General features: G+C 45.3%; 2 protein-coding genes across 7 annotated transcripts; both read right to left on the bottom strand.

Annotated features, from left to right (window-relative positions):
* Nucleotides 1-38,333: 38,333 nt before the first annotated feature.
* On the bottom strand, nt 38,334-84,199 carry HM13 (histocompatibility minor 13). 5 transcript variants are annotated; one of them, XM_060771847.2, is made up of 13 exons: nt 83,843-84,199; nt 76,317-76,415; nt 68,778-68,860; nt 66,471-66,559; nt 60,426-60,553; nt 60,165-60,290; nt 58,056-58,113; nt 53,751-53,834; nt 50,006-50,042; nt 48,330-48,432; nt 46,605-46,690; nt 42,116-42,319; nt 38,794-38,879 (listed from the first exon to the last, which is right to left on the bottom strand). In XM_060771847.2, the coding sequence occupies exons 1-12, from the start codon at nt 84,197-84,199 to the stop codon at nt 42,163-42,165; spliced, it is 1,407 nt and encodes a 468-aa protein (XP_060627830.2). In that variant the 3' UTR covers nt 38,794-38,879; nt 42,116-42,162. The 5 variants fall into 5 exon arrangements, with proteins under 5 accessions (XP_060627833.2, XP_060627834.2, XP_060627830.2 ...); XM_060771848.2 differs by having other exon boundaries at nt 60,426-60,550; nt 83,843-84,086; XM_060771849.2 differs by having other exon boundaries at nt 60,426-60,511; nt 83,843-84,085.
* A 31,573-nt stretch (nt 84,200-115,772) lies between these two features.
* REM1 (RRAD and GEM like GTPase 1) lies at nt 115,773-142,266 on the bottom strand. Of its 2 annotated transcripts, none has more exons than XM_067468273.1 (5): nt 142,140-142,266; nt 129,321-129,808; nt 128,496-128,578; nt 120,142-120,352; nt 115,773-118,307 (listed from the first exon to the last, which is right to left on the bottom strand). In XM_067468273.1, the coding sequence occupies exons 1-5, from the start codon at nt 142,199-142,201 to the stop codon at nt 118,030-118,032; spliced, it is 1,122 nt and encodes a 373-aa protein (XP_067324374.1). In that variant the 5' UTR covers nt 142,202-142,266; the 3' UTR covers nt 115,773-118,029. The 2 variants fall into 2 exon arrangements, with proteins under 2 accessions (XP_067324374.1, XP_067324375.1); XM_067468274.1 differs by having other exon boundaries at nt 129,321-129,803; nt 142,140-142,232.
* Nucleotides 142,267-144,179: the final 1,913 nt, after the last annotated feature.

Raw genomic sequence — 144,179 nt, 5'->3', positions numbered from 1 at the left:
GAAAATTCATCCTGCATATCAGATATTTACATTATGATTCATAACAGTAGCAAAATTACAGTTATGAAGTAGCAATGAAAATAATGTTGTGGTTGTGAGTCACCACAATATGGGGAGCTGTATTAAGGGGTGGCAGCATTAGGAAGGTTGAGAGCCACTGCTATAAGGCTTGGATGGTGTCTTCCTTCTTGTGGGTGGACAGGATGACCTTTGGGGTCCCAACTCTAGTGGAATCTGATCCATTGGAGTCTCCTTCTCTGGATGGTAATTGCTGGAGAGGGCTTGGATGGTGTCTAAAGAGGTTTCGATTAGGTGGCCTTTGCGGGGTCTCTTCCAACACTGTGATTGGATGACCACAAAGCCAGAACCCCGTAGTTGATGGCCTGCATTTCTCTGCCTATGTGCTGCCATGGATCAGAAAGGGCTTGAAGGCAAGGCAAGGGAAGCAAGCCCTGCAAACCCACTCCCTTCTCCCCTCCTTCCCCCAGCCGTTTTCTCCTTTTCCTGGCCCGTTGACAAGGCTCCGAGTTTTCCCACAGCCTCACACCTGAGCTCCCTTGGCTCGCACACCTGCCGCCGGCTGGCCGATGCCTATCAGCCGGATGGAGATGAAGGGCCTCCTCCTCCTCCGTGGAGATGTCCTTGGCCCGGGGAGGAGAGCAGCTGCAAGGGGAAATGCCAAGGAGACACCTTGCCTTGGACACATGGAGCCTCCTCATGTCTCAAACTGAAGCATCCCAAAAGAAGGAAGGAAGGAAGGAAGGAAGGAAGGAAGGAAGGAAGGAAGGAGGGAGGGAGGGAGGGAGGGAGGGAGGGAAGGAAGGAAGGAAGGAAGGAAGGAAGGAAGGAAGGAAGGAAGGAAGGAAGGAAGGAAGGAAGGAAGGAAGGAAGGAAGGAAGGAAGGAAGGAAGGGAAGGAAGGGAAGGAAGGAAGAAGGGAGGGAAGGAAGGAAGAAGGGAGGGAGGGAGGGAGGGAGGGAAGGAAGGAAGGAAGGAAGGAAGGAAGGAAGGAAGGAAGGAAGGAAGGAAGGAAGGAAGGAAAGAAGGAAGGAAGGAAGGAGGGAGGGAAGAAGGGAAGGAAGGAAGGAAGGAAGGAAGGAAGGAAGGAAGGAAGGAAGGAAGGAAGAAGGGAGGGAAGGAAGGAAGGAAGAAGGGAGGAAGGAAGGAAGGAAGGAAGGAAGGAAGGAAGGAAGAAGGGAAGGAAGGAAGGAAGGAAGGAAGGAAGGAAGGAAGGAAGGAAGGAAGGAAGGAAGGAAGGAAGGAAGGAAGGAAGGAAGGAAGGAAGGCTTTTCACACCTGGCAGGAGAGAGTGCATGGCACCCTTGGGCACGGAAAAGGAGAGCCTTTTGAAGCCTTATCATTGGGAGATTGTGTGCAAAACACAAGATGCCATAAAGCAGAAAACATTGCCAGGCAAGGCAGGCCAGATGCCAACATTAATAAATTCCCTAGAAACCAGAGATTTGATTTATTACCAAGCTGACTTCTTTCCATTGAACTTTTGGGGTCATTTTAGCCAGGTGTCATGGAGCAAACTCACCCCAAAACACGACGATTGAATGAAAAAGCAAGAAAAGCAGTTGGTGTGTGCAGAGTGTGTTCTTCTTGACCACTATGCAATTGCAAATATCCCCAGGATGGTTGATTTCCTAAAAGTATATCCACCTTTGAATATGTTAAATATTTGTTTGTTTGTTTGTTTGTTTGTTTGTCATGTCAGGGCAACCAGTCAATTGTATTACATTTCTAACAGAGCAAAACAAACAAACAGACAAAATACAAAATTTGCGAGTTTGGTAATTGATTAAATGTCCTTTGACCAGTAGCTGGCCACTTGGAGTGCTTCTGGTGTTGCTGCAAGAAGGTCCTCCATTGCGCATGTGGCAGGGCTCAGGGTGCATTGCAGCAGGTGGTCAGTGGTTTGCTCTTCTCCACACTCGCATGTCGTGGATTCCACTTTGTAGCCCCATTTCTGAAGGTTGGCTCTGCATCTCGTGGTGCCAGAGCGCAGTCTGTTCAGCGCCTTCCAAGTCGCCCAGTCTTCTGTGTGCCCAAGGGGGAGTCTCTCATTTGGTATCAGCCATTGGTTGAGGTTCTGGGTTTGAGCCTGCCACTTTTGGACTCTCGCTTGCTGAGGTGTTCCAGCGAGTGTTTCCGTAGATCTTAGAAAACTATCTCTTGATTTAAGTTGTTGATGTGCTGGCTGATACCCAAACAGGGGATGAGCTTGAGATGTCTCTGCCTTGGTCCTTTCACTATTGGCTGCTACTTCCCAGCGGATGTCAGGTGGTGCAATACCGGCTAAGCAGTGTAATTTCTCCAGTGGTGTAGGGCGCAGACACCCCGTGATAATGCGGCATGTCTCATTAAGAGCCACATCTACTGTTTTAGTGTGGTGAGATATGTTCCACACTGGGCATGCATACTCAGCAGCAGAGTAGCATAGCGCAAGGGCAGATGTCTTCACTGTGTCTGGTTGTGATCCCCAGGTTGTGCCAGTCAGCTTTCGTATGATGTTGTTTCTAGCACCCACTTTTTGCTTGATGTTCAGGCAGTGCTTCTGGTAGGTCAGAGCACGGTCCAAAGTGACTCCCAGGTATTTGGGTGCGCTGCAATGCTCCAGTGGGATTCCTTCCCAGGTGATCCTCAGAGCTCGGGATGCTTGTCTGTTCTTAAGGTGAAAGGCGCATGTCTGTGTTTTAGATGGATTAGGGATCAGTTGGTTTTCCCTGTAATAGGCAGTAAGAGCACCTAGAGCTTCGGAGAGCTTCTGTTCAACCATCTCAAAGCTCTCTGGCTGGGAATTGGAAATATCTATTCCTCCCTTGCAAATAAAGACTAGAGTGCAATATAGTGGTTTGTGCATCGGACTATGATTCCGACAACCAAGGTTCAAATCTATGCTCACTTCTGCGAACTGGGCTCTCATTCAAATTCATGCAGGACATAAAGTCCTGATTATTTTGAGGACTACAAGTCCCAACACTCTGGATTTTGGAACAGGATTACAAACATCACTTTCTCATCCCCTTCAGGTAGCTCACTCCTGCTTGTTAGAAGAAGTGCCTGTGAGTGTGATGCCTCCCCCATGGCCCGGTTCCCACCCTCCCCACCTCAAAGAGCACCTAATCTCCTCCATAGAGCTATAGTTCCCCCACAAGGCTGGGCTTTTGTCATGCTAAGAGCAGCACTAACTCCGCCATCTGCATTTGAAGGGCCGGCAATAGCTGAGCAGAATGGAGGACCATCTGGAGCAAAGCTGGACAACAAGCCTTGCTTCCCCCCCCCCCAATTCTCCCCTCCTTTGCAAGACCCCCCCCCCCCCCTCCTTGGAGAACCTTTTGGAGAGACCCCTGAAAAGAACAAGGGAGGAGAGAGGGAGATAATGGGAAGAGGAAAGGACATTGGAATCCCGGCCCAATGCATTCAGCCTCTGGGCCACAGCAGCTGTGCATCCCCCCCCCCCCCCACTTCCCTTGCTGTAGACAATAACAGATGCAAAACAGCACGCCTCCTCCCATCCCACCCCAAACTGGATCTTGAATGGGTACTGGATTTACTGGAGTTTCCTTCCTAAAGTTTTTTTAAACAGAGGTGGAATGGTCATCTGTTAGGAAAGTTTGAATTGTGTCTTCCTGCCTGGAAGAAACGGGTTGGACTGGATGGCCTTTAGTGGTCCCTTCCGGCTCTATCATTCTATGACAATGAGATAGGGAAATCATAGAACATAGAGTTGGAAGAGACAGCGACAATGAGACAGGGAAATCATAGACTCATAGATGTTGTATTCCACGGGTTGAAGATCTATATATCTACACACAGCTTGGGTGTGATCTTGGACTCGTCGCTGAGCCTGGAACCCCAGGTTTCAGCGGTGACCAGGGGAGCATTTGCACAGTGAAAGCTTGTGCGCCAGCTGCGCCCGTACCTTGGGAAGTCTGACTTGGCCACGGTAGTCCACGCTCTGGTTACACCCCATTTAGACTACTGCAACGCTCTCTACGTGGGGTTGCCTTTGAAGACGGCTCGGAAGCTTCAATTGGCCCAACGCTCGGCAGCCATGATACTAACAGGAGCGACGTGCAGGGAGCATACAACCCCTCTGTTGCGCCAGCTCCACTGGCTACCAATTTGCTACCAGGCACAATTCAAAGTGCTGGCGTTGGCCTATAAAGCCCTAAACCAGTGGTTCTCAACGTTCCTAATGCCGTGACCCTTCATACAGTCCCTCATGTGGTGGTGACCCCCAACCATAATATTGTTTTCATTGCTACTTCATAACAGTCATTTTACTACTGTTCTAAATCCTAATGTAAATATCAGATATGCAAGATGCATTTTCATTCACTGGAGCAAACTGGGCACAAATACCCAATACACCCAAATGTGAATGCTAGTGGGTTTGGCGGAGGATTGATTTTGTAATTTGGGAGTTGTAGTTGCTGAGATTTATAGTTCACTTATAATTAAAGAGCATTCTGAACTCCACCAGCGATGGATTTGAACCAAACTTGGCTCCCATGACCAATGGAAAACACTTGAAGGTTTTGATGGGCATTGACCTTGAGTTTGGGAATTGTAGTTCACCTATATCCAGAGAGCACCGTGGACTCATGCAATGGTGCATCTGGACCAAACTTGGCACGAATACTCAATATGCCCAAATGTGAACACTGGTGGAGTCTGGGGAAAATAGACATTGATTTTTGGGAGTTGTAGTTGCTGGGATTTATAGTTCATTACGATCAAAGAACATTCTGAACTCCACCAACGATAGAATTGGCTCAAACTTCCCACATGGAATCCCCATGACCATCAGAAAATACTGTGTTTTCTTATGGTCTTTGGCGACCCTTCTGACACCCCCTTGCGACCCCCTCACGGGTCCCGACCCCCAGGTTGAGAAACACTGCCCTAAACGGTTCCGGCCCAAGTTACCTATCCAATCGCATCTCTGCCTATGAACCCACTAGGACTTTGAGATCTTCCGGGGAGGCCCTGCTCTCGATCCCGCCTGCAACACAGGCACGGTTGGCGGGGACGGGAGACAGGGTCTTCTCGGTGGTGGCCCCTCGGCTGTGGAACGCCCTTCCCACAGACATTAGATCGGCTCCATCTCTAATGGTATTTCGGAGAAAAGTGAAAACCTGGTTATTTGAACAGGCGTTTGAATAGGCAGTGCAATGAATATAGGAACGGAACAACGGATGACGAGTTTGGATCATGTTTTCAGTTATGAGACGCCAGTGAGTGGTTATTGATGTTAATTGTCTCGCCGGTTATTGTGTTAATTGTTTTTAAATATCTTGTTGATGTTGCATTGAATTTTCGCTGCTACTGTTGTTAACCGCCGTGAGTCGCCTAAGGGCTGAGAAGAGCGGTATACAAGTAAAGTAAATAAATAAATAAAGTAAATAAATAAATATAGAATCATAGAGTTGGAAGAGACCTCGTGGGCCATCCAGTCCAACCCGCTGCCAAGAAGCAGTAAAATCACATTCAGAGCACCCCCAACAGATGGCCATCCAGCCTCTGTTTAAAAGCATCCAAAGAAGGAGCCTCCACCACACTCCAGGGCAGAGAGTTCCACTGCTGAACGGCTCTCACAGTCAGGAAGTTGTTCTTCATGTTCAGATGGAATCTCCTCTCCTGTAGTTTGAAGCCATGGTTCCATTGCATCCTAGTCTCCAGGGAAGCAGAAAACAAGCTTGCTCTCTCCTCCCTGTGATTTTCCCTCACGTATTTATACATGATTTGCTTGATATTCAGGCAGTGCTTCCTATAAGTCAGAGCAACGGTCCAGAGTGACTCCTAGGTATTTGGATGTGCTGCAATGCTCCAGTGGGATTCCTTCCCAGGTCATCCTCAGAGCTTGAGATCCTTGTCTCTTCTTAAGCTGGAATGCAATTTTCCTACTTCTTGTCAGGGGGTTGGACTGGATGGCCCATGAGGTCTCTTCCAACTCTATGATTCTATGAAAGCACACGTCTGTGTTCTAGATGGATTAGGAATGAGCCGGTTTCCCCTGTAATAGGCAGTAAGAGCACCAAAAGGTTCGGAGAGCTTCTGTTCAACCACTCCAAAGCTTGTATTGTCGAAGGCTTTCATGGCCGGAATCACTGGGTTGTTGTAGGTTTTTTCGGGCTATATGGCCATGGTGTAGAGGCATTCTCTCCTGACGTTTCGCTTGCATCTATGGCAAACATCCTCAGAGGTAGTGAGGATTCCAAAGCTCTCTGCTTCAGCGGTGATGGCATGATCGTCAGCATAGATTAAACTCTCTCTAACCCTTCTGGCAGTGGCTGATTGGTGTAAATGTCAAAACTTTACATTCAAAATGTCAAAATGGGAGAGATAAGTTCACAAAGTTGTATTGTTTATATGTGAAAATGATCTAGGAGTTTTAGTTGAATATGAGCTGAGCATGAGTCTAGAGCAAGCCTGGTCCAACTTGGGACCTCCAAGTACTTTGGACTTCAACTCCCATCATTCCTAACAGCCTCAGGCCCCTTCCTTTCACCCCTCAGCCGCTTAAGCGGCTGAGGGGTGAAAGGAAAGGGCCTGAGGCTGTTAGGAATGATGGGAGTTGAAGTCCAAAACATCTGGAGGGCCCAAGTTGGTCTAGGCCTAGCATAGCGCATGATGCAGAAGTAATGGGAGGAATTTGCAACCAGGAAACAAATGCACTCACAGATAGTTATCTTTCAAAACCCTTGCAAAAAAAGGCAGAACTAATGATTGTATAGCACCTTAAAGACTGGCACATTTGGCCAAGGCTTTCTCTTTAGGAGAGAAAGAGAGAGAGATAATAGCAAACAAAACAGTGTTAATCTTCGGAAAGCCCAGTTGGCTTTGCCAAAAATGCAGGAAGTGCAAATGGCTATCCATTTGTCCCTCAGGTTACCTGAAACAGGTAAGAACGACCCCCTGAATGAATCTGAAAAGAGTGCAGATTATCTCTTTTTAGGTGAAGAGAGTTAACAGAGGAGTGCATGCAAATGCATCCAAAACACCAACCTCATAAGTTTTGCTTAAATAAGTGGTTTTGCCAGTTCTTTCCTCTGAAATAGAACCTACGGCACAAAGTTTTCCTTGGCAATCCTTCTGGATTTCAGGAAGGGTCTTATTTTTGGGCTGCCACTCTCTGATTCTGGGAACAACAGTCCCAAAAGTCACTTTTTCCTATGAAATATAGCCTACAACGCCTGTTTTCGTTGTTGTCGATATCCCATCCAAACACTATCCAGGGCTGACCCTGCTTAGCATCCAAAATCAGACTGAATCTGGTGCCTTTAGGGCAGAGTTTCTCAACCTTCCTAATGCCGTGACCCCTTAATACAGTTCCTCATGTTGGAAGGGTTTGGTGGGCATTGACGTTGAGTTTGGGAGTTGTAGTTCACCTACATCCAGAGAGCACTGTGGACTCAAACAATGATGGATCTAACCATAAAATTATTTTCGTTGCTACTTCATAACTAAATTTGCTACTGTATCGTCGAAGGCTTTCACAGCCGGAATCACTGGGTTGTTGTAGTTTTTTCGAACTATATGGCCATGTTCTAGAAGCATTCTCTCCTGACGTTTCGCCTGCATCTATGGCAAACATCCGCAGAGGTTGTGAGGTCTGTGGAAACTAGGAATGCTTCTAGAACATGGCCATTTATCCAGAAAAATCTAGAACAACCCAAATTTTGCTACTGTTATGAATCGTCATGTAAATATCTGATATGCAGGATGCATTTTCATTCACTGGGCCAAATTTGGCACAAATACCCGATACGCCCAAATTTGAATACCGGTGGGGTTTGGGGAAAACAGACCTTGACATTTGGGAGTTGTAGTTGTTGGGATTTATAGTTCACCTCCAATCAAAGAGCCTTCTGAACTCCACGAATGATGGAATTGAACCAAATTTGGCACACAGAACTCCCATGACCAACAGCAAATACTGGGAGGGTTTGGTGGGCATTGACCTTGAGTTTTGGAGTTATAGTTCACCTATGTCCAAAGAGCACTGTGGACTTGAACAATGAAGGATCTGGACCAAATTTGGCACGAATCCTCAATATGCCCAAATGTGAACACAGGTGGAGTTTGGGGAAAACAGACCTTGACATTTGGGGTTGTAGTTGCTGGGATTTATAGTTCACCTACAATCAAAGAGCATTCTGAACCCCACCAACAATAGAATTGGGCCAAACTTCCCACACAGAAGCCCCATGATCAACAGAAAATAGTGTTTTCTTATGGTCTTTGCCGACCCCTCTGGAAACCCCCCTTGCAGCCTCCACAGCCACTTAAGCGGCTGAAGGGAAAAAGGAAAGGGCCTGAGGCTGTTAAGAATGGTGGGAGTTGGAGTCCAAAACATCTGGAGGGCCCAGGTTTGCCCATATCTGGTGTCCATGCGTTCCTAGTGGAGGCTTAACCATGCATTGTGGTGGATACTGCTAATCGGAAAGAAGTTTCTTCTGTCCTTGGGAAGCCCTGGGAAGAGCCCTCCATTCTCAAGCATGAAATGCAGGAAATGAGCCACATGTCAATGGATAGTAATTTACGAGGGGAGTAATTACAGTGAGACAAACACAAGCCTCTTTCCTGGAAGTGTGGCCGGATCCATCGGATGGGGACTCATCTCATCCTGGGACAGCTGCTCAGTGGGATTTTTGGAATTCTTTACCAAACTACATAGCACTGAGCCACTGCGGTTAAAGTGGCGTCGAACTGCATCCATTCTACGGTGTATATTATTATTATTATTATTATTATTATTATTATTATTATTATTATTTGAAACACAAGATGAGTCCACAGCAAACAAGATCACCATACTGGTTGTTGTATAGATCACACGTCGGACACTTCCCAAGTGTCTAGGACTGTGTGATGTATCGGCGAATAATGCAGATCCCAGTAAGGTGGCCTTCTGCAGCTGGCAGCTGGCAATTTTGTCAGCACCGATTGTGTTTAAGTGCAGGCCAAGGTCTTTAGGCACTGCACCCAGTGTGCCGATCACCATTGGGACCACCTTGACTGGTTTGTTCCAAAGTCTTTGCAGTTCGATCTATAAATCCTCATACTGTGTCAGCTTTTCCAGTTGTTTCTCTGCAATCCTGCTGTCACCTGGGATTGCAACATCGACAATCCATACTTTGTTTTTTTAACACGATCGTGAGGTCAAGACTATTGTGCTCCAAAACTCTGAATTCGGAAGTCCCAGAGGAGTTTGACGTGTTCATTCTCTGTAACGTTTTCCAGCTTGTGATCCCACCAGTTCTTTGTCGCAGGCAGATGGTGTTTGTGGCACAAGTTCCAATGAATCATCTGAGCAACGGTGTTGTGCCTCTGCTTGTAGTCTGTCTGTGTGATCTTCTTGCAGCAGCTCAGGATGTGATCTATTGTTTCATCTGTTTCCTTGCAGAGTCTACATTCGGGATCTGTTGTTGACTTTTCAATTCTGGCTTTGATGGCATTGGTTCATTTTCTGTAACATTTTCTGTATCATTACTATTATTATTATTATTACTATTATATGCAACCTTTTGATTATAGAATCCTTGGATTTGTAGTACGGCACCAGCATACTGTGGCAGAGAGGGCTAACAGCCTTGGAGAACTACAACTCCCACGATCCCATAGCATCGAGCTATGGCAGTTAAAGTGATTTTAATTCTACAGTATAGATGCACATATGTTCTTGTTCATTCGTTCAGTCGTCTCCGACTCTTCGTGACCGCATGGACCAGCCCACACCAGAGCTCCCTGTCGGCTGTCACCACCCCCAGCTCCTTCAAGGTCAGTCCAGTCCCTTCAAGGATGCCATCCATCCATCTTGCCCTTGGTTGGCCCCTCTTCCTTTTGCCTTCCACTTTCCCCAGCATCATTGTCTTCTCCAGGCTTTGCTGTCTCCTCATGATGTGGCCAAAGGACTTCCACTTTGTCTCCTAGTATCCTAGCACATATAGCTGTATTTAATTCCACTTAGCACATATAGCTGTATTTAATTTCCAAGGCCCCATCTACACTGTTTGAAACTGCAGTGTAGACTCATCTAATGCAATTCGGTGCAGTTAATCTGCATTAGATGAGTCAGACTCAAACTGCATTATATGGCGGTGTAGATCCAGCCATGCATGTCAGTTGAGTGGCAGCTTAGGTTTAGCTTGTTTGACTTGGATATGAAGGCAGAATTTGAGTGACAGCTCCCTGCTTCTCCCAGCCATGTTGGAAGTTATATTCCCAATGGTCACTCTGGGAATATAAATCAGGTTTGGGCCCTCCAGGTGTTTTGGACTCCAACTCCCACAATTCTACTTCTATATCAGTCATGGGCAAACTTGGGCCCTCCAGGTGTTTTGGACTCCAACTCCCACAATTCTACTTCTATATCAGTCATGGGCAAACTTGGGCCCTCCAGGTGTTTTGGACTCCAACTCCCACAATTCTACTTCTATATCAGTCATGGGCAAACTTGGGCCCTCCAGGTGTTTTGGACTCCAACTCCCACAATTCTACTTCTATATCAGTCATGGGCAAACTTGGGCCCTCCAGGTGTTTTGGACTCCAACTCCCACAATTCTACTTCTATATCAGTCATGGGCAAACTTGGGCCCTCCAGGTGTTTTGGACTCCAACTCCCACAATTCCTAACAGCCTACCGGCTGTTAGGAATTGTGGGAGTTGGAGTCCAAAACACCTGGAGGACCCAAGTTTGCCGTTGCATGATATAAACTGTGCAAAAAATTCCAAGCAGTGCAAACTCTTAATGCAATGTAGATCCAACCATAGTCAATAGGGAATAATTGGGATGGTGTTCTATTATTTTTGCAATGTCCCCGGCTGCCCTTTGTGTGGTCCCTTTGATATCCTCCTCCTCCTCACCCACCGGCTTAGCCGCCAGAGAAGAGGATCCCTTGCCATATGGCCAGGGGATGCTGGTACCGGAGCCCTCTCCTCTTTCCCAGAATTCACATGGTAATGAAGCGGGCGCCTCGCTTTGGCCGGCCCTGGGACCCAAGGTCCAGGAGGGGGGACCGGCCTTTCATGCCGCAGCAGCAGCCACAACAGGCAGGCCTTTTTCAATGGGCCTTTTCAAAACCACCTGTTTGAGTTTCCCACCGTCCTCGGGAGCAGAATGGGGAGGGAAAAAGGGAAAGGGAAAAGACCCCACGCCACACTCCCCTCTTCCTCTCCTCCCTTTCTCCCCCGGCCACCGCCTCTCTGCCAGGCCCATCTGTCCAGCTGTAGCATGAATACATTCCTCGAGCCAAAAGGAGTGTCAGGCTCCACTGCTGAACGGCTCTCACAGTCAGGAAGTTCTGAACATGAGGAAGAACTTCCTGACTGTGAGAGCCGTTCAGCAGTGGAACTCTCTGCCCCGGAGTGTGGTGGAGGCTCCTTCTTTGGAAGCTTTTAAGCAGAGGCTAGATGGCCATTTGTCAGGGGTGCTTTGAATGCAATATTCCTGCTTCTTGGCAGAATGGGGTTGGACTGGATGGCCCATGAGGTCTCTTCCAACTCTTTGATTCTATGATTCTATGATTCCTTCTCCATGTAGACCCAGTCCTTGGGGTGCATCTACACCAGGCGTGAACCAACTTCAACCTTCCCTCCAGGTGTTTTGGACTTCAACTCCTGCAATTCCTAACAGCAGGTTCATTTATCGTATCAGAAGCGAACTGAGGGTACAGTTGTAAAGTATTTAAAAACACAAAGTTTAACAACCGGTGGTTAGCTCTTCTGCAGTGTGCCCAGTGTGGAACACATCTCACCACACTAAAACAGTGGATGTGGCTCTCAATGAGACATGCCGCATTATCACAGGGTGTCTGTGCCCCACACCACTGGAGAAATTAACCTGTCTAGCCGGTATTGCACCACCTGGCATCCGCCGGGAAGTAGCAGCCAATAGTGAAAGGACCAAGGCAGAGACATCTCCAGCTCATCCCTTGTTTGGGTATCAGCCAGCATGTCAACGACTTAAATCAAGAAATAGTTTTCTAAGATCTACAGAGACACTCGCTGGAACACCCCAGCAAGTGAGAGTCCAAAAGTGGCAGGCTCAAACCCAGAACCTCAACCAATGGCTGATACCAAATGAGAGACTCCCCCATGGGCACACAGAAGACTGGGCGACTTGGAAGGCGCTGAACAGACTGCGCTCTGGCACCACAAGATGCAGAGCCAATCTTAAGAAATGGGGCCACAAAGTGGAATCCTTGACATGCGAGTGTGGAGAGGAGCAAACCACTGACCACCTGCTGCAATGCACCCTGAGCCCTGCCACATGCACAAGAGAGGACCTTCTTGCAGCAACAACAGAGGCACTCCAAGTGGCCAGATACTGGTCAAAGGACATTTAATCAGCTACCAAGTTTGCAAAATTTGTTGTGTTTTTTACAAATTTGTTTGTTTGTTTTGTTCTGTTAGAAATGTAATACAATGTTATGGTTGCGGATAACACAATAAATAAATAGCTCTTCTCCGCATTGGTATGTCGTGGACTCCACGTTGTGGCCCCATGTCTTAAGGTTAGCTCTGCATCTCGTGGTGCCAGAGCACCGCTTTCCAAGTGGCCCAGTCTTCTGTGTGCCTAGGAGGGAGTTTCTTATTTGGTATCAGCCTGGGCTTTAGCCTGCCACTTTTGGACTCTCACTTGCTGAGGTGTTCCTGCGAGTATCTCTGTAGAAAACAATATCTTGATTTAAGGCAGTGTTTCTCAACCTTTCTAATGCCGTGACCCATTAACACATTTCCTCATATTGTGATGACCCCCAACCATAAAATTACTCTTGTTGCTACTTCATAAGTGTAATTTTTGCTACTGTTATGAAATGTGAATATCTGATATGCAGGATGTATTTTCGTTCACGGGACCACATTTGGCATAAATACCCGATATGCCCAATCTTGAATACTGGTGGGGTTGGGAACTGATTTTGTCATTTGGGAGTTGTAGTTGCTGGAAGAGGTACCTATTGATCTACTCACATTTGCATGTTTCCGAACTGCTATATTGGTAGGAGCTGGGGCTGACAGTGTGTCTGTTCTTAAGAGGAAAAGCACATGTCTGTGTTTTGGATGGATTAGGAATCTCGTGGTGCCCTGTAATTTGACCTAAGGCTTCAGAGAACTTCTGTTCAACCATTTCAAAGCTCCCTGCTTGGGCAGTGATGGCACGATCGTCATCATAGATGGAACTCTCTGTCCGTTCTGGCAGTGGCTGATCATTTGTGTAAATGTTAAACATGGATGGAGAAAGCACGCTCCCCTGAGGCAGGCTGTTCTTCTGTTTTCTCCGGTCTGGTATTCAACAAAAAAGCTCCTGTTCTGTAGCAGATTTCCCTTGAAGCGGATGAGGTGGTAGTCCAAAACACCTAAAGGGACAAAGTTTGCCCCTGCCTGGTCTAAACAAGAAGCCACCTTGTGTTGCTGGCAGTTGAGAGTCCAGCGGGTCAGATCAAGGTCCCGGCCGGAGAGAGACGTGCCAAGAGCTGCCTGCATTCTGCAAGGGCGTCTTTGGGGCTGTAACCTCTGACCCCAGGAGACCTGAGCTTTGACATAGGGCTAATCGGGACGGAGAGCCCGGCCACAGATATAAGGGGAGCCGGCCGGGGCTGCCGCTGCCTGTGGGTGTTGAAAGAGGCAAGGGATGATGGGGAAAAGAAGGGGGGCTTGCAGTCCTGGAAGGGCCCCTCAAATTGTTCAGAGCACCACCGGCCGCGGGCCCTGCCAAGAGAAAGGCATTCCTGCCGACAAAGCCTCTCCCCGGCTCTCAATAGAGCCTCACATGCCACCGGTGGTTGGAGAGGCGGCCGGCCAGCGGCAGATGGGGACTAATTAGCCGCTTTGAGAGCCACTGTGGGAACCGGGCTCTGCGGGGATAACATGGGCGGGGAGGGAGGGTTCTCTGAATGGAGGAGCCAACCTGCCGCCAATGCCCACCCTGGGAACCGTGGCACAATGGGGCAAGGGAGTCACACTGGGGGAGAAAAGGGATCCCACATCAACATCAGAGAAAACTTTGATTTAAGACAAAGCTGGATGGGCCATCTGTCAGGAAGGCTTTGGATGTGTCCCCCTGCCTGGTGGAATGCAGTTGGACTGGATGGCCCTTAGGGTCCCTTTTAACTTCAGCAAAATCAGCCATAGCAGAGCACCTGATGAACCAACCTGGACACAGAACACAGAAATGCTGGGCCACTCTCACAACCACCATGTCAGACTACACAGAGAAGCCATTGAAATACACAAGCACGTGGACAATTTCAACAGAAAGGAAGAGACCATGAAAATGAACAAAATCTGGCTACCAGTATTAAAAAAAACTCTAAAATTACAACAGCACAATAGAGAGGAAACAAAAAAGGACATCTAATCACCTCTCAACAAAAGTTTGCTCTAGGCACTGTCAGGCCATCTAATGCTAATCAAGGTGGTCAGTTGAAACTTTCACACCTAGCTCCAGCAGACAAGAGTCCTTTGTCCCACCCTGGTCATTCCACACATATATAAACCCCTTTTCCTAGTTCCAACAGACCTCACTACCTCTGAGGATGCTTGCCATAGATGCAGGTGAAACGTCAGGAGAGAATGCCTCTAGAACATAGCCATATAGCCCGAAAAAATCTACAACAACCCAACTTCAGTACTTGTCCATATGCCTTCATTTCAGGTTTATTTATTTTGTATCAAAAGCACTGCATAAATTAGTATAAAACTGATAAAAGTAGGAGCGCAGGCGGCTAAATATCTTTTGACCAAAAACGGACAACAGCAACGGCATTGTCTGTAGCCTCCAACAATTCTTCCTCTGTACATGAGGCAGGGCATAGTGGACAAGCATACAGATACAGAGTTGTCTGTTCTGCTCCACGGTCAAACAAAGTGCGGGATTCATAGAATCATAGAATCAAAGAGTTGGAAGAGACCTCATGGGCCATCCAGTCCAACTCCATTCTGCCAAGAAGCAGGAATATTGCATTCAAATCACCCCTGACAGATGGCCATCCAGCCCCTGTTTAAAAGCTTCTGAAGAAGTAGCCTCCACCACACTCCGGGGCAGAGAGTTCCACTGCTGAACGGCTCTCGCAGTCAGGAAGTTCTTCCTCATGTTCAGATGGAATCTCCTCTCTTGTAGTTTGAAGCCATTGTTCCGCGTCCTAGTCTCCAAGGAAGCAGAAAACAAGCTTGCTCCCTCCTCCCTATGGCTTCCTCTCACATATTTATACGTGGCTATCATGTCTCCTCTCAGCCTTCTCTTCTTCAGGCTAAACATGCCCAGCCCCTTAAGCCGCTCCTCATAGGGCTTGTTCTCCAGACCCTTGATCATTTTAGTCGCCCTCCTCTGGACACATTCCAGCTTGTCAATTCTTTTAGGTAGCGCCATTTTGCCAGGTTGTCTTTTGATCTGCCCACCCCACTTCTCCCCATCGGGTCACCTCGTGGGTTTCCATGATGGAGCAAGGATTCAAACCCTGGTCTCCAGAGCTTAAAAAAAGGAGATTCCACCTGAACATTAGGAAGAACTTCCTGACTGTGAGAGCTGTTCAGAAGTGGAACTCCTTGCCCCGGATTGTGGTGGAGCCTCCTTCTTTGGAGGCTTTGGAACAGGCTGGGTGGCCATCTGTCAGGACTGCTTTGAAGGCAATTGCCCTGCAGGGGGTTGGACTGGAGATTCCACCCGAACATTAGGAAAAACTTCCTGACTGTGAGAACTGTTCAGCAGTAGAACTCTCTGCCTTGGAGTGTGGTGGAGGCTCCTTCTTTGGAGGCTTTTAATTAGAGCCTGGATGGCCATCTGTTGGGGATGCTTTGAAGGCGATTTTCTTATAGGGTGTTCTGTCCTGTGCTGGGCCTGTAAAAAATTTCTTTTAGAACAGGACGTTCAACCTTTGCCCAGTGGGAGCCAGGGGGCCCAAGGAGAAGTTCTCAGAGGTTTTCCACCACAAATGGTCTTTAGATGGCTTGTGAAGTATAACAAAGTATTTTATTAATGAACAATCAAACAGAAACTTCTCTTGTCTTCAATAAAGCTAAACAAATGCTTCCAGGCTTTTATGCAACTGGTGGCTTCCTAACCTTGCCCACGAAGGACAGGCAACTGTCTTCAATAACTTCTTCTTTACTTTAAAGGAAAGTCCCCTTTTTAACTTCTCCCAGGCTGACTGTAATCTAACCCTTACTGATGTGGGCTCCACTACCGGGTCGAACTGCGTCTCGAAACACCGAGTGGACCTACCAGTAAAGGCTTAGATGTTCTCCAGCTGGAGTTCTTTGGTCTTTAGGGCTGTTTTCCTGGAAATCTTTGGAGACTCTTAAGACTGTTTTCCCCTGGAAAGTCTTAAGGGTTGAAGCTTTTGTACAGGGGAAGCTTGCACACATCCTGTACATTAGCTTCCCTTGCTGAGACTAACTAAAAATTGCTCCCTTCCCTTCCCAATTGCCCTGAGCAAGGGGCGGAACCAAAACTTAACGATGATGGACAGGTGACTTGCCCTATGACTGCAACCAAAGGAAGTCACCCTTCTGCAGAGTCCCTGAAACCTTGGACTGCAAGCAAACATTTAATACAAGGCAAATAAAATTGGAGCTCCTGGTACAGCCGTACCAGCACATAGTGGGTTGGACTGGATGGCCCAAGAGGTCTCTTCCAACTAAATTATTGCATAAGGGACCCCCAAAGGCGAGACCAGGCCCTGTGAGCAACGAGACCAACCTTGCTTCTTGGTAGCATGGGGTTGGACTGGATGGCCCACCAGGTCTCTTCCAACTCTAAGATTCTATTATTCTATATCATGCTGGTTTTCACTGACTTACTCCAAGTGTTGCAAACTACATTAAAAAAGGAATTAGTGTTCTGTTAAAGGAAGAAACCGCGGCCTTTTCCTGAGTCTGTTGCGAAGAGAAATTTTCCACTTGGATTGTGTCTTCCCACAGCACAGAAGGGGGTTGGACTGGATGGCCTCTGGGGACCTCTCCTAATATGTTGCCCTTCCCAGTAGATTCAGGCCAAAGCGCATTGCAACAGCCTCTCCCAGCGTCCTCATTAGTGCTTTTAGTCATACTGACTATGTTTTGGTGTTGCTTGGCCACACTTTCCCCAGTTTTCGCCTGTGAATTCCTCGTTGGAGTGGCGAAAGGCTATTACAAATAGTGCAAGAGGTTGGCGAGAGGGAGGCACGGCTATTTCTGGGGATTTTAAAGTCATTTTAGGGCCAACCAGTGGTTTTAATTGGACGGGCATGTTGTACGAGCAGGGCTCCAGCTTCTGTGTTAAGACAACCTTTTGGGGAAATATTCGAGGCACTCTTTCCAGCGTTGTGTTGCCATGCGAGTCTGCAGAAAATTATATATATGTTGATGGTGTGAGACATGTTATTTTAAAAGGAGGTTGGACACAGGCGGAAGGCCACCGGCCAAATCCAGATAATGGTCAGATATCCACATATTTGTCCTTGTGGAGTGCAGATCCTTTCGGGTTTAGATTAAATCCAGACCTTCTGATTATATTCAAGCCACTCGCCATCATTGGATCACTTTTGCATGTTCTTGCCCAGATAATGCATAGGAATACAACACAATAAAGGGTGATGTTGACTTTGAGTGTGGGACAACCCCAAAAGAAGACTCTCGTGTCCGTGATGCGTAAGTCCCCGCGTTGTATGCTTCTCCCTCTCCCCAATCCGTGCGTCCATCTGTCCATCAGCCCGGGCCCAGACCTGCTGGAGCCAAGCATCCTTCCCTGGGATTTGTTCCAATTTCCTGCCCCTCCTTTGCACAAGCTGCAAAGGCCTTCCTTCGTGCCGGTTTCCTACTTCTGTGCCAGGGTCAGCTTTCTCGAACCCGGCACGGCCTTGGTTCGCTCCCAAAAGCAGCATCACCACTGCAAAGCGAGGCATGGGGGCATTGGGGTCGAAGCTAGACCTTTTTTTTTGCACAGCTCACAAACAGGTAGGATCCCTTCAGACAAGAACCCTTGATTTCATAGGCCTTTCTTAGACCAAGAAGACGACTCGGGGTAGTTCTGCTAGGTGCACCCATCCAATTCCCAACCAGGGGTCACGCTGCTTAGCTTCCAAGATCTGATGGGATCTAACTAGTTTGTAAAGTTTTGCTAGGTGCTTCCTCTGAAATACAGCCTACAGCGCCTGGGGATTCATTGGTGGACTCCCATCCAATTCCCAACCAGGGGTGACCCTGCTTAGCTTCCAAGATCTGATGGGATCTTGCTAGTTTTGCTAGGCGCTTCCTCTGAAATATGGCTTACAGCGCTTGGGAATTCTTTGGCGGACTCCCATCCAATTCCCAACCAGGGGTGACACTGCTTAGCTTCTAAGATCGGATGGGATCTACAGAATCATAGAATCATAGAGTTGGACAAGACCTCATGGGCCATCCAGTCCAACCCCATTCTGCCAAGAAGCAGGAATATTGCATTCAAAGCACCCCTGACAGATGGCCATCCAGCCACTGTTTAAAAGCTTCCAAAGAAGGCGCCTCCACCACACTCCGGGGCAGAGAGTTCCACTGCTGAACGGCTCTCACAGTCAGGAAGTTTTTCCAAATGTTCAGATGGAATCTCCTTTCTTGTAGTTTGAAGCCATTGTTCCGTGTTCTAGCCTCCATGGAAGCAGCTTGCTCCCTCCTCCCTGTGGCTTCCTCTCAAATATTTATACATGGCTATCATATCTCCTCTCAGCCTTCTCTTCTTCAAGCTAAACATGCCCAGCTCCTTAAGCCACTCCTCATAGGGCTTGTTCTCCAGACCCTTGATCATTTTAGTCGCCCTTCTCTGGAAACATTCCAGCTTGTCAATATCTCTCTTGAATTGTGGTGCCCAGAATTGGACACAATATTCCAGGTGTGGTCTAACCAAAGCAGAATAGAGCATGGGGAGCATGACTTCCCTAGATCTAGACACTAGGCTCCTATTGATGCAGGCCAAAATCCCATTGGCTTTTTTTGCCGCCACATCACATTGTTGGCTCATGTTTAACTTGTTGTCCACGAGGACTCCAAGATCTTTTTCACACGTACTGCTTTCGAGCCGGGCATTGTCCCCCATTCTGTATCTTTGCATTTCGTTTTTCCTGCCTAAGTGGGGTATCTTGCATTTGTCACTGTTGAACTTCTTTTTGTTAGTTTTGGCCCATCTCTCCAATCTGTCAAGATCGTTTTGAATCATGGGGGTCATAGGGGACCTTGTCGAAGGCCTTCCTGAAATCCAGGTATGCAAATTTGGTCCAGTGAATGCAAATACCTCCTACATATCGGATATTTACATTACGATTCATAACAGTAGCAAAACTAGTTATGAAGTAGCAACGAAAATAATGTGATGGTTGGGGGGTCACCACAACAGGAGGAAGTGTATTAAGGGGTCGCGGCATGAGGAAGGTTGAGAAACACTGCTCGAAAAGGAAGCCAACTTGAGCAGAATTAACAACAACCAGCATCTTCCAAGGCTGTTCAGATCCTCAAAATTTTGCAAAATTTTGCGGGAATGTGCTGGGGATACGGCTCCCCTCATTAAAGCCACCTCATCTCCCCCAGGAAAGGTAGCAGGCCTTTGGAAAGGGCAGAGGCGTGGGCGTTCTCTGCAGCAGCACCAGAGGCCCTGGGCAGCAATCTCCCCTTCTTTTCTTTCATTCTTCCTTTCTTCTCTTTTCTCTCTCTCTTTGGCCAGCTGTCCCGGTGCCAAGGCAGGCCTGCACCTGGATGGTTACAATAACAGCCCTTCCCCGGCCGGGTCGCCGGCGCTTTCCCTCGGCTCGCCGCCTCCCCACACTCCCCCGCAAGGCTGGCTCCAGCCTGTCTGGCCAGCTGTTCGGACCACCTTCCTGCTCCCGGTGGGGTCCCTCCAGATGGGGAGAAGGGGAAGCAGGGAGGAGGGATCATCCTCCAGCAGAGGAAACCCATGCGCCTGCCTCTTCTTGGCAGGGCATTCACTCCTTTTTGCTTTTTTTGCAGAAGGAGAACCCAGGAATTTCTGCAGAGATGAGCCGCTTTGGAGCAGCCAGGGCAGGGGAAAAATAAATAGGTTCTTGCAGTTTTTTTCGGGCTATATGGCCATGTTCTAGAGGCATTCTCTCCTGACGTTTCGCCTGCATCTATGGCAAGCATCCTCAGAGGTAGTGAGGTAGTGGGACCTCACTACCTCTGAGGATGCTTGCCATAGATGCAGGCGAAACGTCAGGAGAGAATGCCTCTAGAACATGGCCATATAGCCCGAAAAAAACCCACAAGAACCTAGTGATTCCAGCCATGAAAGCCTTCGACAATACAAGAAATAAATAGTTTGCTCTGGACCAACATGCTCAGAAAATCTTGGGGTGCATCCCTATTGTAGAATTCATGTAGTTTGATACCACTTTCATGGCTGAATGATATGGAATTCAGGGATTTGGAGTGTGGTTATTTATTTATAACCCCCAATGGCACAGTGGGTTAAAGCGCTGAGCTGCTTGACTGAAAGTTCGCAGGTTCAAATCCGGGGAGTGGCATGAGCTCCCGCTATCAGCCTCAGCTACTGCCAACCTAGCAGTTTGAAAACATGCAAATTGGGAGGGATAGCCAATACTCCAGAGGACAGGAGCAGGATTCAAAACAATCTTGACAGATTAGAGAGATGGGCCAAAGCTAACAAAATGAAGTTCAACAGGGACAAATGCAAGATACTCCACTTTGGCAGAAAAAACGAAATACAAAGATACAGAATGGGGGACGATGCCTGGCTTGAGAGCAATACGTGTGACAAAGATCTTGGAGTCCTCGTGGACAACAAGTTAAACGTGAGCCAACAATGTGATGTGGCAGCAAACAAAGCCAATGGGATTTTGGCCTGCATCAAGAGGAGCCTAGTGTCTAGATCTAGGGCAGTCATGCTCCCCATGCTCTATTCCGCTTTGGTTAGACCACATCTGGAATATTGTGTCCAATTCTGGGCACCACAATTGAAGAGAGATGTTGACAAGCTGGAATGTGTCCAAAGGAGGGTGACTAAAATGATCAAGGGTTTGGAGAACAAGCAGCTTAAGGAGCTGGGCATGTTTAGCCTGAAGAAGAGAAGGCTGAGAGGAGACATGATAGCCATGTATAAATATATGATTGGAAGCCACAGGGGGGAGGGAGCAAGATTGTTTTCTGCTTCCCTGGAGACTAGGACACAATGGAAGAATGGCTTCAAACTACAAGAACGGAGATTCCATCTGAACATGAGGAAGAACTTCCTGACTGTGAGAGCCGTTCAGCAGTGGAACTCTTTGCCCTGGAGTGTGGTGGAGGCTTCTTCTTTGGAAGCTTTTAAACAGAGGCTGGATGGCCATCTGTCAGGGGAGATTTGAATGCAGATGGAATGTTCAGATGGAATCTCCTCTCTTGTAGTTTGAAGCCATTGTTCCATTGCGTCCTAATCTCCAAGGAAGCAGAAAACAAGCTTGCTCCCTCCTCCCTGTGGCTTCCTCTCACATATTTATTCATGGTCCTCATCATATCTCCTCTCAGCCTTCTCTTCTTGAGGCTAAAGATGCCCAGCTCCTTAAGCCACTCCTCATAGGGCTTGTTCTCCAGACCCTTGATCATTTTAGTCGCCCTCCTCTGGACACATTCCAGCTTGTCAATATCTCTCTTGAATTGTGGTGCCCAGAATTGGACACAATATTCCAGGTGTGGTCTAACCAAAGCAGAATAGAGCATGGGGAGCATGACTTCCCTGGATCTAGACACTAGGCTCCTCTTGATGCAGGCCAAAATCCCATTGGCTTTTTTGTCGCTGCATCACATTCCTGGCTCATGTTTAACTTGCTGTCCACAAGGACTCCCAAGATCTTTTTCACACGTACTGCTCTCGAGCCAGGCATTGTCCCCCATTCTTGTATCTTTGCATTCCTTTACTATTTATTTATTGTATCAGGAGCAATCCAAGGGTACAATTGTGATGTATTTGAGGGAGCACAAAGTTTAACAACTTGGCATTCTATTAAATCTCTTCTTTGGAAGCTTTTAAACAGAGGCTGGATAGCCATCTTTTGGGGGTGCTTTGAATGTAATTTTCCCGCTTCTTGGCAGAACAGGGTTGGACTGGATGGCCCATGAAGTATCTTCCAACTATGATTCTATGATTCTCGCATGTTGTGGACTCCACTTTGTGGCCCCATTTCTGAAGGTTGGCTCTGCATCTCGTGGTGCCAGAGCGCAGTCTGTTCAGCGCCTGCCAAATTGCTCAGTCTTCTATGTGCCTAGGAGGGAGTCTCTCATTTGGTATCAGTCACTGATTGAGGTTCTGAGTTTGAGCCTGCCACTTTTGGACTCTTGCTTCCTGAGGTGTTCCTGCGAGTATCTCTGTAGATCTTAGAAAGCAATTTCTTGATTTAAGGCATTGACGTGCTAGATAATATCTGAACAGAGGATGGGCCGGAGATGTCACTGTCTTGGTCCTTTCACTATTGGCTGCTACTTCCCAGCGGATGTCAGGTGGTGCGATACCGGCTAAACAGTGTAATTTCTCCAGTGGTGTAGGGCGCAGACAGCCTGTGATAATGTGGCATGTCTCATTAAGAGACACATCCACTGTTTTAGCATGGTAAGATGTGTTGGAACGTGGACGTTGGGCATGCATACTCAGCAGCAGAGTAGCAAAGTGCAAGGGCAAATGTCTTCACTGTGTCTGGTTGTGATCTCCAGGTTGTCCCAGTCAGCTTTCATATTGTTTCTAGCACCCACTTTTTGCTTAATGTTCAGGCAGTGCTTCTTGTAGGTCAGAGCACAGTCCAGGGTAACTCCCAGGTATTTGGGTGTGTTGCAATGTTCCAGTGCAAAGCGCAAGGGCAGATGTCTTCACTGTGTCTGGTTGTGATCCCCAGGTTGTGCCAGTCAGCTTTTGTATAATATTGTTTCTAGTGCCCACTTTTTGCTTGGCAATCAGGGGGACATGAGATAAGCCTCCCTGCAGGATTACAACACATCCGGGCGTCCCCTGGGCAACGTCTTTGTAGACAGCTGATTCTCTCACTCCAGAAGCGACTTGCAGTATATATTGGAGTGCAAGTCCCATGATCCCCAGATCTTTCCTCCCTTCTTTTAGGACTGAAAGATCTAAAAGGTAGACAACTGAGGAACACCCAATAAGTAGGGAAATTAGTAGTGGGGGGCATCGATATGCATCCCACACTGAGTGGGTCGATGCCAGCGTGGTGCCACTGTGCCACTGGGGGCTCCACAATTTCTCCAGTGGTATACAGTATAGACATCCTGTGATAATGCGGCATGTCTTATTAAGAGCCACCTCCACTGTTTTAGCGTTTTGAGATGTGTTCCACACTGGGCATGCATACTCAGCAGCAGAGTAGCACAGCACAAGGTCGGATGCCTTCACTGTGTCTGGTTGTGATCCCCAGGTTGTGCCACTCAGCTTTCGTATAATATTGTTTCTAGTGCCCACTTTTTGCTTGGCAATCAGGGGGACATGAGATAAGCCTCCCCGCAGGATTACAACACATCTGGGTATCCCCTGGGCAACGTCTTTATAGACAGTTGATTCTCTCACTCCAAAAGCAACTTGCAGCATATATTGGAGTGCAAGTCCCATGATCCCCAGATCTTTCCTCCCTTCTTTTAGGACTGAAAGATCTAAAAGGTAGACCTAATAAGCAGGGAAATGAGTAGTGGGGGGCATCGATATGCACCCCACACTGAGTGGTGCAATGCCAGCCTGCCACCCAGCACCATGGGCATTGCAGCCCTTCCCTTTCCCCTTCTTCTTCTTCCTCTTCTTCCTCCCTTTCGAAAGTCAGTGTCCTTTCTGCACATCTGGAGTCTAGACTCGGTGGCTCGGTGGGCTGGCCTTGCCGGCTTGGCGGTGCCCGTTCCCCGCTGCACTCTGTTTGCTTAGCTGGAGGCATTTAATTGGAATTAAAGTGGCCTTCTTGTGTTTTTTTGCGTGCGGACGGAGGAGGAGAAGGAGGAGGAGGAGGCAGAGGAGGCCCCGCTTGGAAAAAGAAAGAGAAAGAAAGGAAAGAAAAGAAAAAGGAGCTGCAAGTCATCGAAAACATTTGCAGGAGACGGGCGAAGGGGTCATTAGATGGCAGGGCTCACGGCGCCAGTTTTAGTGCTCTCCACCGACTGCGGGGAAGGAGGCTTCAATGCGGCTTTTGTGGGCCAGCAAACAGGGACTGTTGATTCTGGCATCGGAGATGAAGCTGTGCCACAAAAGGATACGGATGGAGGGGTCTCACCGGCCCAATCCCCCCAAAAAGTGGAGGGTCCAAAGGGAGGAAAGCAGGGAGGTCTCCCTGACATCCCCACATCTCTTTTCCAAAAAATGATTGCAGAATCAGAATCATAAAGTTGGAGGAATCCCCCAAAGGTCATCCAGACCAACATTCTGCCAGGCAAAAAGGCACAATCCAAGCCCTCCCGACAGATGGCCATTCAGCCACAGCTTAAAAACCTCCAGAGCAAGAGAATCCATTGGTAGTCCACGCTCTGGTTACATCCCGTTTAGACTACTGCAACGCTCTCTACGTGGGGTTGCCTTTGAAGACAGCTCGGAAGCTCCAACTAGTCCAACGCTCGGCAGCCATGATTTTAACAGGAGCGGAGCGCAGGGAGCATACAACCCCCCTGTTGCGCCAACTCCACTGGCTGCCGATCTGCTACCGGGCTGAATTCAAAGTGCTGCCGTTGGCCTTTAAAGCCCTAAATGGTTCCGGCCCAAGCTACCTATCCGACCGCATCTCTGCCTATGAACCCACCAGGGATTTGAGATCTTCCGGGGAGGCCCAGCTCTCGATCCCACCTGCTTCTCAAGCTCGGCTGGCGGGGACGAGAGATAGGGCCTTCTCGGTGGTGGCTCCTCGGCTGTGGAACGCCCTTCCTACGGACATTAGACTAGCACCATCTCTAATGGTATTCCGCAAAAAGGTGAAGACCTGGCTGTTTGAGCAGGCGTTCCAATAATTAGTGCAATGATTGGTTAATGAACACTGGAATGGAACAATGGATGACGAATCTGGAACATGCTTTTGATGACGACAGTGAATGGGTATTGTAGTAACTGTTTATTAATTGTGTAATGTGTTAGGTTGTTAACTGTTTCCATACTGTAGCACTGAATTTTTGCTGTTCGTATTTGTTGTGAACCGCTGTGAGTCACCTTCGGGCTGAGAACAGCAGTATATAAGTAAGGTAAATAAATAAACAAATAAGGCTGCAATACCTCACAACCTCTGAGGATGCTTGCCATAGATGCAGGTGAAACGTCAGGAGAAATGCCTCTAGAACATGGCTCTATAGCCCGAAAAAACACACAAGAACCTAGTGATTCCAGCCATGAAAGCCTTCGACAATACAAGGCTGCAATAAATGCCATGGCCAAACTGCTCTAACTGTAGGGAAGACTTTCTCAATGTTTAAGTAAAGTCAAGGTTTCCCCTTCACATTAAGTCCAGTCGTGTCCGACTCTAGGGGTTGGTGCTCATCTCCATTTCTAAGCCAAAGAGCCAGCGTTGTCCGTAGACACCTCCAAGGTCATGTGGCCAGCATGACTGCAGGTTTCCGCTGACCTTAAGTCTAGTTGCATCTGACTCTGAGGGGTGGTGCTTATCTCCATTTCTAAGCCGAAGAGCCGACGTTGTCTGTAGACACCTTCAAGGTCATATGGCCTGCATGACTGCAGATTTCTGCTGACCTTAAGTCTAGTTGCGTCTGACTCTGGGACTCTGGTGCTCATCTCATTTCTAAGCCGAAGAGTTGGCAATGTATGTAGACACCTCCAAGGTCATGTGGCCAGCATGACTGCAGGTTTCCGCTGACCTTAAGTCTAGTTGCGTCTGACTCTGAGAGGTGGTGCTCATCTCCATTTCTAAGCCGAAGAGTTGGCAATGTCTGTAGACACCTCCAAGGTCATGTGGCCAGCATGACTGCAGGTTTCCGCTGACCTTAAGTCTAGTTGCGTCTGACTCTGAGAGGTGGTGCTCATCTCCATTTCTAAGCCGAAGAGTTGGCAATGTCTGTAGACACCTCCAAGGTCATGTGGCCAGCATGACTGCAGGTTTCCGCTGACCTTAAGTCTAGTTGCGTCTGACTCTGGGCGTTGGTGCTCATCTCCATTTCTAAGCCGAAGAGTTGGCAATGTCTGTAGACACTTCCAAGGTCATATGGCCGGCATGACTGCAGGTTTCCGCTGACCTTAAGTCTAGTTGCGTCTGACTCTGGGCGTTGGTGCTCATCTCCATTTCTAAGCCGAAGAGTTGGCAATGTCTGTAGACACCTCCAAGGTCATATGGCCGGCATGACTGCAGGTTGCCGCTGACCTTAAGTCTAGTTGCGTCTGACTCTGGGCGTTGGTGCTCATCTCCATTTCTAAGCTGAAGAGCCGGTGTTGTCCGTAGACACCTTCAAGGTCATGTGGCCGGCATGACTGCAGGTTTCCGCTGACCTTAAGTCTAGTTGTGCCTGACTCTGGGACTCTGGTGCTCATCTCCATTTCTAAGCCAAAGAGTTGCCGTTGTCCATAGACCCCTCCAAGTTCATGTGGCCGGCATGACTGCATGGAGCGTCGTTACTTTCCCACTAGAGCGGTACTTATTAATTTACTCACTTTTGCATGTTTTTGAATTGTTAGGTTGGCAGAAGCTGGGGCTAACAGTGGGAGCTTACTCTGCTCCCCAAATTCGAAACACTGATCTTTTGGTTCTTGTGGGTTTTTTCAGGCTATATGGCCATGTTCTAGAGGCATTTCTCCTGACGTTTCGCCTGCATCTATGGCAAGCATCCTCAGAGGTGAGGTCTGCTGGAACATCAGTTGAACCCGCTGAACCACTGGGGACTACTCCCAATGTTTAGGTGGCATTTATTTTCCTGCAACTTGAATCCATTGCTCCATTTCCTGGTCTCCATACCCTTTTCAATGTGATCTCCTTTTAAATATTTAAACATGGTTGTCATGTCTCCTCTCTGACTTTTCCCCTCTTCTCTTCTCTTCTCTTCTCTTCTCTTCTCTTCTCTTCTCTTTTCTTCTCTTCTCTTCTCTTGTCTTGTCTTGTCTTCTGTGTGCCTTCAAGTTGCTTGTTAACTTAAGAGATCCCATGAATTTTAACCCAATTCTGAAAGCTCTGCTGTTGAGCTGGACTTCATTTCCAAAACAAGGGTAAAGTGGAGCTATTAGATCGACAAGTCCAGCATTTGAACCTCATCAAACTGAGCTACATCCACCAATCTTTTAGGTTTTCTTCTGTATAGAGCAATGATTCCCAACCTATGGTCCGTGGACTACCAGTGGTCTGCAAGAGCGAAAATATGGTCCATAGCCTCACCATTACTACACCATTGCCTCAAAACCACATAGCAATGAGAGCGACTGGTCTTGCTAAACTCTCTTATAGTGCCGAGTCAATGGGAATGTCAGAAGAGGCTGACAACCCACAAAAGATTAGTACTACCACATCAGTTTTAGATTATTAAATATGTTTTTTTTGTGGGTGAGCAGATGGCGACTACTGGGTGACATATGTTCTGTATCAGAAACTGGAACTGATGTGGTCTCTCCAATGCAATTTTCTGAATCAACAACCCAAATAACCAAACCGAATCTAAAGTTGACCAAAACTGATTCGTAACCCTTGTTCCTCAGTCAAAGTAGTCCCTGTTCAAGTGGTCACTGGTCAAAAAAGTTTGGGAACCATTAGTAACTGTTGGAAATAGGAAAAAGGGGACCTCACTACCTCACTACCTGTGAGGATGCTTGCCATAGATGCAGGCGAAACGTCAGGAGAAATGCCTCTAGAGAATGGCCATACAGCCCCAAAAAATCTATAACAACCCAATGAAAATATGGTCTGCGCCCTCACCATTACTATACTATTGCCTCAAAACCACACAGCACCGAGATCAACTAGTCTTGCAAACCCTCTTACAGTGCTGAGGCAATGAGGATGTAGGGAGGGAAGGGGTTGACCACCCACGAAAGATTATCACTACTACATCAGCTCTAATTATTAAATATGGTTTTCTGTGGGCGAGCAGATGGTGACTACTGGATGGCATATGTTCTGTGTCAGAAACGAGAGCTGATGTGGTCTCTTCCAATGTAATTTTCTGAATCAGCATCCCAAATAAACTAACCAAATCTAAAGTTGACCAAAACCTGATTCCTAACCCTTTTGGTACTCATGTTGGAGCGGGGTCCCTGGTCCAAGTCATTCCTAGTCAGATTGGTCAAAAAAAGATTGGGAACCACAGCTCTACGGGAAGACATCTTCTGTTTCAGTGAGTTTCCAGCTTGTCATATGGTTAGTTTTGCTCTTATCTCAAATCACGATTGGAGACAAGAGGGTGTGCCAAGGTATTTCAATACCTTACGCTGAGGCTTATAGCTTTAGGTGACCCCTTTCTCCTTTTGAAAACATCCTCCAGCTTGTGAACAGCATTTTTATGCCATCTTGGATCGTGATTGGAGATAAGAAAGTGTGTAATAGTGCCTTTCAAATATCCTGCACAGCACTGAGCTATGGTTTACAGAGTTATGTGATCTGCTCTACAGAGAACACAGCCCTCCGTTTGAAGGTATCTCCTGTTTCGAGGTTAATGAGCCTCTACGCTTTGAGCATCGTTTTCCTTCTCTTGGAGTGTGATTGGAGATAAGAGGGTAAAGTTCAAATAATTGATGCTTGGAATTAAGGAGGAAGGAATGCTGTTGCCTGCTTTGCTTCTTTAGGAGAGAAAAGGCATATAAATAATAATAATAATAATAATAATAATAATAATAATTCTGCTGTGGATTCATCTTGTTGCGTTTCAAAATAATAATAATAATAATAATAATAATAATAATAATAATTCTGCTGTGGACTTATCTTGTGTTTCAAAATAATAATAATAATAATAATAATAATTCTGCTGTGGACTCACCTTGTTGTGTTTCAAAATAATAATAATAATAATAATAATAATAATAATAATAATAATAATTCTGCTGTGGACTTATATTGTTGTGTTTCATAATAATAATAATAATAATAATAATTCTGCTGTGGACTCACCTTGTTGTGTTTCAAAAAAAAAAAAAAAAAAATAATAATAATAATAATAATAATAATAATAATAATAATTCTGCTGTGGACTTATATTGTTGTGTTTCATAATAATAATAATAATAATAATAATAATTCTGCTGTGGACTCACCTTGTTGTGTTTCAAAATAATAATAATAATAATAATAATAATAATAATAATTCTGCTGTGGATTCATCTTTTTGTGTTTCATAATAATAATAATAATTCTGCTGTGGACTCATCTTGTTGTGTTTCAAAATAATAATAATAATAATAATAATAATAATAATTCTGCTGTGGACTTATCTTGTGTTTCAAAATAATAATAATAATAATAATAATAATAATAATAATAATAATAATAATTCTGCTGGGGACTCATCTTGTTGTTTGAAAATAATAATAATAATAATAATAATAATTCTGCTGTGGACTTATCTTGTGTTTCAAAATAATAATAATAATAATAATAATAATAATAATAATTCTGCTGTGGACTTATCTTGTGTTTCAAAATAATAATAATAATAATAATAATAATAATAATAATTCTGCTGTGGACTTATCTTGTGTTTCAAAATAATAATAATAATAATAATAATAATTCTGCTGTGGACTCACCTTGTTGTGTTTCAAAATAATAATAATAATAATAATAATAATAATAATAATAATAATTCTGCTGTGGACTTATATTGTTGTGTTTCATAATAATAATAATAATAATAATAATTCTGCTGTGGACTCACCTTGTTGTGTTTCAAAAAATAATAATAATAATAATAATAATAATAATAATAATAATAATTCTGCTGTGGACTTATATTGTTGTGTTTCATAATAATAATAATAATAATAATAATAATAATTCTGCTGTGGACTCACCTTGTTGTGTTTCAAAATAATAATAATAATAATAATAATAATAATAATAATAATTCTGCTGTGGATTCATCTTTTTGTGTTTCATAATAATAATAATAATTCTGCTGTGGACTCATCTTGTTGTGTTTCAAAATAATAATAATAATAATAATAATAATAATAATTCTGCTGTGGACTTATCTTGTGTTTCAAAATAATAATAATAATAATAATAATAATAATAATAATAATAATAATAATTCTGCTGGGGACTCATCTTGTTGTTTGAAAATAATAATAATAATAATAATAATAATTCTGCTGTGGACTTATCTTGTGTTTCAAAATAATAATAATAATAATAATAATAATAATAATAATTCTGCTGGGGACTCATCTTGTTGTTTCAAAATAATAATAATAATAATAATAATAATAATAATAATAATAATAATAATTCTGCTGTGGACTCATCTCGTGTTTCAAAATAATAATGTTGTTCATTCGTTCAGTCGTCTCCGACTCTTCGTGACCTCATGGACCAGCCCATGCCAGAGCTCCCTGTCGGCCGTCACCACCCCCAGCTCCTTCAAGGTCAGTCCAGTCACTTCAAGGATGCCATCAAGGATGCCATCCATAATAATAATAATAATAATAATAATAATAATAATAATAATAGTGACGCTAGGGTTTTACTCCTTATGTTTTCCCCATTTTGTTTGGAGAGGTCATCCGATGACCGGTTTGGTGGCCTGGGGTGCATCCTCTTGGCCACAGGGCACAACCAGGGTCAGGAAGGGTGACCCATTCAGTCCCCATCCTCAGCACAGCTGAGGCTGTCAAGAGATCACAGCCTCAAAGGACAACACACACACACAAACACACACCAGCTTCAATGGTCACTTGGTAACAGCCCAGCAACAGGAGGCCATGCCTTGTCTGTCCGGAGGGCTGGGCGCTTGAATAGAGAGAGGGCCAGAAGCAAGGGACCCACCTGCAAGGGGAGGAACAGAAGGGCCAGTGTGAAAAGGGTGGCCCACAGAGGATGCAAAGGGATGGAGGGAGCGGGAGGAAGAGCCCCAGGAATCCTGCTGGGTCACAATGCCCGGAGGGAGGAGGGCTTCCCCGGCTGCAGATGTTTGGGCTCTGGATGCCCCGGCTCCTCCTCTCACCAGCTGCAGAGCTCCCCACTCTCTTGTCTTGCATCCAGATTGACTTGAGGGGAGCTGCTGCTTTCCTCCTTTTGGTCCTCCTCCTCCTCCTCTCTTCTTCCTATTCTTAACCCTTTTCCTTCTTCCTCTCCTATTCTTCTTTCCTTCCTTTCCTACTCTCCTCCCTCTCCCTTAATCTTATTCCTCTCCTTTTTCTCTTCCCCTCTTCTTCTTCCTCCTCTCCTCCCTTTCTCTTCTTCTTCTCCCCTTCTTGCTCCTCACATCCTCCATCTCCTCTTTCTCTTTTGCTTCCTCCTTTCCCATCCCATTCTTCTCTACCCTTTTCTTCCTCCTCCTTCTCTTCTTTCTCATTCTTCCTCCTTTCCTCTTTCTCCTCCTCCATCTCTCCTTTCTCTTCTCCCGCTTCCTCCTCATTCCTCCATCTCCTCTTCCTCTTTTTCTTCTTCCCTTTCCATCCCACTTTTCTACCTTCTCTTCTTTCCTGTCTTTTTCCTCCTCCATCTTTGCTCTTATTCCTCTCTTCCTCTCCTCCATCTCTCCTTTCTCTTCTTCCTCCTTATTCCTCACATTCTCCATTTCTTCTTCCTTTTTCTTTTTCCCTTCTCATCCCACTCTCATTTTCTTCTCTTCTTCCCTGTCTTTTCTTCCTCCTTCTCTTCTTCCTCACCCCTTCCTCTTACTCCTCTCTTCCTCCTCTCCTCCATCTTTCTCTTTTTCTTCTTCCTTTCCCATCCCACTCTTCTTCACTTTTTTCTTCCTTCTTCTTCTCTTCTTCCTCACCCCTTCCTTATTCCTCTCTTACTCCTTTTCCTCTTCCTCCTCTCCTCCATCTCTCCTTTCTCTTCTTCCTCTTCCTCCTCATTCCTCACATCCTCCATATCCTCTTCCTCTTTTTCTTCTTCCTTTCCCATCCCACTCTTCTTCTCTACCTTTTTCTTCCTGCTCCTTCTCTTCTTCCTCACCTCTTCCTTATTCCTCTCTTACGCCTTTTCCTCTTCCTCCTCTCCTCCATCTTTCCTTTCTCTTCTTCCTCTCCCCTTCCTCTTCCTACTTATTCCTCACATCCTCCATCTCCTCTTTCTCTTTTTCTTCTTCCTTTCCCATCCCACTCTTCTTTTTCACCTTTTTCTTCTTCCTTCTTCCTCACCTCTTCCTTATTCCTCTCTTCCTCCTTTTCCTCTTCCTCCTCTCCTCCATCTCTCCTTTCTCTTCTTCCTCTTTCTCCTCATTCCTCACATCCTCCATCTTCTCTTCCTCTTTTTCTTCTTCCCTTTCCATCCCACTCTTCTTTCCTGTTTTTTTTCCTCCTCCGCCATTTGTTCCTGTTGGGAGTTGGAGTCCCTAATAGAAACTTTTCCAAGTTCTTCCTTCAGCTGTACTCATTTATTACAAATGAATTTCTGTATTCTTGGGCCAGACATTTTAAACTCTGTTCTTTCCTCAAGATTTAGAGCCCCCTTCCCTCTCTCCTGAGGAATCTGTACAAGGACCAAGTAGCAACAGTCAGAACTGACCACGGAACAACAGACTGGTTCAAGGTTGGGAAAGGCGTACGGCAAGGCTGCATCCTCTCACCCAACCTTTTTAACTTGTATGCAGAACACATCATGCGATGTGCGGGGCTGGATGAATGCAAAGCTGGGGTGAAAATTGCTGGAAGAAACATTAACAACCTCAGATATGCAGATGACACCACTCTGATGGCCGAAAGCGAGGAGGAGCTGAGGAGCCTTCTAATCAAGGTGGAAGAAGAAAGCGCAAAAGCCGGGTTGCAGCTAAACGTCAAAAAAACCAGGATTATGGCAACAAGAATGATTGACAACTGGAAAATAGAGGGAGAAACCGTGGAGGCCGTGACAGACTTTGTATTTCTAGGCGCAAAGATTACTGCAGATGCAGACTGTGGCCAGGAAATCAGAAGACGCTTCCTTCTTGGGAGGAGAGCAATGTCCAGTCTCGATAAAATAGTAAAGAGTGGAGACATCAGACTGGCAACAAAGATCCACCTAGTCAAAGCCATGGATTTCCCTGTAGTAACCTACGGATGTGAGAGCTGGACCTTAGGGAAGGCTGAGCGAAGGAAGATCGATGCTTTTGAGCTGTGGTGCTGGAGAAAAGTGCTGAGAGTGCCTTGGACTGCGAGAAGATCCAACCAGTCCATCCTCCAGGAAATAAAGCCCGACTGCTCACTGGAGGGAAGGAGATTAGAGACAAAGTTGAAGTACTTTGGCCACATCATGAGGAGACAGGAAAGCCTAGAGAAGACAATTATGCTGGGGAAAGTGGAAGGCAAAAGGAAGAGGGGCCGACCAAGGGCAAGATGGATGGATGGCATCCTTGAAGTGACTGGACTGACCTTGAGGAAGCTGGGGGTGGTGACGGCCGACAGGGAGCTCTGGCGTAGGCTGGTCCATGAGGTCACGAAGAGTCGGAGACGACTGAACGAATGAACAACAACATTTTAAATAAAGTTTATTTTTTCTGACTGTAGGGGGCATTTAACATGTTTTGCTTTGCCGTTTGCCACTGTTTGCTCTGGAAAGCGCTGCCAGCCTTGCTCCCTTTTCTGTCAACATCTCAGGAGGGAAAGCACACGGTTAACCTGCTTTTAAGAACCACAACAATAAAGGAAGGAGAGGATCTCCACCTGACCACACAAAGGCAGAAGAAACACAAGTCGTAGCCATCTGAGTGCCTCTGGTGTTGCCTCAAGAAGGTCCTCCATTTTGCATGTGGCAGGGCTCAGGTTGCATTGCAGCAGGTGGTCAGTGGTTTCCTCCTCTCCACACTCGCATGTTGTGGATTCGTCTTTGTGGCCCCATTTCTTAAGATTGGCTCTGCATCCCGTGGTGCCAGAGAGCATACTGTTCAGCGCCTTCCAAGTCGCCCAGTTTTCTGTGTGTCCAGGTGGGAGTCTCTCATTTGGTATCAGCCGTTGATTGAGGTTCTGGGTTTGAGCCTGCCACTTTTGGACTCTCGCTTGCTGAGGTGTTAGAAAACTATTTCTTGATTTAAGTCATTGACGTGCTGGCTGATACCCAAACAGGGGATGAGCTGGAAATGTCACTGCCTTGGTCCTTTCACTGTTGGTTGCTACTTCCCGGCAGATGTCAGGCGGTGCAATACCGGCTACACAGTGTAATTTCTCCAGTGGTGGAAGGCGCAGACACCCCGTGATAATGCGGCATGTCTCATTAAGAGCCACATCCACTGTTTTAGTATGGTGAGATGTGTTCCACACTGGGCATGCGTACTCAGCAGCAGAGTAGCATAACGCAAGGGCAGATGTCTTCACTGTGTCTGGTTGTGATCCCCAGGTTGTGCCAGTCAGCTCTCGAATGATATTGTTTCTAGTGCCCACTTTTGCTTTATATTCAGGGCACGGTCCAGAGTAACTCCCAGGTATTTGAGTGTACTGCAATGCTCCAGTGGGATTCCTTCCCAGGTAATTCTCAGAGCTCGGGATGCTTGTCTGTTCTTAAGGTGAAAGGCACATGTCTGTGTTTTAGATGGATTAGGGATCAGCTGGTTTTCCCTGTAATAGGCAGTAAGGGCACCTAGAGCTTTGGGAAGCTTCTGTTCAACCATCTTCAAGCTCCCTGCTTGAGCAGTAATGGCACGATCATCAGCATAGATGAAACTCTCTGTCCCTTCTGGCAGTGACTGGTCATTTGTGTAAATGTTGAACATGGATGGAGCAAACACGCTTCCCTGAGGCAGGCTGTTCTTCTGTTTCCGCCATCTGCTTCTCTGGCCCTGGTACTTAACAAAAAAGCTCCTGTTTTGTAGCAGGTTTCCTATGAGGTGGGTGAGGTGGCAGTCCTTTATGATACTGTACATTATATAAATGAACTTATAGCAAGGAAGAATAGTGTCCTGCATCTTTTAGCAAATACCTCCGGATATCGTTCTCTGGTCAATATAAGGCTAAACAATGCTCCCTGCAGGTGACAGTAAGAATAGCAGCCATGTGCCCAAAGGGTAAGGAGAGAGAAAGGCGAAGTTGTGTTATTTACCATCAAGTTGACGTTGACACGTGATAGTCATTGCAAATAATAATAATAATAATAATAATAATAATAATAAGCAGCATTGCATGGGCAGTTCCTTGACAAAATTGAAGGAAAAGTTGAGGAAGAACTTCCTGACTGTGAGAGCCGTTCAGCGGTGGAACTCTCTGCACCGGAACGTGGTGGAGGCTCCTTCTTTGGAAGCTTTTAAACAGAGGCTGGATGGCCATCTGTAAGGGGTCATTTGAATGCAATATTCCTGCTTCTTGGCAGAATGGGGTTGGACTGGATGGCCCAGGAGGTCTCTTCCAACTCTTTGATTCTATGATAAGGAGAAGACCTGGTGATGGCTCATGAATGGAACCCTGAAGAAGGAGAAGAAGACCTGATTCTTGCAGCCCAGGAGCAAGCCATCAGAACCAATGCAATTAAGGACAGGATTGAAAAATCAGCCGATGACCCCAAATGCAGACTGTGCAAGGTAGCGGATAAACCATGGATCATCTCCTCAGCTGTTGCAAGAAAATCGCACAGATGGACTACAAACAAAGGCACAACTCTGTGGCCCAGATGATTCATTGGAACTTATGTCACAAGTACCACCTGCCAATAGTAAAGAATTGGTGGGATCATAAACCTGCAAAGGTCATGGAAAATGAACACGCATAAAATACTGTGGGACTTTCGAATCCAGACTGACAAAGTTTTGGAACACAATACGCCAGACATCACAATTGTGGAAAAGAAAAGAGTTTGGATTATTGATGTCGCCATTCCAGGTGACAGTTGCATTGAGGAAAAACAGGAAAAACTCAACTGCTATCAGGACACTCACTGGAACACCTCAGCAAGTGAGAGTCCAAACGTGGCAGGCTCAAACCCAGCACCTCAATCCATGGCTGATACCAAATGAGAGATTTCCCCAGGGCACAAAGAAGACTGGGTGACTTGGAAGGCGCTGAACAGACTGCGCTCTGGCACCACGAGATGCAGAGCCAACCTTCGGAAATGGGGCTACAAAGTGGAATCCATGACATGCGAGTGCGGAGAAGAGCAAACCACTGACCACCTGCTGCAATGCACCCTGAGCCCTGCCACATGCACAATGGAGGACCTTCTTGCGGCAACACCAGAGGCACGCCAAGGGGCCAACCACTGGTCAAAGGACATTTAACCAACTACCAAGTTTGCAAAATCTGTTTTTCTTTTCTTTTCTTGCAAACTTTGTGTTTTGTCTGTTTGTTTTGTTCTGTTAGAAATGTAATATAACTGTCTGGTTGCCCCTGACACGATAAATAAAAATCTTGTTATGTTTCAAATAATAATAATAATTATTATTCTTCACCTTCTGCTATTGGTGTTACAAGACTCACCTACATGCCTTTTGTGAGGTTGGTCCCCTCTCTGCTCTCCTGGTTTGAACACTGGCCTGTGAATCTGGAGAGCAGGGTTCAAATCATCCAAATCCATGGAAATTCACTGGGTGACTTTGGGCAGGTCACACTTTCTCAACCTCAGAGGAAGGACAAGTACATCTCCTTTGAATAAATCTCAAGAGCAAGTGAGCCACGCGCACAGAGAAGAAACTCCTTCAGATGTTCCAAAGCTAATGTGAAGACACAGTGAAGACATCTGCCCTTGCGCTGTGCTACTCTGCTGCAGAGTACACATGCCCAGAGTGGAACACATCTCACCACACTAAAACAGTGGATGTGGCTCTTAATGAGACATGCCGCCATTATCATGGGGTGTCTGCGCCCTACACCACTGGAGAAACTACACCGTGTAGCCGGTATTGCACCACCTGACATCTGCCAGGAAGTGGCAGCCAATAGTGAAAGGCCCAAGGCAGTGACATCTCCAGCCCATCCCCTGTTTGGGTATCAGCCAGCACGTCAACGACTTAAATCAAGAAATAGTTTTCTAAGATCTACAGAGACACTTGCTGGAACACCTCAGCAAGCAAGAGTCCAAAAGTGGCAGGCTCAAACCCATAACTTCAATCAATGGCTGATGCCAAATGAGAGACTCCCTCCTGGGCACACAGAAGACTGGGTGACTTGGAAGGCGCTGAACGGACTGCGCTCTGGCACCACGAGATGCAGAGCCAACCTCAAGAAATGGGGCTACGAAGTGGAATCCATGAGATGCGTGTGTGGAGAAGAGCAAAGTACAGACCACCTGTGGCAATGCAACCTGAGCATTGCACAATGGAGGACCTTCTTGCGGCAACACCAGAAGCACTCCAAGTGGCCAGATACTGGTCAAAGGACATTTAATCAACTACCAAGCTTGCAAACTTTGCGTTTTGTCTGTGTTTGTTTGTTTTGTTAAAAATGTAATACAAATGTCTGGTTGCTCCTGACACGATAAATACAAATATTGGAGGCATTGAATTGTTGCCGGCTAGAAGCTGCCCTGAGTCCCCCCTCCCCCAGGGGTTGAGAAGGGCGGGGTACAAATATCTGAAATAAATAAATAAATGAATGAATGGATAAATAAATAAATAAGGGCCAAGCTTGCCCATACCTGCTCTCAGGTAAAAGAGAAGGATAGAATCATAGAATCAAAGAGTTGGAAGAGACCTCATGGGCCATCCAGTCCAACCCCATTCTGCCAAGAAGCAGGAACATTGCATTCAAATCACCCCTGACAGATGGCCATCCAGCCTCTGTTTAAAAGCTTCCAAAGAAGGAGCCTCCACCACACTCTGGGGCAGAGAGTTCCACTGCTGAACGGCTCTCACAGTCAGGAAGTTCTTCCTCATGTTCAGATAGAATCTCCTCTCTTGTAGTTTGAAGCCATTGTTCCACTGCGTCCTAGTCTCCAGGGAAGCAGAAAACAAGCTTGCTCCCTCCTCCCTGTGGCTTCCTCTCACATATTTATACATGGCCATCATATCTCCTCTCAGCCTTCTCTTCTTCAGGCTAAATATGCCCAGCTCCTTAAGCCGCTCCTCATAGGGCTTGTTCTCCAGACCCTTGATCATTTTAGTCGCTCTCCTCTGGACACATTCCAGCTTGTCAGTATCTCTCTTGAATTGTGGTGCCCAGAATTGGACACAATATTCCAGGTGTGGTCTAACCAAAGCAGAATAGAGCATGGGGAGCATGACTTCCCTAGATCTAGACACTATGCTCCTATTGATGCAGGCCAAAATCCCATTGGCTTTTTTTGCCGCCACAAAAAAGGGTGCACTCTGGTTGATCCCGTGAATGAAGGAGACTGCCAGTCATGCTGGTCTTTCAATAATCAGTTTTCATTTAATATGAGAAGAAGCAAATCCACGATACAAAATTTAAAAATCAGCCCCCCAGCAACCCTCCCGGGTTCCGCCACCCCCCGGTTTCCTTCATTCCCACCAAGACAATGAATAAAAATGGGGGAGAAGGAGGAGGAAGGGGACACCAAGGCGTTTGGGGAGAAAGAGGGGGTGCGACTGCCTTGCTCCCGTGCTCCCCACCCCAAGAAAGCGAGGAAAGAAGGGGGTTCTGGCGAAGGCTGTCATTGTGGTCAACGCCACCTTTTCCTCCTCCTCCTCCCCAACCACAGTTTGGACAGACGCGCACATAAACAAAACACACATGGCCGTAACACGATCCAGTTGCCTTTTAAAAAACGAAAATCACTTGCGATGGGAGAGGGGTGGAGGGAGGGAGGGGGGGAGGCAGGCGGTGCCCAGCCCGGCTGAGCGCTCCGGCATCACTTCTCCTTCTTGTCCAGCTCCGTCTTCCCTTCTTTGGCTTCTGGCGGGGCCTCCTTCGGGGTGGCGTTCTCCTCGTAGCTGCGGGGAGACAGAAAAGAAGGGCGGGAGGGGAAGAAGCTTCATTCAAAGTGCTGCAAAGAAGCTCAAAGTGGCTCAGGGGCAGGACGATGTTGCCTCACATCAGTCTACCTACTCCATCTCTGCCTGCTTGGACGAGAAGCCCAAATGATTCAAAGGAGGCCACTCTAATTGGGAAATAGCATGAGATGAGAAGAATCACAGCAAAAGATGATAATGTCAAGGGGAAAAGGGAAAGCTGTAAGGGAAAAGGGGGGAAATCACATTGCAGGTGGATTGAGCCAGTGCCAGACTGTCACTAACAGGGCTATGAGTTGTTGAAGGCTTTCATGGCCAGAATCATTGGGATGCTGAAGCTCTCAGAAGCTCTAGGTGCTCTAACTGCCTATTACAGGGAAAACCAGCTGATCCCTAATCCATCTAAAACACAGACATGCGCCTTTCACCTTAAGAACAGACAAGCATCCCGAGCTCTGAGGATTATTACCTGGGAAGGAATCCCACTGGAGCATTGCAGCCCACCCAAATACCTGGGAGTCACTCTGGACTGTGCTCTGACCTACAAGAAGCACTGTCTGAACATCAAGCAAAAAGTGGGTGCTAGAAACAATATCATACAAAAGCTGACTGGCACAACCTGGGGATCACAACCAGATACAGTGAAGACATCTGCCCTTGCGCTATGCTACTCTGCTGCTGAGTATGCATGCCCAGTGTGGAACACATCTCACCACACTAAAACAGTGGATGTGGCTCTTAATGAGAGACATGCCGCATTATCACGGGATGCCTGCGCCCTACACCACTGGAGAAATTACACTGCCTAGTCGATATTGCACCACCTGACATCCACAGGGAAGTTGCAGCCAATAATGAAAGGACCAAGGCAGAGACATCTCCAGCTCATCCCTTGTTTGGGTATCAGCCAGCACATCAACGACTTAAATCAATAAATAGTTTTCTTAGATCTACAGAGACACTCGCTGGAAGACCTCAGCAAGCGAGAGTCCAAAAGTGGTAGGCTCAAACCCAGCACCTCAATCCATGGGTGATACCAGATGAGAGACTCCCCCCTAGGCACACAGAAGACTGGGCGGCTTGGAAGGAGCTGAACAGACTGCGCTCTGGCACCATGAGATGCAGAGCCAATCTTAAGAAATGGGGCTACAAAGTGGAATCCACGACATGCGAGTGCGGAGAAGAACAAACCACTGACCACCTGCTGCAATGCAACCTGAGCCCTGCCACATGCACGATGGAGGACCTTCTTGCGGCAACACCAGAGGCACTCCAAGGGGCCAGATACTGGTCAAAGGACATTTAATCAGCTACCAAGTTTGCAAAATTTGTGTTGCTTTTTCTTATCTGTTTGTTTGTTTTGTTCTGTTAGAAATGTAATATAATGTTCTGGTTGTGGATGACACGATAAATAAAATACTGGGATGCTGTAAGTTTTTGGGACTGTATGGCCATGTTCCAGAAGCATTCTGTAACGAAACATCAGGAAAGAATGCTTCTGGGACATGGCCATATGTAAAGAAGCGTATGCGATATCAATCTCGCCACTGGCACCAATTATAGAGAAGTGCGAAGTTATATCTTATTATAAATCCCACAGCTGAACACCCCTGTAAAGGATTATATGTAATATACCACTACTGGAGAATAGTATGGTAGCGAGCTGATGTTAGATAGAATGTGTCATGGTAGAGTGAACACCGCTTCAGTCTTCTTTTGGTTTAATGCTGCCACCAACCCAAGATGTCTTAGGATTTTTTAAACTTTTCCCTTCTCTGCCAACACAGCTCTCCCCTTAGCTCCCAAAATGACTGGATAAGAGACCTTTCTGTGGTATTAGGATGTTAAAGATACTAGAATTATCACAAAGGATTACTGATAAATTGAGGAACGATAGAGATCTTTTTGAAAGTTAAATAGAAAAAGATTTATTTATAAAAAAACAACTAACTTGGTCTTCTCAGAGGCACAAAACGCTTGTTACAAAAGTACAATAGCTTGCTGGTTGCTTAAAAAGAGTTTCTTCACATAGTTACATACAGAGCTAATCAAACATATATAGCTGCTGGTTACAAAAATCCCTCACTCTACTTCAGAGAAACAGCAATGAGTTTCTGACTAACCTATCCTAGGCAGTCCCCTGAGTTATCAGCTAACTCTCTCAGAGTTCTTACTGCTAACTAACTCAGTCTAAAGAGCTAATCCCTTGTGCTATCTCCCACAAGAAATCAGGTTGCTGCTTGACCTTTCCTGTCAGCTAATCAGCCCTCCCTGACACATACGCTCTCTCTCGGAAAACACAGTTTCCAAAAACACTTCACAGAAGGTTGCTGTGGCCAACCTCCTCTCCTTTCTTTCCTCCCCCTTTTCCTTTTCTCTCTCTCTCCTTCCTTCTTTCTATACCCCTTTCCTTCCTTCTCCCCCTCCCTTTCTTTCCCTTTTTCTTTCTCTCCCTTCTTCTTTCTCTACCTATTCTTGGACTGCAACTCCCAGCAGCCCTCCTGGTTGATCTATCTACCTACTATTTATCTCTGTCTAATCTATCTTATCTATCTGGTGGATTGCTGGGAGTTGCAGGAAAAGGAAATTGGAAATATACAGGGATTGGGATGCTTTCAGAAATCCAAGAGGAAGAAAGTTTGCAGCTTGGAAGCAGTGCATTTGGATCATCCTCCTCTCCTAAAAGGGCCTGGTACTAGATGGTGCTGGGAGCTGTCATTTTCATGCCTGCGCTGTATTGTCATTTTGCTTTTTTGGGTTTTAAAGTCCTTTCTACTAGGTTTTTTTTTGGGGGGGGGGGTATGAGTGATGGTTACTTGTTGGTCTGTTAGGGTGTAGTGTCCAAATTTCATGTCAATTCGTCCAGTAGTTTTTGAGTTATGTTAATCCCACAAACAAACATTACATTTTTATTTATATAGATATGTCACCTGTAATGATAGGAATTTTCACCTTCTTTGGACTACCAGAGCATCTTGCGTATTTTATTTCCTATTTCCAACCATATGCTCACTGGCTACACCATGCATGGGTAAACTTTGACTCTCCAAGTGTTTTGGACCATAATTCTCAACTGTTAGGAATTGTGGGAACTGAAATCCAAAACACCTGGAGGGCCCAAGTTTGCCCATGCCTGGGCGACAATCTGCTCAGCTCTGGATACCCCCAATATCCCTACACTCCCCATCCTAGGGTCTTAGGCTCGGCTCTCTCCCTACCTGGCCAGAGACACACAGGTGGGCAGGGAGGGCCTGGCCCCAAAGGGCTACATGGCGCTGGGGTTTTGCTGCCGGCGTCTGTGGGAAGAAGAGGAGGAGCATGTCTGCTGCATGGAGTCAGCCAGGCTGGACGGAGACCCGGAGACGCTAGGGAAATGGGTGAGCCGAGGGGTATGGGGCAAGATTTCGGCAGAAGACTCATAGCTGCAGGAGAGAGAGAGACACACACACAGAGACAGGATGGAGAGGTGAGAAAGGAAGAGGAGGAGGAGGGAAAGCAGAAAAAAAAGGCTAAAGAGTGGTGGCACTCAAGTGGCAGAGAGCACCTGATAGCGATGGATGAAATTATGCTAGCCAAACTCTCTAGAAGTAAGGGTTTTAGGCTGTTTTCACTTGGCATTTGCACATCCGAAAACATTTCGGGACATCTTTCTTTACAGTACAATTCCAGATGGTTTGCTGCAAGAATTGAGGATTATTCCCTGCAGGGTATACATGCAAACAGAGATCAAATATGTTTCTGGAAAGTGTTTTTTTCGGTGCCAAATTGTGCAAGGGGGTTGCACAAACATTGCGTCTTTTTGCATCAGTAAAACCTACGCATGCTCCTAGAAATAATGTTTATGGTGGGGAAAATATAACCTGGTACACATTTATGTGCAAAGTGACTTCCAAAGGCACTGTAGCATTTGCAAACACTACACAGAGATGTCTGGGGTTTTTTCCCCCTGCGAGGGAGGGGGATTCCTATAGGAATTGTTCGTTCTCGATTGTGAGGACAGAAAACCTGGAAGTTTCACATTTCTTGCGCTTGCAGTTCTGTTAGCAAGCTTCCCCTTGCTCATTTGTGGGGAATGCATTCATGACCAACTGTTACAATAAACTAATTGCCATGCAAGCACCTAAGACCTGAGAATGCTGGAAAAGTCCCAGGGAAAAGTCCAAGGTCTTTACCTGTTGCCACACCTGTTACCCCACTTGGCTTCCCTGCAAAACACTGTCCCAGTTGGGACCGTTTTGGTGACTCAAATATGAGAGTGAATGTGCTCTCTCCTCTGCCAGTTCCAACTCTCACTTTTGTGTGTGTCAGGAACGACTTGAGAAACTGCAAGTCGCTTCTGGTGGGAGAGAATTGGTCATCTGCAAGGACGTTGCCCAGGGGACACCCGGATGATTGATGTTTAACCTTCTCTGCGGGAGGCTTCTCTCACGTCCCCGCATGGGGAGTTGACAGAGGGAGCTCAAGCCACTCTCTCTGGATTCAAACCACTGACCTGTTGGTCAGAGGTCCTGCCAGCTCAAAGGTTTAACCCACTGCACCACCAGAGTCTCCTGATGATGGTGCTATATAGCTGTATCCTGTTGAATGCTGGGATTTGTAGTTTAGGGAAGCGCTAGAGCAGTGGTACTCAACCTTCCTCATGCTGCGATCCCTTAATACAGTTCCTCATGTTGTGGTGACCCCCAACCATAACATTATTTTCCTTGGTACTTCATTCGGAACCCCACCAACGATGGAATTGGGCCAAACTTGGCACAGAGAACTCCCATGGCCAACAGAAAATACTGGAAGGGTTTGGTGGGCATTGACCTTGAGTTTGGGAGTTGTAGTTCGCCTACATCCAGAGAGCACTGTGGACTCAAACAATGATGGATCTGGACCGAATACTCAGTATGCCCAAATATGAACACTTGTGGAATTTGGGGAAAATAGTTGTAGTTGCTGGGATTTATAGTTCACTTGCAATCAAAGAGCATTCTGAACCCTGCAAACGATAGAATTGGGTCAGACTTTCCACATATAACCCTCATGACCAACAGAAAATACTGTGACCATGGCATAGGTCGATACACACACACACACACACACACACACACACATATATGTCAGAGGGGTCACTAAAGACCATGCAAGATAGATAGATAGATAGATAGATATCGCATGGTTTTTAGATATATCTATCTATCTATCTATCTATCTATCTATCTATCTATCGATCTCGCATGGTCTTTAGTGACCCCTCTGACACTCCTGCGTGACCCCTCCAGGGGTCCCGACCCCCAGGTTGAGAACCACTGCGCTAGAGCTCTCTGGCTAAGAATTCTAAATATCCCTCCCTAAGTCGCTTCTGGAGTGAGAGAATGGGCCTTTTGCAAGGACGGTGCACAAGGGACACCTGGATGATTGAAGTTTTGCCATCCTTGTGGGAGGCTTCTCTCATGTCCCCGCATGAAGAGCTGGAGCTGACAGAGGGAGCTCAAGAGGAAGAAGAAGAACTTTATTTTTCTACCCCGCCTCCATCTCCCCGAAGGGACTTGGGGCGGCTTACATAGGGCCCAAGCCCAGGTAAAAAGGTAAAGGTAAAGGTAGTCCCCTGACAATAAGTCCAGTCATGTCTGACTCTGGGGTGTGGTGCTCATCTCCATTTCTAAGCCGAAGAGCCAGCGTTGTCCGTAGACACCTCCAAGGTCATGTGGTCGGCATGACTGCATGGAGCGCCGTTACCTTCCCGCCGGAGCGGTACCTATTGATCTACTCACATTTGCATGTTTTCGAACTGCTAGGTTGGCAGAAGCTAGGGCTGACAGCGGAAGCTCACGCCGCTCCCTGAAATCGAACCTGTGACCTTTCGATCAACAAGCTCAGCAGCTCAGTGTTTTAACTCACTGCGCCACCGGCAATAACAATTAAAACACCATAAAAACAGCATAAAACAACATAACAAAAGTAGCTAGCATCAACATAACAGCAGACTAATTTTGGAGAGAGGAGCCCCCGGTGGCGCAGTGGGTTAAACCCCTGTGCCGGCAGGACTGAAGACCAACAGGTGGGGCTAAAAGTAGGGAAACCCCACCTCCTCTCTTCCAGGTGAAGGTCAGGGCACCTGCGAGGTGCGAGGCGCCTTGTCATCTCCTGTCACTGCTCCCAGGAAGCGGCTGCACATCAAAGCCTCCTGGATGGGAGCCGAAGGACGCTGCGCAACACCTGCCGGGATTCCTGGGGTGGGGGATCTTCCGCTTCGTCTGCGCGAGCCGCTTTGATCTATGCAACCCCCGCCCCCACTTGCCTTTCCCTTTCTCTACACTTTCAAGGTGCCCAATTTGGAAATGGGAGAAAGACTGCAATTCACCTCTCTATGGAACATATCCATAGCAACAACCATAGTTTCTACATCAGAGAGAGAAGCAGGATTTGGAAATGACCTGACATGTTCTAAATGATAGCTGAGTTAATACCTCTGTCCTAGCAACCTGCAAAAGCGTTAAACCACTGTATTTAGAGTGTGGTGGTCAATGCAATGGGGTTTGTATATAGGTTGTAGTCATACTGAGTAAATTGGATGAGGGTTGATGATGGTTTGGAGAGTGTGCTGGAAAATCGCTGCTGTGGGTGGTGAGGAAGAAGAAGCAGCTGTAAAGTTTGTATATTTTGTATATTGCTGCAGCTTGGGAGTTCTCCTGGATTCATCACCGAGCCTGGAATTTCAGGTTGCAGCGGTGGCCAGGGGAGCGTTCGCACAATTAAAACTTGTGCACCAGCTGCACCCGTAACTTGGGAAGTCGGACTTGGCCACGGTGGTCCACACTCTCGTTACATCTAGGATAGACTACTGCAATGCACTCTACGTGGGGTTGCCCTTGAAGACTGCTCGGAAGCTTCAAATAGTCCAACGAGAGGCAGCCAGGTTAATAACTGGGGTGGCATACAGGGAGCATACAACTCCCATGTTACGCCAGCTCCACTGGCTGCCAGTTTGCTACCGGGCACAATTCAAAGTGCTGGCTTTGGCCTATAAAGCCCTAAACGGCCCTGGCCCAAATTACCTGTCTGAATGCATCTCTCCCTATGTACCATCGCGGAGATTAAGATCCGCCGGGGAGGCCCTGCTTTCCGTCCTGCCATTGTCACAGGCACAAGACACAGGGCCTTCTCGGTGATTGCTCCCGGCTATGGAACTCCCTTCATGGTGAGATTGGCCCCCTCCCTCCTGTCCTTTAGAAGGATGGTCAAAAATTGGCTGTGGGACCACGCTTTCGGGACAAGGCAATAAAGCAGCAATACTGCTTAGTTGGCAGAAGCTGGGGCTAACAGCGGAAGCTCACCCCGTCCTGTGAATTCGAACCGCCAACCTTCTGGTCAGCAACTTCAGCAGCTTAGTGGTTTAACCCACTGCGCTACCGTGGTCTCACCGATATAGCTCACCTGGAAGGCTACAGCAGCTAACTGGCTGTTAGGAATTGTGGGAGTTGAAGTCCAAAACACATGGAGGGCCTGAGTTTGCTCATGTACAGCCCTAGAGGCATGCTTCCTTGGGAAGGAATTGAGGAAAGCCTGGCCCATCCTCACTTCTCCAGCTCTTGAAAGCAGGAGGGATCTCAGTTATTCCTTCCAGATTCGAACAGGAAGGATCCACCTGCTGTCCCTGTTTGAAATGGTGTTGGTTACCAAGGATTTGTGTGTACACTTGAGGAGGCGGGGAGCTCTCACCTGAACATCTCTGCCACTTCTCCCTTCACCAGAGCCACGAGGAGGGGGAAGCCGATGCAGGCCGGGACCAAGTACAGCAGGGCTGGCTGCAAGGGAGAAGGGAGGAGAGGCATTAGGGAGGTGTAGGGTATAAGACATCCTGTGATTATTCTGCATGTTTCATTCAACGCTATGTTCACCTGCTTTGCATGGACAGACTTATGCCAAACAGGGCAGGCATACTCGGCAGTTGAGTAAGACAAGGCCAGGGCTGATGTTCTTATTAATTTTGGGTCTGCACCTGAGGTCTGTCAAATCCCCAAAATCATGTGTCCAGTGATTTGCTTCATCCTTCCATCTCCCCAACAAAGCTACAGACCATAATAATAATAATAATAATAATAATAATAATAATAAGTCGACAACAGATCCCAAGTGTAGACTCTGCAAGGAAGCAGATGAAACAATAGATCACATCCTCAGCTGCTGCAAGAAGATTGTGCAGACAGACTACAAGCAGAGGCACAACACCATTGCTCAGATGATTAATTGGAACTTGTTGAAGGCTAATTGGAACTTGTGCCACAAATACCATCTGCCTGCGACAAAGAACTGGTGGGATCACAAGTCGGAAAAAGTTACAGAGAATAAACACGCCAAACTCCTCTGGGACTTCCAGATTCAGACAGACAGAGTTTTGGAGCATAATACGCCTGACCTCACAATCGTGTTAAAAAACAAAGTATGGATCGTCAATGTCGCAATCCCAGGTGACAGCAGGATTGCAGAGAAACAACTGGAAAAGCTGACACGATATGAGGATTTAAAAATCGAACTGCAAGCTCTGCCACAAACCAGTAAAAATGGTCCCAGTGGTGATTGGCATACTGGGTACAGTGCCTAAAGACCTTGGCCTGCACTTAAACACAATTGGCGCTGACAAGATTACCATGTGCCAGCTGCAGAAGGCCACCTTACTGGGATCTGCACGCATTATTCAACGATACATCACACAGTCCTAGACACTTGGGAAGTGTTTGACGTGTGATCCAACACAACAGCCAGCCGATTGTCTGCTGTGGATTCATCTTGTGTTTCAAATAATAATAATAATAATAATAATAATAATAATAATAATAATCATCTTTATTTATATCCCGCCACCATCTCCCCAATGGGAACTCGGGGCGGCTAACAAGCCCAAAAAATACAATACAACACAATAAAATACAGAATACAGAAAACAAAAATTACATCAGAAAACAATTACAATAGCAAAATAAAACAATAAAGCAAATTCACACAATATAAAATCGAACAGGATGGGTAATACCTACCCTTTGGCAATATAATATTTATTTACATAAGGGAACAAAAGTAAAGGTAAAGGTTTCTCCCTGACATTATGTCCAGTTGTGTCCAACTCTGGGGGTTGGTGTTCATTTCCATTTCTAAGCCAAAGAGCTGGCGTTATCCATAGACACCTCCAAGGTCATGTGGCCGGCATGACTGCATGGAGGGCCGTTACCTTCCCGCAGAAGCGGTACCTATTGATCTACTCACATTTGCATGTTTTCGAACTGCTAGGTTAGCAGAAGATGGGCTAACAGCAGGAGCTCATGCCGCTTCCCTGATTTGAACCTGTGAACTTTGAGTCAGCAAGTTCAGCGGTTTAACCCACTGCACCAAAACAAGGGAACAAAACAAGCATACAACTTAAACAGGATGCACACAAAGGCAGCTCACCTGGGCGTGTTTAAAGACGTGCATGATGAAGATGGTGAGGGCGAGACCGAAAATGTAAGCCACAAAGCTGGTGTAGAAGTATGTGTGTGTGTTCTTCTTGAGGCTGCGGCAAGGGATGAAACAGAAGAGAAAGGGTGTTTATGGAACTCTATAGAGGCCTGCATTGGTGGATCTACCCACCCATAAATGCCACAAGGGACCCCATAAGCCGTGGTTCTCAACCTTCCTAATGCTGCAACCCCTTAATACAGTTCCTCATGTTGTGGGGACCCCCAACCATAACATTATTTTCATTGCTACATCATAACTGTAATTTTGCTCCTATTATGAATCATCATGTAAATATCTGATATGCGGGATGTATTTTCATTCACTGGACCAAATTTGGCACAAATACCCATTATGCCCAAATTTGAATACTGGTAGGATGGTGTGTGTGTGTGTGGGGGGGGGGGGGGGCATTGATTTTGTCATTTGGGAGTTGTAGTTGCTGGAATTTATAGTTAACCTACAATCAAAGAGCATTATGAACTCCACCAACGATGGAATTGAACCAAACTTGACACACAGAATTCCAATGACCAACAGAAAATACTGTAAGGGCATTGACCTTGAATTTGGGAGTTGTAGCTCACTTACATCCAGCACTGTAGACTCAAACAATGATGGATCTGAACTAAACATGGCACGAATACTCAGTATGCCCAAATGTGAACACTGGTGGAGTTCAGGGGAAATAGACCTTGACATTTGGGAGTTGTAGTTGCTGCGATTTATAGTTCACATACAATCAAAGACCATTCTGAACACCACCAACGATAGAATTGGGCCAAACTTCCCACACAGAACCCCCATGACCAAAAGAAATATGTGTTTTCTGATGGTATTTGGCGACCTCAATAGGAGCATAGTGTCTAGATCTAGGGAAGTCATGCTCCCCATGCTCTATTCCGCTTTGGTTAGACCACACCTGGAATACTGTGTCCAATTCTGGGCACCACAATTGAAGAGAGATATTGACAAACTGGAATGTGTCCAGAGGAGGGCGACTAAAATGATCAAGGGTCTGGAGAACAAACCCTATGAGGAGCGGCTTAAGGAACAGGGCATGTTTAGCCTGAAGAAGAGAAGGCTGAGAGGAGATATGATAGCCATGTATAAATACGTGAGAGGAAGCCACAGGAAGGAGGGAGCAAGCTTGTTTTCTGCTTCCCTGGAGACAAGGACTCGAAACAATGGCTTCAAACTACAAGAGAGGAGATTCCATCTGAACGTGAGGAAGAACTTCCTGACTGTGATAGGTGTTCAGCAGTGGAACTCTCTGCCCTGGAGTGTGGTGGATAATCCTTCTTTGGAAGCTTTTAAAGAGAGGCTGGATGGGCATCTGTCAGGGGTGATTTGAATGCAATATTCCTGCTTCTTGGCAGGGGGTTGGACTGGATGGCCCATGAGGTCACTTCCAACTCTTTGATTCTATGTTTCTATGATTCTATGACCCCTGACACCCTCCACGCGACCCCTGCAGGGGTCGCAACCCCCAGTTTGAGAAACCCTGCCATAAGCAGAGGAAATCCCCATAGCATTTTGATCTCCTTTCCCAAGCTGGGTCCCCTACCAATGGATGCTTTACAAGGGGCATTGGATGATACAGAACAGCAAACCACTGAAGGACATACCTGATATCAAAGCGGAGCAGCAAAGCAATGAAGATTCCTGCAGGTGGGAGGAAGAAATACTGTGTTAGGACAACAAGAGAAGATGGAACAAGATTACTAACTTAGCCATTGACCAAAGTTCTCAGAAGGTCACAGCACCCTCTCGTGGCCGATAAAAAAACGGTGGGACTGTGCAATGGACATTTTTGCAGTGATAAAAGCATTCCTCTTTCTCCAACATATCCTCCTACTCCCAGATTTCATTTTATCTCAGAAGCTAAGTAGGGTCAGCCTTGCTTAGTAGTAGGATATGAGGATTCAGAAGCTGTAAGCCAGGTATGGGCAACCTTTGGCCCTCCAGGGGTTTTGGACTTCAACTCCCACAATTCCTAACAGCCTTCCGGCTGTTAGGAATTGTGGGAGTTGAAGTCCAAAACCCCTGGAGGGCCAAAGGTTGCCCATGCCTGCAATAGGCTCTGTTTCAGAGTAAACAACTGGGGAAAAAGCCATCTTTGAGGATGCATTGCTTTAAAAATTCTATGAAATCAACAAGCAACTTTAAGACCTGTTGCTGTTGTTATTGCATGCCTTCCAAGTTGTTGTCAAAGGCTTTTATGGCCGGAATCACTGGGCTGCTGTGAGTTTTCCGGCCTGCATGGCCATGTTCCAGAAGCATTCTCTCCTGACATTTTGCCCACACCTATGGCAGGCATCCTCAGAAGTTGTGAGGTCTGTTGGAAACTAGGAAAATGGGGTTTATATATCTGTGGAATGATGTCCAGGGTGGGAGAAGGGAACTCTTGTCTATTGGAGGCAAGTGTGAATGTTGCAATTGGTCACCTTGATTAGCACTGAATGGCCTTGCAGCTCCTAAACCTGCTGCTTCCTGTCTGGGGGAATCCTTTGTTGGGATGTGTTAGCTGGTCCTGATTTTTTTAATGTCTGGAATTCCCATTTTCTGAGTGTTTTTCTTTATTTACTGTTTTGATTTTAGAGTTTTCTTTAATACTGGTAGACACATTTTGTTCGTTCTCATGGTTTCCTCCTTTGTGTTGAAATTGTTCACAAACAATTGTCATATCCATTGAAATCCAAAAGATTGTCATATCTATTGAAATCCAAAATCATGTGGACAATTTTGACTGAAAGGGAGGTGGAAGAAAATATGATGAAAACCTCAAGAAAAGAGAGAGAAAGGAGGCAAAGGTGAAAGAAAGCGCTATTAAAAGCACTAATGACAAAAAAATGGCAATGGATAACTTTTTGAATGTTGTTGCATTCATGAAAAGGAAATGAGGAAAAGCAAGTTGGGGGGAAAAGCAGAATACAAATAGAAATTAATAAGTAACTAAGTAATTTTGGCCTAGTGGATCATATGCAACAAGGGGATATTATGGTAGATGAGGTTATTATTATTATATTATAAGTTTGTCAAAAATATTAAAAATTAACTAGGAATTTTAGGTTACAAAAATGTGCGTCAGGCACTGAAAGGGTTTAATGGATGCAGTGACTCAGAAAAGCTGCGGTTCAATATAAGCAGGTATGCCGGTTGCTTAGTAATGCGTCAGTCTGAGAGAGCTCTCAGTGTGAGAGAAGCCTCTCAGTGTGAGAGATCACCTCAGTGGGAGAAAGGTCTCAGTCTGTGAGGTAGGCCTTAGTCTAATCACAAGGCCGAGTGTGAGAAGCTTCAATGAGAGAAGCCCCAGGTTGTAAAGCCTTGTGTGTGAAGCTCCAGTGTATAAAGGCTGCTGTGTGTACAAAGCTACTGTGTGAAGCTCCAGTATAAGTTTGTTGTGAGGGGAGGTTCTGTGAGAGCGAAGCTGTTTATCTACATAGGAAAGAAGCCCAGTGTGGAAGCAATGAAGGAAGTATAAAGAACTTTATCTGTGTTATAGAAACGTTGTTCGTGTAAATAATGCAACCATATTATTTTACTACAAAGAAAATGTTCTGTGTTTTAATGTTCTGATTTTATATTGTTTGTTCTTGTTGTGGCTGAGATGTTCTCTGATGATGAGGATGATGGGATTCAGATTCCTCGCTCTTTTTCTGTGCCTCAGATTTCTGGGCCTGCTTCTAGGTCTTTTTCTGAGGCTCCCACAGATAGTGCAAAGTCAATACAGCGGTTCTCAGAAGAAAAGAATGTTAACGAAGTAGATAGCAAACAGGGGGAGAGGCCTTTGCCTTCCCATGCTGATAGTGAAAGTGCAGAAAGCCTTGATAGTGACCTGACCCGGCAAGCCCGTCTTGATTTGTGGGTCAGGAGGAATTCTCGCCTAGCCGGCAGACGAGAAGCCAGCTCACGGAAAGGTCATCACAATGCTTTCATGTTGGTGAGAGCATAATGTTTTCATGTTAGAAAGGTATTTAGGCTTCTTGCAAATGAAGAGAAAGTGTCAGTTCAACGTAGCTTGTTAGCCTGAAAGCTTAATGGAATAACCTTAGCTGGAAAGCAACACGCTTGGGATTTCTTGCTTTGTGATTTTGGGGCAATTGTTTTACTGCTTGTACCATGGACTCTGTTTTGAACTTTGCCTATAGGATTGTGCCGCTTGTTTATACCTGAAGATCTTTGGAACTATATTCTGCATTTAACCTAAATCCTTGGAACTTTGCAATACTTATTCTTTATTTTGACTTGGACTTTTTCCTCAATAAACTATAAAACTACAGCTCTTGTGTGGTGGTGTTTGGAAGCAAGGCGAAGCTTACTCTGAGTTGCAACAGTTCTGTTTATTTATATTGGTTTTCATATTTTATTTTATTATTTTATTTTCTGTTGTGTTCTTGTGTTATATTGTTTTACTGTATTTCTGGGCTTGGCCTCATGTAAGCCACCCCGAGTCCCCTTGGGGAGATGGTGGCAGGGTATAAATAAAGTTGTTGTTGTTACTATTATTAGCCTCCTACGGAAGAGATAACATTGGTCTGTGTGTCTTTGTTCTTTTTATCACTTTGGGCTATTGGTGCTGGGTCATGCTGCTGCAAATAAGTTACTACGCTGTGCATTTATAAGGAGGGTTTTTGTTAACAAGCCCACTAGCCCAACAAGGGTTATAGCCCAGTACAGACCAGTAGAGACCATACTGAGGCTGAAGAAATATAGTAATGGCATTTCAAGCAAGTGGGCTGACTTTTGAAAGGTTGAATGCCGGCAATTATGCCACACGGTCAGTCAAAATGAAAACGTTTCTGTTAAGAGACAATTTATGGGAAAAAGTGGAGAATCCCCCAGACAAAGAAGAAGGAGAAGATGATGACAAATCAAGGACAGGGTTGTTGTAGGTTTTTTCAGGCTATATGGCCATGGTCCAGAGGCATTCTCTCCTGACGTTTCGCCTGCATCTATGGCAAGCATCCTCAGAGGTAGTGAGGTCTGTTGGAACTAGGAAAAAGGGTTTATATATCTGTGGAATGACCAGGGTGGGACAAAGGACTCTTGTCTGTTGGAGATAGGTGTGAATGTTTCAACTGACCACCTTGATTAGCATAAAATAGCCTGACAGTGCCTGGAGAAACGTTTGTTGAGAGGTGATTACATGTCCTTGTTTGTTTCCTCTCTGTTGTTGTGCTGTTGTAATTAAGGACAGATCAGCGTGCAGATCAGCTTTGGAACTAGGGCTATCAGAATTAAAACTGTAGGCAATTCTTCTACCTTGCATAGTTGCTTAGAATAGTTTCAGCAGGTGTTGCTTGTTACCTGGCTGTATGACAAGCACAGAAACCACCAAGAAGGCGTGCCACCCCCCTTCCTCCCCTTTACCTGGGATCACAATGTCGCCCAGACCTAGCATGGCAAAGTTGTTAGCCTCCAAGCCTTTCTCTAGCAGATCCTGAGGGAAAACCACTGCAAAAAAGGAGGAAAACAAAAGGCATGGGTGAATTTTGAATTATCAACGCAGAGAGGCTGCTGCCTTCAAATGTCAGGGCTTAATAAGATTTTTCCCACACTCTCCAACGCTTTGTCGCATTTCACGCCGAGACAAAATGAGCCAGAGTGAATCCTGCCGCGAGATCTAACAGCCACTTCTCCAGTCCAAACCAGTTCCCGCAAAAGTACAAATGAATCATGCAGTTGTCCTAAATGTGAGAAGAACAGAAGGCAGGCAAAATCCCGTGGTATCAAGCGGCACAACCCAAGACCCCTTTGATGCCGGCACCATAAGGACATTGCTCAAGCCTCCCATAATGAGGGGAACAGACAAAGCGTTGGCTGACTCATAAAGCATGAAATGCTCAATATACGAAGGTTAAAATTAGCACTGTGAAATGGGCCTGGAAACATACTCGAAGAAACCCAGGGCAGTGGGTACAGCGCTTGCCACAAAACTGGCCAAACAGGATCTTGCGTCCTTTTTGTTATGCCTTGACAAGGAGCAAATGTTCTGTCCCAACTAATACTGCAGAGACAGGGAATACGTGGCCTCCAGAGATACAGGGTGGAAAATTTCTCCATGCTTATTTTTTACAAAATAACATTGTCCACAATGTATATTTATCCACATTTATCCATAGCTGTCTAAAGCCCTAAACGGTTCCAGCCCTAGCTACCTATCTGACCGCATCTCTTCCTATGAACCCACGAGGAGTTTGAGATCTTCCGGGGAGACCCTGCTCTCGATCCCGCCTGCTTCTCAAGCTCGGCTGGCGGGGACGAGAGATAGGGCCTTCTCGGTGGTGGCTCCTCGGCTGTGGAACGCCCTTCCTACGGACATTAGACTAGCACCATCTCTAATGGTATTCCGCAAAAAGGTGAAGACCTGGATGTTTGTGCAGGCGTTTGAGTAATTTAGTGCAATCTGGTAATGGAACATAGGAATGGAACAATGGACGACGAACCTGGACTACGCTTGGATGATGAGAAGATTGGGTACGGTTGTTTTTTGTAATAATTGTGCATTGTAATTGCTTATTGGTAATTTATGGATAATGTGTTAAGTCAATTGTTATATGTTGTATGGAACCACTGCTGTTTCTACTGTTTTTACTGTTTGTGAACCGCCGTGAGTCGCCTTCGGGCTTGAGATACAGCGGTATATAAGCAAAGTAAATAAATAAATAAACCTGAGGTCCTCAAACTAAGGCCCGAGGCCGGATACGGCCCTCCAAGGTCATTTATCCGGCCCTCGCTCAGGGTCAACCTGTCTGAAATTTATTTATTTGCTTTATTTCTATACCGCATTTTTCAGCCTGATAAGGCGACTCAATGCGGTTGAAATGACTTGAAAGCACACAACAACAACAACAACAATCCTATCTAATTTGCCAAAAGCAGGCCCACACTTCCCATTGAAATACTAATTAATATTTACTAAAATTGTTCTTCATTTTATTTATTGTATTGTTTTAAAGTGTTTTTGGCACTACAAATAAGATATGTGCAGTCTGCATAGAAATTCATGTTTTTGTTTTTTTTTCAAATTATAATCCGACCCTCCAACAGTTTGAGGAACTGTGACCTGGCCCTCTGTTTAAAAAGTTTGAGGACCCTGGTCGAAACTCTTACACCACGATCAATTATGCTAAATGGCCTAAACATAGGAGAGGAACTCCTAAACATTTGTCTAAAGAATCATAGAATCATAGAATCAAAGAGTTGGAAGAGACCTCATGGGCCATCCAGTCCAACCCCCTACCAAGAAGCAGGAATATTGCATTCAAATCACCCCTGACAGATGGCCATCCAGCCTCTGCTTAAAAGCTTCCAAAGAAGGAGCCTCCACCACACTCCGGGGCAGAGAGTTCCACTGCTGAACGGCTCTCACAGTCAGGAAGTTCTTCCTCATGTTCAGATGGAATCTCCTCTCTTGCAGTTTGAAGCCATTGTTCCGTGTCCTAGTCTCCAAGGAAGCAGAAAACAAGCTTGCTCCCTCCTCCCTGTGGCTTCCTCTCACATATTTATACATGGCTATCATATCTCCTCTCAGCCTTCTCTTCTTCAGGCTAAACATGCTCAGCTCCTTAAGCCGCTCCTCATAGGGCTTGTTCTCCAGACCCTTGATCATTTGAGTCGCCCTCCTCTGGACACATTCCAGCTTGTCAATATCTCTCTTGAATTGTGGTGCCCAGAATTGGACACAATATTCCAGATGTGGTCTAACCAAAACAGAATAGAGGGGTAGCATTACTTCCTTAGATCTAGACACTATGCTCCTATTGATGCAGGCCAAAATCCCATTGGCTTTTTTTGCCGCCACATCACATTTTTGGCTCATGTTCCCCTTCCTCCCCACGAGGACTCCAAGATCTTTTTCACACGTACTGCTCTCGAGCCAGGCGTCACCCATTCTGTATCTTTGCATTTCATTTTTTCCTCCAAAGTGGAGTATGAACCACACATTGACATCCCTGATACTCACAGTAACAAACTAAGCAGTGGCCAGTATATTTATTTTTATTTATCTTGTCAGAAGTAAAGTGAGAATACAGTGGTAATGTATTTTAAAAAACCACAAACAAAGTTAAAAACTTGGCATTAAACTAAATTTTCTTTGACCAGTAGCTGGCCACTTGGAGTGCATTCTGCTGTCACTGTGAGAAAGTCCTCCAATGTGCATGTGGCAAGGATCAGGCTGCATTGTAATAAATGGTCTGTGGTTTGCTCCTCTCCACACTCGCATGTCATGGACTCCACTTTGTGGCCCTATTTCTTAAGGTTGGCTCTGCATCTCGTGGTGCCAGAGCGCAGTCTGTTCAGCACCTTCCAAGTCGCCCAGTCTTCTGTGTACCCAGGAGGGAGGGTACACAGTCTCAGCTACTGATTGAGGTTCCAGGTTTTTAGCCTGCCACTTTTGGACTCTTGCTTGCTGAGGTGTTCTTGCACGTATCTTAGGAAGCTGTTTCTTGATTTAAGTCATTGGCATGCTGTATGATATCTGAACAGGGGATGGGCCAGAGATGTCATTGCCTTGATCCTTTCATTAATGGCTGCTACTTCACGATGGATGTCAGGTGGTGTAATACTGGCTAAACAGTATAATTTCTCCAGCACTGTTGGGCGCAGACTTCCTGTGATAATGCGGCATGTCTCATTAAGAGCCACATCCACTGTTTTAGCATGGTGAGATGTGTTCCACACTGGGCATGCATACTCAGCAGCAGAGTCACAAAGTGCAAGGGCAGATGTCTTCAATGTGTCTGGTTGTGACCCCCAGGTTGTGCCAGTCAGCTTTCATACAATATTGTTTCTAGCACTCACTTTTTGCTTGATATTCAAGCAGTGGTTCTTTTTTTCTGTAATATTTTTTTCTTTATTCTCTCCTTTTTAATTTTTCCCCTTTTTTATTTAATACATCCCAACAATCAACAACAACAACAAAAAGCAGTGCTTTTTGTAGGTCAGAGCACGGTTCAGGGTAACTCTCGGGTATTTGGGTGTGCTGCAATGCTCCAGTGGGATTCCTTCCCAGGTCATCCTCAGGACTCAAGATGCTTATTATGGAACAGCTTATTATGAAGTGCCACTCTCTTTTAAGTAAGTAGCCTAAAAATATAATGTTCTTTCAGGTGTTAAGTGTAGCCATTATTTGGACTAGCCACATGCAACAGGACACCCCACTTTCTGCCATCGCTGTGCAATTCTGGAAGGGAAAAGACTGGCTACATATGAACCACAATCCCTCCATTTCTACAACAAGTCTTAAAGCAGCAGAGCAGACTATTTCACAGCTCTGTTTACTGAAAAAGATTATCCGTTGCTTAGAGTTGATAAAGCCATTTGCTCACAGTGCTGCTGACACTCATAGTGCTGCTGAGATTTTTTCCTGGGTTATAAAGGTCATTTCCTAATTGGTTCTATCATAAAAACATGGAAAATGTTTATTAAACTGCAAAAAGTTTGTTTTTGTGGGAGGGACATCATCCTGCAGTACATTTTGCTCTAGTTTTTCAATAAATATGTCATCGAGTCACAATGAATTCAACAAAAACCAAGTTTCTGGAGTAGAACAACTATTTTCAAAGTAGTTAAATAATTAAATAGAAAAAAACACACTTTAAAATCATATTTTATATGATTTTTTCATATTTTGTAATGTAGTGCTATTGGAGGTTTATGTCAGCTACTCACGTTTGATGGGAGCCTCAAACGACTTTGCAACGGTCACCATCACGTTGGTGCCAAAGACCTAGGGAAGAGGAGGAGAGAAGCATGAAAAAAAAGAGCAACACTGGTAGAAAAACACCCCCCCCCCCCCCTCCAGCACACACAGCCAACCCATGGAAAATCTACACATCTCTCACTTTTGGTTGTTCTGTACCTTAGGAGTTTTCTAGAGTTTTCCTGGCAAGAAAACTCAGAGAGTGGGGTGATATCTAAAAACTCATCACATACGAAAATTGAAGATGCTAAAAAGCTATGAATACTGATTAACATTACTACAAAAACAAGGTAATTGGGGAAAACGTGAGTAAGGCCTGCACTGGGGGTAAAATGGTCTCTCTAAAAATTTTCAAGGACCTCCAGGCAATTCTAGGACACACTTATCGTTTATTTATTGCTTTCTTTATCTTATTTGTACCCTGTCATTCTCAACCCTGTAGGGGACTCAGAGCGGCCTTCTCGGTGATTGCCCCCCAGCTACGGAACTCCTTTCCTGGTGAGATTAGATCGTCCCCCATCCTTCAGAAGGATGGTAAAAACTTGGCTGTGGGACCAAGTTTCGGGACAGTGCAATAAGGCAGTGATTGGAAACTTTACTTTACCAGGCCAATTTAGATTTGATACAAATGACCAATGGTGTATTTTAATATTTTGATAAATGTTTTTAATGTTTATGCATATGCATATGAATTCTGAACCCCACCAATGATGGAGTTGAACCAATCTTGGCACACAGAACTCCCATGACCAACAGAAAACACTAGAAGGGTTTGGTGGGCATTGACCTTGAGTTTGGGAGTTGTAGTTCACCTACATTCAGAGAGCACTGTGGACTCAAACAATGATGGATCTGGACCAAACTTAGCACGAATGTTTCATGTGCCCAAATATGAACACAGATGGAGTTTGGGGGAAATAGACCTTGACATTTGGGATTTGTAGTTACTGGGATTTATAGTTCACCCACAGTCAAAGAGCATTCTGAATCCCACAAACAACAGAATTGGGGCAAACTTCCCAAACAGAACCCCCATGACCAACAGAAAATACTTAAGGCCATCCAGTCCAACTCTCTTCACCACGGCAAGATAACGTAATGAGTTCTCCTGACAAAGAGCCATCCAGCCATAGATATAGATAGATATGATTCACACACACAGAGATATAGTATCATAGATTTGAAAGGGATTCCTAAAGAAGGACAATGATATGTTGCATGTTCCAGAGTAGGCAAACCAGGTACTCTCCACACCAACACTGACAAAGAAGCAGCAAGAAATACTGTTTACCCACAAGCATCAAAACATTACATATATTAGAAAACAACACTTTCTCATTCCTTTATTTTCCAGATCACCAGACTGGGCCACAGCAACGCGTGGCAGGGGCCAGCTAGTTCTCAATAAACTACAAAACTACAGCCTTGGTGTGGGCTGGAATATTGTGTCCAATTCTGGGCACCACAATTCAAGAGAGATATTGACAAGTTCGAATGTGTCCAGAGGAGGGCGACTAAAATGATCAAGGGTCTGGAGAACAAGCTCTATGAGGAGTGGCTTAAGGAGCTGGGCATGCTTAGCCTGAAGAAGAGAAGGCTGAGAGGAGATATAATAGCCATGTATAAATATGTGAGAGAAAGCCACAGGGAGGAGGGAGCAAGCTTGTTTTGTGCTTCCCTGGAGACTAGGACGCAATGGAACAATGGCTTCAAACTACAAGAAAGGAGATTCCATCTGAACATGAGGAAGAACTTCCTGACTGTGAGAGCCGTTCAGCAGTGGAACTCTCTGCCCCGGAGTGTGGTGGAGGCTCCTTCTTTGGAAGCTTTTAAACAGGGGCTGGATGGCCATCTGTCAGGGGTGATTTGAATGCAATATTCCTGCTTCTTGGCAGAATGGGGTTGGATTGGATGGCCCAGGAGGTCTCTTCCAACTCTTTGATTCTATGATTCTATGGTGTCTTGAGCAAGGTGAAAACTACCCTGAGTTGCAACAGCTGCTGCTAATACGTAACTCTGCTGTACATTTATGAGGAGGGTCTTTTGTTAATAAGCTCACTCGCCCAATATGTCCTTACCCAAAAGATGTCGTAGACGAAAAGGCCACCAAGAAGGATGCAACCGGTGCTGACGTTGTTCAAGTGGAGAAGCTCCACGCCGTTAAGAGAGAAGGCCAGGCCAAAGAGGTTGTTGGCAATCCAATGCTGGGAGAGGGGAAAGAAGGACAGCAGAGCTCAGCATCCCCAACAGGCCAGCCTTTACAACCCCTCCAAGTCCTACAGGCGAGTGACAAGGAAAGCTCTGCAGGCTCCTTTCCTTGTCTTTGACGCTCCGCATACCTTCCGCAGCAGGTACCAGACGCCCACCACACTGCTCATGGCCAGGCAGACCAGGTCCTTGGTGTCGAACTCATAGTTCACAATCTCTGCAACAAAAGCCACCACGCCGTTGTCATCGTTAACAGCTTCTTTAACACAAAGCGAGAGTTAAGAGGGGCAAAAAGACAGTCAGCCTGGCAGCTTTGCCAAGAGACCACAAGAACAAAGATATTGATCGAGACAGGATGGCAGGGAACAACCTGGCAACCTCCAGATTTTTAAAATTTCTATCCCCTCCCACCATATTGAAAGATCTCAGAAAAGGCTTGCCTTTGCCTTCCTCTGAGGCGGAGAACAGTGTGATTTCTGCAAGGTCCCCCATTGGGCTTCCACACCAGGCAGGATAAAGCCCTAGGCAAATACTCAATCCACTACAGTGCTGGCTCTCCAATACAACATGACTCATACACAATCTAACAAATTAAAATAGCTTCAAAAGCTATGCATGCATTTGGATAATAATGTGAATAACTGAAACATAGCTTTAATAAACAGCTATGTGTTGCACTATAACTACTAGAACAGGTATGTGCAAACCTGGGTCTGGGGGACAGATGCAGCCCCTTGGGCTCTTTTCTCAGGCTCTCCTCTCTCTCACCATCCTAACCTCCCTTCCCTCCCTTCTTCTCCTTCCATCCTTCTTTCCCTTCCAACCTTTAGTCCTTCCTTCCCTCTTTCCTCCCTCCTTCCCTCACTCTCTCTCTTCCTTCCTTCCCTTTTGTCTTTCCTTCCTTCTCTCTTCCTCCCATCTCTCTCTCCCTCCATTCCCTTCCACCTTATGTCTTTTGTTTCTTCCCTCTTTCCTTCCCTTTCTTCCTTCCATCCTTTCTTCCTTCCATCCTTCCTTCCTTCCATCCTTTCGTCCTTCCTTCCTTCCCTCCCTCCATCCTTCACACACTGAAGTTTCACACATGATGGCCTTCAACTTGGAGCTTCTCCAACCGAAGCTTCTCACACCAGGCGTGCTCACAACGAGGTCTACCAACACTGAGGCCTACCTCACACTGACACATTTTCACACTGAAAGCTCTATCAGACTGAGGCCTTTCTCCCGCTGAGGCCTTCTCACACTGGGGCCTTCTCACACTGAGCTGAACTAACACTGAGGTCTACTCATAATGAGGCCTACTAACACACTGAGTCCCTTCTTCCACAGAGATCTCTCACAGACTGTGGGCTACTAAGCTACAGGCACACCTTCTTATATTGAACTCTCCCCCTCTTTTCTCTTCCCTCCCTTCCTTCTCCCTCCCTTCAACCCTTCTCTTCCTCCCTCCCTTCATTCCTTCTCTTTTTCCTCCTCCTTTCCTCCTGTGGAATGTTTAGCTGGGAGAAGAGAAGATAGAGAAGGAATATGAGAACCATCTTTCAAGATTTAAAAGGGTGCCCCATTGAGGAGGAAGGAGGTGTGTGTGTGTGTGTGGGGGGGGGGGGACTAACTTTGTGCTGCTCTGGAGACCAGGGCACATGGGAGCAATGGGTTCAAATGGCAAGGAAAGAGATTAGGGAGAACTTCCTGCGAGTAAGAGCTATTGGAGAGTGGCGTAGTCTGCCTCCGAGCATGGTGGAGTCTCCTTCTCTGGAGGCTTTTCTGTAGAGGCTGTCTATTGGGATTGTGCCTTCTTGTATGGCAGGGGGTTGGACTGGATGGCCCCTGGGGGTCTCTTCCAGATCTAGGACTCTAGGATTCTATATCAGGAATAGGCAGTATAGGGTCTCATGGATATACTTTTCCTCTCCTGTCCACCATCTCATCCTGACCAAGGCCGACGCTTTTGGGATCCAAACATTTCCCATCTTTCCTTCACTTTCTACCTCCAAAAGAGAAGAGGAAGGGGAGGAAAGGGATGGGAGGGGGCTTGGGGAGGAACTCCACCTTCCTGGCCCACCCACCCCAACCTGTCCCACCATACGGCCCCCAAGTTAGAAAGTGGGGGACGAGATATTTGATAATATCCTAAAGTACTGGATCCCATCTAATTTTGAAAGCTAAAGTACTGGATCCCATCTAATTTTGAAAGCTAAAGTACTGGATCCCATCTAATTTTGAAAGCTAAGCAGTGCCAGCCCTGGCTAGTACTTGGATGGGAGATATTTGGATGGGAGATATTTGATAGTGCTAAATATCCTAAAGTACTGGATCCCATCTAATTTTGAAAGCTAAAGTCCTGGATCCCATCTAATTTTGAAAGCTAGAGTACTGGATCCCTTCTAATGTTGAAAGCTAAGCAGTGCCAGCCTTGGCTAGTACTTGGATGGGAGATATTTGGATGGGAGATATTTGATAGTGCTAAATATCCTAAAGTACTGGATCCCATCTAATTTTGAAAGCGAAAGTACTGGGTCCCATCTAATTTTGAAAGCTAAAGTACTGGATCCCATCTAATTTTGAAAGCTAAGCAGTGCCAGCCCTGGCTGGTACTTGGATGGGAGACCACCAGGTATTAGGAGACCACCAGGTAAGCTCTATTTCAGAGGAAGGCAATGGCAAAACATCTCTGAGGATTCCTGGACTAAGAAAACACTACAGAATTTATGGAGTCGCCATGACACAACAGGTGACTTGAAGACATGCACACACATGTACACAGACGTTTCTTTTACATCAATATTCTAAATGTGCTTTGCTGCCTTACATTGTGCAAGGCCACTGGTCAACCTGACCCAGCACTCTCCGCTCTGACTAATCGCTTGTTCCCAAGGCCTCAGGCAGAGAAACATCCTTCTCAGGCCCAGCCTCAATGCTCTATTAAAAAGGGAATGACGGAGACCAACCTTGGGGTGATTACCACGCAAAACGTGGACATGACTCAACGGCTCTTACCATCAGGAAGCTCTTCCTACTGTTTAGGCAGAATCTCTTTCCCTGCCATCTGAATCCATGGGTCCATTGTGTCCTAGTCTCTGGAGCAGTGGAACAGAAGCTGGTCTCCCCCTCAATTTGACATGCTTTCAAATAAACATGGTGCTCATGTCCCTCTCCACCTTCTTTTCTCCAAGCTAAACATACCCAGCTCCCTCACTGTGCAGAACTATAACTTTCTTTGATCCATGCACTAGACCAGTGTTTCTCAACCCTCCTAATGCCGTGACCCCTTAATATAGGATTCAAAATTATCTTGACAGATTAGAGAGATGGGCCAAAACTAACAAAATGAAGTTCAACAGGGACAAATGCAAGATACTCCACTTTGGCAGGAAAAACGAAATGCAAAGATACAGAATGGGGGCCAATGCGTGGCTCGAGAGCAGTACGTGTGAAAAAGATCTTGGAGTCCTCGTGGACAACAAGTTAAACATGAGCCAACAATGTGATGTGGCGGCAAAAAAAGCCAATGGGATTTTGGCCTGCATCAAGAGGAGCCTAGTGTCTAGATCTAGGGAAGTCATGCTACCCCTCTATTCCGCTTTGGTTAGACCACACCTGGAATATTGTGTCCAATTCTGGGCACAACAATTCAAGAGAGATATTGACAAGCTGGAATGTGTCCAGAGGAGGGCGACTCAAATGATCAAGGGTCTGGAGAACAAGCCCTATGAGGAACGGCTTAAGGAGCTGGGCATGTTTAGCCTGAAGAAGAGAAGGCAGAGAGGAGATATGATAGCCATGTATAAATATGTGAGAGGAAGCCACAGGGAGGAGGGAGCAAGCTTGTTTTCTGCTTCCCTGGAGACTAGGATGTGGAACAATGGCTTCAAACTACAAGAGCGGAGATTCCATCTGAACATGAGGAAGAACTTCCTGACTGTGAGAGCTGTTCAGCAGTGGAACTCTCTGCCCTGAAGTGTGGTGGAGGCTCCTTCTTTGGAAGCTTTTAAACAGAGGCTGGATGGCCATCTGTCAGGGGTGATTTGAATGCAATGTTCCTGCTTCTTGGCGGGGGGTTGGACTGGATGGCCCATGAGGTCTCTTCCAACTCTTTGATTCTATGATTCTATCCTTCTCTTTCACGTGAGAGCAGGTATGGGCAAGCTTGGCCCTTATTGGGCAAGTGGGCTTAACATTTATTTATTTATTTATTTATTTCAGATTTTTATTTCAGATGGCCCATGAGGTCTCTTCCAACTCTTTGATTCTATGATTCTATACAGTTCCTCATGTTATGGTGACCTCCCCAACCATGACATTATTTTCATTGCTACTTCATAACTGTAATTTTGCTAATGTTATGAGTCATCGTGTAAATATCTGATATGCAGGATGTAACTTCATTCACTGGACAAAATTTGGCACAAATACCCGATATGCCCAAATTTGAATACTGGTGGGCTTAGGGGGGCATTGATTTTGTCATTTGGGAGTTGTAGTTGCTGGGATTTATGGTTCACCTACAATCAAAGAGCATTCTGAACTCCACCAACGATGGAATTGAACCAAACTTGATACAGAGAACTCCCATGACCAACAGAAAATACTGGAAGGGTTTGGTGGGCATTGACTTTGAGTTTTGGAGTTATAAGGCTGTGGGAAGCATTCATATCCTGTCCTGAGTTGCCTTTCAAAAACAGCCTTTAGACAATGTTGAAAGTAAAAGAAAAAATGCTTTACCTCAGCAAACACAAAGGATAAGCAAATGCAATTGAAATGTGCAAAGGAAAGCAAGGAAGTCTTAATCCAGACACAAATTAAAGTCTCTTACAAAGTCCCAAAAGAAACACCAGTCTTCCATCAGACCATGGACGATGAACTAAGTTCTTAGCAGCAGACACAAAGCAGATTCCATTAGACTGAAAACATTAGTATCAGGGTTGTTGTTACCAGCGAAAGCTGACTGCTCCTGCCTCTGATTTATGGCCCTGAATTCCCCATGCAGGGCATCTCCCAATTAGCTTAGTGTTTTTAGCAGCTATCCTAGCTGAATGCCGTCTGTTCTCTGCCTCTTTAGAAATGTGGGCACTTTCAAACCCTCATTGTGCTGGTACAGCTGTTTTGTTTGCTTTGCAGTTAATGTTTGTTTGCAATCCCAGGCTTGGGATTTTGCAGCAGGGTGGCTTCCTGTTATAGGCTGCAATCATAGGGCAAGCCACCTGCCAATTATAGTTAGGATCCCTGGTCCCGCCCCCTTTTTGCCTTTGGAGGGAAGGGGCCATTTTTCAGTTAGTTACAGCAAGGGAAGCCAAGGCAGAGGATGCGTACAGACGTTCCTCCTGTGCAAAAGCTTCATCTTTTAAGAGTTCCTGGGGAAGAACAGATTAAAGGCCTCTACGGATTCCCAAAGGGTTCCAGGGAACAGCTTCACAGCCCTGAGGACCTCCGGAGGGAATAACAGCTCTTCATCTTCAGCTAAGTGATTTCAAGCCTGATGGTACGTCTGTTCAGTTCTGAGACGCAGTTCAGCTGGTAGCAGACTCAAACTAGTTAGGTTTAAGTTCACAGCAGCCTGCGAGGAGCTTTAAAGGGGAATTTTTCTGTTAAACAAAGTTTCTTGAAGATAGTGCCTGTTTCTTGTAAACAAGACTGCAAGACCCAATAGACTATTTAGAAATCTTACAATTCCTGCTTGTTCTTTAATAAAGACTGTTGTATTTAAGTTCAAGTCTCCTAAAGCCTGTTTAGTAGGGAAAGTTCCTCTAAAGGCTCCTTCTTGGGTCCCCGGGTTTCCCGCTGGACGCAAGCCTTGCATCCTCTCTTAGAAGCATTTAATTTTAGCTCCGGTGGCGACAGAACACTCATCGTCTGATTCTTCTTCTCCCTCCAATTCCTGAGCACTTCCCTGCTCCCCTTCCTCCTCCGAAGATGAGGAATCCCTAACACATCCCTCCTGTATCTAGTACAGCTTTGTAGCCACACCTTGCTGCCACTGACGTTAGAAGAAAAAGCAGCGAGAGACGCTAGCAACTGAATGGGAAGGCAGACATTGACTCAGTGGCACCTGCCAACATTTCAGTATCTCAGTGAAAAGGTTGTCAGACTCCTGGGGAAAGGAAGGGTAGGAAGGCAACATGCAGAGAGAATGCAAATGCACACAGAACATGCTCCAAGACCAGGTGGGTAGGCAGACTTACCTTCCTTTGTTTCCCCAGAGCCCTGAGTGAAGAGGAGCTGGTACTGTTTGTTGGGGAAATTGGCAGGGAAGAATTTGTTCATCACGGGGCTGAAATGAGAGCATAGGGAAGGGGGAGGCGAGAGAGAAGGGAACAAACTCACTCTTTAGGAAGTCATAACAGAAGCAGAGCCGGAAAGGAGCACTGTGCACATGTTTAGGTGGCATCCAGCAAGTGCTCTGCCACTTGAGCTGAATGGCTGACAAGGCAAACTTGCAACAGGCATGTGACTAATGCAGACACATCTAGTAGAAGATGGACAGTGGGTTGAGCCAGCTTGGTGAACAGCTGCTTGGCACAGGAAAGAAAGAGTGCTGGGATCCAGATGTTGGATTCTCCTTTCCCTTTCGGGGGCTTAACGAAAGGGATGAGTGGACCAAAAGGGGCTGGGGACATATGTGGGATTATTTCCTTCTTTTTTTTAACTTTCAGGGGAAGGAGCAAGCCAAGAGCCTTAGGTCAGCCCACAGAAATGTCATCCTCCACTGAAACATAAGATAAACACAAATTTCAGTGGTGCTTCTTCTAAATGCAATTCCCTGCACTGTCTCCTTCGCTCTCAATAATCATAAAGGTAAAGGTTGTCCCCTGACATTAAGTCCAGTCATGTCCGACTTGGGGATGTGGTGCTCATCTCCATTTCTAAGCCAAAGAGCCGGCGTTGTCCATAGACACCTCCAAGGTCATGTGGCCGGCATGACTGCATGGAGTGCCGTTACCTTCCCGCTGGAGCGGTACCTATTGATCTACTCACATTTGCATGATTTCGAACTGCTAGGTTGGCAGAAGCTAGGGCTGAAAGCGGAAGCTCACGCCGGTCCCTGGAATCGAACCTGCGACCTTTTGGTCATCAAGTTCAGCAGCTCTGTGCTTTAACCCACTGCGCCACCTATAATCATATATCGCTAAGTTTAATATGTTGGATTGGGCAAAACGTCAGGAGAGAATGCTTCTGGAACATGGCCAGACAGCCTGGAAAACTCACAACAACCCAGTGATTCTGGCCATGAAAGCCTTCGACAAAACGTGAAACATACCATTTCTAAGGGCTCATCTTGGTATGCAAGATGTACCTTGTACGTAGAAATACTGGAAGCTGAGTTGAACAGAAATTGATAGCTATGACTCTTATCACTGATTTTTGGTTTTTTAATTGCTACCAAAAGGGCCCCCCTGATGGTGCAGTGGGTTAAACCACTGAGCTGCTGAACTTGCTGACCGAAAGGTCGCCGGTTCGAATCTGGGGAGTGGGGTGAGCTCCTGCTGTTAGCCCCAGCTTCTGCCAAACTAGCAGATTGAAAACTTGCAAATGTGAAAACTTGCACCGGGATTGTGGTGCAGCTGGCTGAGTGTCAGCTGCATTAAGATCACTCTGACCAAAAGGTCATGAGTTCGAAGCCAGCCCGGGTTGGAGTGGGTTTCCAACCAATTGTGTAGCCTGTTGTCGACCTTTGCAACCCAAAAGACAGTTGCATCTGTCAAGTAGGAAAATTAGGTACCACCTTAAAGTGTGGGGAGGCTAAATTAACTAATTTATGAGGCCATAAAAAAAAAAGACTCCAGCAAAAGCATGCGGAGAATGCGAAAGTACTTCATCAGTGTCGCAGATGGGACGATGAAAGCGACAGCTCCCCTGGCGGCCAGAAAAAGTTAAATAGCCTCTGTCTATGTCTGTATATGTTGTATGTCAAAATTGGCATATATGTGTACACTGTAATCCGCCCTGAGTCCCCTGCAGGGTGAGAAGGGCGGAATATAAAAGCTGTAAATAAATAAATAATAAATAAATAAAATGAATAGATCAATAGGTACCGCTTCTGCGGGAAGGTAACGGCACTCCATGCAGTTATGCAGGCCAAATGACCTTGGAGGTGTTTACAGAAAACGCTGGCTCTTTGGCTTAGAAATGGCCAAAGTTGGACAGTCAAGGGGAAACCTTTGCTTTTACTTACCAAAAGCTAGGTTTTTTGTACTGACCAAGTGGACCAAGTGGAACCCATAGGTATTGAGAAAAGAGAGGGAAATAATTCTAAGAGGAAGAAAAAGCTAAAAAGAGGGACACAGAAATGTATTGGTTGGAACCAAGTCACCTAAGAGCTACCAGCAAACCCTGATCCTCTCTGGCTTTAATAAACTTTTCAGCAAAAATACTGAAAAGCCTCGGACTGTTTCTAATACAATTCCAAGAATTGAGAAGGGAGAAGGGCAGGCATGCAGTCAGAAGGACAAAGACAGAACGTTGCAATTTATTTTATATTATTTTATTACCTGATGGTGTGGGAAAGGGCAAGGATTCCCAGGACAAAGAAATACATGGAGAGCAGGAGGTTGATATATTCTTGAGAGAAAATCTGTAAGAAAAGAGAAACCACTTTGGTTAAACACCCTGCTTCCCAGATCAAGAGAAATATGCACTTCTCACTTCAAGGCTTATCGTTATATCACCCATATTCCAAAGTTTGTTTCTGATTCCAAGAATAAAGGAACCTTCAAGTTTCCTGAAGAAAGGCATTCATAAGATAGCCAGCTAAAATCAGACCCAGCTCCTAGGATGCTCAGTGTACATGAGCTGGATCAATGCACACAAACATGTTTCATGCAAAACATTATTACAGGTATTGTAGAAAATTACCACCAGTCTATGTGTATAAGTGATATATGAAACAAAAATAAATTTTGTGTTTAGACTTGAGTCCCATCTCCCAGATTTCACATTATGTACATTTAATTATTTACTAGCCGTCCCCTGCCACGCACTGCTGTGGAACAGTCTGTGTATATGTGTTTTGTGTGTCTATATATTTGTGTATAGATGTGTGTTTGCATATATGTGTGTGGTTCTGCGCATGCATTGTTCAGTCCCCATGAACTCCTCCCCCACAAATGTACCTTTTTCATTGCTATCTCATCCAGAGTTTTACCATTTTATGTTGTGCATTTGGCCTGCCCATTGTGTTTGATTTTCCATTACGTTATTTTGTACTGTTTATTTACTTGATTGGTTTATTTATTTTAACTGTGATGTTATTTTGGGACCTGCCTACCTGTGTGACCGCATCTCCGTTTACGAACCCGCACATTCCCTCCGATCATCTGGAGAGGCCCTGCTCACAATCCCACCTGCGTCGCTGACGCGATTGGTGGGGATGAGGGACAGGGCCTTCTCTGTGGTGGCCCCCTGACTCTGGAACTCTCTCCCCAAGGACATCAGACAAGCCCCAACGTTGGCTGTCTTTAGGAAGAGCCTGAAGACCTGGCTGTTCCAGTGTGCCTTTCCAGAATACGAAACTCCTGGCTCCAAGTCCCAAATGCACTTTGCTAGAGATTCAGGATTATCTGCACATTACACCTACCGCCAAAGACCTCTACATATTACCTGCCAAGTTCACCACTTTTAAATTTTGTCCATTACATTTGGCCCGGCCTTTAAGTTTTAACTGTGCCAAGGTGTCATTGTTTTACTGTTTTATTGTTTTGCTTGATGTTTTTATTTGCTTATGAGTTTATTGTGTATTGTATGTTGTTGTTTGTCGGTGGCCTTGGCCTTTGTAAGCCGCATCGAGTCCTGCGGGAGATTTTGCGGGGTATAAATAAAGTCAATAATAATAATAATAATAATAATAATAATAATAATTTTGTTGTTTATATTTTATGTTGCTGTAATGTATCATTGGGCTTGGCGAGTCCCCTTTGGGGAGATGGTGGCGGGGTATAAATAAAGTTTATTATTATTATTATTATTAATGTATTTTTTGGTTTTTTGTCTTTTAAAATCCCCTCCGCTGTGTTTTTCAGTGTTTCTATGAGTGATGGTCACTCGTTGGCCTGATAAGTGTCTGGTATCCAAATTTGGTGTCAATTCGTCCAGTGGTTTTTGAGTTATGTTAATCCCACAAACGAACATTACATTTTTATTTATATAGATTTACTACATTTATATACCACTTTTCTCCTCCTAAGGGAACTCAAAGCGGTTTCCAACATAATAAAGGCGAAATTCAATGCCGTACATACATGTGAAAACCAAAACATAATAGCTAGACAATAACATATAACTATAAATTAAAAACCTAACCGTATCAAAACATAAAATAAAATTTGAGCATAAAACAAAAAAAAAAATTACATATCGGTATTACAATAACAACATATATATTAAAACCCACCCGTAAACAACACAATTTAAAAATGGTTATTAAAATCATGCTCATTTACTGCTTGGGACCACAGCTGTCATATCAGTAGTAGTACAATGCCATATGACATCAGAGACTCAACCTTTACTTTCAACATATTATTATTTACAAACAATGCAATCACAATGTAAAAGGGAGCCAGGAAAAACTGGATAGTGAACGAAAAAAACACAGAGGAAAAAGAGATTAAAACGAGACCCTCAAAATACTTTTACATAAATGTTTGCAACCCTCTGTATACTTATTGGAAGCATCCTGCATTGAAAACTAAATTAATTTCTAGATAAAAATGCACAAGACGGAGCGACAAGTTCTTGAAAAACCTTCCATTAGGTTCCTTTGCACGTATGACTGCCAATCAGTTCTTAAGAAGTCAACCAAAAGTTAAGTTGCCTCGTTTCTTCTAGAAAAGCTGCCTACATGGAGGCCACGTATTTCCTAGAAAATACATGTTAGCAACAAGTGGCTTGCCCTTTAGACCAAGCACACAGAGACCAATAATTAAGGCTCATCACAGGCAGGCTTCACGTGCTAAGTTTCCAAACTCCAGTTGCTCTTGGAACATCTACCTGGAGTTATCGGAAACTGTAGGGAGGGAAACAGGATGTTGAGGAAACGAGGAGGAATTATTTGCAGAAGTGTCTGTTGCAAACCCAACAGTTGTATCACATGCTGATTTCCTACTTCAAACCTATTTGGGCATGTAAGGAATCAGTGAGTATGTGTCAACTGTAAAATAAGATGCATGAAGCTCTTATTGCCAGGACGGGCAATGCCCTGGGAGCAGGCTGAGCCTGGGACTTTTGGTTACTGTTACATTTTTGTTCAGGCTTGAGCTATGCAGAAGCAGAGAGAGAGACAGAGTTTGGAGAGTACTCTTGCTTCATGAGCTGCTGAAGGAGTTCATCTGTTCATGCTCAGCATTATTCTTAAATCTTAATTATTACATTTGGCCCAGCCATAGGTTTTTAAACACCGTTGTGTTACTGTTAATGTTTATTTTTTATTTTTTTGTTATGAGTTTTATTTTGTTGTTTGTATTGATTGTTGTTATTGCTTTTATCATTGTTGTATTGTGGGCTCGGCCTCATGTAAGCCGCACCGAGTCCCTCGGGAGATGGTAGCAGGGTATAAATAAAGATTATTATTATTATTATTATTATTATTATTATTATTATTATTATCCACATAAACAAAGAAAGACCATTTAAAATCCATCTATAAGGACATTATGTGAGTCAATGTAACTGATCACATGTTTGTAAATATGCAGCTCTGAATCGTGAAGAGTAAACTACTTGTGATTTACTGTTCATCTGCGTGGCATATTTTCTTTCTCTGGCAAGGCAGTGTGTTGACTGATCCAACGTGAACTACATGTGGTTTATTTTACATTACACCACAAAACCCACCTATAGAGCTGCATAAAAGACAGATCCAAAACATATCCAAATCTAGGTTCTTGTGGGTTTTTTCAGGCTATAGGGCCATGTTCTAGAGGCATTTCTCCTGACGTTTCGCCTGCATCTATGGCAAGCATCCTCAGAAGTAGTGAGGTCTGTTGGAAATAGGAGAATGGGTTTATATATCTGTGGAATGGCTGGGGTGGGGCAAAGAGCTCTTCTCTGCTAGAGCTAGGTGTGAATGTTTCAACTGACCACCTTCATTAGCATTTGAAGGCCTGCCTGAGCCTGGGAAAATCTTTTGTTGAGAGGTGTTAAGATGTGCCTGGTTGTTTCCTCTCTGCTGTTTTGCTGTTGTAATTTTAGAGTTTTTTAATACTGGTAGCCAGATTTTGTTAGTTTTCATGGTCTCTTCCTTTCTGTTGAAATTGTCCACATGCTTGTGGATTTCAATGGCTTCTCTGTGTAGTCTCACTACCTCTGAGGATGCTTGCCATAGATGCAGGCAAAATGTCAGGAGAAATGCCTCTAGAACATGGCCATATAGCCCGAAAAAACCCACAAGAACCTAGTGATTCCAGCCATGAAAGCTTTCGACAATACATATCCAAATCTGCTTTGTATACTCTTGTAGCCTAGACTTTTCTAATAATTTTCTATTGCAAACTCTAATGACAAGGCCTTTAAGAGTGAAGAGAGAGGGGGCTACAGTTGAAGACAGTTCCATCTTGTCTCTTGTGCTCTGCTAATAATATAATATAATATTTATAATATAATGTAATACAACATAATACTACTACTAATAATACAGTATTATAATTATATATTTTATATTACATGTAATATTACAAATAGTATTACAATATAATGGTGTAGTACAATATAGCAATATATATTTTATTGCTAGTTTTATTGTGTTATGGTGTATTTTTTTGTTGTTTTGTTTTAATGTTTTGATTTGCTTTAAGTTGTGTATTTGTTATGCTGTTGTTTTATTGAGGCCTTGGCCTTTGTAAGCCGCATCGAGTCCTTCGGGAGATGCTAGTGGGGTACAAATAAAGATAATAATAATAATAATAATAATAATAATAATAATAATAATATAATTATTAGCATAGTACAATAATATAATATTTATAATATTATAATGTAATACAACATAATACTACTAATAATAATAATACAATATTATAATAATATTACATGTAATATTACAAATAGTATTACAATATAATGGTGTAGTACAATATAGCAATATATAATATATAATTATATATAATTATGAGCATAGTATTTATTTATTGTGTCATCAGCAACCATACCATTGTATTACAATTCTAACAGAACAAAACAAACACACGGATTAAAAAGAAAAAGAAAAAAACCCACAGATTTTGCAAACTTGGTAGTTGGTTAAATGTCCTTTGACAGTAGAGTATCAGTATTACAGCATCCCAGTATTTTATTTATCGTGTCATCCGCAACCAGAACATTGTATTACATTTCTAACAGAACAAAACAAACAAACAGATAAAAAAAGCAACACAAATTTTGCAAACTTGGTAGCTGATTAAATGTCCTTTGACCAGTATCTGGCCACTTGGAGTGCCTCTGGTGTTGCCGCAAGAAGGTCCTCCATTGTGCATGTGGCGGGGCTCAGGGTGCATTACAGCAGGTGGTCAGTGGTTTGCTCTTCTCCACACTCGCATGTCGTGGATTCCACTTTGTAGCCTCATTTCTTAAGATTGGCTCTGCATCTCGTGGTGCCAGAGCGCAGTCTGTTCAGCGCCTTCCAAGTCGCCCAGTCTTCTGAGTGCCCAGGGGGGAGTCTCTCATCTGGTATCACCCATGGATTGAGGTGCTGGGTTTGGGCCTGCCACTTTTGGACTCTCGCTTGCTGGGGTGTTCCAGAGAGTGTCTCTGTAGATCTAAGAAAACTATGTCTTGATTTAAGTCGTTGACGTGCTGGCTGATACCCAAACAAGGGATGAGCTGGAGATGTCTCTGCCTTGGTCTTTTCACTATTGGCTGCAACTTCCCGGCAGATGTCAGGTGGTGCAATACCGGCTAAGCAGTGTAATTTCTCCAGTGGTGTGGGGCGCAGACACCCTGTGATAATGCGGCATGTCTCATTCAGAGCCACATCCACTGTTTTAGCGTGGTGAGATGTGTTCCACACTGGGCATGCATACTCAGCAGCAGAGTAGCATAGCGCAAGGGCAGATGTCTTCACTGTGTCTGGTTGTGATCCCCAGGTTGTGCCAGTCACCTTTCGTATGATGTTGTTTCTAGCGCCCACTTTTTGCTTGATGTTCAGGGTCCAGAAGCAACCAGAGACATGAGCATAGAACAATATCTGATACTGTACTATGCTAATAATTTAATATATTGTATGTATATATATCTTGTAAGCCGCTCTGTTAGAAGGGTGGCATATAAATGTTGCAAATAAATATATAAAATAGGGGTGATAATCCTATGGCTTTTCAGATGCTAAGCAGCAACTCCCAGCACTCTTCATCTTTAGCTATGCTGGCCAGGACAGCTAGGATATGTAGTCTAGCTGCTGGAAGGCCATGTATTTTCAACTTTTACACCAAATGGTTAATTCTGAAGGAATTAATTGACTGTGATAATTACAAAAGAATGGCTCCTTCTCTTAGAAGAGAAACCAATTGTTTCCTGGTTACTTCAACGTAAGTCTCTGATCGCTTCTTCAATTGTTGCTTCCAAATAGAGAGGCCTCAATGTTCTGACCTCAGGGACATCTTATCTAAACATCTAAGACAAAACCTTATCCAGGAAGCAGCCCCATTTGCCAGGTAAAGCCATTTCATTTCCTTGCCTTGCCTTGCCTGCCAGGACAGGCTGTGATCGCCAGGTGCCCAAGGCCACTATTAACTGGCTAATACGCAGCATGAAATGGTTTAGTCAAACATCTCAGAGCCCATTCACGTGTCATATTCAGCCTCCCAAATGGACTTGACCAAACTTATCAAGTAGTTTAATGTAGTTGCCATGCACAGCTCCAGATTTAGAGCCCGGAAATGTTATTTTGGGGGAAATTAGTTCTCCCAATGTTCCAGCCAAGGTGCTCCTTGGACTAGACAGACTGGCTGGGGGATTTAAGGACCCGAAGTCCAAAAACTAGAATGTCCAACTTAACCAGATCACTGGTGGCACCTCCAGGTTTTCAAACAAAGCTTCCTGGTACTATGGTTGTTGAGACAGTTTTAACTAGAGGATTTTAACGTCAAGATAATCACGGGTTCTCAAACTAAGGCCTGGGGGCTGGATACAGCCCTCCAAGGTCATTTACCCGGCCCTCGCTCAGGATCAACCTAAGTCTGAAATGACTAGAAAGCACACAACAGCAACAACAAAAATCCTATCTCATCAGCCAAAAGCAGGTCCACTCTTCCCATTAACTAATAGGTTTATATTTGTTAAAATTGTTTTTCATTTTATTTATTGCATTTTTAGAGGGGTTTTTTGCACTACAAATAAGATATGTGTAGCGTGCATAGGAATTCATGTTTGTTTGTTTTTTCAAATTATAATCTGGTCCTCCAACAGTTTGAGGGAGTGTGACCTGGCCCCCTGTTTAAAAAGTTTGAAGACCCCTTGAGATAAGTTATTTTAATGGTTTTGTATGTGCATGGTCTAGTATGTTTCGGCATTGAATGTTCGCTGTTTATATGTTGTGCTCCGCCCTGAGTCCCCTTTGGGGTGAGAAGGGTGGAATTTCAATGCTTTAAATAAATAATAAATAGTTGTCCTGCTTGTGAATATGAATGGGAAGACATTTCACAGAAATGAGAACCAGAACACTTGGAATAAAAGAGTCCTGGGAATTTGAACCCATTTCTGGAGATCATGCCACAACTATCTTCCAGGCCAGAACTGGCCAGGAGGATGAGGCCTGGCATAACACCATCTGCTATGGGATTCCCATCATCCTTGGAGAACAGTGCTGGACATCTGCTCATGTGGTGTAGGAGATGAAAAAATTAATTATAAGTGCTCTGATCTATTTTAATATTTTATCTAATTTATTTACCCTGCTGACAAACCTTTGTGTAAACTACTGTGAGCAAAGTTTCTGCCTGCCAAGAATGATAGGGCTTTTCTGTATGACAAAATATCATCACCCCATTCGCACAAAGCCTACAGAATAGTACAGAAAGAAAACAGGTAATTTTACTTACCTTGAAGAAGAGGTAAAGGCCTAGGAGGGTGCAACTGGCAACAATAGGAAAGCGGGCAGCATCTCTGCTGGTAATCGTCTCTGGCATGTCTGAAGCATTCTAGAGAAAGAATTAGCCAGACTTTAGTCCATCAGCCTCCAGTAGAAGAATACAATTTGAAGAGAACCCTCCTCTCGATTGCCCATTTGGGTTTTTCCTCTTGCTGAAGAGGAAAGGCAAATGTATTTTCTTAATGGAACCGACCATACCAAGATCTGCTCTGCTAAATACAAAACTGCTGCAACACCCTATATTTTAGAACTGGAAATCAAGCCTTATTCAGAATGACTTAGGGAGCTGTATGGTATGCCTAGCCTGGAGAAGACTGAGAGGTAATACAAGAGTCATCTTTGGAAATCTTAAAGGAGGTCATTGAGAAGATGGAGCTAACTTGTTTCCTTCTCCAGGGATTCACCAGAATATGAAACAATGCATTCAAATTACAAGAAAAGGGATTCCATCTAAACACTGGGCATAATTTCTTGACTGTCAGAACTACTCAGCAGGAAAATCAATTGCCTTGGAGAGCTGTAGCTTCTCCTTCTTTGGAGGTCTCTCAGGAGGGCTATAGTTGTACAAGTGTTGAATGAAAAGTAATGCTTCCACCTTCGTAACTCCTCAACAGATACTGCAGCAGGTACTGTCTTGTTCAGTAGACTCTCCTCTACAGTTCCATTTTGGTGGGAAGCCTAAGCATTGAATGGTTGTGTTGTATAGTGCAAAGTATGGAACCCTGTGCAGACAGTCGGTCAATGCGACTTAAGCAATGTTAGCCACCCCGAGTCCCCTTTGGGGAGATGGTGGGAGGTTATAAAAAAAGATTGTTGTTGTTGTTGTAAGAAAGAGGTCTGTGGGTTTGTTTATATCAGGGGGCACAGTACAGCTTGGATGGTGCACCAACAGGTTAATTAGCCTTAAACAGACTCCTGCCAATGTCGGTGCACAAATCCACATTCATTAATTGTAGAATAACTTTTCCTTCGTCACAGAGTGGTTCTCAACCTGGGGTCCCCAGATGTTTTTGGCCTTCAACTCCCAGAAATCCTAACAGCTGGTAAACTGGCTGGGATTTCTGGGAGTTGTAGGCCAAAACACCTGGGGACCCACAGGTTGAGAACCACTGTTAATAGTTTTTATCATTTCTTAAGTAACAAGTAGCATAAGGATCAGGGCAGCAAGCAATAAGAGCCAAACCACCTGGATAGCGTTGTGTAATTACAGCCAGGGGACGAAGGCAACTAAATTTATCAAGGGTCTGGAGAACAAGCCCTATGAGGAGCAGCTTAAAAAGCTGGGCATGTTCAGCCTGCAGAAGAGAAGGCTGAGAAGAGACATGATAGTCATGTATAAATATGTGAGGAAGTCATATGGAGGAGGGAGCGAACTTGTTTTCTGCTGCCATGGAGACTAGGACACAATGGAACAATGGCTTTAATTTACAAGAAAGGAGATTCCATCTGAACATTAGGAAGAACTTCTTGACTGTGAGAGCTGTTCAGCAGTGGAACTCTCTGCCCCGGAGTGTGGTAGAGGCTCCTTCTTTGGAAGCTTTTAAACAGAGGCTGGATGGCCATCTGTCAGGGGTGATTTCCACTGACCACCTGCTGCAAGGCACTCTGAGCCCTGCCTTATGCACAATGGAGGACCTCCTTGCAGAAACACCAGAGGCACTCCAAGTGGCCAGATACTGGTCAAAGGACATTTAATCAACTACCAAACTTGCAATTTTTGTGTTTTGTCTGTCTGTTTGTTTTGTTCTGTTAGAAATGTAATACAATTGACTGGTTGCCCTGACATGACAAATAAATAGGGGTGCTTTGAATGCAATTTCCCTGCTTCTTGGCAGGGGGTTGGACTGGATGGCCTATGAAGTCTCTTCCAACTATGATTCTATGATTCTAGGGTGAAGCAACTGTTGAAATAATAAAGGAGTTGGAAGGTTGGAGTTTACTGAAGGCTGGTGTATCAAGAATTGGATTACAAAACCATCCTGCTGCAAGTAAGAAGTTTCCAGTAATCTGGGAGTATCAGAAAAAGAAAAAGTATTCCAGTCTTCAGCCTCTGTAAAGGGACTCTGTATATATATATATATATTTGAATAATGTCTCCTGCAAAGACAAAGGTGTGAGTTTACTCCATGATCGGAGAGGGAAAGCTTCCGCAGCTGTTTGTGACTACACATATTAATCTTCACTGTGACAAGACCATACAGCAAACACTATTTTGTAAAGCAGGAGTCCAGAAAAGGACAGCTTCTGCAAAAGATGACTGCTATGAAAGTAACAGGGCACCTGCCAAGGCACACACTTGGCCGCCGGATTCAACGCAAGGCAGCACTCAAGTGTGTGGAGGAGGGCCTTGTTTCCCAACCTGGCCCATTTGCCTCTTTACACGTCAGTCCTCTTCCTTCTGCTTGAGCTCACATCCTGTAAAGCCCTCCCCAATATTCAAGAAAGAGGTGGGAACTTATGGACAAATCAGGCTGAAGCCATATCACAGTATCTGTGCCTTCAGCTTGCATTAAAAAAAGAAAATATATAAGTCTTTGGCAAGACTATATTTTTGGAAGGAACAGATGTGTGTGTGAGAAGGAGACTTTGGGTTTATTATTATTGTAAGTCGGAACAGATTATTATTTTTTTAAATTGCAAACAAACCTGGCTGACAAAGTAGCAGACAATACTTGGAATAAATAAATAAATACACAAATAAAAAGCCCAGAGAATGAACAGAGTTTATAGCAGGCATGGGCAAACTTGGGCCCTCCAGGTGTTTTGGACTTCAACTCCCACAATTCCTAACAGCCTAGCGGCTGTTAGGAATTGTGGGAGTTGAAGTCCAAAACACCTGGAGGGCCCAAGTTTGCCCATGCCAGATTTAGAGGGCTATTTTTCTGCATGCACCAGGATAAGGCAATGCATTTTAAGCAAACGACAAGTCAACAAGCAAAAGGGGAGCAGGCAATGGTGACAGGTACCTGGAATGAAAATGACATATTAAAGGAGTCAGTGAAGTGGATAACATGTCATCATCCCGTTTTGAGAACAGAGAGACACATTCAAGAGGACAAAGAGACTTCTGACAGGGGAGAAACTCAGACAACAGCTGTATATTTGAAGTCGAGAAGAGAGAAAGCTCACCAGGGCATGAAGATAATTAAGAATTTTGCAAAAGAGATGAGTTCCCCACTTCTGTCCTTTTTAAAATCATAGAATGCTAAGAGTTGGAAGAGACTCCCAAAGGGATGATGATGATGATGATGATTATTATTATTATCTTTATTTGTACCCCGCTAGCATCTCCCGAAGGACTTGATGCGGTTTACAAAGGCCAAGGCCTCAATACACAACATAACAATACAAAACCTAAAGCAAATTAAAAACAATTAAAGCAACATTAAACAATAAACAATACACCAAGACACAATAAAACTGGGCCGGGCCAGAGTAATGGGTACAGAATTAAAAGTGCTGATGTGACAGGTGGTATATAAGGATTATAGGGTAAGTACAGTGTGCGGCAATCTTAATCATTTCTTCCAGTCCAACCCACTTCCTTTCTGGGTTGTTGTAGGTTTTTCGGACTGTATGGCCATGTTCCAGAAGCATTCTCTCCTGACGTTTCACCCACACAACCTCTGAGGATGCCTGCCACAGATGCAAGCGAAACGTCAGGAGAGAAATAATAATAATAATAATAATAATAATAATAATAATAATAATAATAATCTTTATTTATACCCCGCTATCACCTCCCCAGGAGCCCCCGGTAACGGCGCTCCATGCAGTCATGCTGGCCACATGACCTTGGAGGTGTCTACAGACAACGCTGGCTCTTCGGCTTAGAAATGGAGATGAGCACCACACCCCAGAGTCAGACATGACTGGACTTAATGTCAGGGGACTACCTTTACCTTTACTATCACCTCCCCAAGGGACTCAGTGCGGCTTACATGAGGCCGAGCCCAAAGTATATCAACAGTAAAAGCAATAAGAAAGCAATCAATACAGCAGTTAAAATAAATCTCATAAACAAAAGTAAACAATACACAGTAAAAATAACAACAAACATTTAAAACCTATGACTGGGCCAAATGTCATAATTAAACAATAATGCTGGACATTGACAAGGTAGGATATAACTGGGATAGTTTTCAGGTAGAGATGGGGCACGCAGACAATCCTAAATGAGTGATAACGTGCACTTAGGGACATATGCTTCTAGAACATGGCCATACAACCCGAAAAACCTACAACAACCCAGTGATTCCTGCCATGAAAGCCTTCGACAATACACTTCCTTTCTGCCAGGCAGGAAAACACAATCAAAGCTTTCTCAACAGATGGCCATTCAAACCTTCAGAGTGCTGCTTTGTACAGTTGGCCCTCTGTATCTATAGGTTCTTTATCCACGTATTAAACTATCCATGGCTTGAAAACAGTTAAGCTGGCGTCAAGCTGAACTAATTCTACAACTCGAGCACAGCATATACATGGCAAACATTCAATGCTGGGACACAGATTCACATAAACATTTAAAAAATCAAAATATTAAAATACACAATTTAAAACTGTCCTAGTCATCCGCATCAAATCCAATTGGCCCTGTCATCTTTCCCACTGCCGCTTTATTGCCCTGTCCCGAAAGCTTGGTCCCACAGCCAAGTTTTTACCATCCTTCTAAAGGACAGGAGGGAGGGGGCCGATCTGATCTCACCAGGAAGGGAGTTCCATAGCCGGGAAGCCATCACCGAGAAGGCCCTGTCTCGTCCCCACCAATCATGCCTGTGACAATGGTGAGACGGAAAGCAGGGCTTCCCCAGAGGATCTTAATCTCCGCAATGGTTCATAGACTCCTATTCATGCAGGCCAAAATCCCATTGGCTTTTTTTTGCTGCCGCATCATATTGCTGACATGTTTAACTTGTTGTCCACGAGGACTCCAAGATCTTTTTCACACGTACTGCTCTTGAGCCAGGCATTGTCCCCTATTCTGTATCTTTGCATTTCGTTTCTTCTGCCTAAGTGGGGTCTCTTGCATTTGTCACTGCTGAACTTCATTTTGTTAATTTTGGCCCATATCTAATCTATTGTCGAAAGCTTTCATGGCCAGAATCACTGGGTTGTTGTAGGGTTTTTTGGGCTATATGGCCATGTTCTAGAGGCATTCTCTCCTGACATTTCGCCTGCATCTATGGCAAGCATCCACCTCACAACCTCTGAGGATGCTTGCCATAGATGCAGGTGAAATGTCAGGAGAGAATGCCTCTAGACCATGGCCATATAGCCCAAAAAAACCTACAATAACCCATCTCTAATGTGTTCAGATCGTTTTGAATTCTGCTCCTGTCTTGCGCCGGCAGGACTGAAGACTGACAGGTCACAGGTTCGAATCCGGGGAGGGTGGAGATGAGCTCCCTCTGTCCAGCTCCCTATGTGGAGCGTCCACCACACTCTGGGGCAGAGAGTTCCACTGCTAAACAGCTCTCATAGTTATTGATAGTGATGTTGTTATTGTTATTGTTGTTGTGATATTGCCTTTATTGTAAACTGTTTTTATATGCTGTACACCGCCGTGAGTCGCCCTAGGGCTGAGAACGGCGGTCTACAAGTGCAGTAAATAAATAAATAGTTATAGTAGAGCCCCCGGTGGCACAGTGGTTTAAACCCCTGTGCCGGCAGGACTGAAGACCGACAGGTCACAGGTTCGAATCCGGGGAGAGGTGGATGAGCTCCCTCTATCAGCTCCAGCTCCTCATGCGGGGACATGAGAGAAGCCTCCCACAAGGATGATAAAACATCAAAACATCCAGGCAACGTTCCCTGGGCAATGTCCTTGCAGACGGCCAATTCTCTCACACCAGAAGCAACTTGCAGTTTCTCAAGTCGTTCCTAACACGAAAAAAAATCTGCATTATCTACTCTGAACCGGATTAGATTAGTCCATACTGCCATATAATCCACATTATACTTTCTGAATTGGATTATACGAGTCTACACTGCCATATAACCCAGTCCAAAGCAGATGATGTGGACTTTGGGTTGTTGTAGGTTTTTTCGGGCTATATGGCCATGGTCTAGAGGCATTCTCTCCTGACGTTTTGCCTGCGTCTATGGCAAGCATCCACCTCACAACCTCTGAGGATGCTTGCCATAGATGCAGGCAAAACGTCAGGAGAGAATGCCTCTAGAACATGGCCACAGAGTCCGAAAAAACCTACAACAACCCATCTCTAATCTGTTTGGATCGTTTTGAATTCTGCTCCTGTCTTGCGCCGGCAGGACTGAAGACCGACAGGTCACAGGTTTGAATCTGGGGAGAGTGTGGATGAGCTCCCTCTGTCAGCTCCAGCTCCCCATGCGGGGACATGAGAGAAGCCTTCCACAAGGATGATAAAACATCAAAACATCCAGGCAATGTCCCCTGGGCAACGTCCTTGCAGACAGCCAATTCTCTCACACCAGAAGCAACGTGCAGTTTCTCAAGTCGCTCCTGACACGAAAAAAATCCGCATTATCTACTCCCGTGATGGTGAACCTATGACACGCGTGTCAGCACTGACACGCATGGCAATTTTTGATGACACGCGACCACATACAGAGAAATACACCTTATAAGAGCCAACCTAATTCCATCCTTAAACTTGTGAAAGGCTCTACAAATTTAACATCTGCACGTTTGAGCATTGTTCATAACTCAGCATGGAACATACATTTTTCTTATTTAAACTATAAATATTGCAAAATTATGGGGGTTTTTTTTCTCGAAGTTGACACCCCACTCAAGTTATGCTCAGGTTTTTGGCAAATTTTGACACACCAAGCTCAAAAGGTTGCCCATCACTGATCTACTCTGAACCGGATTAGATGAGTCCATACTGCCATATAATCCACATTATATTCTCCGAATTGGATTATACGAGTCTACACTGCCATATAACCCAGTCCAAAGCAGATTATGTGGACTTTGGGTTGTTGTATGTTTTTTCGGGCTATATGGCCATGGTCTAGAGGCATTCTCTCCTGACGTTTCGCCTGCATCTATGGCAAGCATCCTCAGAGGTTGTTTAGACCTCACAACCTTAAAATAATAATTTTAAAAAACTCTAAAATTACAACAGCACAACAACAGAGAGGAAACAAACAAGGACATCTAATCACCTGTCAACTAAAGATTGCTCCAGGTACTGCCAGGCCATCAAATGCTAATCAAGGTGGTCAGTTGAAACATTCACACCCTGCTCCAGCAGACAAGAGTCCTTTGTCCCACCCTGGTCATTCCACAGATATAAAAACCCCTTTTTCCTAGTTCCAACAGACCTCACTACCTCTGAGGATGCTTGCCACAGATGCAGGCGAAACGTCAGTAGAGAATGCCTCTAGACCATGGCCATATAGCCCGAAAAAACCTACAACAACCCAGCCAAATTACAGGAGAGGACCTGAGGCGCCGGGGGGGGGGGGTGTTGTTGTGGTTGTGGGGCCCACCTTGCCCTTGGCGCAGGAGACGGAGCGCAGGGCCCCGAAGAAGATGGGCAGGAGGGCCATGAGCACCAGGCTGGCGTAGGCCAGAGCCATGCCCTCCGGGGTGGCCGCCGGGCGGGCCTCCGCCGCCGAAGGGCCCTCCGCCGCCCCGCTCCCGTTCTGCGCCTCCATCAGCCAAGCCGCACGACGCCCGCTTCCGGCCCCGGCCTCAACCCAGGGACACGTTCCCTTCCCGGGACCGGAAGTGCGCCACGGCGCCTGCGCGGGGGAGCCCGCGGCCTGATTGGCTGGCCCGCCTGCTCCCAGGACACGCCCCTTGGAGACCGGCGCCTGGCCTCCGTTGCTAAGCGAGGCCTGCATCCCTCGCTCGAGTAGGAGGAGAGGTTCAGAAGAGGAGAGAAGATCATGAGCTGATCAAATATCACAATATAATACAAATTAGTCTATAACATAATGTGAAGGATATAATAACATAACAATAATGCAATAGCAGAGAGGAAACAACCAGGCACATCTTAACACCTCTCAACCAAAGATTCCCCCAGGCTCAGCCAGGCACATCTTAACACCTCTCAACCAAAGATCCCCCAGGCTCAGCCAGGCACATCTTAACACCTCTCAACCAAAGATCCCCCCAGGCTCAGCCAGGCACATCTTAACACCTCTCAACCAAAGATCCCTCAGGCTCAGCCAGGCACATCTTAACACCTCTCAACCAAAGATCCCCCCAGGCTAAGCCAGGCACATCTTGACACCTCTCAACCAAAGATCCCCCCAGGCTCAGCCAGGCACATCTTAACACCTCTCAACCAAAGATCCCCCCAGGCTCAGCCAGGCACATCTTAACACCTCTCAACCAAAGATCCCCCCAGGCTCAGCCAGGCACATCTTAACACCTCTCAACCAAAGATCCCCCCAGGCTCAGCCAGGCACATCTTGACACCTCTCAACCAAAGATCCCCCCAGGCTCAGCCAGGCACATCTTAACACCTCTCAACCAAAGATCCCCCCAGGCTCAGCCAGGCACATCTTAACACCTCTCAACCAAAGATCCCCCCAGGCTCAGCCAGGCACATCTTAACACCTCTTAACCAAAGATACCCCCAGGCTCAGCCAGGCACATCTTAACACCTCTCAACCAAAGATCCCCCCAGGCTCAGCCAGGCACATCTTAACACCTCTCAACCAAAGATCCCTCAGGCTCAGCCAGGCACATCTTAACACCTCTCAACCAAAGATCCTCCCAGGCTCAGCCAGGCACATCTTAACACCTCTCAACCAAAGATCCCCCCAGGCTCAGCCAGGCACATCTTGACACTTCTCAACCAAAGATCCCCCCAGGCTCAGCCAGGCACATCTTGACACCTCTCAACCAAAGATCCCTCCAGGCTCAGCCAGGCACATCTTAACACCTCTCAACCAAAGATCCCCCCAGGCTCAGCCAGGCACATCTTAACACCTCTCAACCAAAGACCCCCCCCCCCCCCCAGGCTCAGCCAGGCACATCTTAACACCTCTCAACCAAAGATCCCCCCAGGCTCAGCCAGGCACATCTTAAGACCTCTTAACCAAAGATCCCCCCAGGCTCAGCCAGGCACATCTTAACACCTCTTAACCAAAGATCCCCCCAGGCTCCGCCAGGCACATCTTAACACCTCTCAACCAAAGATCCCCCCAGGCTCAGCCAGGCCTTTCAATGCTAATCAAGGTGGTCAGTTGAAACATTCACACCTAGCTCCAGCAGAGAAGAGCTCTTTATAAGATCATAAGGTGATCAAATATCACAATATAATGCAAATTAGTCTATAATATCATGTAAGGAATAAAACAATATAACAATAATGTAATAGCAGAGAGGAAACAACCAGGCACATCTTAACACCTCTCAACCAAAGATCCCCCCAGGCTAAGCCAGGCCTGAGGTTCAGAAGAGGGGATAAGCTCATAAGGTGATCAAATATCACAATATAATGCAAATTAGTCTATAATATCATGTAAGGAATAAAACGATATATCAATAATGTAATAGCAGAGAGGAAACAACCAGGCACATCTTAACACCTCTCAACCAAAGATCCCCCCAGGCTCAGCCAGGCATTTCAATGCTAATGAAGGTGGTCAGTTGAAACATTCACACCTAGCTTCAGCAGAGAAGAGTCCTTTATCCCACCCTGGTCTTTCCACAGATATATAAACCCTTTTTCCTATTTCCAACAGACCTCACTACCTCTGAGGATGCTTGCCATAGATGCAGGCAAAACGTCAGGAGAGAATGCCTCTAGACCATGGCCATATAGCCCAAAACCCCCCCACAAGAACCTAATAATGTAATAATATTGTGATATACTAATATAATATAACAATAATATAATAATATAATACAAATTAGTCTATAATACAAGTCTATAGTCTATAATATAGTCTATAATACAAGAATATAATATAATAATAATGTAATAATATTTTGATATAATAATATAACAATAATATAATAATATAATACAAATTAGTATTTAATATGTAAAGAATATAATAATATAACAATAATGTAATAATGTTGTGATATAATAATATAATAATATAATATAATACAAATTAGTATATAATATAATATTAACATTATAATAATATAACAATATAATGTGATAATATAATATAACAATAATATAATAATATAATACAAATTGGTATATAAAATAATGTGAAGAATATAATAATATAGCAATAATATAATAATATTGTGATATAATATTATAATATCATAATATCATAATATAATACAAATTAGTATATGTACAGGGTTAGTCAAAATGAATAGGCCAATTCGGGTACAATTAATTTTCTTATTGGCCTATTCATTTTGACTAACCCTGTATTTTGATATAATAATATAATATAACAAAAATATAATTAATACAAATTAGTATATAATATAGTATAAAGAATATAGCAATAATATCATAACATAATACAAATTAGTATATAATATCATGTAAAGAATATAATAACATAATGAAATAATGTTGTGGCAAGTTCTTGGTGGGATGGGCATCCCAAGCCCCCTTCCCTCTCTCCTGAGGAATCTGTACAAGGACCAAGTAGCAACAGTCAGAACTGACCATGGAACAGGAGACGGGTTCCAGATTGGGAAAGGCGTCCGGCAAGGCTGCATCCTCTCACCCAACCTTTTCAACTTGTATGCAGAACACATCATGCGAGGATGTGCGGGGCTGGAGGAATGCAAAGCTGGGGTGAAAATTGCTGGAAGAAACATTAACAACCTCAGATATGCAGATGACACCACTCTGATGGCCGAAAGCGAGGAGGAGCTGAGGAGCCTTCTAATCAAGGTGAAAGAAGAAAGCGCAAAAGCTGGGTTGCAGCTAAACATCAAAAAACCCAAGATCATGGCAACAAGAATGATTGACAACTGGGAAATAGAGGGAGAAAACATGGAGGCAGGGACAAGGTTTGTATTTCTAGGCGCAAAGATGACTGCAGATGCAGACTGTGGCCAGGAAATCAGAAGACGCTTCCTTCTTGGGAGAAGAGCAATGTTCAGTCTCGATAAAATAGTAAAGAGTAGAGACATCAGACTGGCAACCAAGATCCATTGCCTAGTCAAAGCCATGGTCTTCCCTGTAGTCACCTACGGATGTGAGAGCTGGACTTTAGGGAAGGCTGAGCGAAGGAAGATCGATGCTTTTGAGCTGTGGTGTTGGAGGAAAGTGCTGAGAGTGCCTTGGACTGCGAGAAGATCCAACCAGTCCATCCTCCAGGAAATAAAGCCCGACTGCTCACTGGAGGGAAGGATACTAGAGGGAAAGTGGAAGTCCTTTGGCCACATCATGAGGAGACAGGAAAGCCTAGAGAAGACAATGATGCTGGGGAAAGTGGAAGGCAAAAGGAAGAGGGGCCGACCAAGGGCAAGATGGATGGATGGCATCCTTGAAGTGACTGGACTGACCTTGAAGGAGCTGGGGGTGGTGACGGCCGACAGGGAGCTCTGGCGTGGGCTGGTCCATGAGGTCACGAAGAGTCGGAGACGACTGAATGAATGAACAACAACAATAATGTTGTGATATAATAATATAATATAACAATAATATCATGATATAATACAAATTAGTATATAGTATAATGTAAAGAATATAAAAATATAGCAATAATATAATATATAATATCATGCAATAATACGAATTAGTCTATAATATAATGTAAAGAATATAATAATACAGCAATAATATAATACTATATAGTATTATATATAATACTATATATATATATATGGCATCCTTGAAGTGACTGGACTGACCTTGAGGGAGCTGGGGGTGGTAACGGCCGACAGGGAGCTCTGGCGTGGGCTGATCCATGAGGTCACGAAGAGTCGGAGACGACTGAACGAATGAAGAACAACATTGTAATAATATAATATATCATAATACAAATTAGTCTATAATATAATGTAAGGAATATAATAATATAACAATGTAATAATATTGTGATATAATAATATAATATAATAATATAATTTAATACAAATTACTATATAATATAATATAAAAATATAATATAGCAATAATATCATAATATATTATAAATTAGTCTATAATATAATGTAAAGAATATAATATAATAATATCATAATATTGTGATATAATATAATACAAATTAGTCTATAATATAATGTAGAGAATATAGTAATATAACAATAATGTAATAATATTTTTATATAATAATATAACAGTAATATCATAATATCATAATATAATACAAATTAGTCTATAATATAATGTAAAGAATATAATAATATAACAATAATGTAATAATATTGTGCTATAATAATATAAAGAATATAATATAGCAATAATATCATAATATAATACAAATTAGTCTATAATATAATGTAAAGAATATGCTAATATAGCAATAATATAATATTGTAATAATATAATATATAATATATCATACTATAATACAAATTAGTCTATAATATAATGTAAAGAATATAATAATATAACAATATTGGTGGAGTCTCCTTCTCTGGAGGTTTTTAAGCAGAAGCCGGATGGCCATCTCTTGGTAGGGCTTGGATTGTGCTGTCCTGCAGAAGGGATTTGGATTGGAAGATCTTTAAAAGTCTCTTCTGCCTCATTCTATGATTCTATGAAGTCAAAATGAAGGCAAATAAATGTCAACAAAAGCAAAGAGTGGCCGCAAGAGGGCAGCCCAAATCCATGGCACGGTCTGGCCCACAAGCATATCAGGATGGCCAACCTTTCCAAATGAAACACCTTTCAGTCCTTTTCTCCTGTATTTTCATATCTTTCAGTTTTGTTCTTTATGCAAAAAAATATAGTGGTCCCAGTTTGTCTCAATGTCCTAAAGGATGGTTTTGGAAGATAAGCAGGGTCAGCCCTGGTTAGTCCTTGGATGGGAGACCACTGTTGAATCCCAGAGTGTCATGAGCAATATTGCAAGTAGGGCTGGGCAACCACGGAAAAATTTGTTTCTAAACTCGATTTGTTTTTAGGGGGTTTTTGCGTTTCGTTTTTTAAAAGAATTCCGAAATTTTCCTTTAAAAAAGTTCGAAATATATGAAATTTCGTAAAATTACGAATCGATTCGTTAATGGCGGACGCGATGGTACAATATGCTAAAAAACCCTCCAAATGGGACAGGGGGAACTTCTGAAGCTTCCCTCTCCCTCTGTTGTTGACTGTTGGTGTGATAATTTATTTTTTAACCCTAAAACTTGCACCAGACTTATGGAAATAATTACAAAACAATAACGAAACGATTTCGAAACAATAACGAAACGATTTCAAAACAATTACGAAATAAATTGAAAAAATTCATTTCGATTTTAATTACTCCTGCATGGTTCAATATCGGATCGTAAGCTAAATTAAATACGAATTAATAACGAATTACGAAATTAGCAAACGAAACTGCCCAGCCCTAATTGCAAGGAAATGACAAAACCAGCACTGAGTATTTCTTGCCTGAGAAAATCCCCATTATTGCTTAGCATGGAACCATGGCAGCTGAAGTGGTGCAAAACTGCGTTAATTGTACAGTGTGGATGCACCCAAAGATGTGGTAGAAGAATTGCCTTTATGGTAGATGAATATGGCGACTGGATATGGACCTTTGGCATCTTAGGCCCTTTCTACACTGCCATAGAAAATCCAGATTTATCTGCTTTGAACTGGATTATATAGAATCACAGACTCATATATAATCCAGTTCAAAGCAGATAATATGGATTATCTGCTTTGAAAATCTGGGTTATATGGCAGTGTAGAAGGGGCCTTAGCTCCATTAAACTTGCCCTTCATGTACAGTCATCCTTTCATATCTGAAGTTTTGACTTTTGCAAATTTGATTATTCACAAATACTATAAACTAGATGGCCCTCGGAGGTCCCTTCCAACTGAATTCTGCGATTCTGTTTTCTCCCTTCTCCAGCTCTGGGGGCCCTTCGACACAGCCCTAGAAATATAAATATACTAGCTGTCCCCTGCCACACATTGCTGTGGCCCAGTCTGGTGATCTGAAAAATAAAGTAATGGTTTCTAATATATGTAATTCCTTGATGCTAGTGGGTAAACAGTATTTTTTGTTGTTTCTATGTCAGTGTTGATGTGGAGATTGTCTGGTTTGCCTACTCTGGAACATGCAACATATAATTGTCCTTCTTTCAAATCTATGGTAATATGTGTGTGTGTGTGAATCATATCTATCTATCTATCTATCTATCTATCTATCTATATTTATCTATCTATCTATCTATCTATATCTATGGCTGGATGGCTCTTTGTCAGGAGGACTTTGATTACGTTTTCTTGCCCTGATGAAGGGAGTTGGACTGGATGGCCTTAAGTATTTTCTGTTGGTCATGGGGGTTCAGTGTGGGAAGTTTGCCCCGATTCTGTCGTTTGTGGGGTTCAGAATGCTCTTTGATTGTAAGTGAACTATGAATCCCAGTGACTACAACTCCCAAATGTCAAGGTTTATTTCCCTCAAACTCCATCTGTGTTCATATTTGGGCGTATTGAGTGCTTGTGCCAAGTTTGGTCCAGATCCATCATTGTTTGAGTCCACAGTGCTCTCTGGATGTAGGCGAACTACAACTCCCAAACTTAAGGTCAATGCCCACCAAACCCTTCTACTTTGTCTGTTGGTCATGGGAGTCCTGTGTGCCAAGTTTGGTTCAATTCCATCATTGATGGAGTTCAGAATGCTCTTTGATTGTAGGTGAACTATAAATCCCAGCAACTACAACTCCCAAATGACAACATCATAATTTTTTGAGTGATGGTCACTCCTTGTTCATGGGAGTTCTGTGTGCCAAGTTTGGTTCAATTCCATCATTGATGGAGTTCAGAATGCTCTTTGATTGTAGGTGAACTATAAATCCCAGCAACTACAACTCCCAAATGACAACATCATAATTTTTTGAGTGATGGTCACTCCTTGTTCATGGGAGTTCTGTGTGCCAAGTTTGGTTCAATTCCATCATTGATGGAGGTCAGAATGCTCTTTGATTGTAGGTGAACTATAAATCCCAGCAACTACAACTCCCAAATGACAACATCATAATTTTTTGAGTGATGGTCACTCCTTGTTCATGGGAGTTCTGTGTGCCAAGTTTGGTTCAATTCCATCATTGATGGAGGTCAGAATGCTCTTTGATTGTAGGTGAACTATAAATCCCAGCAACTACAACTCCCAAATGACAACATCATAATTTTTTGAGTGATGGTCACTCCTTGTTCATGGGAGTTCTGTGTGCCAAGTTTGGTTCAATTCCATCATTGATGGAGGTCAGAATGCTCTTTGATTGTAGGTGAACTATAAATCCCAGCAACTACAACTCCCAAATTACAACATCATAATTTTTTGAGTGATGGTCACTCCTTGTCTTGTGAGACGTTTTGTTGCCAAATTTGGTGTGATTTCGTTCATTGGTTCTTTCGTTTTTAAGGTACTCATTATGCACAGAGCATTTTTATATAGAGAGATTTTATTTCTGAGAGTGTAGATTTTTGGGACACCTGAAATAACACTTCTGAAGATCTGCTATATATTTTTGTGCATTGGCATAACTTTGTTCCTAACAGTTCAGAGAGATACCCAGGTATATCAGTCTAACAACTGAAAGCCCTTCCACACAGCCCTAGAACTATGTATATTTTACTAGCCATCCTCTGCTACGCATTGCTGTGGCCAGTCTGTGTATATGTGTTTTGTGTGTGTATATATATATGTGTGTATATATATATATTTGTGTATATGTTTTTATATGTGGTTTTGTGCATGTGTTGTAATGTATTTTTTATTTTTTGGCTTTTTAAGTCTCTTCTGATGTGTTTTTCAGTGTTTTATGACTGACGGTCACTTGTTGTCCTGATTGGTGTATTGTGTCCAAGTTTGGTGTCAATTCATCCAGTGGTTTTTGAGTTATGTTAATCCCACAAATGAACATTACATTTTTATTTATATAGATGTTCTCTCTAGGGATTTCTAGGTCCTCCCACGTGAATCTATGGGCAATTTACACCAGTCATATTGGGGGACCTAGACGTTTCTAGAGAAAACACTTATCTAGGAATCTCAGGGACTGGATTGGCCAGATATATGTAATTTCAAACTGCATTGCAATGCAGTGTAAACCCAGCCTGGGTCCTCCAATGCAACCTATATATATAAAAATGCTCATGTCATAATCAGTAGCTTAAAAACAAAAGAACCAATGAACGAAATCACACCAAATTTGGCAACAAATTTGGCACAAGGAGTGACCATCACTCAAAAAATTATGATTTTGTCATTTGGGAGTTGTAGTTGGTGGGATTTATAGTTCACCTACAATCAAAGAGCATTCTGAACTCCACCAACGATGGAATTGAACCAAACTTGGCACACAGGACTCCCATGACCAACAGAAAATACTAGCAGCATTTGGTGGACATTGACCTTGAGTTTGAGAGTTGTAGTTCACCTACATCCAGAGAGCACTGTGGACTCAAACAATGATGGATCTGGACCAAACTTGGCATGAATATTCCATATGACCAAATACGAACACAGATGGAATTTGGGGAAAATAGACCTTGGCATTTGGGAGTTGTAGTTACTGGGATTTATAGTTCACCTACAATCAAAGACTATTCTGAATGAACCCCACAAATGACAGAATTGGGGCAAACTTCCTACACAGAACCCCCATGACCAACAGAAAATACTTAAGGCCATCCAGTCCAACTCCCTTCACCAGGGCAAGAAAACGTAATCAAAACCCTCCTGACAGAGAGCCATCCAGCCATAGATATAGATAGATAGATATGATTCACACACAGAGAGATAAAGTATTATAGATTTGAAAGGGACAATTATATGTTGCATGTTCCAGAGTAGGCAAACCAGACAATTTCTACGTCAACACTGTCAAAGAACATCAAGAAATACTGTTTACCCACAAGTATAAAGACATTACAGCACTTTCTAATTACTTTATTTTCCATATCAGCAGACTGGGCCACAGCAACGCGTGGCAGGGGACTGCTAGTTCTATGGATTTTTGAAATTTTCCTGCTAGAGATTTGACAGCTGCATGGCAGAGAGACACTTCACAGAAAAGGAAGAAGAGGGAGAATGTATGTCTGGCAGGAGGCTGTGGGGATAACATATGGCTGCTGGAAAACATGACAGCGAAGCATCCGTTAGTCCATTTCACACATTCCTCCTTTGTTTGGAATCAGACATAAGTGCGACTAGAAAATGAAGAACCCATGGGAATAGCAAGCCTCATGGGAAGCTGTGTTTGTGAAACTTCCCAAACTGTAATCAGAGATTTCATCGCCAAAGTGCAAATAGAGAACATCAAAATGAATAAGATGCAAGAATTTCATTGGAGGTACCAGAATGTGGCCAAGATAGCTAAAGGTATTAATAAGGAAGAACATACAAGCTAAGGCTGAATCTACACTGCCGTATGATGCATTTCAAATTGCATTATTTGGTCACTGTAGATCCATATAATGCTATTTGAACTGCATTAAACTACTTTATGTGGATCCACCCTTAGCCAAAAGTAAAATTCCACAGCCTACTAGAGGCTATGGAATTTTACTTTTGGCTAAGGGTGGATCTACACTGTAGAATTAATGCAGTTTAACACCACTTTAACTGCCATGACTCAGTGGTATGAATTCAGGGGAGTCATAGTACCGTAGTGCCTTGAGCCTTCTCTGCCAAAGAACAGTTGGGCCTCACTGAACTACAACTCCCAGGATACCATTACATTGAGCCATGGCAAATAAAGTGGTGCCAAAACGCATTAATTATGCAGTGCAGATGCACCCTAAGGCTACTGGGAAGATTCTGCCATCCTTCATTCTGCTGCTGAATTAACTCCTTTTACACTTAGAATGCCGTTTGCAGCAATGGAAGGAAGTTGAGGACAAAGGGGGAAAGTGGAAGTGGGAGAGAGAAATTGTGACATATTAAAGCAGCTGAAAAAGTGGGATGACAGAGGATTATTTGCAAGACAAATGCAAGATACTCCACTTTGGCAGGAAAAACGAAATGCAGAGATACAGAATGGGGGACAATGCCTGGCTTGAGAGCAGTACGTGTGAAAAAGATCTTGGAGTCCTCGTGGACAACAAGTTAAACATGAGCCAACAATGTGATGTGGCGGCAAAAAAAGCCAATGGGATTTTGGCCTGCATCAATAGGAACATAGTGTCTAGATCTAGGGAAGTCATGCTCCCCATGCTCTATTCCACTTTGGTTAGACCACTTTACCTGGAATATTGTGTCCAATTCTGGGCACCACAATTCAAGAGAGATATTGACAAGCTGGAATGTGTCCAGAGGAGGGCGACTAAAATGATCAAGGGTCCGGAGAACAAGTCCTATGAGGAGCGGCTTAAGGAGCTGGGCATGTTTAGCCTGAAGAAGAGAAGGCTGAGAGGAGATATGATAGCCATGTATAAATATGTGAGAGGAAGTCACAGGGAGGAGGGAGCAAGCTTGTTTTCTGCTTCCCTGGAGACTAGGACGCGGAACAATGGCTTCAAACTTCAAGAGAGGAGATTCCATCTGAACATGAAGAAGAACTTCCTGACTGTGAGAGCTGTTCAGCAGTGGAACTCTCTGCCCCGGAGAGTGGTGGAGGCTCCTTCTTTGGAAGCTTTTAAACAGAGGCTGGATGGCCATCTGTCAGGGGTAATTTGAATGCAATATTCCTGCTTCTTGGCAGAATGGGGTTGGACTAGATGGCCCATGAGGTCTCTTCCAACTCTTTGATTCTATGATTCTATGATTTGAGACTGTCCTTTTCAAATCAGGACAATGGGGGACAAGTATGAATATAAGCATGAAATATTAATAAAAGTGTTAACTTTCGATGTCATATAATATGATTTCCATCATTCCAAGACTCCCCGTGGATATCTGAAATCATGGGTAATAGTAAACTATGTTTTAACTATGGTATATTTGGTGTGCAAGCATTTTCTAGAAGCCAACAAATATGAGGGAGCCCTTGGTGGCTCAGTGGATTAAACCCTTGTGCCGGCAGGACTGAAGACCGACAGGTCGCAGATTTCATAGAATCATAGAATCATAGAATCAAAGAGTTGGAAGAGACCCCATGGGCCATCCAGTCCAACCCCCCGCCAAGAAGCAGGAATATTGCATTCAAATCACCCCTGACAGATGGCCATCCAGCCTCTGTTTAAAAGCTTCCAAAGAAGGAGCCTCCACCACACTCCGGGGCAGAGAGTTCCACTGCTGAACGGTTCTCACAGTCAGGAAGTTCTTCCTCGTGTTCAGATGGAATCTCCTCTCTTGTAGTTTGAAGCCATTGTTCCATTGCGTCCTAGTCTCCAGGGAAGCAGAAAACAAGCTTGCTCCCTCCTCCCTGTGGCTTCCTCTCACATATTTATACATGGCTATCATGTCTCCTCTCAGCCTTCTCTTCTTCAGGCTAAACATGCCGAGCTCCTTAAGCCGCTCCTCATAGGGCTTGTTCTCCAGACCTTTTATCATTTTAGTCGCTCTTGAATCCGGGGAGAGCGTGGATGAGCTACCTCTGTCAGCTCCAGCTTCCCATGCAGGGACATGAGAGAAGCCTCCCACAACGATGGTAAAACATCAAAACATCTGGGCGTCCTCTGGTCAACGTCCTTGCAAACAGCCCATTCTCTGACACCAGAAGCGAGTCGCTCCTGACACGACAAACCCCCCCCCCCCCAAAAACCCAAACAAATATGAGAAGGAATATTTTTGGACTGTGGGTAAGCAACATTAGATATCAAGTCCATGGATGAAGGGTTTGCATTATACACTTTAAAATATCTGTATGTATGCTCTGCATTGAGCAATTTTCTTCTTTCAGGCCACTTTGAGTCCCATAGCTACTTTGAGCTTTGTTTACCTTTGGCATCTTGGGCCAAAGGCAACAGAATAGGAGAGGAAAATAGGGAAATAACAACAATAAAAACATAGTCTTCTCTTGACACTGCATTACATGATTTTTGATGGGTTATATTTTAATACCACCCGAAGACAAATCATAACTTTTATAGATTTCTTAAGACTGCCGTTTGCCATTTAGATTTCATGAAAGAGGTTATCTGGTTTTGAACATCTCTGTGTATCGCTGAAACCGGCCAGATCCTGGAGAAAACCACTTTGGGCTCCCAGATTCCTGCAAAATCCCATACTGTTTTCAAGCAGTTACTTCCAAATACACAAACCCAGGCTTTCTCTGCCATTTGCCTCTCTCTCTGGGACCGTCTTCTTTCCAGGTCCAGCTGGGTGCCCCAATGAAACTGCCTTGTAAATGAAAATCAAATGTTCCGTGGAGCTGGAAAGAGGCCAAGGATCTCTGGAAAATTGGCCAGAATGTGTGTTTTCCTTTGGAACACCTCCTCCCTTTTCTGGCTCGCTGGCGGATATGGTTTCCTACTCAGCATCTCTCCTGCTTCCCAGCACCTTTGTAATTTGTCTTCTCTGTTACTCAGGGTGCATCTACACTGCAGAATTAATTCAGTTTGACAACACTTTAACTGCAATGGCTCGATGTTATGGTATCCTGGGAGTTGTAATTTGGAGAGGGTTCCCTTGATGTATGGCAGGAACACTTTTCCTCTGGGTGGATCTTCATCTTTACTCTCATGGCTTGTTCTTGGTCTTGCAGCTCTTCTGATGCCTGAGGTGGAGTCTCCATTGGCCTGGAGAGCCCAGTTGAACAGATCCACCCAGAGGAAAAGTGTTCCTGCCATACATCAAGGGAACCACTGACCGCATAGGGAAGCTGATGAGGAAACACAACATACAAACAATCTACAAACCCACCAAGAAAATCCAACAAATGCTCCGTTCAGCAAAGGACAAGAGGGATCCTCTCACTTCTGCAGGAGTCTACCGTGTACCATGCAGCTGTGGACAAGTCTACAGAGGGACCACCAAATGCAGTATTGCCCAGACACGAATCAAGGAACATGAAAGGCACTGCAGACTCCTTCAACCAGAGAAGTCAGCCATAGCAGAGCACCTGATGAACCAGCCTGGACACAGCATATTATTTGAGAACACAGAAATGCTGGACCACTCTCACAACCACCATGCCAGGCTACACAGAGAAGCCATTGAAATCCACAAGCATGTGGACAATTTCAACAGAAAGGAAGAAACCATGAAAATGAACAAAATCTGGCTACCAGTATTAAAAAACTCTAAAATTACAACAGCAAAAACAGCAGAGAGGAAACCACCAGGCACATCTTAAACACCTCTCAACAAAATATTTTCCCAGGCTCAGCCAGGCCTTCAAATGCTAATGAAGGTGGTCAGTTGAAACATTCACACCTAGCTCCAGCAGGGAAGAGCTTTTTGCCCCACCCCAGCCATTCCACAGATATATAAACCCTTTTTCCTAGTTCCAACAGACCTCACTACCTCTGAGGATGCTTGCCATAGATGCAGGCGAAACGTCAGGAAAAATGCCTCTAGAACATGGCCATATAGCCCGAAAAAACCCACAAGAACCTAGTGATTCCAGCCATGAAAGCCTTCGACAATACAATAATAATAATAATAATAATAATAATTGTTGCTGAGCATTGCCTTTTAAAGAACAGAATCCTTTGACTCCCCTTGCAATCTGCATTGTGACTGTTCAAGGTCCAAAAGGGATGCTGTCCTTTCCCACATCCTCTGGACATTTGCCCCATGGCTAAAACCGACTGGTCACGTCTGCATTCAGCTGCAGTTGCCTTCTGAGTATTCTCGTGACCCCATCCAAATTTTGAATGGAGACAGAACCCAGGAAAAGAAGGAGGGAGAGCGATTCTTTTAAAACATGCCCTTAAATAAATAGCCTGGCAATCTATTTTAAGGGCCTCCGAGGGATGATTCATCATGTCACATTTCCAGCTAAGAGCAACGATAAAAGGCTCAAGGGAGCGTTGGTTCGAGGAGGGCTTTTTTCTCTCTCTCTCTCTAGATCTGGCCCGTTGCCGGCGACACGGTCCGCTTTTTCCATTGGAGGAAATCCACCAATATATTCTGCTGCCTAAGTCCTACTAAAACTAAGTCTTGATGATGATGTTGATGTTGATAACGTGATTGGTTTCCCAAGAAACACATTCTTTCTAAGAATTTGAAGAGGCCCCACTTCGCCCACTGAAAGAACCAGGCTCAACCTGTAGTATTTGCGTAAGATCTTGGGCAGCCCCTGTCATTTGGCACAAAAGACTATCCTGTGGCAATGCAAGTATGGGTAGCATAGATTAGAGAGATGGGCCAAAGCTAACAAAATGAAGTTCAACAGTGACAAATGCAAGATACTCCACTTAGGCAGGAAAAACGAAATGCAAAGATACAGAATGGGGGACAATGCCTGGCTCGAGAGCAGGACGTGTGAAAAAGATCTTGGAGTCCTCGTGGACAACAAGTTAAACATGAGCCAACAATGTGATGTGGCGGCAAAAAAAGCCAATGGGATTTTGGCCTGCATCAATAGGAGCATAGTGTCTAGATCTAAAGAAGTAATGCTACCCCTCTATTCTGCTTTGGCCTGGAATATTGTGTCCAATTCTGGGCACCACAATTCAAGAGAGATATTGACAAGCTGGAATGTGTCCAGAGGAGGGCGACTAAAATGATCAAGGGTCTGGAGAACAAGCCCTATGAGGAGCGGCTTAAGGAGCTGGGCATGTTTAGCCTGAAGAAGAGAAGGCTGAGAGGGGATCTTACTTCTTTCTTAGGCGATCCCTCGTTGGACGAGTAAGATGGTCTTCCATCATGGGTTTCCTTGTGGGTCCGCATGTGGCTGTGGAGCCCTATTCTTGCTCTGCATCTTCTTCCGCAGTGAGGGCATTGGTTTCCAGGTGGAAGGCGGTCCCGGTCGGGGTTGGCTTGACGCGCCTTCCTCCTGGCACGTTTCTCTCTTTCACCCTCCACTCGTGCCTCCTCGAATTCTGCAGCACTGCTGGTCACAGCTGACCTCCAGCTGGAGCGCTCAAGGGCCAGGGCCTCCCAGTTCTCAGTGTCTATGCCAGAGTTTTTAAGGTTGGCTTTGAGCCCATCTTTAAATCTCTTTTCCTGTCCACCAACATTCCGTTTTCCGTTCTTGAGTTCGGAGTAGAGCAACTGCTTTGGGAGACGGTGGTCAGACATCCGGACAACGTGGCCTGTCCAGCGGAGTTGATGTTGGAGGACCATTGCTTCAATGCTGGTGGTCTTTGCTTCCTCCAGCACGCTGACGTTTGTCCGCTTGTCTTCCCAGGAGATTTGCAGGATTTTCCGGAGGCAGCGCTGATGGAATCGTTCCAGGAGCTGCATGTGACGTCTGTAGACAGTCCACGTCTCACAGGCATATAGCAGGGTTGGGAGGACAATAGCTTTATAGACAAGCACCTTGGTCTCCCTACGGATGTCCCGGTCCTCAAACACTCTCTGCTTCATTCTGGAAAATGCTGCACTGGCAGAGCTCAGGCGGTGTTGTATTTCGGCGTCGATGTTGACTTTGGTGGAGAGGTGGCTGCCAAGGTAGCGGAAATGGTCGACATTTTCTAATGTTACGCCATTAAGCTGTATATCTGGCATTGGAGAGGGGACGGCTGGTGACTGCTGGAACAGCACTTTGGTTTTCTCGATGTTCAGTGACAGGCCAAGCTTTGTGTATGCTTCTGCAAAGGTGTTGAGAGTGGCTTGTAGATCTTCTTCTGTATGCGCACAGACGACATTGTCATCAGCATACTGGAGTTCTATAACAGATGTTGTTGTGACCTTGGTTTTGGCTTTCAGTCTGCTGAGGTTAAATAGCTTGCCGTCTGTCCGATAGATGATTTCCACTCCGGTGGGAAGCTTCCCATCAACAAGGTGTAGTATCATGGCGATGAAGATGGAGAATAAAGTTGGGGCAATAACACATCCCTGTTTGACACCCGATTCCACCTTAAATGGGTCACTTTGGGAGCCATTGCTATCCAAGACTGTTGCCATCATGTCATCGTGGAGGAGCCGCAGGATGTTCACAAATTTGCTTGGGCACCCGATTTTGTGGAGGATGGTCCAGAGAGCGCTGCGATTCACTGTGTCGAATGCCTTTGCAAGGTCGATGAATGCCATGTACAGAGGTTGGTTTTGTTCCCTGCATTTTTCTTGGAGTTGTCGTGCAGTGAAGATCATGTCCACAGTTCCTCTGGAGGGGCGGAAGCCGTTCTGGGATTCTGGGAGGGTGTCTTCTGAGAGGGGCAGAAGGCGGTTTGCAAGGATTCTTGCGAGGATTTTCCCAGCGGAGGTTAGAAGGGAGATACCTCGATAGTTTCCGCAGTCTGTTCTTTCCCCTTTTTTGAAGAGGGTGATGATGGTGGCATCCTTGAAGTCTGCTGGGATTTTCTCGGTCACCCACACTTTTTCTATGAGCTGGTGGAGTTGGTGTGTCAGCGCAGGTCCTCCCTCTTTAAAGATTTCAGCAGGGATCCCATCCGGTCCGCTGGCTTTGTTGTTCTTTTGTTGGCTGATGGCATTGCTGACTTCTTCCAAACTAGGCAGTGCTGCAAGCTCATCCCTGGTTTGTTGTTGCGGGATTTGTGAGAGGACCTCTTCGGCCACACTGGAGCTGCGGTTTAGGAGGCTTTGGTAGTGTTCTTTCCAACGTAGTGCAATTGACTTTTGGTCCTTCAGGAGTTTGGTTCCGTCTGATGAGCGTAGAGGCTGTATGCCATGGTTTCTTGGCCCATAGATGACCTTTGTGGCTTTGAAAAATCCTTGAGCATTATGGGTATCTGCCAGGTGTTGGATTTCTTCAGCCTTCTTTGTCCACCAGATGTTCTTGAGTTCTCTTGTCCTTCTTTGGACCTCAGCTTTTGCACTGGCGTAGATCTTTTTCTTAGCAGCACAGTTGATGTCTCTCTGCCATGTTTGGAAGGCTTTCCTTTTCTTGTCGATTAGCTGTTGGATCTCGATGTCATTTTCGTCAAACCAGTCTTGATGTTTCTTGGCTTGGTATCCAATAGATTCTTCGCAGGCTTGGATGATGGAGGTCTTCAGTTTGTTCCAGTGTTCCTCAACATTTTCGGGGTGTACTGTGGGTAGATGGTCCTTGAGTGCTGTTTGGAGATGGGCTCGCCTGGAGGGCTCTTGAAGGGCTTGGGTGTTCATTTTGCGCCTTGTCTTTCTTCCTTGGAGTCTGCGCTTGGGGGCAATCTTGATAGCCATCGTGGATCGGATTAGCCTGTGGTCGGTCCAGCAGTCGTCAGCACCTGTCATGGCTCTTGTGAGGAGTACGTCACGGCGGTCTCTGGCACGTGTGATTACATAGTCTAAGAGGTGCCAATGCTTTGACCGTGGGTGCTTCCATGATGTCTTGAACTTGTTTTTCTGGCGGAAGAGCGTGTTGGTGATGACAAGGTTGTGCTCCGCACATTTGGTGAGAAGCAGGATGCCATTCGAGTTGCTGTTTCCAACCCCGTCTTTTCCTATGGTGCCTGGCCACAGGTCGAAGTCTCGCCCGATATGATAGACATGTATAAATATGTGAGAGGGATATGATATGATAGACATGTATAAATATGTGAGAGGAAGTCACAGGGAGGAGGGAGCAAGCTTGTTTTCTGCTTCCCTGGAGACTAGGATGCAATGGAACCATGGCTTCAAACTACAAGAGAGGAGATTCCATCTGAACATGAGGAAGAACTTCCTGACTGTGAGAGCCGTTCAGCAGTGGAACTCTCTGCCCCGGAGTGTGGTGGAAGCTCCTTCTTTGGAAGCTTTTAAACAGAGGCTGGATGGCCATCTGTCAGGGGTGATTTGAATGCAATATTCCTGCTTCTTGGCAGAATGGGGTTGGACTGGATGATGGCCCATGAGGTCTCTTCCAACTCTAGGATTCTATGATTCTATAATATTTCCAAAGGAACTTGCTAAAGAAAATACCCAAAAGATGGTTAATTTATTGAGTGGCAGGACAAAGAAGGAAGGGGCTAATGTGGCCCTGGCTTTTTCTTCAGTATCTTTACACCAGGTATAGGCAAACCCAGGCCTGGGGGTGGATGTGGCCCCTTGGGCTCTTCTCTGAGGCCCTCCTCTCTCGCACCATCCTAGCTTTCCTTCTATCTCTCTTTCCTTCTTCCTTCCCTCCCACTTTCTTCATCCCTTCCACCCTTTCATCATTCCTCCCTTAATTCTCTCTTTTCTCCCTATTTGTCCCTCCCTTTTTCTTTCTCCCTTCCACCTTTTCATCCTTCCCCCCCTCCTTCCTTCTTTCCCTTTTGTCCTTCCTTCTCTCTTTCCTTCCCTCCCTCCCTTTCTTCCTTCTTTCCTTCCTTCCTTCCATCCTTCTCTTCCACCCATTCGTTCTTCCTTCACTCTTTCCTCCCACTCTCCCACTTTTTCCTTCCTTCCTTCCTTCCTTCCTTCCTTCCTTCCTTCCTTCCTTCCTTCCTTCCTTCCTTCCCTTTTGTCTTTCTGTCCTTCTCTCTTTCCTTTATCCTTCCCTTCCTTCCTTCCTTCCTTCCTTCCTTCCTTCCTTCCTTCCTTCCGTCCTTCCTTCTTCCCTTTCCTTCCACCCTTTCGTTCTTCCTTCTTTCCCTCTTTCCTCCCTCTCCCTCCTTTTCTTTCCTTTCTCTTTCCCTTCTTTTCTTCTTTTCTATCCTTCTCTTTTTCCTTCCTCCTGCCTTACCTTCTTTTCACCCTTCCCTTCCTTCCCTTTTGTTTTTCCTTCCTTCCCTCTCTCCTCCCTCCTTCCCTCTCTCCCTTTCTCCCTTTCTCCTTTCCTCCCACTCTCCCTCTTTTCCCTTCCTTTCTTGCTTCCCTTTTGTCTTTCCTTCCTTCTCTCGTTCCATCCCTCCCTCCCTCCCTTCCTTCTGTCCTTCCTTCTGTCCTTCCTTCTTTTCTTCCCTTCCACCCTTTTGTTCTTCCCTCTTTCCTCCCTCTCCTTCTTTTTCCTTCCTTCCTTGCTTCGCTTTTGTCTTTCCTTCCTTTTTTCTTTCCTTTCTCCTTCCCTTCTTTCCTTTTTTCTATCCTTCTCCTTTTCCTTCCTTCTTCCCTACCTTCTTTTCACCCTTCCTTCCCTTCTGTCTTTCTTTCCCTCCCTCCTCCCCTCTCTCCCTCTTTCTCCTTCCTTCCTTCCTTCCTTCCTTCCTTCCTTCCTTCCTTCCTTCCTTCCTTCCCGCTTTCCTTCCCTCCCTCCCTTCCTTTCTTCTTTCCTTCTTCCCTCCCTCCCTTCCAATCTTCTTTCTTTCCTTCCTTCCATCCTTCTCTTCCACCCTTTCATGTTTCCTTCCTTCACTCTTTCCTCCCACTCTCCCTCTTTTTCTTTTCGTGCTTCCCTTTTGTCTCTGTCCTTCTCTCTTTCCTTTATCCTTCCCTCCCTCCCTCCCTTCCTTCTATCTATCCGTCCTTCCTTCCTTCTTTCTTTCCCTTCCACGTTTTCGTTCTTCCTTCCTTCCCTCTTTCCTCCTTCTCTCCCTCTTTTTCCTTCCTTCCTTGCTTGCCTTTTCTCTCCATCCTTCTCTCTTTCCTTTATCCTTCCCTCCCTTCCTTCCTTCTATCTATCCGTCCTTCCTTCCTTCTTTCTTTCCCTTCCATGTTTTCGTTCTTCCTTCCTTCCCTCTTTCCTCCTTCTCTCCCTCTTTTTCCTTCCTTCCTTGCTTCCCTTTTGTCTTTCCTTCCTTTTCTCTTTCCTTTCTCCTTCCCTTCTTTTCTTCTTTTCTATCCTTCCTTCTCTTTTTCTTTCCTCCTTCCCTACCTTCTTTTCACCCTTCCCTTCCTTCCCTTTTGTCTTTCCTTCCTTCCCTCGTTCCTCCCTCCTTCCCTCTCTCCCTCTTTCTCCTTCCTTCCTTCCCTCTTTCCTTCTTCCTTCCCTTCCTTCCATCATTGGGCGGCCAGTCCTAGCAGTGAGTGCTAGCATGCGGTCCCCAAGGTAGAAAGTTTGCCCGTGCCTGCTTTACATTCAATGAATGCAGCAGGGAAAAAGAGGTGGAAGAACTTATTTCCTCCTGGGCATGCAAAAGCAAGCTGCTGCGGCCTCTCCTAACTTGCATGTTCTTCTCTATTCATAACTTTTGCTGTCTTGTCCGCACTCTGCCGTTGCTTAGCTGCGCTTGTCTGGGTTTGATTTGTGAAGCATTGGGAAGAGGAACATTTCGGGCAGGAATTGGGGCCTAGGACCACCACGGCTGCCCACTCCTGCCCTAAATAAGCAGTAAAATGGATTGAGGAACCACTGTGAAATACTTAAAAAGCCCAGGAGAAATTGCAATAACATGGTGCAGTGAAAGTTGGCAGTGAAGTTGAAGTGTGCTTGTGGGACAGGATTGGCCGAAGCCTGCGGCCCACATTTTGGGCAAGCCTCCATCCCAAGGAGCAAGTGTGAAATCTAAATATAGGGAGAAACAACCAAGAGCCAGTACTGAAGTAAGCTGTTAAGTCCACCAGAGCCCACCAACTATGTCTGGTGGTCTGCCAACTGGCTGGTCTATCTCCCACCAGTGACTTTGCAGACCACTTTTGCCATCTCTGCAAATTTGCTAGAACAGAGCTTCTTAATCTGTTTCAGCTTGTGCCCCCTTTCCATCTGAGAAATCTTTATTTGACTCCAGGTATACAGGTATATAAAATAGGTATAAAAATTAAACATGTACAGATAATAAACCAGCATTTGCAAGACTGGCTAAACAGGCTGATTTTCTGGGTTGTTGTAGGTTTTTTCGGGATATATGGCCATGTTCTAAAGGCATTTTCTCCTTGTGTATCTTGGAACAGTTTCTCCCCGTAGAGATGTTTAATGTATTGTCAAAGGCTTTCATGGCCGGAATCACTGGGTTGTTGTAGGTTTTTTTCGGGATATATGGCCATGTTCTAAAGCTGTTGTATCACCAGGTTCCAGACAGCGGTCACGCTAGCTGTGGATTTTTGGGAATGGCGCTCAGTGCCAGTTTGGGATTTCCATGTCAGTGTGCTACTGAATATGCCTTAGATTTTGATCTAAAACTTGAGAGGAGCTATCCAAGGTGCGGAACCTATTTTCATCACCTTGGAGAGCTCCATGAATGTCCAAACCAGTGTTTCCCAACCTTCCTAATGCCGCAACCTTTTAATACAGTTCCTCATGTTGTGGTGACACCTAACCATAACATTATTTTTGTTGCTACTTCATAACTGTCATTTTGCTCCTGTTATGAATAGTAATGTAAATAACTGATATGCAGACTATATTTTCATTCACTGGACCAAATTTGGCCAAAATACCCAATACACTCAAATTTGAATACTGGTGGGGTTGGGGGAGGGGATTGAGTTTGTCATTTGGGAGTTGTAGTTGCTAGGATCTATAGTTCACCTACAATCAAAGAGCATTCTGAACACCACCAACAATGGAATTGAACCAAACTTGGTATACAGAAAATACTGGAAGGGTTTGGTGGCACAAATACCTGATACACCCAAATTTGAATACTGGTGGGGTTGGGGGGAGAATTGAGTTTGTCATTTGGGAGTTGTAGTTGCTAGGATCTATAGTTCACCTACAATCAAAGAGCATTCTGAACACCACCAACAATGGAATTGAACCAAACTTGGTATACAGAAAATACTGGAAGGGTTTGGTGGCACAAATACCTGATACACCCAAATTTGAATACTGGTGAGGTTGGGGGGGAGAATTGAGTTTGTCATTTGGGAGTTGTAGTTGCTAGGATCTATAGTTCACCTACAATCAAACATTATTCTGAACGCCACCAACAATGGAATTGAACGAAATTTGGCACACAGAACTCCCATGACCAACAAAAAAATACTGGAAGGGTTTGGTGGGCATTGACCTTGAGTTTTGGAGTTGTAGTTCTACATCCAGAGAGCACTGTGGACTCAAACAATGTTGGATCTGGACCAAACTTGTCATGAATACTCAATATGGCCAAATGTGAACACCAGTGGAGTTTGGGGAAAATAGACCTTGTAATTCGGGAGTTGTAGATGCTGGGATTTATCATTCATCTACAATTAAAGAGCATTCTGAACCCCACCAATGATAGAATTTGGCCAAAATTCCCACACAGAAACTCCATGACCAACAGATGCTCCAGCTGCGCCCATATCTTGGGAAGTCTGACTTGGCACGGTGGTCCAAGCTCTGGTTACATCACGTTTGGATTACTGCAACACTCTCTACGTGGGGTTGCCTCTGAAGACTGCCCGGAAGCTCCAACTAGTCGAACGAGCGGCAGCCAGATTACTAACAGGAGCGGGGTACAGGGAGCATACTACTCCTCTGTTGCACCAGCTCCACTGGCTGCCAATTAGCTTCCGAGCACAATTCAAAGTGCTGGTGTTAACGAGAGACAGGGCCTTCTCTGTGGTGGCCCCTCGGCTGTGGAACGCCCTTCCCATGGACATAAGATCAGCTCCGACGTTAATGGTGTTTCGAAGAAAACTAAAAACCCGGCTGTTCGAACAGGCATTCAGATAAACAGTGCAATGAATACGATGAATATAGGAACAGAATTATAGACGACGAGTTGGATCACGATTCTAGTTACGAGACGTTAAATTTTGATATGACTGTCTTTTTGCTCTGTTGTGAACCGCATTGAGTCACCTACGGGCTGAGAAACTGTGGTATACAAGCAAAGTAAATAAATAATAAATTAATTAACCTATAAATCCCTAAACGACTCCGGCCCAGTTTACCTATCCGAATGGATTCTCCCCTATGAACCATCAAGATTGTTAAGATCGTCTGGAGGGGCCCTGCTCTCGGTCCCACCAGCCTGGTGGGGACGAGGGACAGGGCCTTCTCGGTGGTGGCCCCTCGGCTCTGGAACTCCCTCCCACTGGAGATTAGAACTTCCCCTTCTCTCCTGACTTTTAGAAAACAGGTGAAAAACCTGGCTCTGGAAACTGGCATTTGACGAGTGAGTCAATAACTCGTGGCTATATGGATGGATGGTGATGAACAACGATTTTATTGTGATGACTTGGCCATTGGAATTATATGATTGTATTTTTGGTATTTTAATGTGTTAGTGTATTACGGAATGTGATGTTTTTAAACGATTGCTTGTGATATTATTGTTGGAAACCGGCCTGAGTCCCTCCACGGAGGTGAGAAGACCGGTATACAAAAGTTCTAAATAAATAAATGGAGGTTCTGATGGTCTTTGGCAAGCCCTCTGACACCCCCCTCATGACTCCAGGGGTCCCAACCCCCAGGATGAGAAATGCTGGTCTAAAAAAAGCCAGAGTGGATTCACTAGCCACCACTGGTTCTGGTCCCTGAAAGGACCTTTGTTAAGCTCTGCTTCATCTTAGACCTCCCTCCTGATATCCATCCAAATCAGACCATATTATTCACCCTATAATCTACGAAAACACCTTCTCCCCTTAACTGCCCGACTCTGGCCATGACAGAAGGCAACCTTCCACAACTCAGGGCCCTCCAGAGGTCCATGAGCTTAGGTCAGCAGAGAGTTGTGGGAGCTAGAGTCCTGAAGGCAAACTGTTGTATCATAGAACAATAGATTTGGAAGAGACCATATGGGCCATCTAGTCCAACCCCCTGCCACGCAGGAAAAGCACAAAGTACCCCCAACAGATGGAAGGGTAGTTCCATGAACCCATTTATTTATCGAGTCATCAGCAACCAGTCAATTATATTACGTTTCTAACAGAAAAAACCAAACAAACAGACTTAATACAAAATGTGTGAGTTTGGTAGTTGATTAAATGTCCTTTGACCAGTATCTGGCCACTTGGAGTGCTTCTGGTGTTGCTGCAAGAAGGTCCTCCATTGTGCATGTGGCAGGGCTCAGGTTGCATTGCAACAGGTGGTCAATGGTTTGCTCTTCTCAACACTCGCATGTCGAGGATTCCACTTTGTAGCCCCATTTCTGAAGGTTGGCTCTGCATCTCATGGTGCCAGAACGCAGTTTATTCAGTGCCTTCCAAGTCGCCCAGTCCTCTGTGTGCCCAGGGGGGAGTCTTTCATTTGGTATCAGCCATTGGTTGAGGTTCTGGGTTTGAGCCTGCCACTTTTGGACTCTTGCTTGCTGAGGTGTTCCAGCAAGTGTCTCTGTAGATCTTAGAAAACTATTTCTAGATTTAAGTTGTTGACATGCTCGCTGATACACAAACGGGATGAGCTGGAGATGTCTCTGCCTTGGTCCTTTCACTATTGGCTGCTACTTCCAGACGGATGTCAGGTGGCGCAATACTGGCTAAGCAGTGTAATTTCTCCAGTGGTGTAGGGCGCAGACACCCCGTGATAGTGCAGCATGTCTCATTAAGAGCCACATCCACTGTTTTAGCGTGGTGAGATGTGTTCCACACTGGGCATGCGTACTCAGCAGCAGAGTAGCATAGCGCAAGGGCAGATGTCTTCACTGTATCTGGTTGTGATCCCCAGGTTGTGCCAGTCAGCTTTCGTTTGATATTGTTTCTAGCACCCACTTTTTGCTTGATGTTCAGGCAGTGCTTCTTGTAGGTCAGAGCACGGTCCAGAGTGACTCTCAGGTATTTGGATGCAGTGTAATTTCTCCAGTGGTGTAGGGCGCAGACACCCCGTGATAATGCGGCATGTCTCAGTAAGAGCCACATCCACTGTTTTAGTGTTATTATTATTATTCCATGAACCCAGCAATAATAATAATAATAATAATAATAATAATAATACTTTATTTATATACCGCTCCATCTCCTTGAGGGGACTCAGGTAACATCACAAAACATACAAAGTAAAAACAACATAACCATAAGATTAACAAAACAAACTATAAGCATAAAAATTGTTGCCATAACACACATATATTAAAAGTAATCCTGCCTGTTTAAGGCAATTTAAAAATTTAAAAGGCCGGGCCAAGATTTGTGCAAGCCCAAAAATTTTAGGGGCCCCGCGAACTAAGTGCAATGCTATGGCAGGCAACAATAATATTAGGTAGGGGTCTGTGGCTGCTCATTCCGGGGTCAATTAGAGGAAGTGATCTGGGTAATTGGAGGGAAGAATAAGGCCATATTCGGCAATGTGTAGGGCTGAGTTAGGAGTAGTCATTTTCAAAGGCTTGTTGAAACCACCAGGTCTTCAAGCTCTTACGAAAGGAGGGGAGGGATGGGGCCTGTCTTATTTCCCTTGGAAGGTTGTTCCAGAGGCGGGGGGGCCACCACTGAGAAGGCCCTATTGTCCCCACCAACCGCGCTTGAGATGATAGTGGGAAAGATCTTAGAGCTCGTGCCGGTTCATAGAAGGAGATGCGACTGCGGAGATAGGCGAGCCCCGAACCGTTTAGGCCTTTATAGGTCATGACCTACACCTTGAATTTGGCTCAGCAACTTATCATAGAATCATAGAATCAAAGAGTTGGAAGAGACCTCATGGGCCATCCAGTCCAACCCCATTCTGCCAAGAAGCAGGAATATTGCATTCAAATCACCCCTGACAGATGGCCATCCAGCCTCTGTTTAAAAGCCTCCACCACACTCCGGGGCAGAGAGTTCCACTGCTGAACGGCTCTCACAGTCAGGAAGTTCTTCCTCATGTTCAGATGGAATCTCCTCTCTTGTAGTTTGAAGCCAATGAAGCTGTTTTAATAGGGGTGTTGTATGCTCCCTATAGTTTTCTCCAGTAAGGAGCCTGGCTGCCGCCCGTTGTACCTGTTCAAACTTCCGAGCCATCTTCAAGGGCAGCCCCACGTACAGCACATTGCAATAGTCCAGTTTGGATGTAACCAAGGCGTGGACCACCCTGGCCAAGTCAGACTTCACAATGTGACACACAAGAGACACTCTGCACATGATCAGTAGTTGTCTCATTGTGCTCCATAGCTGGCTGAAACCATTTAGCATGAATTATAAACTCACTACCCCTGAGGATGCTTGCCATAGATGCAGGCAAAACGTCAGGAGAGAATGCCTCTAGACCATGGCCATATAGCGTGAAAAAAACCCTACAACAACCCAATTATAAACCCTGTTGCTAGTCTTGCTGGGATGCCACGACAAGGAGGAAGCCAGCATATAGGAAATGATGCCAACAATGTAATCAAAGACTAGTTCTTGTTTCTTCCAAACCTGGGTGTGTGAGAGCACATGTGGGAATTCAGTGAACATTCAGGTGCAATGTTGGATTTTGGGTAACCCTGGGTGCCAAAGAGCAACTTGAGAGGTGCATCAAGGTCACTTTTCCAAAAGGCCAGGCTGGGGATTGATGCTTCTCCCTGCAAAGGCGCATGCTCCCAGCCCATCGGTTCACCCTGCTTTGCCCACAGAGTTCGCTGTTATCTCACGCCTGACTTCCTTCGTGTTGGGGGCCCTGCATTTTTCTGAGCAGGATCTCACTCTTTCCACTCGCCCGGCCACCGCCTCTTGCCAACTTTCCACTCCTTTCTTTTCCTCCTCCCCTCCCTCCTTTTCCACCTCCCGCTGCCGGATGAGAACATGGGTTTTTCCCACTTTTGCAGTGGCGGGGAGCATCAGAAGAGGGGGAAAAAGAAATGTTAGGGATGCATCAGGGCAGCTGGATGTCCTTCTGATGAAGGCAGAAAAACCAGGGCAGAGGGGAGAAAAGTGGCCTCTCCTCCAACAATAACAAGGACTTTTAAGAGCCTGACAGTTTACAGAAATCTTATTCCCAGGAGGGGACCAAGTGAGACTGGGGTTGTCCCAGAGGGACCAAGCAAAAGGCTTACATTTCAGAATCACAGAGTTGGACGAGACCCCCAGAGGCCATCCATTCCAACCTCATTCTGCCAGGCAGGAAGACACAGTCCAAACCCTCTGGGCACCACAATTCAAGAGAGATATAGACAAGCTGGAATGTGTCCAGAGGAGGGCAACTCAAATGATCAAGGGTCTGGAGAACAAGCCCTATGAGGAGCGGCTTAAAGAGCTGGGCATGTTTAGCCTGAAGAAGAGAAGGCTGAGAGGAGATATGATAGCCATGTATAAATGCGTGAGAGGAAGCCACAGGGAGGAGGGAGCAAGCTTGTTTACTGCTTCCATGAAGATTAGGGCAAAGAACAATGGCTTCAAACTACAAGAAAGGACATTCCATCTGAATATGAGGAAGAACTTCCTGTGTGAGCCGTTCAGCAGTGGAACTCTCTGCCCCAGAGTGTGGTGGAGGCTCCTTGGCAGGGGGTTGGACTGGATGGCCCATGAGGTCTCTTCCAACTCTTGATTCTATGATTCTATGACAGATGGCCATCCAACCTCTTCATAAAAATCTCCAAAGAAGGAGACTCCACTGGACTCCAACTAGCAGTGTATTCCACTTCTGAACAATCTTACCAAAAAGAACTCCTTCCTAATGTTTAGGGGAAATCTCTTTTCCTGCAGCTTGAATGCACAGGAAACAAGCTTGCCACATCCAAACTAACATGGCTATCCTATCCCCTCTCAACCTTCTCGCCACCAAGTAGAACATCCCTAAGCAGCTCTTCTCAGAAATTTATGATTTCCAGACCTTTGAACATTTTAGTCACCTTTTTCTGGACCCCTTCCATCTTGGCTATCTCTTTCTTGAATTGCTTTGCCCAGAAATGGACACAGGGTTATAATTCCAGGTAAGGTCATAGAATCCTAGAGTTGGAAGAGACCTGGTGGGCCATCCAGTCCAACCCCATTCTGCCAAGAAGCAGGAAAATTGCATTCAAAGCACCCCCGACAGATGGCCATCCAGCCTGAAGGGGCCTCCACCACACTCCAGGGCAGAGAGTTCCACTGCTGAACTGCTCTCACAGGAAGTTCTTCCTAATGTTCAGACGGAATCTCCTTTCTTGTAGTTGGAAGCCATTGTTCCATTGCGTCCTAGTCTCCAGGGCAGCAGAAAACAAGCTTGCTCCCTCCTCCCTTTGACTTTCTCTCGCATACTTATACATGGCTATCATGTCTCCTCTCAATCTGATCTTCTGAAGGCTAAACATGCCCAGCTCTTTAAGGGCTCCTCAAAGGGCTTGTTCTCCAGACCCTTGATCATTTTAGTCGCCCTCCTCTGGACACATTCCAGCTTGTCAACATCTCCCTTCAATTGTGGTGCCCAGAACTGGACACAATATTCCAGGTGTGGTCTAACCAAAGCGGAATAGAGGGGCAGCATGACTTCCCTGGATCTAGACACTAGACTCCTATTGATGCAGGCCAAAATCACAATGGCTTTTCTTGCCACCACATCACATTGTTGGTTCATGTTTGACCAAAGCAGAACAGTGTTGTACTATGACCTCCCTTGATCTGGACACGATATTTCTATCGATGCAGTCTAATATCTCATTAGCTTTTTTAAGTTGCCATATCACACTGTTGATTCCTGTTCAGCTTGTGGTCTACTAAGACTCCTAGACACCTTTCATATGGACAGTTTTCAAGGCAATTTTTGCATTTCATCCCCCCCCCCCCCGCCCTGTGCATTTCCTTTGGGTTCCCTTAAGGCCAGCAGCAAGGCTCAGATGTTCAGTGGCTACAGGGCTAACCTTAGACAACTGTACAGTTTGAGTATCGCTTATCCTAAATGTTTGTGTCCAGAATTGTTTTGGATTTCTTTCCTACTCTCAGATTTTGAAACGCCTGCATATAGTATATCTTGGAGATTGGTCTAAATGCAAAATTCATTTATTTTTCCTATATACCTTACTGCCTGAAGGTTTTTTATATGCAATAGTTCAATAATTTGTGGTAGGAAACCCAAATTTCCTAGTTCCAACAGTCCTCACAACCTCTAAGGATACCTTCCCGAGATGCAGGCGAAACGTCAGGAGAGAATGCTTCTAGAACATGGCCATATAGCCTGAAAAACCTACAACAACCCATGATTGTGAGTTGCTTGAGCTCTGGTTAACCAAGAGTCTACCGTAATTAACTTAAGTTACAATTCTGAGTGTGCGGTCCTTGACATTCAGAGTTTCGCAATGGTTAGCCACACTGGGTCTCAATCCAGAGAGGAAAGTGGGATACAAATAAATATCATCACCACCATCACTATCTCCATACCCAACCCATCTAAAACACAGACATGTGCCTTTCATCTCAAGAACAGAGAAGCATCTTGAGCTCTGAGGATCACCTGGGAAGGAATCCCACTGGAGCATTGCAGCGCACCCAAATACCTGGGAGTCACTCTGGACCATGCTCTTACCTATAAGAAGCATTGCCTGAACATCAAGCAAAAAGTGGGTGCTAGAAGCAATATAATACAAAAGCTGACTGGCACAACCTGGGGATCACAACCAGATACAGTGAAGACATCTGCCCTTGCACTGTGCTACTCTGCTGCTGAGTATGCATGCCCAATGTGGAACACATCTCACCACACTAAAACAGTGGATGTGGCTCTTAATGAGACATGCCACATTATCACGGGGTGTCTGCGCCCCACACCACTGGAGAAATTACACTGCTTAACCGATATTGCACCACCTGACATCTGCTGGGAAGTGGCAGCCAATAGTGAAAGGACCAAGGCAGAGACATCTCCAGCTCATCCCCTGTTTTGGGTATCAGCCAGCACGACAACGACTTAAATCAAGAAATAGTTTTCTAAGATCTACAGAGACACTCGCTGGAACACCTCAGCAAGCGAGAGTCCAAAAGTGGCAGTCTCAAACCCAGAACCTCAACCAATGGCTGATACCAAATGAGAGACTCTCCCCTGGGCACACAGAGGACTGGGCAACTTGGAAGGCGCTGAACAGACTGCGCTCTGGCACCACGAGATGCAGAGCCAACCTTCAGAAATGGGGCCACAAAGTGGAGTCCTCGACATGCGAGTGTGGAGAAGAGCAAACCACTGACCACCTGCTGCAATGCACCCTGAGCCCTGCTACATGCACAATGGAGGACCTTCTTGCAGCAACACCGGAGGCACTCCCAAGTGGCCAGATACTGGCCAAAGGACATTTAACCAACTACCAAACTCACAAGTTTTGTATTTTGTCTGATTGTTTGCTTCATTCTGGTTGCTCTGACACGACAAATAAATAACTATCTCCATCATCCCTGGGATTTCAGGAGCAGATTGTTTGAATCCTGTACTGCAGATGGGAGTTGAAGAAACATGTTGCTTTCATAGAATCATAGAATCATAGAATCAAAGAGTTGGAAGAGACCTCCTGGGCCATCCAGTCCAACCCCATTCTGCCAAGCAGGAATATTGCATTCAAATCACCCCTGACAGATGGCCATCCAGCCTCTGTTTAAAAGCTTCCAAAGAAGGAGCCTCCACCACACTCCGGGGCAGAGAGTTCCACTGCTGAACGGCTCTCACAGTCAGGAAGTTCTTCCTCGTGTTCAGATGGAATCTCCTCTCTTGTAGTTTGAAGCCATTGTTCCATTGCGTCCTAGTCTCCAGGGAAGCAGAAAACAAGCTTGCTCCCTCCTCCCTGTGGCTTCCTCTCACATATTTATACATGGCTATCATATCCCCTCTCAGCCTTCTCTTCTTCAGTCTAAACATGCCCAGCTCCTTAAGCCGCTCCTCATAGGGCTTGTTCTCCAGACCTTTTATCATTTTAGTCGCTCTCCTCTGGACACATTCCAGCTTGTCAATATCTCTCTTGAATTGTGGTACCCAGAATTGGACACAATATTCCAGATGTGGTCTAACCAAAACAGAATAGAGGGGTAGCATTACTTCCCTAGATCTAGACACTATGCTCCTATTGATGCAGACCAAAATCCCATTGGCTTTTTTTGCCGCCACATCACATTGTTGGCTCATGTTTAACTTGTTGTCCACGAGGACTCCAAGATCTTTTTCACACGTACTGCTCTCGAGCCAGGCATTGTCCCCCATTCTGTATCTTTGCATTTCATTTTTTCTGCCAAAGTGGAGTATCTTGCATTTGTCACTGTTGAACTTCATTTTGTTAGTTTTGGCCCATCTCTCTAATCTGTCAAGTCCAATCTGCTTTGGACTCCAGCCCCCAGTTTCCCCGACTGAATGTGCTAGGCAGAAGGTGATGGTATTTGAGGTCCCTGCTCCCCCCTCCCCAAACAAAGCAAAACAAATCCCAGATGATTTGCAACTGTTGGTTAGAAAGCCCTGTGACAGTGATGTATGCAACAAGGCACCAGGGATTGTTTATTTGTGTGGCTCTAGGGGAGGAAAGAGTACAGTTGGGACGGTTGCTCTCCTTCTCCTCCTCCTCCTCTGACAAGACAAATGCTTGTGAAATGCTGGCGCTCAGCCTCTCCTTCTCCTGGGCTTTGCCTCCTTAAACAATCCCCACCAGCCATGGAAACTTCTGACCTGACCCGGGAGGAAAAGAGACCGGTCCCTGAGCCACAAAACCTGGCGCTGGGCCCGGGCTTTTCCGATTCTCTCGCTGCAAGTGTCCCAGCAGCAAAGGGTTTCGGGGAAGGAGAGCTGGGACACGCAGCATCGCTGAGTTTGTTTGGAGGAAAGCAGCCAGTGGTGTCCGTGTCATACCGCCGGCTTTATTTACAAATGTACAAGCAGTGCCGATAGGAATCAAACAAGCAGATGGCTCCTTATTTTTAAAGGCAGCAGAGGAAAAAACGGCTCATCCAATGTTGTGTTTACATATATATACACACACACAGAGACCCAGCTGGAAACTATCTGCTGGCTTCAAGCTGGACTCTGCTGAGTCTCTCAAACCTCTAGCAGCCCTCTTTGGTTTCTCGAGCCTCAAGTGGACATCATCTCCAAAGTCCTGCATCCCTGGCTTCCCAAATGGGAAAAGTGTGCCAATGGGCAGCGTTCAGCCCTTAGCAGTATATGGCCCATGATCAGCCCATAGAGTTGGACGAGACCCCAAGGGACATCCAGTCCAACCCCCTTCTAGCATCAAAGTCCTCTTAGTAGTTGACCATCCAGCCTATGCTCAAAAACCTCCAGAGAAGGAGACTCCACCCTCTTTGGTTTCTCGAGCCTCAAGTGGACATCATCTCCAAAGTCCTGTATCCCTGGCTTCCCAAATGGGAAAAGTGTGCCAATGGGTAGCATTCAGCCCTTAACAGTATATGGCCCATGATCAGCCCATAGAGTTGGACAAGACCCCAAGGGACATCCAGTCCAACCCCCTTCAAGCATCAAAGTCCTCTTAGTAGATGACCATCCAGCCTATGCTCAAAAACCTCCAGAGAAGGAGACTCCACCCTCTTTGGTTTCTCCAGCCTCAAGTGGACATCATCTCCATAGTCCTGCATCCCTGGCTTCCCAAATGGGAAAAGTGTGCCAATGGGCAGCATTCAGCCCTTAACAGTATATGGCTCATGATCAGCCCATAGAGTTGGACGAGACCCCAAGGGACATCCAGTCCAACCCCCTTCTGCCATCAAAGTCCTCTTAGTAGATGACCATCCAGCCTATGCTCAAAAACCTCCAGAGAAGGAGACTCCACCCTCTTTGGTTTCTCGAGCCTCAAGTGGACATCATCTCCAAAGTCCTGCATCCCTGGCTTCCCAAATGGGAAAAGTGTGCCAATGGGCAGCATTCAGCCCTTAGCAGTATATGGCCCATGATCAGCCCATAGAGTTGGACGAGACCCCAAGGGACATCCAGTCCAACCCCCTTCTGCCATCAAAGTCCTCTTAGTAGATGACCATCCAGCCTATGCTCAAAAACCTCCAGAGAAGGAGACTCCACCCTCTTTGGTTTCTCGAGCCTCAAGTGGACATCATCTCCAAAGTCCTGCATCCCTGGCTTCCCAAATGGGAAAAGTGTGCCAGTGGGTAGCATTCAGCCCTTAACAGTATTTGGCTCATGATCAGCCCATAGAATCCTAGAGTTGGACGAGACCCCAAGGGACATCCAGTCCAACCCCCTTCTGCCATCAAAGTCCTCTTAGTAGATGACCATCCAGCCTCTGCTCAAAAACCTCCAGAGAAGGAGACTTCCCTCTGATGTAGCATATTCCACAGTTAAACAACTCTCATTATTAAAAAGTTCTTCCAAACTTTTAGATGGAAACTTCTGTCCAGTTTGAATCCATTGCTCTGTATCTCAGTCTCTAGAAAACCTTGACCATTTTGGTCATCCTTTTCAGGATGCCTTCCATCTCGTCAATCTTCTTTTTCAATTGCTTTGCTTAGAACTGGAGGTAGAACTATTCCAAGTAAGATCTGACCAAAGCAAAAGAGAAGGGGACTAGGACTTCCCTTGATCTAGGCTCTTATTGATGCAATGCTTAGAATTGCATTGACTTTTTAAGCTGCTGCATCACACAGTTGGCTCATGTGCTAAGACTTCTAGATCCCTTTCACATGGAACTGTTGTCAACCAGTGTAGTACTGTAGCTAAACTCACTGGACTCACTGGAAGATCTTTCAAGAGGCCATGGTGGCATCCCAGAAGTCTTTAGGGTGAGGAAAATTGGGAAAGATGATGTCCCATATTGTGCTGCTCTCTGTAACCCCAATGATGAAAAGGACAAAAACACCTGTTTCCAACCATCTATGCATCCAATGCCAGAATCCATGCCATGTGCTGCCTTCGTAGTCATAGTGCTGGGTGGCTACTCCATTGATCCAAGGCTTCTGCTTGCCCTTTCTGTCCCCTTTCTCCTGGCTGCCCATTGTCCTTTGCATTTCTCGACCAGCCAGTCCTCTCCTGAGAGCCACCAGCAAAGAAGAGAGATTGCAAACCCCAAGGTAGAGGCAGGGAGGAAGGTTGGAGAGGAAGAGGAGGCGAGGATGGGCCTCCAGAGCGCTCACAGCACCGAGAGGTCGTGGCAGGACTTGGAGCGGACCTTGCGGGCCACCTTCTTGTTGTTGCGGGCCACCAACCGGTCCAGGAAGCGCCGCACCTTCTTGGTGAGGCTCTCCTTGCGCTTGTAGAGCGACATGCGCCGGGCGTTGGCCTCCTTGCTGTCCCGGCGCAGGCGGATCTGGCGCACCACCCCTTCGAAGAGCTCCGTCACGTTGTGCTGGAGGGTGGCTGATGTCTCGATGAACTTGCAGTCGAAAACAACAGCACACGCCCGGCCCTCTGCCAAGGGAGAGAAAAGGACCCAAGTGTGAAGAGAGGAAAACGCAGCTTATCTATCCGAATGCATCTCTACCTACGAACCCTCCAGGAATTTGAGATCGCCCGAGGAGGCCCTGCTCTCGATCCTGCCTGCTTCGCAAGCACTTCTGGCGGGGACGAAAGACAGGGCCTTCTCTGTGGTGGCCCCTTGGCTGTGGAACTCCTTGCCTAGGGACATTAGATTAGCCCCCTCCCTCCTGACCTTTCAGAAAAGAGTAAAAACTTGGCTCTTCGAGCAAGCATTTGGAACCTCCGAATAAATAGACAAACTTGAATTGGAAAATGACCCAAGACGATGGAACGGATCAGGACTTGAATGAGAGGATATAGTTTTTAGTTTTTAAAATGGTTATTATGCACTGTCTTATGTCTAAACGCACTATAATGGTTCTTTTTGTTTATCCATGTATGTATTTTTATGGCATCGAATTGTGCCGATTGTGTACGCTGCTCTGAGTCGCCTTCAGGCTGATATGAGCGGGGTAGAAATAATGCAAATAAATAAATAATAAATAAATAAATGGTCTGCAAGCTTGAAGGAGACTCTGCTTTCAGAGGCTCCCCAAGCCCTGATTTCCCCAACCCTGAATCTAATTGATCCCAAAATATATTCATATATGTTAAATTGGATACCAATGCTTTTATGTCAAGCCGCTTTAAGTCCCTTTTGGGGAGGTAAAACGGGGAATAATAATAATAATAATAATAATAATAATAATAGCAATAATAATATACTGGAATAGTGTTGCTGTGAGTTTTCCGGGCTGAATGGCCATGCCGGTATCTTTAGAGGTTCTGTAGACAGTGAAGAACCCTTGTTTGTTTAAAGCAAGTGCGAAGGTTGCAATTAGCAAGCTTAAATAGCATTGAGTAGCCATGAAGTTGGAAGGTCAGTTAGTGAGATAGCCTGGCCTTTGTTGCCTGGGGGCATCCTCTGTTTGCATTGTTGTAGCTTTTTCAGGCTATATGGCCATGTTCTAGAGGCATTCTCTCCTGATGTTTCACCTGCATCTATGGCAAGCATCCTCAGAGGTTGTGAGGTCTGTTGGAACTAGGAAAATGGGTTTATATATCTGTGGAATGACCAGGGTGGGACAAAGAACTTCCACAGATATATAAACCCATTTTCCTAGTTCCAACAGACCTTACTACCTCTGAGGATGCTTGCCCTAGATGCAGGCGAAACGTCAGGAGAGAATGCCTCTAAACATGGCCATATAGACCGAAAAAATCTACAACAACCCAGTGATTTCGGCCATGAAAGCCTTCAACAATACATCCTCTGTTTGGGTGTTGTTAACTGGCACTTGATTGTTAGCTGTCTGGAGTTCTCCTCTTTCTGAGTAGTGTTCATTCTTTTAAATATATATATTTTATTAATAAATTTCAGTTATTTATAATATCTATAAAAACCAGGGTTCTTTCTTGACTGTCTTCATAATGGTGTTTTTTTAATACTGGTAACCAGATTTTGTTCCATTTTCTTGGTTTCCTCCTTTCTGTTGAAACTGCTCACATGCCTGTGGATTCCAAGCTACCCCTATGCAGATACCCTCACTGATTGACATTACAGCTTCATAGCTACTCAATGCTATCCAAGTTTGCTAATTGCAACATTCACACATGCTTCAAACAAGTGACTCTTCTTTCTCCACCCTTGGACATTATTCCACAGGTATATATACACACTCTACTTGTCTCACTGCCAACAGCCCTCTGAAGATGTTATTAGCCACAGATGTAGGTGAAGCATCAGGACAGAATGCTACTGGAAACCACCTTTACATGGACTCACCTTCCACGGACACCTCCCGGCAGCGCACCAGGTCCGTCTTGTTCCCCACCAAGATGATGGGGATGTTCTCCGCCTGGCGCGTCCTCCGCAGCTGGATCCGCAGCTCCGAGGCGCTCTCAAAGCTTCCCCGGTCGGTGATGGAGTAGACGATGACGTAGGCGTTGCCCACCTGCATGCAGTAATTGTGGAACCAGTTGTCCTCCTCCGGGACCTGCGGAAATGAGAGGAAAGAGCCATTTAGTGAAGTCAGGCATGGGCAAACTTGGCAGATACATGAACCTCACTGTCATTCCCAACATCCAGAGTGCCCTAATCATTAGTCACAATCACAGGCTGAACTCCAACAGTTCCTTTAAAGCAGGCATGGGCCAACTTGGGCCCTCCCTCCAGGTGTTTTGGACTTCAACTCCCACAGTTCCTAACAGCCGGTATCTAACAATGCAGAGAATGACAATGGAATTCATGCTCAAAGTGTCTTTTCTGATGAGAATGTTCCTGAAGAGTTTGGGGATGATGGTATGGTTCCTGGAAGAGGGCCTGAATTGCTACCAGGTAATTCCCATGACGTTGAGCCTGAGAATAGCTCAGTACCTGGACCAGCTGCAGAAATTAATGAGCCAGTAGATAGAAGGCATGTTTTTAGTCAGCACAGGCAAACAAACCAATCTCTCAGGCATTCTGCCAGACCAAGAGAGAGATTGATAACAGAGTCAAGGCTGAAATGAAATCAATTCCTGGCCACTTGGGATATAGAGTAGATTAGGGGATAAAAGTGCCAAGTACAGAATCTGTAGTCAGACGAAGCATTATTTGAACTGAGTCAAGACATCTTTCCTGGTCCTTGGAAGGCTTGCCTTGGATAGATTCGTGTTTAAGTGCCTTGTTTGATTCATGATTCCAGTTTTGGGATTTTACCTTGGAAGTTGCATCCACTGGTGTCTGGGAGTCCAGTGAAGTCTCCTCCTCTATTTTTAAAAGAGGCTGGATGACCATCTGTTGGGAGGGTTTGGATTGTGTTTTCCTGAATTGCAGAATGAGGTTAGACTGGATGGCCTTTGCAGTCCCCTCTGATTTTAGGATTGTAGACATTCTTCATGTCCAGCAGGGGAAAAAAATGATTCTAACCCTAGAGAGAAGCCTTACCTTCCATTTCAGGTGGATGCATCTACACTATAGAATGAATGTAGTTTGAAAACACATTAAGTGTCATGGCTCAATTGCTAAGCAATCTTGGTATTCATACGAGGGTTGAGTAAAAAGTAATGCCTCTACCTTCATAACTCCTCAACAGATGGCAGTACTGATATGCGGCAGATACTGGCTTGTTCAGTAGACTCTCCTCTACAGTTTCATTTTGGCAGGAAGCCTTAGCATTGAATGGTTATGTTGTTAAAGTGCGAAGTATGGAACCCTGCGCAGAAGGTCGGTCAATGCGACTTAAGCAACGTGCAGTCATTAAATTCTTGACAGCAGAAGGGGTCACCTCAATATCTTTAAACTTTCTCGTGCAACAACGCACAGTACTCACATCAACACAATCACCATAAACAGCTTTCATTCTCAGATGAATCTCCTTTGGAGTGACACCTTCTGCTGTCAAGAATTCACTGACTGCACGTTGCTTAAGTCGCATCGACCGACTGTCTGTGCAAGGTTCCATACTTTGCACTTTAACAACACAACCATTCAATGTTAAGGCTTCCCTCCAAAAGGGAACTGTAGAGGAGAGTCTACTGAACAAGCCAGTACCTGCTGCATACCAGTACTGCCATCTGTTGAGGAGATATGAAAGTGGAGGCATTACTTTTCATTCAACCCTCGTAGTTTGGTGTTTGCAGCTTGGCAGACAAGGCTAGAGTCCTTGTAAAACCGCAGCTCTCATGATTTCAATACAAGGAGGTGGAGTCAAACTGCATTCATTCCGGGAGCCTGATTTGCAAAATGGCAAGACTGTGTATTGAGATATGAAGTCTGTGATTATGAATCCAGGGCAAATGGGCAAGACGGCACCGTCTCCATCTTTTGGGTGGCAGAAGCCTATCTGACCCACGCCATCGACCTCCGGCCAGGAAGCACCCCTGCCTTTCCACTTGGCTGAACTGACCATCTGCAGATTAAAAGCTTTCTGCCTCCGGGCTGCGTTTGACACAGTCTCCCCGTCAGTGGCAAATTCCAGCCTCTGCTTTGGAGCACACCGATTGCACAGGCAGAGCGAGGCCGACAAGGAGAGACCCTCCAGTGGGAAGACCCAGGGAAAAAACTAGCAGATGCCAAGTGAAAACCCTGACTTTGTCTATAATGTGCATAATGCCTTGCTCGTAATTTGGGCACTGCCTGTATTTGATCTCTCATACCTGGAAATATGGAAAGAAATACAGTCAAAGTTACCTCTAGGTCAGGCATGTAGCGGGGGGGGGGGGGGGGGGGGCGCTTGGGGACCTTTAACCCCTTCCCCCAAAATTCTCATAGTGGTCTGCGAAAAGGCCTTGCTGGTACATTATTTCAACGGTTATGTTTATTCATATCATCATCTGATCACGCATTATCACGGGGTGTCTGCGCCCTACACCACTGGAGAAATTACACTGCTTAGCCGGTATTGCACCACCTGACATCCACTGGGAAGTAGCAACCAATAGTGAAAGGACCAAGGCAGAGACATCTCCAGCTCATCCCCTGTTTGGGTATCAGCCAGCACGCCAACGACTTAAATCTAGAAATAGTTTTCTTAGATCTACAGAGACACTCGCTGGAACACCTCAGCAAGCGAGAGTCCAAAAGTGGCAGGCTCAAACCCAGCACTGGGTTTGGTATCAACCAATGGCTGATACCAAATGAGAGACTCCCCCCTGGGCACACAGAAGACTGGGCGACTTGGAAGGCATTGAACAGACTGCGCTCTGGCACCACGAGATGCAGAGCCAACCTTCAGAAATGGGGCTACAAAGTGGAATCCAGAAGATGCGAGTGTGGAGAAGAGCAAACCACTGACCACCTGCTGCAATGCAACCTGAGCCCTGCCACATGCACGATGGAGGACCTTCTTGCAGCAACACCGGAAGCACTCCAAGTGGCCAGATACTGGTCAAAGGACATTTAACCATCTACCAAACTCACAAGTTGTATATTTTTCTGTTTGCTTTGTTCTGTTAGAAATGTAATATAATGGACTGGTTGCTCTGACATGACAAATAAATAATCTGATCACCATGCTCAATATATTCCATATGCATGAGGGTATTGAGGTAACGATACAAAAGGTTTGCTAGGATAGACCCTCTTTCACTCAGACTCAGCCCCTCCCCTCCCCCAAATCAAAATCCTGGCTACGGGCCTGCTCTAGGTCATCCCTTCCTACTCTGCCATACTCCACTTAGGCAGAAAAAACAAACTGCAAAAATACGGAATGGGGGACGCATCGCTTGAGAGCAGTACGTGTGAAAAAGATCTTGGAGTCCTTTTGGACAGCAAGTTAAACATGAGCCAACAATGTGATGCAGCAGCAAAAAAAAGCCAATGGGATTTTGGCCTGCATCAATAGGAGTCTAGTGTCTAGATCCAGAGAAGTCATGCTACCCATCCTCTATTCCACCTTGGTTAGACCACACCTGGAATCACACTGTGTCCAATTCTGGGCATCACAATTCAAGAGAGATGTTGACAAGATGGAATGTGTCCAGAGGAGGGCTACTAAAATGATCAAGGATTTGGAGAACAAGCCCTATGAGGAGTAGCTTAAAGAGCTTGGCATGTTCAGCCTGCAGAAGAGAAGGCTGAGAAGAGACATGATAGTCATGTATAAATATGGGAGAGGTAGTCACTGCAATTGGAGAGAGATGTTGACAAGGTGGAAAGTGTCCAGAAGAGGGCTACTAAAACAATCAAGGATTTGGAGAACAAGCCCCATGAGGAGCGGCTTAAAGAGCTGGGCATGTTCAGCCTGCAGAAGAGAAGGCTGAGAAGAGACATGATAGTCATGTATAAATATGGGAGAGGTAGTCATAAGGAGAAGGAAGTGAACTTATTTTCTGCTACACTGGAGACTAAGACGCAGAGCAATGGCTTCAAACTACAGGAAAGGAGATTCCATCTGAATATGAGGAAGAATTTCCTGACTGTGAGAGCTGTTCAGCAGTGGAACTCTCTGCCCCGGAGTGTGGTGGTGGAGGCTCCTTCTTTGGAAGCTTTTAAACAGAGGCTGGATGGCCATCTGTCAGGAGTGCTTTGAATGGAATTTTCCTGCTTCTTGGCTGGATTGGATGGCCCATGAGGTCTCTTCCAACTCTATGATTCTATGATCAAAGCAGATAATACACATGATCTGCCTAGAACTGGGTTACTTCAGTCTACACTGCCATATAATCCAGTTCAAAGCAGATAATCTGGATTTTATACGGAAATGTAGAAGGGGCCTGAGTTCCATCTTATAGGATGTGCTTATAGGGAGAAATTACTATTGCTACCAGGACTACAATCTGCTCCCATGTACCTGCTATTAATCCTGTGAGGGCAAAAGAAGAGGAATGGTGGTGATGATGATGAGGATGATGTTTCCAGAAGGCTTTGCCTTTTCATAATACACAGATTGAGCATCCAAGATCTTAAATGCTTAGGACCAGAGGTGTTTTGGATTTTGGAATACCATTATATGCATAGCACTGAAAGTGTTGTCAAACTACACTAACTCGACAGCATAGATTAGGCATGGGCCAACTTGGACCCTCCCTCCAGGTGTTTTGGACTCCAACTCCCACAATTCCTAACAGCCGGTAGGCTGTTAGGAATTGTGGGAGTTGGAGTCCAAAACGCCTGGAGGGAGGGCCCAAGTTGGCCCATGCCTAGCGTAGAGGCACCCAGGATCAGAGAAATATCCAACCAACCAATATTTTTCAAAATATTGATAATATCACAGTGGATGTCTTTACTCCCTCTGGAAAAAAAATAATTTTCCTCCTTTTTAAGTTTTATGACTACTCCCCTGGCAAAGGTGGTTGGACTAGATGGCCTCTGGGGGTCCCCTCTGACTACGATTTGGTGACTCCCGCCTTTTGTGCTGCTCCGTCTGATGGAATGTTTTGTATTTGTTCCGAATCGATTGCCATCCCCGAACCAAAGCTTTGGAGAAAGAAGCCGGGTGACAAATTTAAACCACAATCGATGGGATGCTGGCTTCCCACGTGGAGCCAAGCTGGACGCCCCGAGGGGAGAGCGAGGGAGAGAGCCATTCTCTATGGCTGAAAAAGGGAAAAAAAACCTTAATGTTTGATATGAGAAAATAGGACACTCGGGGATAGTTACTCGGAAAGTAACTTCCCCGATATCTGATTAATCAATGCAATTGTTCTGGGCCAGCAAGTCCTTTTTGCATTGCTTTCCAGGATGCATCTGCACTATAGAGTTAATGTCACATGGAATCCTGGAAGTTGTGGTTTGATACCAGCGCTCTTTGACATGGGACGAAGCCCAAACTATAAATCCCGTCTTTCCATAGTTAAAGTGGTGCCAAAACTAATTTAATATCAGTTTAATAGGGGCACTTTATATAATAATAATAACAACAACAAAAACACTTGGGAAGTGTTCGACGTGTGATCTAATACAACAGCCAGCAGAGTGATCTAACAACAACAACAACAACAACAACAACAACAACAACAACAACTGGGTTGTTGTAGGTTTTTCTGGGCTATATGGCCATGGTCTAAAGGCCTTTTCTCCTGACGTTTCGCCTACATCTATGGCAAGCATCCTCAGAGGTTGTGAGGTTTGTTGGAACTAGGAAAATGGGTTTATATATCTGTGGAAAGACCATGGTGGGACAAAGGACTCTTGTCTGCTGGAGCTAGGCGTGAATGTTTCAACTGACCACCTTGATTAGCATTTGATTGCTTGGCAGTGCCAGGGTATCAAATAACAATAACAACACTTGGGAAGTGTCCGACGTGTGATCTAATACAACAGCCAGCAGCGTGATCTTGTCTGCTGTGGACTCATCTTGTTGTGTTTCAAATAATAATAACAACAACAATAATAATAATAACTGGGTTGTTGTAGGTTTTTTCGGCCTGTATGGCCATGGTCTAAAGGCATTCTCTCCTGACGTTTCGCCTACATCTATGGCAAGCATCCTCAGAGGTAGTGAGGTCTGTTGGAACTAGGAAAAAGGGTTTATATATCTGTGGAAAGACCAGGGTGGGACAAAGGACTCTTGTCTGGTGGAGCTAGGTGTGAATGTTTCAACTGACCACCTTGATTAGCATTTGATTGCCTGGCAGCGCCAGGCTATCAAATAACAATAACAACATCAACACTTGGGAAGTGTCCAATGTGTGATCTAATACAACAGCCAGCAGAGTGATCTTGTCTGCTGTGGACTCATCTTGTAGTGTTTCAAATAATAATAACAATAATAATAATAACTGGGTTGTTGTAGGTTTTTTCGGCCTGTATGGCCATGGTCTAAAGGCATTCTCTCCTGACGTTTCGCCTACATCTATGGCAAGCATCCTCAGAGGTTGTGAGGTCTGTTGGAACTAGGAAAAAGGGTTTATATATCTGTGGAATGACCAGGGTGGGACAAAGGACTCTTGTCTGCTGGAGCTAGGTGTGAATGTTTCAACTGACCACCCTGATTAGCATTTCATGGCCTGGCAGTGCCTGCAGAAATCTTTTGTTGAGAGGTGATTAGATGTCCCTGATTGTTTTCCCTCTGTTTTCCCTTTGATAGCAGTGCCAGGCTATCAAATAACAATAACAATAACAACAACAACACTTGGTAAGTGTCCGATGTGTGATCTAATACAACAGCCAGCACAGTGATCTTGTCTGTTGTGCACTCATCTTATTTTATTTATTTATCTTGTTGTGTTTCAAATAATAATAACAATAATAGTGTTGTATTTGCTCCTATTAAGGACCTTAATATAATGAAGCTTTGGGGTTCACACCACTTGCAATGGCACAGAAGTAGCTCTGCTTGTAATGGGTCTCATTATTATTATTATTATTGACACGAAAGCACAGTATGTCAAGGCAAACGAGATCCATATGCTGGATTTCATATCACAAAATCTATTATTATTATTATAATTATAATTATTATTACTGTGTTAGAATAATAATAATAATAATAATAATAATAAGGCCCATAACAAGCAGAGCTACTTCTGTGCCATTGCAAGTGGTGTGAATCCCAAACATCCATTATATTTAAGGTCCTTAATAGGAGCAAATACAACACCGCCTGAGCTCTGCGAGTGCAGCCTTTTTCAGAATGAAGCAGAGAGTGTTTGAGGACTGGGACATCCGTAGGGATACTTGTTTATAGAGCTACTGTCCTCCCAACCCTGCTCTATGCTTGCGAAATGTGGACTATCTACAGACATCACATGCAACTCCTAGAATGATTCCATCAGTGTTGCCTCCAAAAACTTCTTGCAATTTTCTTGGGAAGACAAGGGGACAAATGTCAGCATGCTGGAAGAAGCAAAGACCACCAGCATTGAAGCAATGGTCCTCCGGCATCAACTCTGCTGGACCGGCCACATTGTCCGAATGCTTAACCACCGTCTCCCAAAGCAGTTGCTCTACTCTGAGCTCAAGAATGGAAAACGGAATGTTGGAGGACAGGAAAAGAGAGTTAAAGATGAGCTCAAAACCAACCTTAAAAACTCTGGCATAGACACTGAGAACTGAGAAGCCCTGGCCCTTGAGTGCTGTAGCTGGAGGTCATCTGTGACCAGCAGTGCTGTAGAATTTGAAGAGGCATGGATGGAGAGCAAAGGAGGGAAACGTGCCAAGAGGAAGGTGTGTCAAGCCAACCCTGACCAGGACCGCCTTCCACTTGGAAACCGATGCCCTCACTGCGGGAGAATATGCGGGTCAAGAATAGGGCTCCACATTCACTACGGACCCACCACCAGGAGACAATCTTGCTTGGTCAATGAGGGATCGGCTAAGTAAGTAAGTTAATAGGAACCCCATTAATTGTGCTATCATAGTAGTAATTATAAAGTGAGTCCCCAGTATCATTTGGGGCTTGGTTCCAGGATGACAAAGATCCATGGTTGCTCAAATCCCAGGTTGGATCTACACTGCCATATAATCCAGATTAGTGGTTCTCAATATATATTCGAGCCATGAACAAGTGAATCAATAGATGCAAAAACTGTGAAAACAGGTTGCCAATCACACTGGGAAGTCTTTAAAGTGACATTGTTGGATCTCAATGGAAGATCTTGCTGAATCTGCAACCTACCTAAGTTGTAATTTGTATTGTTTTCAATGTTTTGAGCTGCTCTGAGTCTTGTTTAGGACCGGAACACGGATATAAACAAACATAATAATAATAATACCCGCTTCTCAGCCTCCCAGGTGTCCATCACCATCAAGGTGGTCTCCTCGCCGTCCACAGACAAGGTGCGCTCATAGGTATCTTCTGAAAAGAGCCAGAGAAGAGGCAGGTATCAGCTATGAATCAGGGCCAACCTTCCAACCTGTCTATTTTGGGGATTCTGGGATCTGTAGTCCAAGACAAGTAACTGCTTCTAGGGGTGCATATACAGTGGAATGAATGCAGTTTGAAAACACGTTAGTGCTATGAAATCCTGGGAGTTATAGTTTCACAAGGTCTTTCGGCTTCTTTGCCAAGGAGTGCTGCTGCCTCATCAAACTACAAATCCCAGTATTCCATAGCTTTAGCCATTCTGGCTACAGGTGGTTTCGAACTGCATTTATTCTACAGTGTGGATGCAGTGTAGGAAGATCATAAGCAGGCTGAGTGAGGTTGGGTCTACACTGCCAAATAATGCAGTTTCAGAATGCAATTGAACTGGATTATAGGTGTATACACCAGGCATGGGCAAACTTGGGCCCTCCAGGTGTTTTGGACTTCAACTCCCACAATTCCTAACAGCCGGTAGGCTGTTAGGAATTGTGGGAGTTGAAGTCCAAAACACCTGGAGGGCCCAAGTTTGCCCATGCCTGCTATACCCCTTTGATACCAATGTTTGACTGCATCCTAGGATTTGAAGTTTGCCAAGGCCTTTTCAGAGAAGGCTAGAGAACTAGGATTCTTATGATTCCATAGCACTGAGCCCTGTAATCAAAGTAGTACCAAACTGCATCAATTCTACAGTGTGGATGCCACTCCAATTCCCCCCAATTCCCATCCGTCTTACCAATCTGTTGCTCTGGCACATCCTTGTCTTGAACACCAGCAAACAGGTTGACCAAGCTGGTCTTGCCCACGCCGGAGTCGCCCAAAAGCACCACTCGGTACAACGAAGCCCAGGATCCGTCCGAGTCAGAGGATCCAGAAGACCAGCTGCCTCGGGGTTCGGGTCGTGATCCTTGGGGTTCGCAAGAGGAGGAGTGTCCCAGCTGTGGGTGGCCGGATGCGGTCTGGTTTGGACGGACGCTCAGCATACCCGACCGGGAAATAGGCAAAGGGGTGCTGGCTCTTCTCTGGACCGGACTCATGATGTTGTTATTATCTCTTCCTCTTCCTCCTCCTCTTCTCTGAGTGTTGAGAGTCATCTTCTTCTCCCCAAAAAGAAGAGCGGTGGATGAAAGAATCAGTCCCAATCGAGGGCACTTCTTTGTGCCAAAACTGCCTCGGAGGAGCAACAGTCCTTGCAGCAAGCAGCTCCGCTTCTGGTCGTCTGCACTGGAAACAAGCCCAGAAGAGCACACAGGCATAAATCAGATCTCTCTGGAGAATCCTCCATCTAAACAATATCCAAAACCGAGGTTAGGGCTGGAAGAGATGCCAGCAGCAGCTTGCCAACGGCCACTATGTCATGTCCAGGGGCAACTTTGGTGTCCTAGGACACGCTAAGTGACATGTTGGGTCACATAAGACAAGAAAAGGGTCATGGAACCCAACCGTTGGAAAAGAGTCCAAAGGCCATCCAGTCCAACCCCATTCTGCTATGCAAAGGCACATTCCAAGCCCTCTTGACAGATGGCCATCCAGATTCTGTTGAAGAGTTGGAAGAGATGCCAGCGACAGCTTGCCAACGGCCACTATGTCACGTCCAGGGGCAACTTTGGTGTCCTGGGACACGCTAAGGGACATGTTGGGTCACATAAGACAAGACAAGGGTCATGGAACCCAACCGTTGGAAAAGAGTCCAAAGGCCATCCAGTCCAACCCCATTCTGCTATGTAAAGGCACATTCCAAGCCCTCTTGACAGATGGTCATCCAGATTCTGTTGAAGAGTTGGAAGAGATGCCAGCAACAGCTTGCCAATGGCAACTATGTCACGTCCAGGGGCAATTTTGGTGTCCTGGGACACGTTAAGGGACACACTGGGTCACATAAGACAAGAAAAGGGTCATGGAATCCAACCATTGGAACAGAGTCCAAAGACCATTCAGTCCAACCCCCATTCTGCTATGTAAAGGCACATTCCAAGCCCTCTTGACAGATGGCCATCCAGATTCTGTTGAAGAGTTGGAAGAGATGCCAGCAACAGCTTGCCAATGGCCACTATGTCATGTCCAGGGGCAACTGTGGTGTCCTGGGACACGCTAAGGGACATGTTGGGTCACATAAGACAAGAAAAGGGTCATGGAACCCAACCGTTGGAAAAGAGTCCAAAGGCCATCCAGTCCAACCCCATTCTGCTATGCAAAGGCACATTCCAAGCCCTCTTGACAGATGGCCATCCAGATTCTATTGAAGAGTTGGAAGATATGCCAGCAACAGCTTGCCAATGGCCACTATGTCACGTCCAGGGGCAACTGTGGTGTCCTGGGACACGCTAAGGGACATGTTGGGTCACATAAGACAAGAAAAGGGTCATGGAACCCAACTGTTGGAACAGAGTCCAAAGGCCATCCAGTCCAGCCCCCATTCTGCTATGCAAAGGCATATTCCAAGCCCTCTTGACAGATGGCCATCCAGATTCTTTTGAAAAACTTACGGAGAAGGAGACCTCATCATACTCCCAGGCAGTGCTTATCCTTGTGGGTTTTGGAAAGGCATGACCTTTTAGAAATCATAACCTTTTGGGAAACAAGGAATCTCCATAGCCTTTTAGAGATTAGTTGGCATTCACACTATAAAGAGAACATAGTAAAGGAGAGCTCTACTCTCTACTCAGAAATAATGATATTCAGGAACTTAGTAACCAAAGAAGGACAGGAGAGTTATTAAATCTGACAAAGAGACAGCATGAGAAGCTAGTAGAGCCTATGCAGGCTGAACTACACCTAACTGATCCTGGCTTGAATAACCGTAGCCCAAAAGCCTCTGCTCAGACTGAACTTCTGCACATCGGTAATGATTCAGATCTATCAACACCAGCGTGACAATTACACCTGCTATCCTGGAATATAATGGGATGGACAAATAAGTTTCATGATGCAGATTTTGCAATTTATCTGCAACAATTCAAAATTATTTCTTTGCAGGAGACATGGGGCACTGAAACTAATCTACCTTCCCTTCACGGTTTCAGAGCACATTCAGTTCCAGCAGTGAAAACAAGCTCAAAAGGCCGTGGTAGCGGGGGCCTTACCATATTTATTTCAGTAGATCTGCGCGTGGATATTCAACCTTTGGATAGCTCCATCCCACAATATATACAGGCCCTCCCCGTTAAGAGCAAGTATTTTAGTTATGTCTATTTTCCACCTAGATTATCAAAAAATGGAGACCCTAATAATGTCTGGTTTAGACTATCTGAAACCCTCACCTGTTTGGAATGCCAATACCCCTCCACAAAGCTCCTCTTGTGTGGAGATTTTAATGCTAGAATTGGGATGGGTGTTAAACAGGTGGAAGGCACTAACTTCGGACAAGATGACCAGGTTACGTCTGCTGACAGAGTCTCTCAAGATACCATCAGAAACAAGGCTGGTCTGAGTTTCTTAGAGATGCTCTCCTTGCATCAATTGCACTGCCTTAATGGGACACAGTACGACATGAAAGTGTACCCATTGTTCACAGATCTTCCGATAGCCAAGCGAAATAATAATGTGACCCACACGTTCTTGTGAAATGCCGATTATGCTTGAAATTTCTCTCTGAGTGATACAGCAATCATCCTGAATCAATCTGTCAACCTTTTGCTTGTGAAACTCGGTGGTTGCTGTCATAGGACGTCCAACTCTTTGTTTGTCATGCAAGTCAGATGTTCCCACCTCAACACTGTTAAACTTTCTTGCCCAATTTTTTTTTGTCGTGTCAGGAGCGATTTGAGAAACTGCAAGTTGCTTCTGGTGCGAGAAATTGGCCGTCTGCAAGGACGTTGCCCAGGGGACACCTGGATGATTTGATGTTTTTTATCATCCTTGTGGGAGGCTTCTCTCATGTCCCTGCATGAGGAGCTGGAGTTGATAGAGGGAGCTCATCCGCCTCTCCCCGGATTCGAACCTGCAGTCCTGCTGGCACAGGGTTTTAACCCACTGTGCTACCGGGGGCCCTTGACCGGGGGCCCAATGATGCACAGTACTCACATCAACACAATCACCATAAACAGCTTGCATTCTCTGATGAATCTCCTTTGGAGTGACAACTTCTGCTGTCAAGAATTCAATGACTGCACGTTGCTTAAGTCGCATTGACCAACCATCTGCGCAGGGTTCCATACTTCACAATTTAACAAAACAACCGTTCAATGCTAAGGCTTCCCACCAAAATGGAACTGTAGAGGAGAGTCTACTGAACAAGGCAGTACCTGCCGCATACCATTACTGCCATCCATTGAGGAGTTACAAAGGTGGAGGCATTACTTTTCATTCAACCCTCGTATTATTTGAATCCATTGCTCTGGAAGGTCGTGTTCCCTTCCCTCAACCTTCTCCTTTCCAAGCTAAACATTTCCAGCTCCTTAATCCAGACGGATTCATTGTTTTCAGACTTTTGACCATTTTGGTCATCCTTCCCCATCTTGTCCCTCTCCTTCTTGAATTGCTTTGCCCAGAACTGGACACAGTGTTATTCCAGGTGCAAAATAAAGCGATGGTTCAAGTTCCCTTGATCCATGTCCAGGTCTTCTTCTTCGGTGCCTTTTCCTGTCCTTTGCCCATTTCGAGATTTTTTTACTCTTTGAGTCTCTTCGGCTGCTTTTTGAGTCCATGGCCGGCCTGATATCTTTAGCTAGCGATCAGGCAGGATATAAATAATTTAATTAAATCAATAAACACATAAATAATGAAACAACAGGGCTGTGTTATTCCTAGGAGCCGTTTGTGGTCCCTTTTTTGGATACAGAAAGCTTTCTCGTGACATAAAGCAACAATGAAGTTTAAAATGGGTTGATTAGGGACTGGATTTGAATCTAAGAGTCGTCACTTTTGTTTTGGACCTAAATTCCTAAGTTTGGGGAGAAAAAAAATCATAAATTAAAAAGTAACTTTTCAACAATGCTGAAAAGTGTAATGATCGAATGTAATTTTCTCTGTATTGTCGAAGGCTTTCATGGCCAGAATCACTGGTTGTTGTGAGTTTTCCGGGCTGTGTGGCCATGTTCCTGAAGCATTCTCTCCTGACGTTTTGCCTACATCCATGGCAGGCATCCTCAGAGGTTGTGAGGTGTGTTGGAAACTAGGAAAATGCTTCTTGGCAGGAGGTTGGATGGGATGGCCCATGAGGTCTCTTGCAACTCTATGATTCTATGAATTCTATGCAAAATAAGTCTTGCATGCTGCAAGTTGCTTCTGGTTGCTTCTGAGGCGAGAGAAACAGCCGTCTACGAAGACGTCGCCCAGGGGACGCCCGGATGTCTTGCAATTCTGCAAGGAGGCTTCTCCCATGTCATGATCGTGCCATTACCGCTCAAGCAGGGAGCTTTGAGATGGTAGAACAGAAGCTCTCCGAAGCTCTAGGTGCTCTACCTCCTATTACAGGGAAAACCAACTGATCCCTAATCCATCTCAAACACGGACATGTGCCTTTCACCTTAAGAACAGACAAGCATCCCGAGGATTACCTGGGAAGCAATCCCACTGGAGCATTGCAGCGCACCCAAATACCTGGGAGTCACTCTGGACCGTGCTCTGACCTACAAGAAGCACTGTCTGAACATCAAGCAAAAAGTGGGTGCTAGAAACAATATCAAACGAAAGCTGACTGGCACAACCTGGGGATCACAACCAGATACAGTGAAGACATCTGCCCTTGCGCTATGCTACTCTGCTGCTGAGTACGCATGCCCAGTGTGGAACACATCTCACCACGCTAAAACAGTGGATGTGGCTCTTAATGAGACATGCCGCACTATCATGGGGTGTCTGCGCCCTACACCACTGGAGAAATTACACTGCTTAGCCGGTATTGCACCACCTGACATCCGTCGGGAAGTTGCAGCCAATAGTGAAAGGACCAAGGCAGAGACATCTCCAGCTCATCCCCTGTTTGGGTATCAGCCAGCACGTCAACGATTTAAATCAAAACATAGTTTTCTTAGATCTACAGAGAGATTCGCTGGAACACCTCAGCAAGCAAGAGTCCAAAAGTGGCAGGCCCAAACCCAGCACCTCAATCCATGGCTGATACCAGATGAGAGACTCCCCCCTGGGCACACAGAAAACTGGCCGACTTGGAAGGCGCTGAACAGACTGCGCTCTGGCACCACGAGATGCAGAGCCAATCTTAAGAAATGGGGCCACAAAGTGGAATCCTCGGCATGCGAGTGTGGAGAAGAGCAAACCACTGACCACCTGCTTCAATGCAACCTCAGCCCTGCCACATGCACAAGGGAGGACCTTCTTGTGGCAACACCAGAGGCACTCCAAGTGGCCAGATACTGGTCAAAGGACATTTAACCAATTACCAAGTTTGCAAAATCTGTGGGGTTTTTTTAAATGTGTTTGTTTGTTTTGTTCTGTTAGAAATGTAATACAATGGTATGGTTGCTGAAGACACAATAAATAAATAAATAAATATTCGATGAATATATCTGTGGAATGAATGTCCAGGGTGGGAGAAAGAACTCTTGTCTGTTGGAGCTAGGTGTGAATGTTTCAATTGGCCACCTTGATTAACATTTAATCTCTGAGGACGCACAAGAACCCAGTGATTCTGGCTAGGAAAGCCTTTGACAATACAAACTCTAAAATCATAACAGCAAATAAAGAACAATAGTCAAAAGCAGGGGAAGTCCAGACAAGAAACAATCAAGGCCAGCTAATCATAGAATCAAAAGCCATCCAGTCCAACCCCCCCCCCCCCCCCCGGCCAAGAAGCAGGAATACTGCATTCAAATCACCCCTGACAGATGGCCATCCAGCCTCTATTTAAAAGCTTCCAAAGAAGGAGCCTCCACCACACATGCTTTGAAATACTTGCAGGACTTTACAGTGTTCTATTTGTTGGACTGCACCTTCCAGCTGGCCAGGAACTAATGGGATTTGTAGTCCCCAGAATATTTTTTTTGCAAGGCTTTCTTTGTTTTTGGAAACCCGAGTTTCCTTCAGATATCAGGATGTTATTTTAGCCCAAACTGTCCTTTACTAATGGGATTTGTAGTCTCTGCTATGGGATTTGTAGTTCCCAGGATATTTTTTTGCAAGGCATTCTTTGTTCTTGGAAAGTTGAGTTTCCTTCAGATTTCAGGATGTTATTTTAGCCCAAACTGTCCTTTACTAATGGGATTTGTAGTCTCTGCTATGGGATTTGTAGTTCCCAGGATATTTTTTTGCAAGGCATTCTTTGTTCTTGGAAAGCTGAGTTTCTTTCAGATTTCAGGATATTATTTTAGCCCAAACTGTCCTTTACTAATGGGATTTGTAGTCTCTGCTATGGGATTTGTAGTTCCCAGGATATTTTTTTGCAAGGCATTCTTTGTTCTTGGAAAGTTGAGTTTCCTTCAGATTTCAGGATGTTATTTTAGCCCAAACTGTCCTTTACTAATGGGATTTGTAGTCTCTGCTATGGGATTTGTAGTTCCCAGGATATTTTTTTGCAAGGCATTCTTTGTTCTTGGAAAGCTGAGTTTCTTTCAGATTTCAGGCTGTTATTTTAGCCCAAAATGTACTTTTTAAAATATTATAATCCCTTTTGTACCCTTCCACACAACCATATAACCCAGAATATCAAACCATATGCATATATGTTATAAAATATATGTATTGTTTGAGACTCTTATCAAGGGTTGGTTATAAGGCTCTGGTTTCATCACCGTGGGACCGAGTAACCCAACGCCCGGCAGGCTTTTGCCAGCCTCTCCAAAACATGGTTAAAAATTCAGAAGGAAAGTTGTTTGCCGTGAAACACGCCATTGTCACGACCGGAGTGGCATTGAATTACACACAATGCGCACAACTATCCCTATGAACAAAGCCCAGCTCTCTTTGCAACCAGGTCTGAGTCTGACCGAGTTGCATGTTGAACATGTGCAAAGCGCATTCCCCTGTTTGGGGAGGAAACCACACTGAATGCACCCCTTCAAGGTCAGACATTGATGCATCTTCTACACCAGGCATGGGCCAACTTGGGCCTACCTCCAGGTGTTTTGGACTCCAACTCCCATCATTCCTAACAGCCTCAGGCCCCTTCCTTTTCCCCCTCAGCCGCTTAAGCGGCTGAAGGGGAAAAGGAAGGGGCCTGAGGCTGTTAGGAATGGTGGGAGTTGGAGTCCAAAACACCTGGAGGGACAAGACTGCCCATGCCTCTTCTACACTTCTACACTAATGCAGTAGAAGAGACATGGGCAGTCTTAGTGTAGAAGAGGCATGGGCAGTCTTGTCCCTCCAGGTGTTTTGGACTGCAAGTCCCACCATTCCTAACAGCCTCAAGACTGCCCATGCCTCTTCTACACTAAGACTGCCCATGCCTCTTCTACACTTCTACACTAATGCAGTAGAAGAGGCATGGGCCGTCTTAGTGTAGAAGAGGCATGGGCAGTCTTGTCCCTCCAGGTGTTTTGGACTGCAAGTCCCACCATTCCTAACAGCCTCAAGACTGCCCATGCCTCTTCTACACTAAGACTGCCCATGCCTCTTCTACACTTCTACACTAATGCAGTAGAAGAGGCATGGGCCGTCTTAGTGTAGAAGAGGCATGGGCAGTCTTGTCCCTCCAGGTGTTTTGGACTCCAAGTCCCACCATTCCTAACAGCCTCAAGACTGCCCATGCCTCTTCTACACTAAGGCTGCCCATGCCTCTTCTACACTTCTACACTAATGCAGTAGAAGAGGCATGGGCCGTCTTAGTGTAGAAGAGGCATGGGCAGTCTTGTCCCTCCAGGTGTTTTGGACTGCAAGTCCCACCATTCCTAACAGCCTCAAGACTGCCCATGCCTCTTCTACACTAAGACTGCCCATGCCTCTTCTACACTTCTACACTAATGCAGTAGAAGAGGCATGGGCCGTCTTAGTGTAGAAGAGGCATGGGCAGTCTTGTCCCTCCAGGTGTTTTGGACTCCAAGTCCCACCATTCCTAACAGCCTCAAGACTGCCCATGCCTCTTCTACACTAAGACTGCCCATGCCTCTTCTACACTTCTACACTAATGCAGTAGAAGAGGCATGGGCCGTCTTAGTGTAGAAGAGGCATGGGCAGTCTTGTCCCTCCAGGTGTTTTGGACTCCAAGTCCCACCATTCCTAACAGCCTCAAGACTGCCCATGCCTCTTCTACACTAAGGCTGCCCATGCCTCTTCTACACTTCTACACTAATGCAGTAGAAGAGGCATGGGCCGTCTTAGTGTAGAAGAGGCATGGGCAGTCTTGTCCCTCCAGGTGTTTTGGACTGCAAGTCCCACCATTCCTAACAGCCTCAAGACTGCCCATGCCTCTTCTACACTAAGACTGCCCATGCCTCTTCTACACTTCTACACTAATGCAGTAGAAGAGGCATGGGCCGTCTTAGTGTAGAAGAGGCATGGGCAGTCTTGTCCCTCCAGGTGTTTTGGACTCCAAGTCCCACCATTCCTAACAGCCTCAAGACTGCCCATGCCTCTTCTACACTAAGACTGCCCATGCCTCTTCTACACTTCTACACTAATGCAGTAGAAGAGGCATGGGCCGTCTTAGTGTAGAAGAGGCATGGGCAGTCTTGTCCCTCCAGGTGTTTTGGACTCCAAGTCCCACCATTCCTAACAGCCTCAAGACTGCCCATGCCTCTTCTACACTAAGACTGCCCATGCCTCTTCTACACTTCTACACTAATGCAGTAGAAGAGGCATGGGCCGTCTTAGTGTAGAAGAGGCATGGGCAGTCTTGTCCCTCCAGGTGTTTTGGACTCCAAGTCCCACCATTCCTAACAGCCTCAAGACTGCCCATGCCTCTTCTACACTAAGACTGCCCATGCCTCTTCTACACTTCTACACTAATGCAGTAGAAGAGGCATGGGCCGTCTTAGTGTAGAAGAGGCATGGGCAGTCTTGTCCCTCCAGGTGTTTTGGACTCCAAGTCCCACCATTCCTAACAGCCTCAAGACTGCCCATGCCTCTTCTACACTAAGACTGCCCATGCCTCTTCTACACTTCTACACTAATGCAGTAGAAGAGGCATGGGCCGTCTTAGTGTAGAAGAGGCATGGGCAGTCTTGTCCCTCCAGGTGTTTTGGACTCCAAGTCCCACCATTCCTAACAGCCTCAAGACTGCCCATGCCTCTTCTACACTAAGACTGCCCATGCCTCTTCTACACTTCTACACTAATGCAGTAGAAGAGGCATGGGCAGTCTTGTCCCTGCATTAATGCAGTTTGGTACCGCTTGCAACTTCCATTCCTCAGTGCGAAGGCATCATGGGAGTTGCAGTTTGGTCACTTTTTAACAGAAGAGGTTGAAGTCCTTGTAAAACTGCATATCCCAGGAGCCCATAGCATTGAGCCACTGAAGTTCAAGTGTGGCCAAATTGCATTCATTTAATTACAACACAATGTAAGAAATGTATTGTCGAAGGCTTTCATGGCCGGAATCACTGGGTTGTTGTAGGTTTTTCCAGGCTATAGGGCCATGTTCTGGAGGCATTTTCTCCTGACGTTTCGCCTGCATCTATGGCAAGCATCCTCAGAGGTAGTGAAGTCTGTTGGAACTAGGAAAAAGGGTTTATATATCTGTGGAAAAACCAGGGTGGGACAAAGGACTCTTGTCTGCTGGAGCTAGGTGTGAATGTTTCAACTGACCACCTTGATTACCATTTAATGCTTGGAAGTGCCTAGGGGGAATCTTTTGTTGAGAGTGATTTGATTTGCCTGATTGTTTACTCTCTGTTGTTTTGCTGTTGCACCTGATGAACCAATCTGGACACAAAATGTTATTTGAGAACACAGAAGTGCTGGACCACTCTCACAACCACCATGTCAGGCTACACAGAGAAGCCACTGAAATCCACAAGCATGTGGACAATTTCAACAGAAAGGAGGAAAACATGAAAATGAACAAAATCTGGCTACCAGTATTAAAAAACTCAAAAATTACAACAGCACAACAACACAGAGGAAACAAACTACACAACTCATGATCAATCCCCACCAAACCCTTCCAGTGTTTTTTGTTGGTCATGGGAGTTCTGTGTGCTAAGTTTGACTCAATTCCATCATTGGTGGAGCTTAGAATGCTCTTTGATTGTAGGTGAACTATAAATCCCAGCAACTACAGCTCCCAAATGACAAAATCAATCCCCTCCACCTCCAACCCCACCAGTATTCAAATTTGGGCGTATCGGGTATTTGTGCCAAATTTTGTCCAGTGAATGAAAATACATCCTGCATACCAGATATTTACATTACGATTCATAACAGTAGCAAATTTACAGTTGTCAAGTAGCAAGAAAAATAATTTTGTGGTTGAGGGTCACCACAACATGAGGAACTGGATTAAGGCATTGTGGCATTTGGAAGGTTGGAGTCCCCGGTGGCGCAGTGGGTTAAACCCCTGTGCCAGCAGGACTGAAGACCGACAGGTCGCAGGTTCGAATTCGGGAAGCAGTGGATGAGCTCCCTCTATCAGCTCCAGCTCTCCATGCGGGGACATGAGAGAAGCCTCCCACAAGGATGATAAAAACATCAAATCATCCGTGTGTCCCCTGGGCAACGTTCTTGCAGACGGCCAATAATCTCACACCAGAAGCGACTTGCAGTTTCTCAAGTCGCTCCTGACATGACAAAAAAAAAAATTGGAAGGTTGAGAACCACTGACTAAGGATAATATTTTGGTGACATATCTGGGACCTTTAATAATAGTACTAGTAATAATAATTTCATGTCCTTTGATATCTTTCAGCTTTGTAGAACAGCCACTAAGGATAATGTTTTGTTTACTAATCTGGGCCCAATAATAATAATAATAATAATAATAATAATAATAATAGATCATGTTAAAACACAAAGTATGGATTTATTGTCAAAGGTTTTCATGGCTGGAATCACTAGGTTCTTGTGGGTTTTTTCGGGCTATAGAGCCATGTTCTAGAGGCATTTCTCCTGACGTTTCGCCTGCATCTATGGCACCTCTGAGGATGCTTGCCATAGATGCAGGCGAAACGTCAGGAGAAATGCCTCTAGAACATGGCTCTATAGCCCGAAAAAACCCACAAGAACCTAAAGTATGGATTGTCGATGTTGCAATCCTAGGTGACAGCAGATTGAAGAAAAACAACTGGAAAAGTTGGCACAATATGAGGATTTAACGATAGAACTGCGAAGATTGTGGCACAAACCAGTCAAGGGGTCCCAGTGGTGATCGGCACACTGGGTGCAGTGCCTAAAGACCTTGGCCTGCGCTTAAACACAATCAGCACTGACAAGATTACCATCTGCCAGCTGCAAAAGGCCACCCTACTGGGATCTGCACGCATTATTTGGCGATACATCACTCAGTCCTAGACACTTGGGAAGTGTCCGACATGTGATCCAATACAACAACCAGCAGAGAGTGTGCTGTGGACTCATCTTGTTGTGTTTCAAATAATAATAATAATAATAATAATAATAATAATAATAATTTCATGTCTTATGGCAGAGTATTTCATCTTTGTAGGGGAGCCACTAAGGATAATGTTTTGGTTACTTACCTGAAACCAATAATAATAATAATAATAATAATAATAATAATAATAATAATAATAATAACAATAATAATAATAAATGGAGACTTTCAGCTTTGGAGAGGAGCCACTAAGGATAATATTTTGGCAACTTACCCTGGACATTTCCACAAGGCTGGAAGGAAAGTCCTGCTTCCCCACCACAATTCCCAACATCCCCCAACCAGTGTAAACTAGGGGAGTGTACTAGAGAGAAGCCTGGGAATAGCTCTATTCTCCCCACTACATCTCCCACCATCCCCAATCAGTACAGCTGAAAGGAGAGAATAACTTGGGACTGGCTTCCTAGGCTTTCCTGAGAACTTTTGGCACAGAATTGCTTAACTGGGGGGAATGCTGGGAGTTGCAACCAAAAGTAGGGAGGAGAGTGGGGAAGAGTTGTATTTTTCTTCCCACTCTAGCACCCATCATCCCCATCCCTGGAGGAAGAGAAGGGAGAAGACTTTGGGATAGGCTTTCCTGGTTGGGAGATGCAGGGAGTTGCAATCCGAAGCCAGAACTCATTCTCTGTGTGTGTCTTACTCTTGCTTCTGGCTTTGTTTGCAAGGGAAGAAAGTGGGGGAAAGTTATTTTTCTTCCCACTCCAGCACCCATCATCCCCACCCCTGGAGTAAGAGAAGGGAGAAGACTTTGGGATTGGCTTTTTCTGGTTGGGAGATGCAGGGAGTTGCAATCCGAAGCCAGAACTCATTCTCTGTGTGTGTCTTACTCTTGCTTCTGGCTTTGTTTGCAAGGGAAGAAAGTGGGGGAAAGTTATTTTTCTTCCCACTCCAGCACCCATCATCCCCACCCCTGGAGCAAGAGAAGGGAGAAGACTTTGGGACAGGCTTTCCTGGTTGGGAGGTGCAGGGAGTTGCAACCCGAAGCCAGAACTCTCTCTCTGTGTGTGTGTGTGTGTGTGTGTGTGTGTGTGTGTCTGCCTGCCTGCCTGCAAGGGAAGACAGGAGAGGAGGGGTCCCTATAACACTCTGCACATGCTCGAGGGAGCTGGGCTACCTGGCTGCTCTCAGCGCCGCTTCTCCTCCTCCTCCTCGGGCTCCATCCGACTTTGGCCGCATCCTCTGCTCCTCCCGTCCGGCTCCATCGCGCTCCAGCGGCGGGACAAAGCAGGCGTCCCGTTTAAATCCAGGGAAGGAGGAGGAAGAGGAGAAGGCAAGGCAGGGCAGGGCTGGGCTGGGGGGAGAGCAGAGCTATGGGACACTCCCCCTCCGCTGCCCTCCCTCCTTCTCTCCCTCCCTCCGCGCCTCTGAGCATGGACAGAGGGCGCAGGGACCCGGAGTTCGCCTTTCCTAGCATCCCAGAGTTGGAAGAGACCCCCAGGGGCCATCCAGCCTGACCCCCTTCTGCCTTCAGGCAGAGAAAGCACACTCAAAGCCATCCAAACTCTAGGAGAGTCCAGTAGAGAGTTCAACAGCTCTTCTCATGGTCAGCAAGCTCTTCCCACAGTTCTCCTTTCCTGTCACTAGAACCCATAGGCAAACTGAGATGATAACAGTCTTCAGGCCTCCTATACTAGTTCCTTGTTATGTATATCAGGTGTCAAACAGGGAAAACAAAAACAAACAAACAAAACAAACAAACAAAACACAAAGTTTGGAAGCTTGGTAGTTGATTAAATGTCCTTTGACCAGTATCTGGCCACTTGGAGTGCTTCTGGTGTTGCCGCAAGAAGGTCCTCCTTTGTGCATGTGGCAGGGCTCAGGGTGCATTGCAGCAGGTGGTCAGTGGTTTGCTCTTCTCCACACTCGCATGTCGTGGATTCCACTTTGTGGCCCCATTTCTGAAGGTTGGTTCTGCATCTCGTGGTGCCAGAGCGCAGTCTGTTCAACACCTTCCAAGTCACCCAGTCTTCTGTGTGCCCAGGGGGGAGTCTCTCATCTGGTATCACCCATGAATTGAGGTGCTGGGTTTGAGCCTGCCACTTTTGGACTCTCGCTTGCTGAGGTGTTCCAGCGAGTGTCTCTGTAGATCTTAAAAAACTATTTCTTGATTTAAGTCGTTGACGTGCTGGCTGATACCCAAACAGGGGATGGGCTGGAGATGTCTCTGCCTTGGTCCTTTCACTATTGGCTGCTACTTCCCGGAAGATGTCAGGTGGTGCAATGCTGGCTAAACAGTGTAATTTTTCCAGTAGTGTAGGGCGCAGACACCCCGTGATAATGCAGCATGTCTCATTAAGAGCCACATCCACTGTTTTAGTTGGCTCAAAGCCAACCTTAAAAACTCTGGCATAGACACTGAGAACTGGGAAGCCCTGGCCCTTGAGCGCTCCAGCTGGAGGTCAGCTGTGACCAGCAGTGCTGCAGAATTTGAGGAGGCACGAATGGAGGGCGAAAGGGAGAAGCGTGCCAAGAGGACGGCGCATCAAGCCAACCCCGACCGAGACCGCCTTCCATCTGGAAACCAATGCCCTCACTGCGGAAGAAGATGCCGAGCAAGAATAGGGCTCCACAGCCACATACGGACCCACAAGAATATTGTAAGACAATCATCCTCGGAAAGCAAGGGATCGCCTAAGTAAGTAACTGTTTTAGTGTGGTGAGATGTGTTCCACACTGGGCATGCGTACTTGGCAGCAGAGTAGCACAGCGCAAGGGCAGATGTCTTCACTGTGTCTGGTTGTGATCCCCAGGTTGTTCCAGTCAGCTTTCATATGATATTGTTTCTAGCACCCACTTTTTGCTTGATATTCAGGCAGTTCTTCTTGTAGGTCAGGGCATGGTCCAGGGTAACTCCCAGATATTTGGGTGCGCTGCAGTGCTCCAATGGGATTCCTTCCCAGGTGATCCTCAGAGCTCGAGATGCTTGTCTGTTCTTGAGGTGAAAGGCACATGTCTGTGTTTTAGATGGGTTAGGGATCAGTTGGTTTTCCCTGTAATAGGCAGTAAGAGCACCTAGAGCTTCGGAGAGCTTCTGTTCAACCATCTCAAAGCTCCCTGCTTGAGCGGTGATGGCACGATCATCAGCATAGATGAAACTCTCTGTCCCTTCCGGCAGTGGCTGGTCATTTGTGTAAATGTTGAACATGGATGGAGC

The sequence above is a fragment of the Anolis sagrei genome, chromosome 4, assembly GCF_037176765.1.
Source record: "Anolis sagrei isolate rAnoSag1 chromosome 4, rAnoSag1.mat, whole genome shotgun sequence".
Lineage (NCBI taxonomy): Eukaryota > Metazoa > Chordata > Lepidosauria > Squamata > Dactyloidae > Anolis > Anolis sagrei.
Note: the sequence above shows the minus strand (reverse complement) of the source record. Positions and strands in the feature narration are given on the sequence as shown.

Excerpts from the sequence above, each read along its gene's own strand:
- HM13 (XM_060771847.2), bottom strand. The coding sequence starts at position 84,199 with ATGCAGGCCTCGCTTAGCAACGGAGGCCAGGCGCCGGTCTCCAAGGGG. Across the intron at positions 60,554-66,470 it reads CTCTGGGGAAACAAAGGAAG|AAGCTGTTAACGATGACAAC; the intron begins GTAAGTCTGCCT and ends TTTGTGTTAAAG. Across the intron at positions 42,320-46,604 it reads GAAGTGGCAGAGATGTTCAG|CTATGAGTCTTCTGCCGAAA; the intron begins GTGAGAGCTCCC and ends TCTCTCCTGCAG.
- REM1 (XM_067468273.1), bottom strand. The coding sequence starts at position 142,201 with ATGCGGCCAAAGTCGGATGGAGCCCGAGGAGGAGGAGGAGAAGCGGCG. Across the intron at positions 128,579-129,320 it reads TGTGCCAGAGCAACAGATTG|AAGATACCTATGAGCGCACC; the intron begins GTAAGACGGATG and ends GGCTCTTTTCAG. Across the intron at positions 118,308-120,141 it reads CCGGGAGGTGTCCGTGGAAG|AGGGCCGGGCGTGTGCTGTT; the intron begins GTGAGTCCATGT and ends CTCCCTTGGCAG.